Source organism: Phymastichus coffea, unplaced genomic scaffold (genome assembly GCF_024137745.1).
Source record: "Phymastichus coffea isolate CEN01 unplaced genomic scaffold, Cenicafe_Pcof_1.1 PCOF00157, whole genome shotgun sequence".
In the NCBI taxonomy this organism is placed as follows: domain Eukaryota; kingdom Metazoa; phylum Arthropoda; class Insecta; order Hymenoptera; family Eulophidae; genus Phymastichus; species Phymastichus coffea.
In genome coordinates, this window is record NW_026706968.1 from 48,686 (window position 1) to 192,864 (window position 144,179).

The 144,179-nt window shown below is 41.2% G+C and overlaps 4 protein-coding genes across 4 annotated transcripts; 1 reads left to right on the forward strand and 3 right to left on the reverse strand.

Annotated features, from left to right (window-relative positions):
• Positions 1-39,126: 39,126 nt before the first annotated feature.
• LOC131672714 (homeobox protein SIX3) lies at positions 39,127-77,684 on the reverse strand. Its single transcript, XM_058950121.1, has 3 exons — positions 76,460-77,684; positions 41,395-41,796; positions 39,127-41,197 (listed from the first exon to the last, which is right to left on the reverse strand). The coding sequence occupies exons 1-3, from the start codon at positions 77,113-77,115 to the stop codon at positions 40,801-40,803; spliced, it is 1,455 nt and encodes a 484-aa protein (XP_058806104.1). The 5' UTR covers positions 77,116-77,684; the 3' UTR covers positions 39,127-40,800.
• A 12,209-nt stretch (positions 77,685-89,893) lies between these two features.
• Positions 89,894-92,721, reverse strand: LOC131672730 (toll-like receptor 13). The gene is made up of 4 exons (XM_058950145.1): positions 92,638-92,721; positions 92,071-92,427; positions 90,584-91,197; positions 89,894-90,230 (listed from the first exon to the last, which is right to left on the reverse strand). The coding sequence occupies exons 1-4, from the start codon at positions 92,719-92,721 to the stop codon at positions 89,894-89,896; spliced, it is 1,392 nt and encodes a 463-aa protein (XP_058806128.1).
• Positions 92,722-93,984: 1,263 nt separating this feature from the next.
• LOC131672722 (protein C12orf4) lies at positions 93,985-97,005 on the reverse strand. The gene is made up of 9 exons (XM_058950137.1): positions 96,005-97,005; positions 95,719-95,940; positions 95,431-95,634; positions 95,235-95,353; positions 95,028-95,164; positions 94,847-94,970; positions 94,651-94,769; positions 94,440-94,565; positions 93,985-94,352 (listed from the first exon to the last, which is right to left on the reverse strand). Exons 1-9 carry the CDS (start codon positions 96,499-96,501, stop codon positions 94,239-94,241), a joined length of 1,662 nt encoding a protein of 553 aa, XP_058806120.1. The 5' UTR covers positions 96,502-97,005; the 3' UTR covers positions 93,985-94,238.
• Positions 97,006-97,310: 305 nt separating this feature from the next.
• LOC131672723 (SUMO-activating enzyme subunit 1) lies at positions 97,311-99,645 on the forward strand. Its single transcript, XM_058950138.1, has 6 exons — positions 97,311-97,506; positions 97,809-97,980; positions 98,278-98,534; positions 98,633-98,808; positions 98,891-99,023; positions 99,110-99,645. The coding sequence occupies exons 1-6, from the start codon at positions 97,412-97,414 to the stop codon at positions 99,270-99,272; spliced, it is 996 nt and encodes a 331-aa protein (XP_058806121.1). The 5' UTR covers positions 97,311-97,411; the 3' UTR covers positions 99,273-99,645.
• The last annotated feature ends 44,534 nt before the right edge of the window (positions 99,646-144,179 follow it).

The following is a 144,179-nucleotide window of genomic DNA, read 5'->3' on the forward strand; positions in this document are numbered from 1 at the left end:
TGTCTTGCAGGCCAGAGGCGCTCGTATACGATTACATAAACGCACGCGCGTATTCGTAGTGCGAGGGTTGCTGCCGCCCAATAACTCCCCCCTTCCATGAATGCACGCTCGCAGAAGAGGGGGAGAACGCCATTTTGTTTCGATAGGGGGCTTCTACAAGGGTGTGTTGGCAGTTTCGTGTGCTTTCCTCTTTAAGGATCAGAACGGACATGGCGCGACCCGACATTGTTTACCGACGCGCCATTTTTGCCTACAACTATTTGTTTCTTCCAACTCTCTTGCGCTCAATTTTCCAAATATTCACTCTTTGCATACGACAGTTAGTATTGTTGTACGATCGATATTCGAATGAATAAAGTGCATTCTGCTAAAAACTTCGATCGAACGCGACTGAAAGGACATGGCAAATATCTGAAATCGTGAAGTAGTATCGCGCTAATAGTATCCATTTAAAATTTGTGCAATATGAAAAGTCCGTTCTAAATTCCAGAAAAATTCGACATTCGAAACCCAATTTTGAAATCCTTTGCCACGCTCGGCTCTTTCTTTGTTTCGTATTCTCGCTGTTGAAGACGATCGATTTCTAGGCGTTCATTCTACATCTTGACTGCCTGCCCAAAAGAGTAACGAAAAAAACTCGTGTCACCTCTATAATTCGGCTGAGTCCATAAGGCCATCGGACGTCGAGGCTACATTATACCCGTATATTCTAACCGGCCGGCAAAATATAAGTATCCGATTCTGCTCTCCACCGAAGACTTTGGCCACAAGACGACTGGCTGCAGTCCTTTGTTTTGTATGATGCATCAATCTAAACGCGCAGGTAACTCGATCGACACAGCAGCACCTGTTGGCATTAGAGCGTTTTGCCGCGCGGCATTAGCTACGCCCGCGAGTGAATTTCCGTGTCGAATAATTTGACGTTCGCGCGCCGGCTATAAAGAATTTCGATGTAATCCGCGCGAGCGAGCGCACGTGTCGCGCGGGATTTGCGTCGCTGCGCGAGGATTAGGCTGGACCTTGTTACGCTAGGGATTATATCGAGCAAAAGATTAATGGTGTGCCCACGCGCGACAACTTTTAATGAAGTCGCCCTCGGCCGGCTCTCCGACTCGCGCAGCGTTTGTTAAAATGGCCAGCATGTCGCGGGGAGAAACCGGCTGCACGCAACGAATATATCGCACCTTCAATCAAATCTACGTCTATAGCGAGAATCAAATTCAAAGGCAACGCTATTTCTTTTTTCAGACATTTTTACAGAGGAATTTTATACAAAATTTATTATTCGAGTTTTTCTATTTTTTGTCAAATTGCTTTTTTCGTCTGCGACGCTGAACCTCATACATGGTGTCTTTCATCTTCATCAACAGAGTGAACTTGTCGAGAGGCCGGGAAATCCATCAAATGCCTTGCTCCTCGATAAAAGTAGAAAAGGCAAGCCCGGGACATAGAAGCATCGCGTAAGTAAACGTGGTCGCTCTAGCGTGGAGCAACCAACTGCAGCAATGTGCAGCAGCCCTCTCGTCGAGTTTAATTGCGACGAATAGCCTCTTCGAATTGTTCGGTGGGCGATCGGTACGTGCACAGGTTCGCAACGATACACGTACGGGGATAATGCTGCTTTCGCGCTCCATTTTGCGCAACGATTCGACGAGAGGGAGGACATGGGTGTGCAAGTGGGACGGCATTCGGCGTTAATAATGGGAAAATGGCGAAACAGCCGGACGTCACGTAGAGGTAATTCGGCACGCGTTCTATCAAATTGATTTCCACACCCCCGTTCTCTCTCTCTCTCTCTCTCTCTCTCTCTCTCTCTCTCCCTCTCTCGTGCACACCCCGCATGCAGCACTACTGCCACTGCAGTCGACTCTAACGAGCGATTTCAATTCTTTCGTCCGCTCTCTCGCTCGTGTAGTAGAGAAAAAAAGAGACAAGGCCAAAGTGGATGGCTTCGAGAATTGCTGCTCGCACACTCAATTTTTGCGCGCAGAGTGCGAGATTCGTTTTATTTTTTTTGGCGTCTCTACGTGTTCCTTTCGCCACGAATGTGCGAGCGAAATTTAAAACAGTCTTTATCTAAGTAATTTTTTGCCGTCGGCGCTACTCGCGTGCACGAACGTTTTAAAGCGCGCGCTTTGAAATTCTTTAGGCGCGTTACTGCTGGACGTTAACGCTTAATGACTCCATTGCGCTCCGCGCGAAAGACATTCGCAGCTCATTTCTCTTTTCTAAGTAATTACTAGACAAATCAAGGAATGGCTTTTAGCACGTAAAATTTCAAAATCCAAATTTACTTTTGTGCCAACAGACGTCATAGGATTTTAATTAGGAGAGTATATTTCAACGTGTCGACGATTTCGACACAACGATCCAAGCACGTAAGAATCAGAAGACTTACCGAAGCGCATTTAGATTGTTCTACATTAGCGTTTCGTAATCGTTATATTTTGACACGCGTTTCTTCGCGTCTCGTATTACTCGGCTGGCAAAAAGAAGTCATCGAGCAACGTGTAAATGTGCGTCAATAAAAGACTGGAAAAAAGCCATCGGTTGTGTAGCGATGGAAGTGGAGGCCGATTAAGGTCGAATTAATTCACCGTCACTTTGCCTCGCGCGCGCTTCGAGTAGAGCGTAATCTCGCTCGCCGAGCGTGCACACTGCAAATGAGTATACATACACGGGCGCGAACTGCGCTAATTATGCTGGTTGTGTCCCATTTCCAACAACCCAATACAGCATCACCAATCATTATCGCGATCGACCCCACAACTCGCTATTTACGTCAGCTTTCCATACCGTTTTTTTTTACGCGTCGATGCCATTTCTTTCTTTTTCTCTTTGTCTATTACAGTATCGATTCATCCTATTCGTAGAATTTCGTATCAAGCAACGAATTTGACGAAGCTCATTTGTCTCTTAATGATATTCAAAATTTAATCTCGGCCGGGGATTATCGTTCAATTTGGACAAAACTCCATAGAAAAGGATTTATAAAATATAAACGGCTGATCCGACGAGTTTATATCGATCGACAGCGTTGACTCTGATTCGACGGCTTATAGTTATTGCGAAAATTTAATCGGATTAAATGCATTCGTCGAAAAAGATCGAAATGGTCAATATTACTTCTTTTTATTCGTCTAGTAAAAATACGAACTATATTTGGTTTGAGCGGCGTTCGCGTACAAGAAATGAACGTTTGTAAAATCTAAAGCAAGCATTTCGATGGCTATCATATTAATATTTGTATCGATTATAGTAATTCGCGAATGAAATGCGCTGCACGACGAACCCGGTACTCGTACAGGTGCATCGGTACACACAGACATAGGTAGAATATCGACTTGAGCGAATGAAACAAGCCCGCGCGGACGTATATACATAATCCATAGCCGAAAATGAGACACTCGAGGCGGCGCGCCAAGTACGTTGGCGACGATGATGCAGCGTGTCGCAGGACGTGACGGGACACTTTTCTCTTTGTTTTTTCTCGGGTCGAGAAGTATGCCGCGCTGACTACTGCTACTTCACCGTGCCGCACACAGGTCTCTTTGTCGATAATTGAGCAACGTCGCGCAGCCCATTGACTTTTCGAAATTACAGGACCGCGCCGACAGACCAAACAAACACGTATTTTTCGAGGAGCAGATCTCGACTTCATGGCAATTTAACGGCCATTTCACAAGAATATTTTCCCCCCTTAGAATTAGAAAGAACTAGAGAAAGAAAAGAGATTTTGATGCGATAGTACATGTTTCTCTACTCCTATGTACATATTTTACAACTGCTCCAAGGCTTACCGGATATACACGATCGCCAGATGAATTTGCTACTTTTTCGATATTCCAGAACGATAGCTCCAAGGACGAGAGGATTATTTGTATTAGCAGCAATGTAATAATCAGCAACTCTTATAGAATACTTTTGTCGGCGTGCCATTGTGAAACTTTGATAAATGTAAGCAGACAGCGGAATGAAGAAGGGCGTAGCTTGTGAAAGATTGACGTCAACAACAAAAGTATCAAGAGAAGACGACATCGTTGCGGCGCTGCGATTGAGCACGTTGTACGAATCACTCGACACGTGTAATTCTCGTGATCTCCATCCTCATCAAGAAACATGGCACATCGGCGTAGTCGCAACAGGACGCACGCGATGAGAGACTGGCAGAGGCAGAGCTGTTTCAACGCAACGCCTCGGCACGCTTACGGACCATTATACGAGAGAGCGAACGTTATCAGGGCCGTCCATCGGGGCGGCGCATCACGTACGCGACGTCGCGCGATTATAATACGAGCGCTCATTCAACCGATAATGGTCGGCCTTTGTCGAGCTGCAGAGAGACCCTACGCCAACCCTGCCTCCTCGCCTTGCCTCGCGCGCGGAGTGCGGAGTTGCGTTACAGACGCGATGCTCTCAATGCGATATATACTGCATATATTTGATGCTGGATCGCTGCAGCAGCTGCTACTGCTCTTGCTGTTCCGTCGGTATTTTTCTTCCTGGCCTTTTCCTGTGAACGAAGATATATGGCTATACTACAGGTATATAAATATATTATGCTATATAAGCATTTGGCGTCAAGATGCAAACATCTAGCGACCCTTTTTTTTTTTCCCCCGATAAAAAAAGGTTCGCCATTCCCGTCTCGTCGGATGATGTCTATTAGAAAATTTGGCGTTGATCGGCAGATAGATTATTATCGTCAACTCATTGTCCGCCTTGAAAATCAGAATGGAAAGTTTAACATTGATATTCCACCAGGAAAAACTTTTAAATGACAGTGAATATCAGCTTGAAGATATATCAAGATATTCCGTATATATTATAGAAATCGTAGTTGGGTGTGGAATCGAGCGAACCTTCTGTATACATATCCTATCTCCATGATCAATTTCTTTTCTACAAGAGCGGCAAATCAACCCTACAGCTCGCTCGGATGCCCTCGACTGCTACTCTATACATGTACGTACAAATGTGCGAAGCTTTTAGCCCGTCTACTTGGTATTCAGTGTCACGTAGCCCTTACACTTTAATCCATCAAAAATTCTGCGATATCTCGCGCTCTCCATAACTTTCCAACGTCGCACGCTGCCGCTCTCATCCTTCGCCTCTTCACGCGAGGAAGGCGTCTCTCTTTTGCGAACTCCAATTTTCTCTCGCGTATATTTCCTATCTTGAAAATTGTTCAGCCTGCGCTATCTTGTTCGCAGAATATCTTCAAAAAATAGTTCTTGTTTTAGTTTGTTATATACCGATATTTTTTTTCAATTAGTCTGTCACCACGAAAGGTTCGACAGATTTTCGCAAAATTTTACAAAAACATTCACGAAGATGTCGACAAAATAACTAATTACTTTTGATTTCTTCAACTGCAGAGGAATATAGGATAAAGAAAAAAATGAAAAAGATTGTGCCGTGCAAGTAATGTGATTCGGGCAGCCATAAAATGTCCCCCGTCATCTTCAAAAACTCTTTGACTCGAAAGTCAGGTTCATTGGTACCTAAAAATAACCGCGTCATAATTTAATATTTTACGATTTGTCGTTTGCTTGGACTCGCTAGGGCTGGGCATAATAACCCATCTAAATAAACAAAAAGTCTCACTTTCAAAGCGACAAAAGTCACCTCCCACCGTGCAGCCTTACGGTTTTTTTGTTGCCCCCTGGGGATTGTTCAGAGCTGCTCCGCTGCTCTGTCACGCGCGCCTGCTGCTGGAGGCTCTTTAATGCCTTTGTTTCGCGTGGCGCAACGAGCAGCGAGGAAACTGCAGCTGGATTGGCGCATCCGCCGCCATGACGACGGCTTGGCTATCCGGCCAATAGCCTCCAGTCGAGGGCGTGTGCAATAGGCTGCGGTGGGCGTGTACGTACACTCCAAATGCGTCCTGTTGCGACGGCACACACTCATTCGCTCTCTGTTACTCGGCTCGATTACTCATCGAATTCTCGGAACTTTCGCGCGTACTTTATTTTTGTGCAATGTTTTTATGTTTTCTAATTATCGTAGAACTTTTTCATAAAACAAGATTAAATGTTACCCAAGTATAGATGAAAAACGGTGAGCGAGCTAGGATAAGCCTGTTCGGTCGGTTGCACGTGGGGGTACGTGACGGAGAGTAGGGGAGTTGCCCTCGGCAGGCACGGCAGGTGCAGACCTTTTCTACTCCCTTGGCCGGCAAGTCATGAGGTTTCTGGGGTCGAATCAAGGTGGCGCCAGTAGTTACAATTTCCCGAACACCTCAAGTTTGCCGCGGTCCTCGTACAATCGTACATGGATTACGATTCTCATTTAATATATTTGCATCTTTATCGGAATCGATGTAGCATTTAATGTCTCTGTCGTATGCTGATCGATACTTTTTTCGAATGATGTGAATAAAGTTCAAAACTAATTTAGTTACAGTTATAATCTCGAAAAAAACTATTGACCTTTGGGAACAATTTTTAATTTTATAAAATAACTTACAAAGTTTTTTAGAAAAGTATAGCATGCGCCAGCATCAATTTGGCATTGTAATTATGTGAATTAAATATTTCGATAACTTTGAATGTTTCAGAAGTTTCAATATATATTCCAAACGAGCATTGACATCGGCCGACTTAATAAACACAAATTAAGCAGCAGAAGCAGAGCGGCACTTCCAGGGAGATGCGATTGATTCCCAAAGTCAATTCGTCGTTACTCGGAGAACGAGCCTAATTCGATTGAACCCATTCATATTTTCGACGAGAGTACACCAATGCCGATGATGTCACAAAGCTGCGGCTGTTTGCTGAATTCGATAAATTGATAAGTGTCAGCTCTCGCTAATGTAATCAAATGAGTTAGAAGAAACATATTGGCAATTATATTCGTAAACAATGTACGAGAGGCGAATTTCGAAGAACGGTGCTTCCGTTTAGAAATGACGTTGCGATGATCTATTGGTCAATTAAAAAGTATCAGCCTATTTTCGGCATTGAAAGTTCAAATTGACTTTGGAGAGATTGTTAGGCGAGTATCTGCGAATGATGAACAAAATTTAACAAAATCGAAGATCCACATACAAAATAATGTTTTTTGAGTTGCTGTAAAGTTATTATCATAATGAGAGAATGAAAACTGGGAAGAAACTGAATTTAACGCGATGTAAAGTTTGTATAACATTTAGACGTTGAGTCTTGCACATTCGAAGTGAGCTGAACTATGAAAAAGATGTGAAATGATCTGGCGAGTTTTATATAAATTGAAAATTCATAGGTTAAATTGAGTAGGCACGATGATGTTTAGAGTATTTTGTGCGAAGTTTGCCATTTTAAAGATGTTATGTGTCTTCCTCAGTAACACTCAAGCCCTGTTCTTTGTAAAATAGTTGTGAGAAGAACGAGCATCGGGTAGAGAGATTAGATGCAAAGTAATTATCGAAAGGAAATAGAAAAAAGCGTGAGTTTTGAAATATGTCGCATTATTCTGGTAGCTCGCAATGGCATGCCGACACCCATCACCAAGAGAAAAGTCTTACGGCAGAAAAATTGCGCGTGCCGTGCTCATGCACACATACACTTTGCACGCGAGTCGTGCTAATCCCCCAAAGCGACAGTGGCGCGTCGGCAAATGACATTCATTTGTATGCAGATAGCGATCGGCGAAGTATAGTGGTCATCCGGCAAAAAGCAAGCCGCGCGCGCGCGCGCGCGTGCGAGCCCTTAATGACCGAGATGCGCTTAAACGATATACATATACCTATAGGAGAGAGAAAGTCCGCGCGGCATTAAGGCCACCGCGAATTAAAAACGTATTATGGCACAGAGGAGGTGTCGCGCGAGAAATGCAGCCGCGCCATTAATCACTCGTGGATCATCCTCTCGTAGGCGGGCAACTTGTGTTTAACTTAATCGCTGCCCTTGCGCATCCTCTGCTCTTTCGGGAGTATCTTGCGAAAGGACATCGACGCTTGGTGCGTTTAGCGCAAATAGCCAAACAGCCATCGAAATACACATGGTCAGTATCCTTATATTGAATGCGAGGACGAACGAGCCAAACTCATTATAATCAACGCCAAATGTGTAGAGCTCGTTGCACTTTGCTAAATTGCACTTGATGAAACGGACATGCTGCCGTCGGCAGCGACTCGTCGCGGGTATCAATGAACGGAGACAATTAAGCGACAGGGTTTTATTGCAGACTAGATTCCAGCTGCATTACTCGCCGCGTGCTTTTTGCAGTCGTCCGCCCGCGTTAGTTAGATGATGCGAAAATCATGCCGCCGTGCGCTACTAGCTGCCGGCCGACAATGGGCCGTGATGTGTTTTTGCCTCTCCGCTCAATGGAATTTAACGCAATGATTGCATTTATTGTTGAACGCAGCCACGAGCAGCAGGGACTGCTTGGAATTCAAATATTCATAATTTCGTTTTAAGTGGCGAATTGCGTGCGTCTGGTTGCGACAGATTCTAAACAATTAGTCGTGGTTTATGAAATGTTCGCGAGCGCCGCTATAGCTACAGTCCCTTGCCGCAGGAAATTCGAGATAAGCTCTCCGGCCAATCGCAGATTTGGTTATTCAAAATATCATTCGAAAAAGGCTCCCTTTTGTAGCGTCACCGGATCAAGTTAGCTTCCTAATTGGTCCAGTGCATTGTCGGCATTCTCTTACTTATTTTCGTTCTGCAAAGCGAACCTGCCAAATGCGAAACCGTAAGCTGTATCCACGCAAAAATAAGGAAACAACGCGCAGCAGGTCTCCGAGCCAGTCAATATCCTGCCAAACGTTCTCAAAGTCGCAACAATAACAATCGGCGGACGTGTCGGATGCTTGAATAATCATAGCCATCACTCGAGTTTTGCGAGTTTTGCGAGTTTTGCGAGTTTTGCGGTTGGCACCATCTCTCCTCCTCGTCTCTCCTCCGCGCGCACACGCGATGCGAACGCGCAATTGCGCGCATTGCTCGCTGCATCTTTTTATTTCAAAGAGCCGCGCTCGCTGCGGTTGAACGTCATCACCGTAGCTCATGCAAGTATGACAGCAGCGTAAGCGGCTCATCCTAATATTCCTAAATTGCTCGTCCTGGCATGTTTATTTGACATCGGCGGGGCTGCCGCGCCGGCTCGTCGCCAATTTGCCGACTGATATTTTTTTTTCTCTCACTCGACCCTCGCGACCTCGAACTTTTAAGCATGCCGCGCCTGCAATCTCATTTGCATATTTTAAAAAGCCGCGACCATTGTTTCCTATAAAGGTGCCTTACATGAACGGTCGCTTATCGGCTAATTACAACTTTTTTTTGATTTATACGCTGTTGTCGGCGGTCGCTTGGATCATTTTTTCTTCATTGCGCCTCATCAGGATTTCATCAGAATAACAAAGTTCTTCCAAGCAAGCATTGTCGATTCCCTCTGTGCAACCGTTCACGCAGCTTCTCAAGCAATCATTTCTACACGCTGTTTAGCCACTAGCGATTGCGAAGAGAACGAGTAAGCACGAATAAAATTCATGCCGATCTACGCCGAAACGGGCACACATCGAAAATCGTGAAAATCATGAAAATCATGAAAATCATGAAAATCATGAAAATCATGAAAATCTTGAAAGCGGCAGTAGCGGCCCAAAATTCAAATAAGCTTTCGGACTTGAAAATAAGGGCGAAATGCCGCCTATAGCCTGTAATCTCGAGCACGTGCTCGTCAAAGATGTAAGGGGGAAAGGGCATTCGTTGTTCCCTTACTCTCACCGTGGCGGCAGCGGCGGCGGGCACACACACGCGCGCGCACAGCCCATCCGAACGAGGTAATAAGTGTCTAATAAGAATGTCGTTTGGCCAAGGGACGAGGCTCTTTCTCTTTCTTCGCTAGAAACGACTCGTAAAGTTCGCCAACAGTACCTTCGACACCTTCGTGAATTGCCGACGTTTTTTCGCCGAGGACTTACAACGCATACAACAGTTGACTTGGCTATATACGCATGTTTGGCGGCATATCCCATTCGTGGAAATTTTATATCTTTTAAAGTACTTACAAGTGATGGCTTGTTATATGTATATTCCTTGCCATAGGCATATTTAAATACAATGACAAGGATGCTTAATTTATCGCCTTCTAAATTTTTATCGTTATTTTGTTTGACATTTTCTTTTTAGTGCATATTACATAAAAATAAACTGCGCGCATGAGTAGTGTGAGTGGTTGATGTTGTTCGGTTGTTCGATTTCTTAATTGAGTTCGAGGCAAGCATTGCTTCGACTAGTTCATTGTAAAGTGACTCTTGATTGTTGAGAATGAAATGCTACGTTGGCAAGCAAACCTTGCAAGAAAATCAAGTAATCAAACAATCTGTCCAAACGACGTCGAACAATGAATCGTTGGAAAGCCATAGAGCACCTGCGCGCGCATTATGAAGCGGCAAATGAAGTGCAATCAGGCAAGCAAACAAATGCGCTCGTCGAGTTTTTCCTCGAAAACGATCCTTGGCGAATGCGCGTTCGTCATCGCGAGAGGCTTAAGGCTGCCAACAACGAGAGAGAACAGGGGAGCGAGAACTCTGCCTTCCTTTTTCCCTCGCGTATACGTCTCAATCTGCGCTCGCGCGACGGCCAGACATATCGCGCGCTGCCGTGCGTGTCATATCGATCATGCACACGAAGGAGAGAGCCGCCGCCTGCTGCGATACAAACTTTTTCCCCCTCCCCTGCACACTTCCCTTTTTTCTCCTTTTTTCTCCTTTTTTCTCCTTTTTTCTCCTTTTTTCGTCTGTCTCCTCCGATTTTCCATCTCGCGGCTTTGTCATTTGCATTGTTTTTCCGCGCACTTTGAACACGCGCCATATGCTTCTGCTGCAATGTTTGCTTACCGGTTCACTTTGATTTTTTGCTTCTTCGCGTTCTCTCACGTGGCCGGTCTACTTTTCCAACTTCTTTGTTGTTCGTTCTCTTTCCACGGGCTGATTCAGTTATTTCGACTTGATGAAGCCGCATTTTATGCCAATTTTCTAAGCGAACATCGTTGCCCCCCTCGAACTTATCCCGAGCAGATACATTCCGCAAAAGATTATTACATCGCCGTGATTAACAAACAAGAGACTTTTATAACGCTGTAAGACACAGTGCTTGCTCATCTATTGCGTGGTAATCGTTGTCCCGGATATGAACAAGTCATTCATCGTTCTCCCCTTTGTATACCGCACCGCCACGGGTACAACGTCGAATTTCACTCGATCGCGATGAACGCAAACAATCTTCACGCGCGAGAGTTAATATTCGTAGCGGAGTGTTTTGGCGCTCTAATTCTCCACTTGAACTCACATGTCTTATAGACATATGTATCATAAGCACTGTTATAATAACAGGAATTTTTAGGAAGATTACACCTATGAAGATGAATACATCAATAATTTACATCGGTATTCGATTAATGCAACCAATGTCAGGGGTGTTGTGTTACACCACAATCTTACTATTCCCGCGGTCGTCAATTTTTTTTGAGCAGTATGAGGAAAGAAAAGGAAAACTCGGCAGTTACGGAATGTATTTTAAAATTTTGCTACATTAATGTCGTAAAATGAAACATTCAACGTTGACGCCGTCGAAGGCAGTATAACAGAAAATGCAATTTGATGATTGGTGACTTGAAGAAAACTTGAGCATTACACGTAGATATTGGCCAAGACAAGTCATGTGGCCCGCGGAGTTACTGGAGCGATAGAGAACGACAGAGAGAGAATCAGAGCCGAGGCAGTACTTGCAGCAGAGTTGTCTGGCGCGCAATTTCCGCAATGCTCGAGGGACCTTGATAATCGTAAGTACGATATCGCGTGTTTCAATTATGGTACGGTCACATCTCTCGAAAGAGAGAGAGGACGCGATAGTTTTTGAGGTGCATACACACACACATACGTACGCACGAATAAGTCGCTCCATCATAATCGGTCAATCGTGCGCTTGGACGCCCCGTCGTGTGCGCCGACAGCCTGAAGAATTTGATATCATGATTAGGCTGAGAGAGCACGTACAGCGTGTACAGGACATTCATTGTTTCACGCGTTCGCTAAGGGAGCGCGAGTATGAGAGAGATCGAGAGATCGAGATCGATACGAACGAAAGCTTTCTTATGGGATGAAGACACGCCGATATTGTATTTTTACGAGCAGTCATGTATACCTAACAGTCATCGAGCGCAAGGTTAATTACTGATGGGCTGATTCAGAGGAAGGAACTTGTTCGATGCTTTTTCTTTTGTTTTTTTTTTCTGCTTGCTCTTTCTCTTCTTGTGGCTTGTTGAGATCGCCCGACACGAGTGTGAGAGGCCACGTTACAGGTTGTGATATTGCAAGGATCGATCATGGTCTTGTTGTGAGAAAGTGATTATTACCTCTTCCTAACGGAAAAGTTCTTTGCCTCGTTTTTAGGGGACAAATATACGTGATATCTCGAGAGTGAGAGAGAAACTTATATCGAAAACAACAAACTTGAGCATTTGAGCATTGACCAATCAATATTTACTTACTGATGGGAATTTCGTTTGTGAATAAATGATTTATATATATTTAAGTTTAATTTTGTGGATGAGACGCAGTAACTTTTCTCTAAGAAATGCAACGAAAAAGTATTATTATTCAGTGGCAGATATCAATTAAAGTCTTAACCGACGCACATTCCATGACATCTGACATACGAATATAACGTAGACTCAAACTCTTGGCGGCTTGTATGTACAGTAGCACCAAAGTCGAGTCTTGCTCCCACGACGTTTTTTCTCTCTTATCTGACGCGCGAGCGAGAGAGAGAGAGGGAGAGAAAGAGAGAGAGAGAGAGAGAAGTGGGGGGAGAGGTGTTACGATAATTCGCGCTCGCCCTCCTTTGCAGTTTCCTTCCTTATTTGCACATCGAATCCTTCGGGCCGCGGCCTCATTACCAAAGCAAATATTTTATAGTCAACTGCGGAACTGGCGCTCCGTGAGCTGAAGAGAAGAGAGCAATGGTAAAAAGCCTCCCATCTCCCTCCTCCTAGTCCTCGACTCTTCAATCTGTCTCTCTTTCTCCCTTGCTCTTTTTCGCGCTGACGACAGGGACGCTGGGAAATAAAAGGAATATGCCCCTTTTTCGCCCGCCTCCGCGATTTACCTTTCAACTCGCGCGCTTGTCCGCCCTGTTCCTTGTTTTTTTCTCTTTTTTTCTCTTATCCTTTTGTTTCGGACATCGTTGTCCGACGTACTTATTTCAGCTCGCTATGTATACTCACGTTTCAATTTTTAATTTTGCAACTATCAGTTTTATTCTACAATTCTACTCCCATACTATTCGCTTAGATTAGAAATAGGATCATATAATTTTCCTACTGTCTATTCAATAATTTCTCTCGTTATTGCCTCGACGGAATTAGTGAACCTAAATACCGATTTTTTATAAGATCTTTCCAAAAAGCTTATTTTAAAATGATGTATAAATATTTGAAGATTGACATAGTTTTAAATTTGTATTATTACAACTACTTTCATACATAAATTGCACATAATTTGTATAAAGACGTAAACATTGTTCCACTAGAATTATTTACAAACAGTTTTACATTATATCAGTGTCGTAGTTACGGCCTCAATCTTGAATTAATAATTAAGTTACACATTTACGTCATTGGAATATTAAGTCTGCGTAATTACTATTTATAATAGATTCCAGATAAAACATACAAAATGTATAAAAGAATATTAATAAATTTACAATATATTGTACGGTTGTTAAGTCATGAATAAAGATAAGAATACAAAAAAAGTGCGACCTTCTTTCAAATTAGTAGCTACTCTAATTTAAAGTGAAATTGGTCGGTAAAATTTACCTTATTCACGAATATTAGAACAAATTAATAATTATTTTAAGTCATATCAGCGAAATTATTGAAAGGCTTTAGTGCGGTAGACAGCTGTTGCAATCTCAGACATATGCAAATCTGAATGTTAATTTACTACATGCAGATATAACTGATACATTCAAGAGTAAATGTGACTTTAATCTAAAAATTATTATTACGCCGTCCAAAATAATTTTGTTGATGAAATGACAAAGCGTCATAATTATTTTGCTTTCACACATTAAAAATAAATGTGTACGGTATTTTGGTAAAAGTAAATATGGCAAAGGAACTATTTGATGATCTAGGTAAGCTCAAAATCACACGAGCGGATGAAGTTAAATTGAGCTTGAAGCATATTCTATTAGCTGTGAATACTTCAATATCCACCAAAATGCTATGACTTTCACGAAGCGGAAAGGCAAAACTTGGCGAGTAGATGTCTAGTACGTATATATAGGTCTGGCTCAAAGGCTCTACAGCATGTTCCATACACTATGGCATATCCTTTGGTATTCGATTGAATCGTCAATTTGTCTAGCATTATCCCGAACAGACTTTGGTGAGGGGTGCTGCCCAAGGAAAGGGGAGTACGCTCCGTACTCCATCCATCTGAAGGATTTTCGTGTATTTAGGATAACAAGCCGCTACGCTCCTTTGCAATTGCTATGCAGAGCCTCTCCCCCCTCTACCGAGGTCTTTATATTGACATATCGCGGTACGTGATCCAAATACATGCACCATTATATTACCTCGCGAACCCGAGAACCGAACAAAGATTATTTCTGCATGCCATGGTCTTTTGCTTCACTGCAATTTGCCCCGCTTCGAAGAATCGACCATAGTTGAAAAAAATCAAATGTCTAATCGTTCGGAAGGCAAATGTGCGGTAGACGAGCAGGACAAGTCGCGTGGACAGTTTATCTTGAAAGTCTTTTGCTTCAAAGACTGGAAATTTATGTTAGGGGTAGCTTGCGGTCGAGGGTCGATGATGGAGGACCCGACTTATCGGGTTAATCTTTCATGAAATGGACCAGTTAGAATTGTAGAGTAGAGGAATGAAAATTCCGTTACGAATGTCATAACAATGTGTATTTTCGTTGTGTATCAGGTAAGAAAGAGTACAGTTGGTTGCGGAAATGCACCTATTAAGAAATTACAAATTTTCAATCTAGTAATTTGATAAGAATTTACGAAGCGTAATAACGTTCATTTAGTAGCAACTTAATATATTCGAATCGAAGCCGAAAAAACAGTGATTCATTGAGCTCAAGTAATTAGTGTCATACATGGAATTTTTCTCGAAGAAATATAAGCTGAAACGATATTAAAGGCGATAAGGGTGCTTTGGACTGCAGCAGTCGCAATAATAATAAAAAAAGAAAAAGAAAAAGATGGTATCTGCGGAAACGTTGGTGCGCGCGCGGTACGTACAGACAAATAACAGTGAGGAGAAGATAGATATCCGTTTCAAATATTCACGCCCTTATTCGCGGCAGCGCGCGTTAAATTGATGCGTTTAGGAGGCCCCTTTTTCGCCCGGGAGGCGGACAGTTACAGATCATAAATATCGTCGTGAGAGAAAATCTGCCGCCGCCGCCGCCGCCGCCGCCGCCGCCGCCGCTGCCGCCGCCACTGCTGCTGCTGCTGCTGCTGCTGCTGCTGCTGCTGCTGCTGCTGACCACATGGCATAGACACCTTCGTTCATAAGTATATGCGCGCATCCAATTTACCGAACGATTACGCGTTATTAAAACTGTAGTGTTAATAAAAATGTGCACTTGACGTCAAGCTTATCGTACCTTGCCTTGCCTTTGACTATTGGCTATTTTATAGTATGTCGATATAGCTTTAGTAGATCGACTTCGTATAACGCGTATGGCAATTACAAAATTATTTTCAACTATAATTCTCGTTTATTTTGACAATAACTATATAACAGCTGCGTCGAATCCGAATTATAACGTCAATTATTTTACAATGCCCAGTGGTTTGTTGCCCGTTTATAAATAACGCTAATGGCGCTCAATACTAATTTAGTTCATTACTCTTGCATCGGTGCTTTCAGCTTAATGTACTTATTTTATACATTTATTAAAATGTCATCTTCCGAATGTCCAATCATTTGGCGGCATATTAAACAGTCATTACACGGGTAAGTGTATATTCGGGTAAGCGTAAATTTTTAACTAATCCATTACTATATTAGCCGCGCAATTTATACAAATACATAATAATAGCAACGAACATATTTAATATTTGTAAATTCAGTATGATTTTGAACAGAAAGAAAATTGAGGTAACAGTGGAAATTCTCATGTTGCATTTTCCATAATAGACCGCACGGCTAATGAAATTAAACGAGCGCCCATTTTTTCAGAAATTCAGGGAAAAGCTGGAAAATTAAGTAACACGTTGCTCAGTAGAGCACACCTACCGAAGGTAATTATGTCCTCCCTCACCCCACCTGATAGAACACCTTAAGCCAACGCGACACTTTGTCTAACGCGTTGCACGTTCTCTCTGCCGCTCGCGCGTTCAGTGTATATATGCGTGTGTATCTTAATGGCGATACTAGCACAGGCTGTTAATGCGCCGCGCGAGGATTATTAAGTACGTCCGCTGCCTTGAATACGTAATAACCGTATATATACAAGTGTGTGCATATGTACGTACGTGTTTGTGTATCCAGTTATGACAGCCGCTTCCGTTTCCGTCGAGCTGCTCACTTGACGAGAATATGCCTCTCTTATTCGCAGCTCACCTATATGCCAAATGACATGTTTATACCAACATTGTTTGCCGCGCGCTATTTGCTCTTTTTCCATTTTATCTTTTATCTCTCGTACATGGATTATGCTATGTAATTTATTTTTACTTCCGCAAGCACCAAGGTTTATAAAATATCGTTTCATGGAAAATAATTTTCGCAAAATTACACCGTTTACCGCATGCGTAAATTAAATTTTATGTTACATTTTGTTCCATGCGACGTTGCCTTTGTAGCTGCTGATAAGAACCGTTTAAATCAAGTTTATGCGATTGCGATCACAGTGTTCGCAAAAGCAAGTGCGTCGATTGCGGCATTCGAGCCAAGCAAACGGAAGCAAAAAATGAAGCCTTGGCTCGTGCGCCAACAAAAGTGAGAGCGGTAATCGATACGATAAATGTAAATCGCAATCGCATTGGCACATTCGTATATATAATGGCTCGCAGTTCTTGCGATATACTGGCAGGGTACAAATGGTAGGACGGTATAGTGGTAGGCGGAGATATATATATATATATATATATATATATAGATATATATACGCGCGAACTTGGCGCCGGCAGCGATAGATACCGCTAATTATTGACCGTAAATAACGTCGGCGCGCACGAGCGGCAGCGTGATCCTATCTCTCTCTCTTATGGTGATACAAAAGTGTGAGCGAGAGAAAGAGAGAGAAATCACTGGTTTCTCTATACCATCCCTTTTTGCTGCATAAATCTAGGCAGGCGAGCATAATGTGTGGTTTGATAACGATTTTTTTTAGGTACTTTCGACGCCGTAAACTTCTCATCGTGCATAAAAATTAACGGCTGGCCAAGGTAGAGCTGTAAATTCAACAAGCTGGGTGTTGGGTTACGGACTGCGGACTGCTACCATTTATGTCGTTGATAAAGTGGGATAAAAACAAATGGCTTCAATTTATTCTTTATAAATAGACTCATAGAACACACCTGAAATAGGATCATTAGCGCAACATGCCGTTGCTCGCCAAAATCTTATGAAATTCTAAGCTGTCTGCAAATTTATGATAAGAATGCACGAAAAACACTCGCATCGCACTTCCATCGTGCAATCCTCGGAACAAGTAGCATCCGTCAGGTGAACCGTACCAAAGGAGAAAAAGACAAAAAATTTATTCGAAGCACATACGGCAAAAGAATATTTCGGTGAGAAGGGCTTGCAACGTGCGGGCTGTTTAACCGTTGTTGGCCGTTGCTCGTGGTAGCTTCTATCGCGGCACACAATGCTGGTCGCTGCGCATGTCTGATTTGTGTGTATGCCTCGAGGCGCATATTCGCAAGATTCGATTCTCCTTTTGATAGGCGCGACTCGCTAAACTGGACTTTCTGCCCCTCTCACTTGCGTATACGATCATACGCAAGAGAGGAAGTGGGATACATAGAGGTTGGTTCGTGTACTCTCACGATGCTCACGCGAAGTGCGAATATTATTGATATTTTGCGTGGGCGGCGGGGGTGACAACGTATTCGATTTATAGATCGTTGCAGTAAGACTATGAATGAGAACGCAAAGCGTTGCTATTCTGATCAACATGTTTAGGTTGCACAGCCTACATCTTAATAGCCCAGTAGAGCTGTTGTTGAGCCCGTGGTATCGTCTGCTTTTGACGTGAAATTCCATCAAAGATCGCCAGATGCAAGCGTGCAGCGCGCGCAACTTTGCTTGGCACTCCCTTTCTCGTGAGAAATCGGATTCGTGAGAGAGAAGGGAGCTTTTAGCTACTGCGCGTCACCTCCGTTATCCGCCGCCACTGCCGTGGCACGCGATATCGCGTTACCGAGGCTGGGCTTTGATCTTGCGACACTTACAATTTTGTCGGCCGACGATACACCCTTATTTTGCGCCACGCGAGTCTGCGTAATGAGAGGCCGCCTTCTCACCCGCGCGCGCGAGCGAGAGAGACCGAGCTAATCACAAGGCATGATGACGTACACATGCTGCTCATGCTGCTCGTACCAGCACGACTGTGCAGTGCGTTCCCTTCGTATATATGGCGGATAAGAATTGCGTTGCAGATGCAGGAAAATTGGCGTTGGAGTCTCGAAGTTGTATGCTGTTCGTTGGTCAACGCACGAGATTCAGCTGGCATTCTGAAAATAGAAAATGCTGGTTGCACAGTTTTCTAGAAAAAAAAGATATACACGCACAATTTGTTCATCTATTGCCAGTGGGAGTGCGAAGGAGCGAGTTGACCTTGAGCGAGGTGAGCTGCTGCGCACGCCCTGTCCACGGAGCGAAAGCCAACGTCGGACGAAGCTACAATATAGGTAGAGCTGGTATCGAGCTTGAGCTGCAGCGGCGGCAGCCCACCGATACTATTTCCTGGCTCAAAGGACTCCTAACTACAAAGACGCGCAGCGAATCGAGCGTCGACGCGCTATCGACACGCTCATTATTAGTCCGTATCTGGCTCACCGTTTCAGGTGGCCGGCGCTGATTAAAAAGCCGCACGAGCGAGCCAACGAGAGAGCCGATAATAGCACTTTGATAGCTAGCTGCCGCTCAACCCCCGTCGCTCCCTTCTTTTTGCTCGGGAGCTCTCGCTGTGTATGCATGCCTTGCACCGCTATTCATTACACATTGCTCTGTCGGCCGATCTATCCTTTCAAATACCACAACTAGACGATAGTTCGATTATTTACAACAATGTCATTTGGACTGTTCTGACGATAGGAAAATTGAAAAAAAGGCTTATCGATTGACGTGGAGGGTAAGGACGGGTGCGCAGCTGAAATCCCCTTCGAAAGACCGAGAGCAGCGTCAGAAAAACGACGACGAGGATCCTCAGATTTCCACATAATAGAAAAGAATCGCGCGAGCGCGTGCCCTCGGGGAATTATCCGGGGCTCGCTCGATTGACAAGATCACGCGGCACACGTGCGCGCCGCCTCGTACAGTCCTTATCCCGGAAAGATGAGAAAAGCCTCGGCGCAAATACAATAACCCTTTATTTGTTTCCTCTCTCTTCTCTTTTCTCTTTCTCGCGCAGAGCAGACCAAAGCTCTTACTTCTCATCCCTCTGCAGCACACCGCCGTCTGGCCGTGATTCAACAATGCTCTCAAGCTGCTGGCAAACATACTTTATAGCCTCTGGCCGATTTTTACGCGAATATGTGTGCGCGCTATCCGGAAATTTATCATCCGCTGAAGTAGATGTGCCGTCGAGGGAAATATTTCGAGTAACAGTGCGTACGCGAAGAGGCATTGCTTTGCAAAATTATCCGATATTAAACGAGCTGAAACGAGTCAAGGTATCAGCTGGTAAAATTCTGTTGCATGCAAGTAACTTGAATCAGCCATTGTTGCAGGCAAAACTCTCATTGACAAATTGGCGCGTGGTCCAGGACGAGTGATCGAGAAGTCGATGTTAGAGCCTTCGTCGAGATTACATTTTTCCGAGGGAGGAAAACCCATGCCCTGAAAGGAGCCGCGCACACTTACACACATCTATCTCGCCGCTTGCAATGAAGACTCGGCAATCTGTTGAAGTGTTTGCCCTCTATGTCGACCAACGTCTTCTATATAGCGGGCATCAACTTTTCTGTTGCTCGCGCGGGGATGAAGGCTCTTCCGTTCTTCTGTTCTGATGCAGTGGATGCATTGGCGATTGAAAGACACACTGCCCCTGGCAAACATTCCGAATGCAGCATTGCTGTTGCACGCCTTGTACTCATCACCGCGGAGACCAATACGTGATTCCGCGACGTAACCTCTTTCGGAGTGGACATAAAAAGGCTGCGCGCGTAAATAAAGTATGAATTTTACGAGACACTAAGCACGGCGTCCCCGTCCAGATGGGCGAGCCATCGGGAGAATCAAATTTAATAAGCCTCGCTGGCGCGGCAAGAGAGCGCATCAATCGCGCCACGGAGTCTCCAATTCAGGCGCGCCGAAGGCACTAAACGTCCTTAACCCTCGCCAGCTGATTGTGCTTTGCGAGCGAGCGAGCGAAAGAGAGAAAGAGAGAAAGAGAGAAAGAGAGAAAGAGAGAAAGAGAGAAAGAGAGCGCAGGGCGGCGAAGCAATTAAGGCTCTCGAGTGTTTCCTGCCAAGGTGTGACTGGTAAAGGAGCGCGGCGGCAGCCACCTGACTCGCGAGCGAGCGCGTCAAACGGTAGTAACTCAAGGTTTTATTTGAGAAGGACGTATTCATTGGGCTGGCCACTTAAGCGGCTACTGCAACGCGCCGCGCTTGTACGCGCATATTGTATATGCAAGTAAGCTAACTGTTAATCTGCGCACACCACCGGACAGCGAGAGGCTTTTGATTACGCGCGCTTTCTCTTTGACAGAACTGACGCGCTGCATTTTTTCGACTGCGCTTTTTTCTTCTCCCCTGCCTCTCGATTGAGCCATTAAGTGCTCAATCTTATTTGCCGGCACGCTGCTGGGAAAGTTGCCCGATGAATTAATTCTTCTTTTACTCCTTCTTCCTTCGCGCTCTTCATTAAAAAGTATTGCAGCAAGATGATGATTATTATTACAGTTCGTTACGCTCAATGTTTTAATCATGCACCGGCAAATAAAGGCCTGAAGTGAAAGCACGCCATGCCACGCTGTACGTTTTTCTATTTTTGTGCACGCACGCACGTGAGATTCCAAAATGGAAATTTAAATTAACATATAAAGAAAACCCGTTACTTTCATGCTGCCAATCAATAATTATCAATTAAATAGAATTCTGTGCCGTGATCGCAGCTTCGATTCAATTATCACGCTCGTTTCAAACATCCAAACTGGAAATTCTGCAAGTCAATGGCCATTTCTCAAAGGCAAAGAAAACAGTTCGCACGCGACAATTAGATATCTTAGCTCATCATCTTTTCATTCGGAAAAACTCGACAGAATCTTCCTAACGGTCGCGCGTTCAACAATACTTTGCAAAAATCGTCGAATCCCGTATTCGCAGTAAAAGCCAAATTAAAGCGGACTCGTCATCGCCTCAGCCATTAACGGCCATCGCGTGATACTTCTTCTTAATTGACATCCGCGGCAAAGATCGTTAGACCGCGAGAGCCTACTCACGTGCGCGCGCGCGCGCGCACAATGGACGCGGTGAACAATTCAATTGAATCGTTCTGGTGCGCGAGATAAATCCAAATTAATTGAGCATTCACGGGCTGTTTTCTCCAGGCGTGACGCGACCCTGCGGTAGCTGACGAGCTAATTGAGAAGAAGCCTGTCTTTATATTTTGGAAGGCTCTAAGGGGGGAAATAGGTGCGCAACATACCAAAGTAGTCGTTCCGGCACGCCTACGTGGCACACTGTATTGGTCGAGGAGAATAGAGGAGAGAGGAACGATGACGCGAGTGGAACGAGAATTCGATCTTTTTAGTTATAAGTTTTTGAGACGCGATTAATCGAATAGAGTAGCTTTTAGCCAAGAACGAAGCCTATTTGCAGGCTTCAAGACATTTTTCTTGCTGCGAAGTAATTTCAACCCTTTGCTTTACGTGAGTGAAAAGCTGTGCCAACATCATGAATATTTCATCCGAATTCTCAAGTGGTTCGCTCGCTTTTTCTTTCTCTGTTCTCGCGCGAAAATTAGTGAGCAACTTTGCTCTTCGTTTCTTTTGTCGAATTCCTCTCTCACCCCTTCATCGGTCGTTGTCGTTGTCATTCTTCTCTTATTTTTTTTCATAGCTCTCTCTCTCTCTCTCTCTCTCTCTCTCTCAATCGATACTTACATTTCCACAGCTTGCCAGCGTGCGAGCATTACCGGTTAGTACTCGCTTTTTGCTTATCTTCGTGCAGAAATAAAAAAATAATGGCAAGTACTGGTCAGCAGAAATGAGGGTTGAACGTGGTAGCTAAGTAACTGGTTCGTTATAGAACGTTTATTTGCCTTGAGTTCTTTTGTGATCGTAAGTGTTATGACAACCTGTTAGCGCAGATGCCTTGATGATATATATGTTGTCTTTTAGTTGTCGAAAATGAAAAAAGCAGTTTTGGATGAAAGCGGATTGCCCGAATATATAGTCACTGGACATTATGTGTTTCATAAAATTTAGAGGTGAGATCCAGTGGTTTTTCCCCAAATACATTATTCAACTAAATTGACGAGTTTAAAATAAAATACAATTTGATGCAGCCCTGACCATACATCGTCCCTTCTACTTAAAATAACAAATTCGTTGCAGAACAACAATTTAAAACTTTTCGTGCCGCGTTTTTTTTATGATTTGCTGTGCAAAGTAAGACTGGAAAATAAATAACTTACACATCGATAATACACCTCTCGTATATACCACGTTGCAAAAATATTTTCAGTATCAATACGATATAGATCAAGTAAGTTCTTTAAAACGTCATCAATCGATAAGGGCAGTTTGAGTTCCTTCATTCCGGTTTGAATTTCATATTATCATTAAAAACACACGAAACGGTAGCTTCATAAACATCTTATTTCTTCACAGGTAGAGCTGAAAAGCAATAAAAGAAAATGAATTTTTTTGGTATAGAAAAAAGACGGAAAGTCCAGTGAGTAAGTAATAAACATTGTAATATTGTTCGAGCCGTATTCATATAGAAAACCTACCCTGATCTCGTGAAAACAGAGAAAAGAAGCGGTGACAGCCGCAAGGAGTGAAAAAAATTCTGATAAAAGACGAGATTCGCCATTATTAGGAACGTCCTTGCGGAATATCCTTCGCGGTTGCATACCATCGAGCAGAAAGGCGCTGATATATTATATCTCATGGAATCTTTGGCTTTTGCAAGCAGCAGCGGCGGCGAGGTAAGGTCGCGACACACGCACAATACGAAGTGCTTGGTCATCAGATTCCACGTAACGAAGCCCGATGCTCTCTCACTCACGGTAGTCAGGTATCGCTCGAATCTCTTATTTATAGAAATGACCAGCGAATATATATACATATATATATATATATATATATATATATATATATATATAACTCATTGTACGCGTGAGTTAAAGCAGCAGTAACGTCGCAAACGTCAATTATAGATCCCCGTAAGCCTATGTTCATGTAACGAAATTCAAGTGCGTTGTGTTGACTCGATTATAGTGAGTGCCTTTGTTGCTGTAAATACAGATGGAAGCTCTTTTTCATGCGCGTTACGTAATTGTGGGATTGTAAGCTAATTAGCGATGGATTCAAAAGACATTACTTTAAGTTGTCAATGATTATTTACTCGATACATATCGACGCGAAAGTAACGTTTCAAAACATTATGAATTGAAAATAAAGCGTGATCGATGCTTAAACTCACACAAGAGGATACATAGATTTGTTCAATCAACTTGCGATCATCGCGTTTCGTCATACCAATATTACGCGAAGCTGTACATTCGATAAATCGAATAATTTATACCCGCAATTGTAAAATTGTAAAAAAAAAGCAACACGTTTGCCTTGGCAATAAAAAACAACCTCATCAATGACAAACGACTATGTGATTTTCCTCAAACCAAAGCACATTATCATCATCATAGATTAGAATGGAACAATAAAAAAGTGGTGCTTCATTTGAATTGTCGTGTCCCGAGAGAACATTTATCAAAACGTGGAGGAATCCCAAATAGCCATTGCTGCGGTGCAGATATAACGGAAGGGGAGATAATCGAGCGTATAAGCAGTCGTCGCCAGGAGTCGAAAATCATCCTCGTGAATCGCGCGCGCATATGTACATATACACGCGTCTACGAGTCCCCAGCGCGCGAAACCAATGAATATTAACGAGCAAACAGCCGGTTCACATCGCCAATGATTATGTTGTCGAACTTGCTTTTCAAGCGCAAAGCGAACGTATAGATTCTAGCTGCGATAATTTTTGAAAAATGACGTCAATTATTTCCGGTAAGTATTTTATATATTTCCAAGCGCGAAAATTCTTCTGGCGATTAATCAATTAGTCAAATGTAAATTGACCGTGCGAGCAGCAACGGCAAAAGAATCAACAAAGCACCAAACAGCAATCCTGACAAAAGAAAGAAACAGTTTATCGTAAAAAATGTCCTTCAAAGCGTTGCTTGCTTTTTGCAGATTTCACGTGCAGCAGTGTCTGCTGTGCAGCGAGAGGCAAGTTCCCAATGGGTTCAGGGTTTATGCGCCGGAGGAGAAGAGGGTGCGGGGGCGTATATGGGCTGTGTCGAGGGGTACATATTCATGACGTTAACGAGTCGCCCGCCGAACGTTTAATTCCGCCAAGCGGCCGAGGGTAACTCGCTCGGCAAACACGAGCCCTAACTAACCGCACATCCCTGCTACTGCACAACCTCCTCTGTACATATATATGTATCTGTGTGTGTGTGTGTGTGTGTGTGCGCGCGCGCGCGTGTATACACTGCAGTGGAGAGAGACAGACAGAGAGAACCTTGTTTGTCTTTCCAGGGCTGCTACTGCTGCTACTGCTTTGGCTTGGTCCAAAGAAGAATAACTCATGTAACGATCGTCCTCCGCGGACATGACTGGATGTGGTCCTCTAGAAAAAACGCATGCTTCACTTGCGGTCACGGTAGTTTCCTCCAAAGCTTAGTCTATCTTTTAACGGCAATATTTTCCAAATAGGATGAACCTTTTGATTGTTTCTACCAAAATATTACAATGAGTAAGCTCGAAGTTGAATGCTTCTTAATCTTGGCGTCAAACATTGTGGAATATTAAAGAGGGAGAGAGTTGGTTAGCCGCATATGTGTACACGCACATCCCTCATCGACTCCCCCTGCACTCGTTCGGCAAATACAAGCCTCATATGCATGCGCACCACACAGCAACGTCGGAAGCTCTCTGATGAGTGCAATTAAAAAAAGAGAGAACCTGACGCTGACCACCTCGTCTGCCCTTTGTTTGCTCGCGCTCGGTCGCGAGGATACATACAGCTTTTTACGATGCAACCCGTTGTGCGAGAAAAATATTCCTGATGCAGAGGCGATTTTCCCTGTATTTTATTAATACAGGGAACTTTGAGCTTCCACAAATTTTATAGATCTTCGATTTCGATGGTCAGTAATGACCTCGCTCTTCCACTCTCTCGACGACGAAAATAAAATCTCATCCAATAAAAATATCCGCATCCTCGCGAATAAAAAACGGAAAGATCGTGTCCATAACCGGAAACTGTGAGATGCTGCATCTAATATCGTGGCGTTACTGAAAGCTCAGCTTTCACGTTGTTTCACGCAGCGACAGCAGGAACATCAGCAGCAGCATTGGCAGCAGCGCAAGCCTTAATCCGGATATATCTATCGGGCGAGAGATCCGCATTAGCCGATCGGCTCTTTTGCTTACATACAAGACGACGAAAGAGAGAAGGAGCTCGCCTTCCGGATGAAGGACGAAGGTTAACGATCTCCGACATTCGATCTTATACCCTCAAGCTCCATGATCGTCAAGCATCGCACACGGGATACCGTCTCAACGAGATATACTTGGAGTATACGCATGTAATGTGAAGTCAATCGTTGCTGATGTAAGTGTTTATTTTTGAGTTTTCGTGCTGGTGTTAACGTTGGATTGAATAAAATTAGTGAGGCATTTTATATCTCACGCGTTGGAACATTTTTCACGCTCAACTCTCGCATACAAAAGCTAATAACGAAGACATCAAAATCCAAGAAAAATGAGAGTCCAACGTCATATGTATTTGATATATACACGGCGGAGCCAAGTTTAATTCCATTTTAATTACGATGGAACTCAAAACTCAAAGAGTTCACGCACAAGACATACATCCTCGACGTTATGCACGCTCAATCAGTCTGAACGTAGGAATCCATATTTATCACGAGGCAAGAAAAGGGCCCAAGGAACATATGTACTGACAAGGAAAAGAACGCATGGTCGAAGGTACGATATCAATTTAGTGCGAGCCGCATATGAAACTAGAATGCTGCACCGTTACCAATTTACCTGCTGCGCTGACTTGCGCATTTCGACTACAGACACGAAGCCGAGAGAAGAAAAGAAATTCATCGTCGTTAGAGTTGTTAAGTAGACTTGCGACATCGCTTTACACGTTTGTCTGTACAAATAATAGTGACGAACGATATTTTTTTCCAAGGCCATAAGAATTATCCGGTGGTGTACCATTTTCCAGGATCGAACTCGAGTTATCAGAACGAGTTGATATGGCCATGTTTGTCACCGAAGGTGTAAGCTTTCAGAAATCAAAAAATCATCCCACATTACAGTCGATCACCAGTGACAAACATGATAAGATTTGACGAAAAAATGCAAGACGACAAATCGCCTAATCCTTCGAAAATACCAGGCGATCCTTTCGATATCGGCTATATCATCTGTGTGTATGTAACCTTCGAAGCCCTTCGTATAAAAAAGAGCAGCAGCAGCAGCATCAGCAGCAGAGATGATCGCACTTAACGACTCGAAGTGAGAGAGAACCAAATGTTTTTTTTCGACGGGCGCCTTTTGTTTTTACACTTGTGTAGCGTGAACGATGACTATGGGGATATACGTGTGTGTCAGCGTGTTGGTGTGGCGCCAAAGATAATTCCCGTGATAGTTTCCCCTCTTTTATCCGCCACGTCAATCAGGATTGGATTCGGTTTTGGAAGCTCTCTATAGTCAGACCCATCGGATCAGAGGTGCTCGAACCGGAGATGCTCTCGCGCATCCACACACACACACACACACACACACACACACACACACACACACACACACACACACACACACACACACACACACACACACACACACACACACACACACACACATATATACACACTCGTTTTATCTTTCTCGCTCTCTGCAAGCCCTCACTGCCTATCTATCTGCGTGTTATTTTTCGAAAGGTATTTTCAATATCCCGAAAAAAATTTCAACACGAATATAGCTTGCGTGAACGTACCTTTACGGAGATCGATAGGCGTTCTCTTTTTTATTAAAATTTTCTGTTGCCAAAATAAAATAAGTGCTTGTTACTCTGGAATTGTTGAAAACATGCCGATTAGAAAATTTGAGTCTCGTTATTACTTTCGAATGTAGAGTTGAGGGTAATTATAAAAGCTTGGAACATAATCCGTAGTTTTACGCAAAAACAAAGTCAGCAGCTTCAAATTAAAAAATTATCATCATCGCATATGTACACGAAGGAGCTTGCCGAATTAAGCTCTCGCAACTTTTAAGTTTTAACGATGGCAAAGTTAAGTAGCAGTGGTGCGTGCGACAGACAGGTTATTTTCGCGCGCGCGAGATAATCTGTGCGAAGTGCGCGGACGTTTTCTCGAAAAACAGCGTGAAACACCGTAGTACTCTAATCCTGGTGCTACTGCTGGCGCATCTGGGATTCATGAATACGTCTTTCGTAACTCTCAAGCAAACTCTCTATCTCTTTGCGCGAGTGAAGTCAAGCCCTTCCACCGCTCGTGTGTTTCTCTCTCCGACGCTCCATACACCACTCGCTCGTGCGTATACGCTGCACACTCGCTTTTGTTTCACTTTGCTGTCTCTCACGCAACTTTATTTTCCTTGCTTTTTATTATACATTTTATTTTACATTTCGTGCATCTTCCTTCATTGTTTTATTTCCACTCCCATCCAAGATTTTCGCTACTTTGCTTTTGCAGCAATTTTTGTTCTTTATACGTACAAACTTCTCTGCACACTTTGAAAAATTATTTTAAACGAGTGTGACGTAGGATTTTGATAAAATTAGAAATTCGAGGGAAAATAGCATCCGTGTTAAATCGAAAGTTTGAAGAAGCTACGGTAGTGCTATATGGACAAGTTTAAGCGCAACGCATATATATATATATATATATATATATCGCGCAGTCCTTTTCGTATGTCATATATCCACCTGCCCACAAAGCTCTGACTTTCTCTCTCTTGACTGCACGGCACGTCTGCCAGTAGCAAAAGGCTCAAGGGAGAGAAAGCTCTCTCTCTCTCTCTCCTGTTCTCGTGAGCGTCAGCCACTTCCATATTTACACGGCGTAGTCACAAAAGCAAAGTTGGCAAGCGCGCGCAGAGCTAAGCTGATTTAAGCATTCGTTATTATAATTCTTGGGGAAAAGCGTTCTCGCGCGTGTGTATGCGTTATGTATGTATATCTCTCACTCTCCGCAACTTTCCTGAGTTTTGCAACGCGCATGAGAAAATACTACCTATATAGTTTGTGAAAATACTTAATCTTCCTAATGCTCAATCTTTGGAGCTAAGGATTTAATAAATAGTTGGCATTATTGTCGGTTCAACTACGTGTTGATCTTTTTTCCATATGTGTGATTATACATGATAGTAAAACAAGCGCGAGTATGAATCTCAGCTTTTCAAGGTAGCCGCGTTAGCCATTAGGAATAATTTAAAACTCTCGGCGCTTTTTCGTGCTTACTACGCGTTATACAGGATTCGCACAGCTTGAGGTTAGACACAAGAAATCGCAATCATACTTAACCGCAAAGGAGCTTATCACGTTGGAGCATAAAGTCTACCTCGTTTAAAAATAAAGAAATAGGCAAGCGAGGTGGGTACGATAATTTTTTAAAACATGCTTGTTACGTAACGAAAAGAATATTTCGAACGAAAGCAATTTGGAAAATACAAGGAGAATAAAAAAGTATTGCAAACTCGTAGCTTACTAGGCCTGCGTGCACTATCAAGTTCGCAGCTGCTATTATAGATTTGCAGCCAGAGATTTTTTATCCGTAGACGCAGCCACAATAAGAACAGAGCTCAGCCGCGCCTGCGACTCCCAATTAATAACCACAGCGGCCCACGAGTCATTATGGGCCTTCTTGCGTTTCTCCTCTCTTTCTGCTGGTCAGGGGCGAGCGTGAAATATCGCATGGTATGCATCTCTTTCTCGCGTAGCGCCACCAGCGGCGCGAAACGCTCCCTTAATAAAGCTGTTCGGGACACGTACGCGCATTTTGAAAAATTATGAGAGAAGCATCTGCCCTGTGAGAGGATGTTTGTGTAGATTTTCGACTTTCGTTAATGACACTTGGTCTGTTTGCAAAGTCGCATCGTGGAAACCACCTTGACAGCGACAAAAAACGTTGCTCTCTTATTTTCCTAATTTTTTCTGTACGCGCGGGAGCAGGCGAGCACGAATGAAGCGTGCAGTGATGATTCCATTATATACACAGCTTCGGCAAAAAGCAAATTCGTCAGCTCTCGGGCACAAAGGGGAAATAAAGATATCCTGCGGGAGAGCTGATGTTGACGACGCTACGGACGATAATAATATCATTATATCGTCCGAGTGAGACATTCGACCATAACGACCATATACGAAGTTTTCTCTGTCTTTTATCCAATGCCCAAGTCCCATCAGCACCTGCGTGTAAGCGCACGTACCCGGAGAGAATGGTGATTGATTCGGGGTCGGAGGCTTATGAGTGGTCAATTTTTCTTCGATGCTCCCGGGGATCATGGATACAACACTGATGTTTCTTCGTCTTTTTGTGGCTGATTTATTTATCTTTTTTTGAAAGACGATTGTCGGTATCATTAGCTACAGGTGCTAAATAAGTCTTTCTCTTGGAAGCTGTGGAAGAGAACGAAAAAAGAAATACATCAACGTATACAAAATATTCCTTATAATTGCGCTACACAATTGTTCGCATACAGTTCGTTAACCTTTTCAAAAGAAAAGCAATGTAGTAGTTTGCAGTTCTTCCACGAATCCATCCGAGAGATATCAAAGAGACATCCAGGCGTACATCGAGCTCATTATCTGTCTGAACGGCGAAAAGACAAAGCGACGGCTGCCAAATTAACGAGCTTGATCGCTCTCGAGTCGAATGGCCTGACCCGGGCGAATATCATGGGATAGGGTGAGAGAGAGAGAGAGAGGACCCGAGGCGAACGTATATATACATTCTCCGAGGACGGAGATCGGGTTACTCGGCTTCCTCATCTCGCTCGATGAATTGTAGCGTCAGTGGTTCTCTCCGCTCGTCAATTGAGACGTTATGGGTACGTGTGTATTTGACGGTTCTTTTGTTAATTATCTGCGGTGGAAATATTTTTTCTTCTGTTTCGTTTTTATTCGGTTCGCGGTAATTTGAGATAAAGAGATGCGCGTACGAAATTATTGTCTGCCATAGTTGAGTAGTACAAAACGGTTGAGTCAGACCTAATACACTTTCTGTAATCTTTATCTCAAACAATTTTTAGACGACCAGGCGTAAGTCAAAGAGTACATATTAGTTACGAACCTTTGCGAACAGGCGATCGTAGCCATCTCACCATCTGAGCGGAGAGACGTCAGTCGCAGAGTGCTTTTGTTCTCGCTCACGGGCGTCCTCTCTTTGCAACTGCAGACTTGGTGTACACGGTCATCCTCTGACGTGTATTATATATATTTGTCCCTCGCGCACGTGCATATTACAACAATGCATGCAGTTTAGCACAGAGAGAAAGAGAGAGAGAGAGAGAGAGAGAGAGCCCGGGTCCCAAGTTTATCATCGTTGAAAGGAACTTGCCGATTAACTCATCTGCCGCTCGGCGGCCCATTGTTATTGTTCGCCTCAATCGACGTAATGCGCAGCATGGGAGCAGCAACATCTCTTTCGTGCAGCCCTTGCTTATTGTGGGTATCGCGTCAAAGTATGTGACCCGACCATGCAGTACCAGCCGCCAGATATACGAGATGCTCTATACCGATAATGCGATGATGATGATGATGATGATGATGATGATGATGATGATGATGATGATGATGATCGTCGCCGTCGTCACTCAGGGAGGAGGATATCAACTATATACGCGCAGTATTATACGAGAGAGATTGACTGGAGCTATGAAAAATAATGTGATCAGACGTATATCTCATCGAGGCTATTTCTCTGACTAAACTCTTGGAAAAAGATAAAGGTTTTTTCTTCAGGAATTTGGCAACGTTTCCAAAATCATGGAGTCACATCGACTAATAAAATCCCTTTCTTAAGAAAGCAACAAAATAAAGTCCAGCCGCAAGTGAGAGAGCGAACGCAGAACGAGAACGCGGAACGCAGGGCTCTCGCAAAGCCGCAAAAAGGTAAAGTCAGATCTCGTGGCCTATAGCTGGATCTCCCTTATGCTTGGGGTGCGCTGATCTCGCAACGCGCATCTTCCAGCAGAAGCAACGTCAGGGGAGCAAAGGAGGGAGAGAGTCGCGGGGGATAAGTATCAAGTGTACTACTCTCTCTCACTCGGGGCTGTGCGCGGTGGCGGTGGCGCGTATAGGTAGCCGGCTGTATATCGACCGGCGGGCTGGCTTGGCAGCCAATCCTCTCGGCGCTCTCAGCGCCAACGCCACGCCCTTTATTCTCGCGAGCGACGCCGCACACCGTTATAAAAGTGTGGAATTTCGCGCGCCGCGCCAGATATACGCTCCACTTGCTCTCTTTTTCTTCTTTTCTTGCTGCCCGCAGCAGAGTGTACGTGGCTAGAATATCCTTGCTCGTCTAATGTAAAAATTTGAATTTGGGTCGAGAGTGTCTCCGCGCACGTTATCATTGCGTTCTCTCTTCTATCTCTTGCTCAACTTTTATTATGAGGTTTTTCTTTCTTATTTTCTTTTTTTTTTGTCCTCATCGACTTTGGGAAGATTGCACTTTGCAATTGAAGTTGGAACTTGCTGTGACTTTGTTAGAATGACAATGAGGATTTTTTATGAAAACCTAGTTGCTAGTGGATTTATGCGAAGAAGTTTCTTACAAAAATTACATATTCTTTAGCATTGTCAGCACGTACATAATTGACGCCCTCATTCTCGAGTTTCATCGTGGTACATCTGTACCGGCACGATAGGCTGAATGAATTACAGAACAATAACATTACTTGCAATGAGTCTATACCCTTAGAAAATTGATCGTTAAATGGCCGGGTTTTTGTTTCATTCCACGTAAGAATAAGTAGGTGGTTTGCTCATATTTCCAATGGATTTACCTCGGACACTTTACATTTGAAAATTAAACTTTGTGTAAAGTTGAATGTTTAACGTTAAAAATTCAACGGAAAGTCATATAGGCAGCCGCTTAATAAATGGCCTCGACAATGGCGAACGCCAACGACAGGTTCTCGTTCGAGGAATGAGAACAGGTCGTCGCGAAGTAAAATAAGAGAAATAAAAGAGAGGCACGGGAGAGAAGCGGGCCGATGGAAAAGCAGGTAGACTGGCGGCGCGGCGCCGAGCATGAGACGGAGAGAAATAGAAAACTGCCGTTAATGAGCTTCCTCACCCTCGAAAGTTTGAAAGCCGGTTATACACTCTGCGTCTCTCTCTCTTCAAAGTCGTCGTTCCATTCAAAGCTCCCAGGAAATTATACGTCTGTTAGCGCGCCCGTGAGTAAGATTCTAATAGCGTCGCTGCTGCTACTCGCGAGACGACGGTGTATTTTAATCCCGGCGAGTCCATTTCCTCGACCACTCTTCTTCCTCCCTCGCGATCGCAAGCTTCCGAGAGAGAGAGAGAGAGAGAGAGTGGAGAGCTTCGCTGCGCGCGCGCGCGAACCATCATTAAGACGTGACGACTGACCTTCGTTCTTTCTTTTGTATCAAGTTATATAGCATTAATTTCACCAGCCCGTCAATGCACGCGCTAACGAGACAGTCTTTTGCCATATTCTGACGATCTTGCCAATCAACGTAACAAAAGACGGTTGAAAGCGCAACGTTCGATCGACGTTTACTTAACCGTGTAACCTGTCGCAGTAACCATTAACGTGGAAAAGAAAACACGCCGAACTATAACCACCCCAAAATACAGACGGAAGAAGAAGAAAGAGAAGAAGAAATGACCATCTGGCAAATATATTTCGCGGTCTTCGATGCGCGCGTTGTTGGCTCAGACAACATACTTAACCGAGCTACTTAGCAAGCCCGAGAGGACGTACCCCTTGCAACAATAACATTTCACCCCTTAATCCGTTGGCGACGGAGGTAGTGGCGCTTCGTCGCCTGTTAGCGTTAAGTATCCTGTGCTCAGAATCAAAACACCGCCAGGTTTTGCGTAACTTTGGCGCGCTTGTCGTACTCGAGAGCTAAGTCTCTTACGAGGGAGTGTGGGCAAAGTGAGTTTGTAACCAGGTTGCGGAAGTATTGTGATTGGCGACTTCATTACATAACGCTGCCGCCAGTTTGGACTGTTTAACAATTGCTATCTCACCGATTATTAATGAGAACAAATTTCATGTCCATGAGTTGTAAATCTGGCCTTCGATAAAGTTTGCTTGAAACTGCCACTTTACATAAAGCTGCCGTCCTAAACTTCAAACTTGCCACGCACGCGCAACAGTCTTTCCACGATATAATGTATTTGCCCGACAAATCCATCCAAGCTATTTGGTTCATCGTTCCACAGCGATATTTTGACAGTGAGAATGTACACGCATAACACACAAGCAACGTGGGAGGGGAATAAGATAATGCGCGTGGGCGGGCAGCCAAGTTTCCACGGAGTTAGAAGATATCCCTTCCATACGTATATAAACTCGTGGGCGCTAAGCGGCTTTGCGAGTACTAGTATCTACAGATACTGTGTGCGTTGTTAGTATATAAAGAGCGCACTGCCAACGCTCAACTTCTTTTACTATATATGTATGTATATAGCAATGCACATTGTCCGTAAAGACCGATGCGACGGATTGGTAGATTTAGCTGTATAATTAGTTTTTCCTACCAGATGATCTTGAAAGTAATTAATAATCGCTCCTTACACTATAATAACTATATTTACAGCCGACAAATCATTATCAGAATGGTAGCGATAGATTAAAGCACTCGATACCTGATCCACTTACGCGCGACATAATAAGTATTTACAGAGAATATAGTCCCCGCACGCTTAGAGCGTTTTTCCCATACGCGAAAGAGGAAGCGTACGTGTGTACGTGTGCGAGTGTACGTACGTTTTCACTCTGTTTCATTCGTATGTGTGCCACGCCTTGCATTGAAAAGTTGGAACGATGCATGAGCTCAAATTAAACGGGCGCATGACAAGTTATATCTAACCTCTAATTAGCCGTACGAGTGAGCGAGAGGTAGCCCTGTGTGAACCCTATGAAAGACGAGACTTTGATTTCTAAATTCGAAATTATATATACACGATCTTTATGATTATACATTCGCAGATCCACACAGGCGTGCTCACCCCTCGTGTAGCGTAGGTCGGCTGCGAGGGATACGCGAGGTAGATTTGATTCGAAATCAGTCGATATGCGAGTACTTTGAGTACAGCACGGTCTATTGGATCCGTAGTATGGCATTCGTTTGTTAAAAGTGCCTGCGAGAAAAATGATAATGTGAAAATAAAAAGGCGGTTGAACATTAAAAGCATTGATAATGCGAACGCTCAAAATGAAATTTAACCAAGCGCTTCGTACATTCGTAACGAACAAAGAATAATTCCGAATAATCCCCATTAACGAATAATATTTTAATTCCATTTTAATCAAATATTTAAAGCGTCCAGGTACAAAATAACTTTACAAAATATCGCCGCAACAATTTACAATTAAATTATATATATACATACAGCGTGCATATGCCGTTTCTTTTTATACTTCGTGCGTAGTGTATCGCAGTCGTGGACAGAATTGAAAGCATTGTGCGCAGCCAGTTGTAAATAATCGCGGAAAATTGCAGCGAGCGTTGTACAGCAGCTTGCCGAGTCTGTGTTTTTTTCACGTACGTATAGATTGTTAATCGGCTTAGTTCTGTACCGTGAGCGAGGTTATTAAATTCATTTGTTGCGCGTCGGATCACGTTCACTTTTGCCGAGCCTTCAAAACGTTTCATATATCCGCGATTTTTAACGAACAATATGGCAGTCAGCAGGTGAAAATAACGACGATACTTTTAATTTACCTTTGTTCGGTGTACGTGGCCAATTTGTCCTTTTAATTATAGGGCAACGAGACGCAAAGTGACGCGCGCACGGAATATGGAAACTTTTAGCGAGATACTTTGTTGAAAAAGCTAAAAGAGAAATGATACCCGCGCAGAAAAAACAGCGATATATTTATTCAATACTCCCCAATTACTTGATGAAAAAAAAATAAATAAATAAACTGGAAATTAATAACGTCACTAATAGCGACGAAGTAGAGTAATCCATGAAAACATTTACGAGCTCGAGCGATCGCGTTGGTCGTCAATCCTGACTCCGTAACAATAGAAATTAGCACGGACAACGAATTCGAATGCAGATCTGCCGGGTAATTCGTGGCACAAATCTCTCTCCCCATATAATGTATTTTCGTGTGGCATTGGCATTGTCGGCTGTATGGGGATTGCTGGTATAAGCGGAATATCGGATCTTTCCTCTTTCATCCTCTCGTTCTCTCTCTCTCTCTCTCTCTCTCTCTCTCTCTCTCTCTCTCTCTCTCTCCTCTCTCTCTCTCTCTCTCTCTCGAGCAAAAGTCCGTGAAGGAAACAAGAAGTAGAAGAAGAAGAGAAAAAAAAATGGTCGTGAGAAGGAGGGCGAAAATCTTCCTTGTAGACCGCAACAATGGCGCTTTTCCCGCGGCCAGTTCACACCTCAACGAGAAGCGCGCGTGCACTATTACAATGATCCGTTTGTATGCGCATACCTGCGCCCCCTTATAGCTTGTGTCTCCATTGTCGGGGTGTCCACAAATAAGCAAGAGGCCGAACACAGAAAGAGAGAGAGAGAGAGAGAGAGAGAGAGAGAGAGAGAGAGAGAGAGAGGAGAGAGAGAGAGAGAGAGAGAGAGAGGAGAGAGAGAGAGAGAGAGAGAGAGAGAGAGAGAGAGAGAACGAAAGAGCATTATCCTAAACATCTTAATCCGAACAGCTGGCGTGCGCCACAGACACGCACGCACGTAGCTGCTCAAATCGACCTATGCGGATCAGATGATGTGTATATATACGCGTTTGATGGGTTTGATGGGCTATCGCCTCTATATACTCTTCGCTTCGCTCCTTTCAGTGTCTGAGCTCTCAGTCGCTTTATACACTGCTGCGCTCCTCTCGAATATTATATGCATCGGATCGATTCGGAGAATATATTTGTTGGGGGATTAGGCAAATGTCTCGTCTGGCGATCGCATAGACGCGATGTGGACATGCAGACGTGTGGTTTGTATTCTTAGCCATTAGACAAAATACATGGATGTATTTCATGAAGGGAACTGCTTGTTGGTGAAACAAGTGATTAATCAACGACTTTGCGAAAAAATCTTGATTTTCAGAATGTTTACCTTGATAGTCTGTTCTAGTTATTAATTTATACTGTTCGTCAGCAAAGTCAAAACTGATTGTCAGATGAACATGAAGTTAGATTTTAAATATAGAAAAATAAGTGCACTTTATGTGGGTAGCGCTGAAAAAAGATAACTGAATGTTAGGAGTAGAGACACTCACGAAACGACAAAAAAGCACAGTGACGTAGAAAAAAGGGAGAGAAGAAAAGACAAGTATGCGACAAAACAAAGTGATATTACAGTTTTGTAGTTGAGAACCTCTTCCTAATGAATGTGCCAGAGGTGTCAGAGCAGCAACTGTCAAAACACGACAAGCCCCCGAAGAGAGTAGATAGCTCACGGGACAGACGGTCGGCGCAGGCTCGGCTTTTCGGAGAGAATGAAGCAAAGGGACACGGCAGATAAAAAGGAAGGAAAAGGAAGCGTTGGAACGCGCGCGACGGCGCTGATGTTTATCGACGTTATAATCGCGATCGGTTGCGATCGCGAGTGTGAGCTTCAACTCACGTCGCTTGACGAATGCGAACAATAAAAGAGAGATGCCTCCGGGACTATTATATATCTCCCTCGCTTTTAGCGGCGCATCTGCGGATATGGATATACGCATGCCTTTTGTGTGCTTCGAAGTCCATATATACGTTCTTTTTTATCGCGATTCATATTTGCGAGGTTTCGTTTGATGTTAATGGATTTTTAAAAAGCCTTTGCCGCGCACAAATTATTTTTAGGAGGCAGAGGATATTTTTTTGAAAAGAGATTCCATTGGAAAAATAAATGAGGTGGAAGGTATTATACAGAGACAGACAGTCGAACAAAAGAAAGTCATGACAATTCGGAGCAAAAACCGGATGCTCGTCAGCGAGAACGAGATAAAGAGAGAGAAAGAGAGAGAGAACACCTCCGTCTCACTTTGCAAAGCTGCACACGAGCGCACGCCCTTTCTACACATAATAACGGTTCGTTTTGTATACGCTTATACATACACATTCCCTTCTCTTGCGATGGTGCCGCAGAGAGTGTAATCGATTTTCATCGCGATCGTAGCTGCCCGATAGCTTTCTCGCTTTCTCGCTGGCGACTAGCCGATCGCAGAATGATCAACAAAAACTGAAGCGCTCAAATACTTTTATAATGCGCTTAGCACTCCATTAAGTGAATGCAGTTTCGCCGACTGCTCGCCTGCGTGCCAGTCGTTTACATTTTAAACAATTCCAAAAATCATATCGATTGTCTAACCGCGAACAATCTTTCGGAAATATACAGACGTCGTAGATTCGGTGAGACTATCTCCGCAAACGGCTGCGTAGTTGGTAAGTTCGTAGCAAAAACATCGTGTGTACATCGAGTTTGGCCGATGAACGGCGCGGCACACCTATAATTGCCATCTCACCCACATATTCACGTCGATGTGGCATCGACGTCTAGCCGTCGTTGAACGAAAGCGCACTCGCGTGCGCTTGGTTTGCTTTGACCTATGAGATCGTTTACGGCCGGAGCACCACGGCGATTGGTGGATTTTGTCAGCGACACCCGCCCACGCACAGACACAGCAGAGTGTGAGAGAGAAAGCACAAACTTCGTCGCGTCCTTTTCTCCCTTCCCCCGTTGGCTTCGACACCGCGTTAACGTCTCTCCTCCTCTCACTACGATGTATATAGAGTTCTCAACACTCCCACTACTATCTATCCAACACCGACCCATGCAGGCACCAACTTTATACACTGTGTGCCGTTGTGTTGCTCGGGCACACACCGACAATATGCTACTTCCGCCTCGACAACGACGAGTCTACCTCTCTCCCTTCGCTTACACGCCTGGCCTAATCGTCCGCCGGCTACGATGACGACATCGGAGATAATATTATTTTTTATCCTGATACACAGTGTGCATTTGTATTTTCTTCTTTTACGCTTCGCTTGCGAACATTTTGAGACTTTTGGTGGGCTTTTTAGGGAACGGAGAATTTCCAAATTCCGTATGCGAGATACTCTGCGGACGTTTACATAGGCGGATTTACCTTTTTACGATACAAGTTGAGAAAATGTAAATTTACAAAAGTCCTGCTTTTTATGTAATTTACGGAAAGACATAGAGTTAATAATATCGTTGTTGGCTTCCAACATAAATAGCTCGTTGTTATCTGCCTCGCAAGAAAGACGGGCAGCAGTTCATTAGAAGCGACCTTCAAATTTAAAAATACACGCGCTTTTTAAGAGAATTATAAGACTTTCAAAACCAAAAAATAAAGATAGGATACGAGTAGTTGATTGTTTTTCCTTTTATTTGTTATTGGTAAAGGATGTGTGGGTTTAAACGTGATCAAATGAAAGCATAGTTGTTTTCATAGTAATCTGTTATATTTTCGCGTGGATGTATGTACAGGCGCACATAATAATATTGTAATAATATTATGCATAATAATGCTCATTCTTTCACGTATTTATATATGTATAACTCTTGCATTATTCATTCCGCGCATACGCATACAAGTTAGCTATTTATAATATTTATATTCAATTTATATTTATATATGTTCATATTTATAGGAGCGATTAAACAAGAAAGAAAATTTATTTTTTCTTTAGTGCGACTCTATCTACAAAAGAGAAAGGGAGGAAGAGAGATTGGAGTGCGCGATCCACATTTTTCAAATCTTTAAATATCATTATTTATTTGCTTATAATCATCTTGCCACTCGTCACTCGGTCCCTTCGTATATAATATTTCATCAACGAATCCGACACTCCCAGAGTGACGGCTTCTCGTGCTTTTTATCTCTCGCATACTGAATACTGGCTCGATAACTCGAATTAGCGAGTACTAAGTCTACGAAGCTTACGGATAATTGTGCACGCTTTTAATATGCACACAAATTATTGTGAACAGAAACATAGCGTAAGGACTGATACACGCCAATTTACGCCATGTTACTGTGCATAACAGTGTATGTGTATAATAAAGCCATGCGCAATCGTCCGCAAGCCGTCTACGATTAGTCTAAGAAAATGGACTTCAGGACGTAAGAAGGATTTATTTGTTTACTTCTCGTGAAATATTTTCTGTTTTTAAATCTGCTCAACGCGCATTTACTATATTTACCTTCACTTCCGTCAATATATTATATAATATATACTTGACAAATTGGCGTTTTTTCTCGGTGACTTGTATATATAGAACCATTCGTGTGCGTCTAACAGCCAATGTTTATTCGGTTTCGCTTTTGCGTTATTCGTGAAATCCTATTATGTGTCGTTAATCTTTCATCGACACGATTTTTTTCTAGGATTTCTAGGATTCATATCACTTCTACAAAAAATTTTGCAGTTCAATTGCATAATGTCATTTGAAGAATTACATTAACGATTTTCAATAATATTTGCGTTGCTCTTGGTAATTCAGAAGAAATTTAGTTCAACAAGAATAAGATAAGTTTCTTTACAGTATAATATTTAATTAACCGAAAAAAAAAGAAAATAATTAGAAACAAAATAACTAATGATAAAAGTTTGGAAGAAAAAACAAAAAAATTATATGTTCATTATTACTGTCGTTTCGACTGTACCACTTCAAACCATAATATAGATGATCATAGAGCGCAACGTCGGTTTATTATTTTCCAAGCACAGAAACACTTAAAAATACGTGGATTCGCGTATAAATTACGACTATTGTTTTCACTTTAACGTGCTTGAAAAGTTTAACGACAGAGATATATGTATAGTCACCTCCAGAAGCGATATTTTCCGCAAGATTTCGTTAACTTTTATAAAACAACATTCAATAGTCATTGCATTTCAACATTTGAAAAAATTGATTCATTTACTATGCGGATAATAGTAACATTCAGTCTCTCGAAACTCGTCGTTAAAAATACACACGTTAGAAAACGAAAAGAAAAAATAGCGTAGACACGGAAAGAAAACGAGGAAGGAAAAAAAGAAAGAAAGGAAAATCTTTGCCTACGTCCTAGGGACGTACACGCATACACGCAGAAACACACTCATACCCATATAATTACACCATGACCCCGACCTAAGCATCGTCGTATCACGCAGGTGAGAATGGTCGATGGATCTGCGGTGGCTTTGGATTGTGTGGTGACGACGAGGCAACCCTGACGATTCCTTGACTCGACAGCGGTGCTGGTGCTGATGGTGGTGGTTGTGATACTGGTGGACTACCATGTGACGAGGGTGTTTGCGGCGATGGTACGGTTACGGACAGTGGACCCGTTACCGAAAGATTTGTCGCGACTAATGGCGGCGAATGCGCTGCTTCCGACAGACTGTCTGACAACCGTGAGATGCCACCATCGGATAGACGCGATGTGTCCGATATCCGTGATATTCCCTCGGGCAGCTGGTGTGGCGGGTGCGGATGTGGATGTAGTAGCGTTTCGTGCGGGTACAACCGGGGTGGCGGCAGTCCTATTGGATCCGGCAATCTGGAGCGAATCAAACGATATTGTTTGATGATACTTGTAATACACGCAGGAGACATGTAGAGGATAGACTAATGCCTTTGAGTAACTTGATATCATTTAAGAACAAAATGTTTCTCGAGTAAATTAATTAAGAATTTAGAATCTAAGAGAACAAACCAATAGCATCGAAATAACATTTGAATGCGGCTAGTACGAACCTTGATCCCAGATCACCGCGTGGTCCGACAGCCTGGAAGGGGCTAGTTTCGGTGAGCCTGAAAATGCTGCCACCGGGTATTCCATGATGATTGTGCTGTGGACTGTGAGGCCCAAAGCGAAATCCAGCCGAAGGGAATTTAAAGCTTGGCGCTGGGGCAAATCGAAACGACGATTGCGTTGGATCGAAACGAAAATTTAACGATGGCGTATGAATAGGGCCAATGGAGCTGGCCATTGGTACTGGTGAAGGTTGATGGTGATGCGAAGGGGGTGGTGAAGAACTTGGCGATGGTGGTGATGTCCTGCCTAACGAGATATCCGAGTCATCGCTGTCGGTACCGGGTCCTGGACTGAGCGCTCGACGTACACGGTCATTGCCATTGCTTGATTGCTGTTGCTGCCTGTTGACATGAAAACAAAAGGATTCTGGTGAGTTAAAGTTCGCTCATTGTTTTTTTTTTCATTTTAGGTTATATGTGGCCAAATTTGGAATAACATTAATTGTAATGTAGTTGAAAGAAAGAGATTCAGCAGCCTCATAGGATTTCTCGTTTCTCCATTGAAAAACTCTATACAAGTTGCACATTGAAAATGCCCGTAATTTTATCCTCTTCCTCTAGTTCGTTTAGCGATGTTATTTATCGAGTGACCGAGAATTTTTTCTTATCGAATCGCAAAGTCTGTCTATATTAAAATGAGGTGTACGTACATATATGTACATGTAAGAGGAAAATTGATCATAGCAATCCAATTGTCTCTCTCCCCCTCGTTTCAAAGTAAAATGTCATCGCGATAAAAAGACAGGCTGTGAAATGCTGCGTGATAATCGCAATCAGTATAATAGGCCATCAAATAAAATGCCCGCGTCATAATACATAAAATCTCGGCAGCGTAAATCAGCTCGCGTCACATACATATAGTCCACCCAAAAAATTACGCACTAGGTAGAGAACAAAGATGAATTACGACAGAGAATAGTGGTCTCCCAAGCACACATACATACGTACATTCCTATAAATGAGAATCCTACTTTAATCGAATGACTAGGTGCTTCTCGATTGTCACACTTGCGCGGCTTTCAAGTGTGACCATTTCGAAAAAAAATGAGAAGTCTAAGTTGGAATGATTGATGCGAGCGCGTATATAACGCATGCGCTGCCGCCATTACTCGAGCGAGAGGGGATCCCCCCTTTTTTGCCGCGCGAGGCGGATCTATTCTTATGTGGAAATTAAGGGATTTGAATGGCGGTTGAATTACGGTGTCAGCACAGCCGACGCCGCTGGCTATGCCTTGAAAATATTCTTCGCGCCCGCACACGTGGGCTGATGTCGTTTGGTGACTCCCGTGCTCACCTACGCCCAAACGAGGCAGAGTACGGTCATTTTAGTTTACCTTCTTTCAGTAGACGTATTTTCTCTCGTTCTTTCTTGCCGGCGATACAGTCATGTGGTCTCTCGTCATAAAACTCTTATGCATACGTTACATTTCGCTTGTCAGATAGAGTCCACGAATTATAATTCGGCTTTGGGTTTACGAAATAATTGCTTGTGAAAATTATTTGGCTAGCGAGAGTGCCTTTCACCAACAACTTGCTCCAGAAAAACAAACTTGTCATATCAAACGAGCTAAAGGAAAGCTCGACTTGTTTTTTTCGCGATATAACACAAGCTTTGCGTACATTTGCCGGATCGTTTCGCGCGCTCGGATTCTGCGGTCCTCGCTTAAAAGCTCTCCCGCTTGCCACGATCGATCCGTCGTCGCCGACGTTGGAGCTTTCGTAGCCGCGCCTCAATATGGCTGCTTGCACTGTGCATATAGGTATATGTACGTCGCTCGCGATCCGTCATCTCTTGCGAACCGTATTTTCCTTACTAATTGGATCTCGTGAGCTCTCTACTCTCGCACGTTGTTACCACGGTAACACATTTCGCGCTCTTTAGATTTTATGCGTGTGGTGAGCTATATGTGGCGATGCTAAAGTCAAAGCAATACATTTTTTCATGCAGGTCAATTCCTTAGCATGTGCAAGTTTTATTAATTGTAGCGTACATTTGTCTAAATTTCTAAAATTTTTTTCATGCTAGCCAACAACAAAAAACCAAATAAAGACCTTTTCAAAGCAATTTTATTCAATTACTGATTGTACGCGTGCGCTGCTTCCCGGCTATAATATCAAGCAGAGATCAGGAAGAAACAAAACCAACATTTTTTTTTAGATAATACGATTTCTCGTAAGTGCGAAAACTGAAAAATGCCGAGATTAACAGATGATTTCAATCGTAGTCCTAGAGCGGAAATAAAGTAATTGGATTTAGTTTTCCAAGATGTTTATTTAATTTTCATAACTTTTTGCCACAGTCAACGAAATTATCTAACTTTTTCATGACCTCCCTTTTCCTAGTGTTTTAGCAACCCTGCAAATACATAAGTTATTTGATTGTTATTGTTCTGACAATTGCGATCTCTAAGTACAGTTTATTATCAGGAAGCTAAAGTAAGTTTTACAGCTTTAGAGCCTACAAGCGATCACAGCGCTTGTACATCAAATACCTGGGGCAGGCAGTCTCTTACTTCTTAGCGCGGCTTGTGTATGAAAAATCGCACAAGAGAGTTGAGAGCGCCAAAGAGAGACATGAAAGGAGAGACAGAGAGAGAGAGAGAGAGAGAGAGAGAGGAGGGGGTAGCGTTGGAGGCTTGGCAGCTGTCAATCTGCTTTCGCGCCAAAAAGGGCCTGCGTGCGCACGAGAAAGAGAGAGAGAGAGAGAGAGAGAGAGAGAGAGAGAGAGAGAGAGAGAGAGAGAGAGCGCGCGATGAAAGGCGGTGCGACGGTAATTTGAGAGAACGCCGCCGTAGCAGCTCCTGTACACACAGTACAGAAGCGTAATAAGTATAGCAGGGTAATCGAAGCCGCGTCGCGCATGCGAAAATATCCAACGCGTTTTAATTATGCGAGCCTTTGTCTACGCGCACGGAATGTTCATTGTGACGTCGCGCCTTTGGTCAAGCGGCGCGGGAGGACCTTTTCATACGCTATTAACACCTAATTAGGACGGCTTTTGAGAGTCCTATACAATAAGTTGCTGCCGCGCTGCGCTTATAATCCGATATTCTTCTTTTCCTTCTCTGGTGGGTTTTAGAATTGACGTGGCTCGTGCTTTTGAACAAATATATTTGGTTTTGCGGGAACGAGAGAGTCCAGGTGTACGCCACTATTGTCGGTGTAATCAAAAAGAAATTTGCTCAGGTGCGTGTACCAAGCACGATCTTACTTGTCGAATGACGAGTCAGTTTTTGAAAAAACCTGTTAACAGCCTCGCCTCTTGCTTCTTTTTACCTTCGGTTACTACTCGCAAAAACAACTGCCCCTTAATGACGAGCCTGCGCGTTCTTGCATAAACAAACGCATCAACAAGAGATCATCTGTGCTTGCGTAAAAGCACATACGCCCTTACAAGTCATTTCAATTTTTCTCTACTCAACGTCCAACCCTTTCCGCAACTGTCGTTGATCACAAGCTACGCATATAGTGCACTTTTACAACGCACTATATATTTGCAGACATACGTCCTAATATATATGATTGAGAGTAGCGATAGCAATCGTATTTTCTGATTCAGCAGTGAGCATCGAGCCAGCAACCCCTCTCTTCAAGACAAAAAGCGTATCAAACAGCCTATACCTATATCACTTTAACCGAATCTCATCTCGTGTGTCACGCGCGAACGCATATATTTTTCGTCGCTTCGCCTATATATATGCATGTGGCGTATACTACTGCATGATAGGTATGTGGTGCCAAATGTGCGCGCACAATGAGCCTAAATATCGTCCCGAGAATCTGGGCCTTGACAAAAGGTAACCGGACACCCGAGACCCAGTCTAACAGCAGCAGCAGCAGCAGCAGCATGTGAACGTAGTTCTCCCTCTCGCCCTTCTTACAAAGAATAAAAAAATGTTGAGAGGTGAGCAGAAAAAAGGCTCGCTCGCTTTTAATAGCTGCTAATAGAGACGTTAAAACGATACCAAGTCGGGCTGCTGCTGCTCAGTTTCTTCGCGATTCGATGGATCTCTTGCTCACTTTTGACCTATGTACTTCTCAATGGAAAGGAGAGATAAATTGAATGTATCGAACGGTTGAAAAATATTGCAGAATCTATCACGAGGAGGAGAATTGACGAGGGTGCATTAGCACGTAAGACAAAGAGGAAAAGGTGTTTACGTGTGCGCAGCTTATGCTAGCAGGTAGCCGATGATTTTGCAGTATTTCATCGTCCCTTCTTCTTCCTTCTCTTCTTCTTCTTCTTCTTCTTTTCTTTTATCGTTTCTCATTCTCGCGCTTAATGTACGCACGTGCGGGTTGACAGCTGACCTCTCTCTTTTTCTCTGTTCCGCGCATGAATCAAGCTTATTTTTATATGTTAGTATCACGCATGAAGGTGCCGTTTGCAGTAGTTGAAGAAGTTTCTTGGTGCGCGTGGTCGTCTAAAGTGTCCCTTACATATAGACTGGAAGGCAAGACGGGAGAGAGAGAGAGAGAGAGAGAAAGAGAGAGAGAGAGAGAGAGAAAGAGAGGCGGTCCTGTGGGAAGAAAGCGGGCCAAATGTTTGCCCAAGAACAAAAGCCGAGTGTCGGCTGACGTTGCTTGCTCTCGTTCCTTATTTTTCGGATCTCTGAATTTTGATACGTTCCGACGCAGAGAGCAAGGGATTTTCGAGTGAAGAGGAGATAGCGGAAAAGTGACCTCCGGCTAAGCCGGAAAGAGTGCTGGTATAGTATTAGGTATACCCCCTTATATACTGCATGTGCCGGAGAGGAAATGTACGGATTTTTTAAGACACGCGCACACAAGATGATGTTCGGATTTCCAATCAGGCTTGACGGATGTTTTTGAATGAATTATCCAGCTGATTTGATCAAGATTTTCACAAATCTCACGCTTTTGAAAGGCGGACAAATTTAGCACGTTGAGAAACAAAGAAAGGATGATCGGTCGAGTGTTTTCGAAAATTATACCGTTGATGATGTTTCGATTAATGTTGAATACGTTCTCGAGTGTTCGGACAATACTTTAAGCAACTCGTCGACGAAAGGGCAAACATTTTCCTACAAGCGCATAGAAGTCTTCTGCCGCTGTTCGAGTGTTTGTATACTCCAGAACAGACGGCAGACACAGAGTTTCGGTGGCCAGCTCCGTGGGAAGGAGCCCGGAGCCCGAACAATTAAATCCTTTTCCTCTCTCCCTCTCTCTCTCTCTCTCTCTCTCTCTCTCTGTGTACGGCACTCTATGCGGATTTTCGACACACGAGAAAAATTAATACAACGCGTAACGGTGTATTGGTTTCTCTGTCCTTGCCTCGGTTCGAGTGTGTAGCAGCTGGAAAATTAATTTTGGGATATGTCCTTATTAGCAGTCAAGCGAGATGAACGCGCGCTCGCTGTCTGCTGAAATTGTCGGGACTTTGAAGACTAATGATACGAAAACTCGATGAGCTTGCTGAGCATGTTGCGGTCGATCATTCATGGAAAGAAATGGTAGGACAAACGTGAGCGCGACACAGTCAGTTAGAACACTTCTCCCAATGTCGTCGTTATCGAATCGAATTATAAATTCAATTTAGCCGTGAGATACTTGAAACTTTGAAACTCGTCTCTTTAGGCACACAGCAAGGAGGATTGAAGAATAGGCGTCTCTATAACAGTATTGGACGCGCCGGAGGAGGAGCCTGGCTGGCGGGCGCAGCAAGTGGAAATCGCTCGGTAAATAATTAATATGTAATCAGACTCCGATTGTGCGCGTACGTACATAGGTGCACAGAAGGAGGCAAAAGGGCGCCTCGAGAACGAGGGGGCCCGAGAGTATATAGGGTGTTTGCCGGCAAACAAGCAAGCAGTTCGCGTCGAGTGCCTCTTAACTTGCGCGTGGGACTCGGACCTGATATACAGGAGGCGGATCAGACGCGCATTTACACGTATCGGAGAGAGAGAGAGACGAGGATATTATTGGCGATGCCTGACGACGGTGCGCTCTAATTTCGTAGCTGTCGCATCTCTTGGACTGGACTGGCTCTGATGGTTTTACTTTCGAGGACCATTCGAGTTGTATTTATTATTCGGCAGTAAATTTAAACTGCCGTGAGTCATCGGCCACCTATATATAGCTACGGAGCACCATTGGTTGGAGTACGGTGAAAAGCGATAAAAGCGTTTACAAATGAAACTCTCCGCAAAGCAATTACCCCCGAAAAGATGAAGGAGAATGTCAATGGCATCGCGAGCCGAGCCGTCGCTCGCTTGCTCGCGCGCACGGTCTTCGAGGACCCTTGAATCGATCCTCCGTATATAACTATAGCGGAGCTCGCGCACTTTGGCTCAAATTAAGTTTCGGTCTTCAAGTACTGCCTCTTCCCCGTCTCGCTTGCAATCTTCGATACTTGAAATGGTTGCAGCCTGGCTTTTCGCGCAGGATGCGTGTCCGTGCCCATAAGCTGTGCCGCGCAAGTACGAGTAAGACACACCAAGAAGATGGTCGCAGGGGGCTTTCTCGCGGTTTACACCTTCTTTCGATCAATTGAGCGTAGCCGAAGCTGAAGAGAGTAAAAGGAGAAGAAAGGAAAGGAAAGAAGAAGGAGCGCGTACGGCAAGCAGATGCAAAGCGACGGTCTGTAAAAGTCCGCGTGCGCGTGTGTATAGCTATACCTAGGAGTTCTCGTGTTCGCTCGAATAATATATCTGGAGCAAAAGGAAAAAAGACCAAGTGAAAGAGGCACGGGCTATCGGGGTCTTCTGCGCTTGTATCGGTTTTCAAAAAGGGAACCGTTTTTGGCCCTCTTTCTCTCTTATTTTTATATTATTATTCCTTCATTCACGTTTGCCTAAATTTCGCGTATATATAAAATCAAATTTCCGATTTCTTTTTTCGCGTGTGGTCGCGTCGCGTATCGATATTTCTTCACTCGAAAGATATCATGTTCGGTCGAAAGAGGAAGATCGGCCGCGCTAATGAAGTGTAAAAAGCTACTCAGTTGACTGGAATCTAACATATATTTTTTTTACTTAATTATCTACTTGTTACTCCGCCAAACTAAGTTCACGATCGACTAGCGAGATTCAAGGCTGATACATTTTTCCGCGATCAAAAGGAAGAATAAAAGAGAATGGGGTATAAGATTTCACAAAAGTACTGCACACGTGTAACTATACCGAAAGAGAGATCAGATTGGTCGGCTGCTATAAGCCGTTGCAAATTACCTCGTAAGCCTTTTAGCTCTTCGCATTTTGCAGTCGCTCTCTAAACTGGAATACGTTATTATTTTGGTGCGCCCCTCTTGCATGGCAGCAGCCCCCACGGGGAGCTTTACAAGGATTCTAAAGAGACTTTCCTTCATCACCACCTACTCTAGTCCATAGTCTTCTCTTTCGCTACTTTGCGTCGACGCACGCCTGCCAAGTTTTCGCCTCATTCTTGATGCAATTTGTCGACGTACTCTAACTCGACGGAATTTCGCGAGAGCCTTGTAATTATTAATTTCGGCGCGAGTTACACGTTCCTTTTTTCTTATGTAGGCTAATTCGATTTTTAGCAAAAGTACATCCGGTGAATACAATCCGGTTTTTTCAACAAGCTGTTAAAGTAGATTTTTAATACGAAAAGGATAAGGGCTATTTGCACTTGGGCAAAGCTCACGCACACATGACCAGATGTAAAGAAGAAGAGGAAGTAGAGGAAGAGGAAGAGGAAGAGGAAGAGGAAGAGGAAGAAGAAGAAGAAAAAGAAGAAGAAGAAGAAGAAGAAGAAGAAAAAGAAAAGCATGTAATTCCAAGCGATTAGCTTGCTGATTACAGCCGCGCGCACTTTTGGTTATATATTCTCTCGCCCGAGGCTCCCTTTGTATGCGCATGTACGCGAGAATTCGGTGTTCTCTGTATCTCACCCCCAAGAGTTGATTGGCTCACATTGTCGATGCTTAAATGCGTCATGCACCAGTGACCGAGACCCCCATCGTCGATATGTATATCATTACTCCTAGAGAGTATTCTCGCCTGATAGGGCTAAGCTTTCCTACATACAGCCTGAGGGCGCCCATGCATGTATAGTTTTGACATCATGTGTGCGTGTAACTTTGATTTTGCGAAGGATCTATAACATTTGCATTCATTGACAAGAACGCGTCATTTGACGGTTCACTGAAATGTTACATTTTAATGGCAGATAGGGTACGTATTTCATGTGATACGTGCGTGCTTTCTGTCGGCGCAATTGACTTTTTTCCATTCTTCTATTGTTAGGTCACACGTGCAACAATCGTTAACTATCCGAAAAAGTAATGACACAGCGACTGTCAGTGAAGAAGAAAACACGATCACATCGACGTAAAAGTACAAACCTGCACGGCATTTGTGCATCGAATGTGCTCGTCGGTATCGCGTAGCAGCAGCTCAGTACGGGACACGCCGGCTTAGCGTAGCTTTACGCATATAATATGTAGCTGAAGCTGAACGCGTGTGCGAGATCATCGCTCGCGCGTAGATAGTATCTTGGTCGATCTTCGCAGTGTTAGCTTACATATGCGTTTATCATTGGATACACTGGGCGAGAGCGGGCGTGTCGCTAATGAGGTTTGCGTTGCGTTATAAAAGACGCGCGCTGCCGGTTTTCTCTTTCCTCTTTTCCTTCGATGTACATAAAGAAAGAGAGAAAAAATTGCAGCTTGGAATTCGCGTTTGCTCACTCGCGGACAGGCTTTAGTATCTCGCCTTCGAGCGAGTAATTAGGATGAAGTTGTTGTGTCGTCAATGACCTGTGCAGTTTGTCTTTTAACCAGAAAAACCAATTGCGACAGTGCGTGTGTTGATGTCTTGTTAGCCGAGTGCGCGCGGACGAGCGTGCCCGAGCTCACCTGCCTTTCGTGATGAACGATCGACTATTAGCACTGCTCGCGCAAGTAAAAATCCTGTTTGTTTTCTGCCCATCCTCGAGCTTTTTTCCTAGTTCAGATTGAAAGTACCTCGTCAATTGAGTCATTGTCTGTGGCTGTAGATTTGCCTGAAACAACGCTGTGCAGGGAAAGCCTAAATCCAATCGCACACATTTCAATATTACCTAACTCGGTTACGTGTGTACAGCGAGCGAGCGAGAGAGAGAGAGAGAGGCCGATAGATTCGAGGTATCATCAAATGAGAACGCAGAACGATTCCCAAGCGACAGATCAAAGCACGTACCAAAGCCGCGAGGCAAATGAGAAATAAAATCATTGTCGTGTATACGAATGTCGCTGCGCACAGAGTCATACGCGCTATTAAACCGTATCGACTTGCAAATGCAGTTCGTGTGCATAATTACACGATCACGATAAATCATAATAAAAGGCAGTACTCGTGAGCAGATCTATCCGACGACGATGAGTGGGTAGCTGTCTTTATTTACGATGATGACAGAAAAATATCAATTTTTTGGCGGCGGTACACACTCGCGTATATGAGCCCCCATAGAGTGAACGGGACGATAACTCACGATAATCACGCGCTACCGCGTGTAAATGCCTCGCTGTCGCAAGATTTACTACGTCTGATTAAGCAATTAAGCCGAGCGCCTTCTTGGCTTCTGTCTTTTTTTTGCCTTATTCTCTTCTTCTTTTTGTCTCTTTCGCAGCAGCAGCAGCAGCAGCATCGTTATAGACTTCGCCGCTGCGATATGGAGGCTACCGCATCGCAACTCCTCTCTTTTTGCACATCCACCAGGCAGTTTAATATCCAAGAGAGGGAGAGCCGTGTCATCTCTTTCGCGGGATGCTTTTTCGGCGCGGCCTTTTATCTTATCGAGACACGCTTGCAATACTTCGCGCTGTACTGCTTTGGTTGCTGCTATACTTTTTATTCCAAGGGCTTGTCGATTTGTTTGTGGATGCTATTACTTTACGACGTTCATTCTTCATCATTCCTCATCCTTCGGTTGTGCAACATTGCATTTCTTTGCGTTACGTGCGTTGCGAGCTCTATTGGCTGTTTGAAATAGCTTGAGAATTGATGTAACAAGCGGTCCCAGCATCACTTTTGACATTTGAATAATATCTGATACTATTTTCCGAAAGGCAAATGTCATCGTCTCACATTTTGTTAAAATGTCCAAGGCAGTAAATCGAGCCAACGTATAATTTAGATTGTCGATTAAACACAGCTGCGTTTCATTTCGAAATTGTATGTTGAGATAAATGAGAAAAAGAGACTGATAGAAAAGAGTGAAATACCATAAATCCCTTATCAGCGTGTAACTGCACGGCGGTCGCGTAGCGAAATATCTCATAGTAGTAGGAGCAGCCGTACGCTGTCCCCGACGTTAATTGCAAGTCGCGCGCGTACAGAGAGAGAGAGAGAGAGAGAGAAGCGGGTCGTCGTCGTTGTCGTCGTCGCGGAAGGCCGAAATTCCAGGTTGTTAGGCTAACGATTGCGCCTTGAGCGAGAGAAGAACGTTAATTATCGAGGCTAACAACGAGACGAAGCGAGCGTGCAGTGCCGCCCGCCTTCTTTCCTTTCTCTTTGTTACGGTTATGATCCACACGTATAGGTGTATGAGCTTTCTCGATGTATATATATATATATATATATATATATATATATATATATATATATATTGTTTGCGCGGAAAAAGAGAGAATTAATTTTTATGATTACGCCTTCGATTTTCATTCGTAATGAGGGCCTTTTGTTTTCGTTCCCCTTCCTTTCGAGGGAATACAAAAGTACGGGGGAGTATTGCGGAGGGCGTTCTTAATTTTCTCGAGTTGTTAAAGATTTTTCTCGTTTCCCCGTCTCTCGTAGCTATCGAGTTATCGCGCGGAATAAGAAAAATTAATAAAATAAATAAATAAGCGGCGCCGGAGGGGCTGCGCATCCGCAGAGAAGACGGATGCAAATTAGCTAAACGAATTCTTTATCTCTAATTTTTCTCGGTGACTTCTTCACTTTTCGCTGTCCGGCTATCACCCCGCTATTCGGTTTTTATAGCGTTGAAATTCTTAACTAGCGAAATAATAAAAATCGAAGAGATAGTATTTAATCTGACAATCGAGCAAATTTCTGAATGAAGATAAAAAAGAAAGCGATAAAAGCCATATCAAGGCTCAAATGGAATGGAGCTTTCGAGTGTTATTTCTCAACAATTCACGGGCGGACAATGCGAGATGTGAGCCGACCGGGGATCGCTACGGAAAAATTAAACGAATCTCAGAGGGTGCTGGCGCTGGGCACCGCCGTGGCGAGTATATAAAAAAACGACTCAATCACCACCAACCTCTGCTGTGCAGGCGGCGTCTTGGCGCGTGTAAACCAATTTCAGGCAATTTCGCGCCAAGAATAGCCTCTTCAGCGGCAAGCGAATGGACCTCGGACTTTTCCAATTTCAAAAGCTCTCTTGGCGGAAAATAGCGTCCCTCCTCACGCTGCCGCTACCCGAAGAAACGTCATGGGAAATTAGATTGGCTCAGATTTCCTTGTTCGATGACACTTTTGTGCAGCTAATGCTTTATCCGCGTACTTGTTGATTTGCAGCTTCCTGCCTGGCGTTTCACGGGTGGGCTTTCTCTCGTACGCGCGCGTTACCTGTTCGAAGCGAATAGAATGCATTCATTGAAAGTTGCTCGCTTCGAAATGAGCGTTGGATAACGCAATGCTTCCGCAGCGAGCTTCCATTTCAACTGTATGTATGTAAGCTACAGATGTATAAATTAGGCACGGAATGTGCGGCCGAGGCAGCAGCAGTAGGGCTCTTAAATTATTCTTCAATTTGAAACTAATACCTGCTCGTAAACGCGTGAAAAGCAAATCATAAGCTCGTGGTGTGGAGCGGCGGCGACACCGACATAGAGCGGCGCATACATGCGCGAGCGGAAAAAAGAAGTACGACGAATAGCGTGAGCAGGGCTAAAATTAACAAATCCCCAATCCCCCGAGGGCCGAGGCACGACTACGGAGATGACGATGATCAGGGCAAAAGGGCGAGGAGCATCGTTGCGTGATGCGATGTTAGCCTCCCTTTTCAATGTTCCGAGTTCTTGAAGTGTCAAATTCAATAATGTGCCCACGTCGTCGAGTCGAGTCGAGCTTTTTGACAATAAGTGCGCAATCTTCGATCGCCTGTAGTCTGCATACGCAGTCTACTCTTTTCCAATGCGCATCGAGTCGCGTTCCGCACGCGCCACAGAAAGCAATAATTATTCATTGGCTGTGGATGCAGTCGATTTGTTCCCACGTTTTGTGCGCCGAGACGCCATGATTCGATCAATTGGCGCTTCTAAAAATAAATCAGATCGAATGTACGGCGTATGTAAAAGATGTTTGTTTTAACGCTTGGCTAATACTCGCGACGGGCTCTTATATATCTTTAGTTAAAGGCAGGCACGGTGAGAGCAGTTACTGATTTCTTTGCGTGCGAGATTTGATTCGCTTTGCCTTTTTGAGAGGACGACTGACTGTGCAAACTCCACTTTCGCTCATTTTTTTTTTCTTCTCAAGCGCCTGCGCACATTATACATGTATTGGCATGATCAATCACAGCCACGTTTTGCAAGCACAAAAGATATTTTCAACGTTCATTTCAAGGACAAAGTGCCGCGATTTAGATATCGCTGCGCGAGACGCACCTGCGCCGCCTCTTGCTTGCAGTATCGATTCGCGTGCAGGTGAGTGCAACAGAGAGAAAGAGAGAGACAGACAGCCAGTAGCAGCAAGAGTCGCTGCCGTTGGTCGGCTTTCGCTGTGTAACGTTATATCGCGCGTATGGCATAATTAGCCTTGCTAGCGTGCGAAAATTCGTTAGCTTGCCGCGCATGCAAAGCAGCCCACTGTGTGCGTATATAATGACTGCACACTGCGCGTCTCTGCTTTTTCTTTGTCGCTATGGTGATTAACGCATTTTTTCTGAGCTTTCCTACTCGTTTTTCTTTTGTAATATGACCTAAGGTTTCATTTGTAAAGCTTTTTCATTTCCAGTGAAATGAGGGAAATGCATTATTTTTCTTGTTAATAGTTGCGTGTACGCAATATCGCGTGCAGTTTGGTAATACAGGAGCTTACTTTATTCAAAGCGTCAAAAAAAGAGGAAATAAATGACGTGTCAGATCGAAAAACGGCTTTGATAAAAATGAATCTTTTGACTGAGAAAAAGTAAAATACAGTGTACTCGATTTCAACGTGAACGGCAGCCGATAGTGTGACAAACAATGAAAAGAGTTTCGGGCAAGCGGATCGCAAAAGCGTAAAAAAATTCGACACCGTCCAATAACAATCTGACTGATCGTAGCGAAGTGCCTATTTGAGATTTAAATTTTAATTGAAAGCTGGGGATGCATAAGCTACGTGCTTTGTTACTCTTCTGCTGTTCGCGCGTACGGCACGGTACGGCACGGTACGGCACGGTGGCGTTCTCAATTCCGAACAATAAATTCCGCGGTGTTGCGCGGAGAAAGATGCTATCTGCGTTATTATACTCACGAAAAAAAGCTCGGACTTGCTCTACTGTAGGATAATTACGTGTGTGTGCGGGGGCTTCGGATATTAATTTCGCGTTGCTGCGAGCGATAAATTATTACGCTTTGTTGTGTGTGACGCAGCAGCAGCGGCAGCAGCGGCAGCAGCGACGATGGGAAAATGATTCAGAGACGCGAAAGATTATAACTGTATTTGCATGGCTCATTTAAGGTTCGGAAGTGTTTGGAAATTGACGAAAAACTGGTCGAGTCAAACGTGAAAGTACATTCGCGATGTGAAATTATCGATGATAATTTGCTTTTCCGCTTGTTTGCAACAGACTCAACGTCAATCAAAGCCGAAAATGAGTTTTTTGATATTGTGCTGATGGGTTCGTACCTAAAATTGGAATATTGTTAATGACGTCAGTCAATGTCCAAATCAATAACAGCCAGGCAATCGGCAAAAATAAATGACCGCATGAAAGTTAAGCCAAGTGTAGAAAGTTATAATAATGACAGGGGCGCGCGAGGCCATATTGCAATATAGAGTGCATAGGCATAATATGACGATATACCTAGCAGTCGCTGCCTGCCGCGAGGATTAGTGTTCGCGTCAAGAACTCTATTAGTTGGAGAGACTTATATGAAACGCGGCTGACGTCCGAATGCGTCGGAGGTATTCGAAAGTACACTGTACGCGACTGTGCATAATCGATGCATAACTCTCAAATCCTTTTGACGGTAAAGTCTTCACCGTGCTGCAAGTATACCTGGGTATTAACGCAAAGATGTTTTCTCACGTCTAGCGTACGACGACAAAGATATGTCGTAACTGATATGCTGCCGAGCGACGACATTCCGTGTGTCTCCGACAAAAAAAAGAAAGATACTTTGTCGCTGCAGCGATTGAGTAATGTCGTCTGTGTGTGCTTGCGAACAATGTGAGACGCGCAATTACACAAGTCGTGTACGCGTCCTGCAAATAATACTTCAACTTGGACCGTAATAATCGAATAATCGATGTACATGTGTGTCGAGGAGCTTATCAAGAAATGTATAGGAAATGATTCCGAGACAATGGAAAACAGCACCCTAAAATGTGAACCAACTCTGTACGTGCAAGACAAAAAAAACAAAATAAAACAGTCGAGTCATGTCCGCCAGACAGGCAGATCTCAAGTTGCTGATATACATTTCGCGATTATAACTGATATTCTCTAAGTGTATTATAATACACGTGTATGTGATGGATATAGTGCTTCAACGGGGTATATATGTGGGAACGCCTGCCTTGATGCCACTTTGCGGTAGTTTGAGAATCATCGTGACATTGTATGGGAAAAATGGAGAAACTTGTGAAGCGATGAGCTCGCTCAGGGCTTTTCGTGATTGTCAACAAAAAAGAGCTTTTGAAATAGATATCGAAATTATACAAGATCTTCAGCTTTCTCCTGTTGAATTCATCATTTTAATTACGGTGAATAGTTTGTTAACATTGCAGTTGAAAAATTAGCCCATAAAAATTTGATACGCGACTGCGATGTTACGTAAGTGATTTAGTGCAATGATATGATACATTCAATTAGCTTATGTGAGCTTGCATTTGATGAAAAAATGCCGAAGAAGAAAAAAAGCTAAGCACAATTGTTGCACTATCAATAAGGTACATAAGTATCGATGCGCTGATTAATGCCTCCATTGTATCGTCAGCACTACACGATCTCGATCAGATTGAGTGTCGCGGTCTGTTTGTTTTCAATTAGGACTAGAAGAACGCACGAGCCCAAAGAAGAGATTATACCAGCGCAAAGAGTTTGCGAGAGAGAGAACCGGAGTTTGATGGATCGCAAAGAAAGAGCGAGAGAATGATGATGATTCGCGGCAATGAGACGGCACTTTTTTGGGCACTACCTTTTTTTAATAAGCTCGAACGCGCACAATGCATTCTCGTTAGGTGCATGGCTCCGTGACTTTTCGATTATGAGTATACAATTATTTTTTTCGTTGTCAGTTGATTACGAAAAAAATAAAAAAAAAAAAACAATAATAATTCAATTTCACCGAAAGTTTGGAGTTAACGTTTACTCCCATACCACTGTGCGGTGAAATATCCATGTCAGCGTTTGCGTCACTCGCGTTCTTGGTGTTTTTGTTCTTTTCGTGAATTTATAGAAAATCCGTGTACTCTTGGCGGCGCTCGTTAGTTAGCCGGTAATCGAGCGTGTCAGCAGCGACAAAAAAGACTATATGTACGAAAGGCTCTCTGAACTAAGTTGAAAGGGGAGTGGAATTGAAACGTCTCGGGTTTTTCGTACATAGGAAGCAAGAGAAACGGTAAAGAGCCGTAAATCGCGCTCTTACCCGAGAAAGAGAGACGGAATGCCAATCCGTGAAATTCCCGAGTGCGAGCTGATTTTACTCTCGAAACGAGAACTTTATCTCGTGCCGCATGTTCAAAGCTTCATTGAATCTTGATGCTTTGTATCTTTCTCTTGCAATTAATATTGTCGAATTGAACATTGATCAGCCGAGAAAAAAGTCCAGGTGCATGTGTAAAATCAATGTGCACTTGTTTCGAAGATGTGACCAAGTCTTGTGTAATTTCATAAATCCATCCACATAACGGAACGTTACATAAAATCTTGAGTTGCGATTAAAACTCGTGCAGCGTCAAGTTAATTTTCATCAGTCTCGCGCGACTTTTGCAATAACCGCCGAGGACAGCAAAGGAGAGCGAATGACGACGACGACGATAATCGCAAATTGGATTATAATTCGCCAGCAGATAAGTCACGCTTGTCGGCGAGTACGAAAATGACTCTCGTGAAAGATTACTGCCGCCCGCGCAACGTACCTACGTAAATAGACACATCTTTTTTCGCAAGTGTGAGATTCTTCCCGCGATGAAAACAACTTGTAAGGAAAAAAGGTGACGAATAGGTTCCTTCATCCCGTGAATTTCTTCGATGATCAATGAGTCTGCAATAAGCTATGAAACCAACATTTCAAACAAATATCAAAGAATAATTGGAAAAAGAAAGAGACGATGGACGCACTTGTTCACACGCGAAAGTACAAGAAAGCGAGTGGCTCGCTCACCTTTCGCTCCAAGGGCTAATTGAACCTTTAACTCGTGCGCGGTGTCGCGCGCAATCACCTTCATCTCATTCTTACCCCGGCGATCTTCCTCCCGCCTCATTATTACAACAAGTGACATTCGCTCGTTTGTCAAGTGTCGCCTGGATGACGCGGTTCAATTGTTTTTGTTCCCCTTTTGTCGAAGGATTATATGGGCCTCAGGGTTCTTCCTCTTTTTATATACTTTGCACACAGTCAGGTGTGTTATTTCTTGCGGCTGCTATGGGCCTCTCGCTCTCTCGTACGAAGAATGCGGTGGCATAGACATTCCTTCAACCTCCATTTGCTCTCTCTCTCTCTCTCTTGCCTCGGCGCGATATAAAGCCGCGCTTGAAAATGCGGCGAAAAATCGCCTCGCACGCGAGGGCGCGCTATGGCAGTTCGTTAGGCGGGGAATTCGTCACCGTTTTACGGTACTCCTCGTAAATTGCTCGGCTAAATTTCATCGTGCGCGGTTGTAAACGACGATTCGTCAATCTGTAGTTTTGCAAGGTTTTACTTGTGACCAATATAGGTATATATCGATCTTATTCATATTTAGCTAAACACTATCTCGCGCTAAGCTATTCTCTTGATTTGTAAAATGTTTTCGTGGAGTAACAACTGGTTTTTTTCGTGTTTCATGACTCGGCTGTATATATTTGTAAGAACATCGGATGAGTACTCAAAGCACCTCAAGATGAATCAATTGGCCTTTATTAATCTTCAATAGTGACAGGAGTGTGCAGGTAATATTGTAATGTTTTCAAAACCGGTTCTCCGCGAAACATTCTTGTCCACCCCTCACTTTCAATCGTAATTTACGTTATTTGGGTTGAAAAATCTCTGTTTAACTTCTTACTAATGCCCTGCCAATACATTGTAGTATATTGCCACCTCCCCAAACTTTCGACTGATACAAAATATACTGAAAAGCAAACGCATCCCTACATATATATGTGTATATATATATAACAGTGAGCGTGCAACCGATCGAGCGGCGTCATATGAGCTGCATTAATTTCAACCAAACATAGAGAAACTCTCGTGTGTGCGTGTGTTTTAGTTTGTTTTTTCGAAAGCTCCAAAACGCACAGCAGCAGCAGCAGCACTTAATGTCTTTAAAGCGATCCTTTTACTCCCTCATGACAGATTTTTAGGTAATGTTTGTATTCGCGTGTAGAGGAAGGGGGATTGGCTGTGACGTTTAATCCCATAGGCAAAGTAACGAGACGACGGCTGTTTTTACAGTAGGGCGACAAATGACTTGTTCACTTGCCTCACGACACGCACGCACGCAAGCACGCACGATTCGATGTTTGCCCCGCACGTTTGATCTTCCAACGGACGCGATTCGATTCTCTCTTTCTCTCTCTTTGGGCGTGTATGCATATTTGCACTTTGCTAGCGTTGCGCGCAGCAGCAGCTCAACAAATGGATCTTACACTAGCAGTAGTAATGCATCGAGAGATTGCAATGTGTGCTACGTTTCTTCGAAATAAATTGAACGCGAATGAATTGAACGCTATTTACAGTATCTAGATTGCCGATAAGCTTTCTTTTAACTTTTGTCGCTGGCGCGTCAAGTTGCGAGGTAGCCATCTGGCGGCAACATATTACCGGCCAAGTTGACTTTTATATAGAGCAGTGTAGCCCTTAAAGTACGAGTAGATTGATAATGAAACCGTCAAGTTATTTGTCGTAAGGTACGGCGTGGATAATTTATCCGGCTCGGAAAAGCAATTTAATCGACTCGCGTTTCATTGATACAACTTGCTCGATGAACGCATTGGAAGAATTATTAGCTCAAAAAAAAAGAAAGAAATGATCTTTGGAGACACTAAACTTTGCAAGGTATGTAATAGTTTGAGCCGGCATATACATATAGAGTCTCTTAAAAGGCGGTAAATCATGGCTTTGGTTTTGTTGCTTTATCTTTCGCGGTATCGCGCACGACGGAAGGCTGCTGCCCGTATTCCTTTCGCTGATTGTGCCATACATAAAATTACGATAAATAATATCGCCGCTTGCGCCTCGGGCATACTCGATTGTCTTTCTTTCTCACTCTTTCGCTTCGAGAGAGATCATCCACTAATGATTTCGCGAGCGAGGAGAACTTTGTGGGTGGCGCTTCCACGCATGCTATTCTGTCTCGCGGAACAAACGTGAGCGAGAACACCTCGGCACTGTGATTTATCTTCGACTTGCGATATTCTGTCGGAACTGCTTGGGGTTAATCCAACAGACTCTCGGCAGCTATACAAAATATTGTATTTCTTATCGGGTCTGTATGGCCATTGATACTGATTACAGATCGGACTTACGCGTCGTGTAAACCATTCCTGCTAAACCATTGTTGGGACTCACCTGAAACCAAAAGAAAAGATAATCGTCATTAGCATATTATGACAGTTAACCAACGCTCTAATATTATGTCTGCGAAGTATGCTATGTTAGCGTCTAACTATTTATTTTCGCGATCAACAAAGTTTTTTCGCCTATTGTGCCAACAAAAGTACTTTGCCGTCAGTGCGCGGTGTTATCATCTGTCGCCGTCAGTAGCATTCAGCAAGTCAATTATTCGAGCAAAGTAAATTCCTTTTCATAGTACGGCGTAAGAAAAGGATCTGGAAGATCAAGCACATTTGTATCGGTCACCATCGCGTATAGTAGCAGTCCATTCAGTGCCGCAAAATGCTCGATCAATTTTCCAGACTCTCTTACACACACATACACAGGTGAAAAATTTCGTGGGCAGCGTCTAATGAGGATGATGCCTTCTCTCACAAAAGCTCGCCGCGTAGCCACTGACATCATTTGTTCTCAGCTGTCTCCTCGCGCCGGTCAATTTGTCGACGGCTTTTGATGCCAGCGGAGCCGTTTAATTATCGATGCGTCATTAATTTTCAGCGAAATGATAGGTTTCGCTGATCACACCGCGCGCTGTCAAATTGCTATCCGCGTAATAGTTTCCTCAGTCTAGCAGATTAATTTTGACTTCGGCCTGTCAATACAGCATATAGAATATGGAACGTCAATTGGAACGTAGGGTGTTTTGATTGATCGATGTGGAAAACAGAAGGAAGTACAAGTTTTCATGTATTTGCATTGTGATTCGAATTGCATAATTTTGAATTGAAAGGACAAATTAACGATAAAAGTAAAAAGGCTAGGACCTCACGCGAGGACGTATGACGTAATTTGTGCACACGACCCGAAAACCTCAGCTGTGGAATTATTCGTATTATAGCTACATCAGTACGAGGACGGTGGCTCCCGTGAGCGAGTGCGAAAAGATAAACGAGCGACGGTAGTGCGAAACTGCCGTGCGGTTAATTTATATATATATGCGGCCAGTCATACAATCATACGTAAGAAAGACGCGCGACTGAAGGAAGATTTACGATCGAAACACCCCGCAATCGACGGAGCGTTTTTGGCACTCGAATTTACAACCTTTTAATGGCACGCATCCTATAGATGTCAGATATTTGATAGGCCCTGTGTAGGTAATTAAATGTACATGATTATACACACAATGTAGAAAATAGTGGAGCTAATTGACACACGCGAACTGTTATTTTTATTGTACAAGACCACTACCTGTTAGACGCATTATACTTTGTAATGCTATTGAGTGCTGCGTGAAGGGTAGGCGTGCCTGGAAAATCGAGGAAAACGCCTAGCGTGTTAATAAAGTTTTACGAAACTCTCAGCAGGAACATATTCTCCAAAGCGTTCTCGAAGTGTTATAGTCATGACTTGTATAGAACGATTAATTTCTCGGCGCGTCGGCGTGAAGTCAGCAAGAAACCGTTGTATATATCAAAGAAGAGGTGTCTATGTCCACTTAAAAAGCCCATCGAAATCGACTTGTCGATCGATGAACCGATCTCCCTCTCCCTCCAACAACAGATAAAAACTCTAAACGACCTCTTTCTCTCGCTGCTTGGCAGCAGCAGCGAAAAATAAAAGAAAAACGCGCGCGAGTTACAAGGCGCCGCTCAGGAATTCGCTTTTTCGTGTCCACGCTCGCTGCAGTGCTTGTAAACCGTCGTCACGCAAGCGTACAATGTTTAATCGGCCCAAGAGATGACTCTATCGCGCGCCGATGATTGATCGAAAGCTCAGTGTAATTAATTGACTTTCTGGCTCGGCTTTTTATGATTATCTAATGATGGAAAACAATTTTTCGACGAGCTGCGCGCGCCAAGTTTATTAACGATCCTGCTTTCTTGAAAAATCGCTGCGTATTTGAATTTCAAATGCCGGTCTAGTTGCGCGAGACTTGGGCTCAAGAGGTTTTTTTCAATTTCATTAATCGACTCTGAAGGCGAGTTCGTCGCGGTCGATAACGCGACAATAGGTGTTATTACTCGCGTAAGCTTTTCAAATCGATATCCATGTGTCTGTTGGTTTGACGATAATGCCTTTATACTTGGCAGAGTCGAGGGTGGCTGACGTTTTTCCTCCGTGGCAAGAAAAACAAGCGTATACGAGCGCTCACGCGCGTGCACTCTGCCGAGTGACACTTGTCCGACTCCCCGTTGGGGAATATACGGGAATGGAGTGCAAAGTTGCGTTGTCGTATATATCGATACGAAACTGCCTTTTGTTTCTTTGGACAATAGCCGATGGCGCTGTAAGATTACAACAACTTTCTCGCGGCGCTACATTATGCTTTTGCCGATAGATCTTGAAAGACATCGGATGGTTTCTTTTTCGACTGTTGCTAAAAGCCGCAGTCAACTTGATACAGCAACGCAGCAACGAAAACGAAAACAACGAAAAAGATACGCACGTAAATGCGAATGAAAAGAATCTGTTGTTTTGACGAAGCACGCTCCAAGAGTCTGGAAATCTATTTTGATCTTTAGCGTCGTAGGGGACAGATGCTGCATCTCTTTCGTTCTCTTTTTCTGTCCCCCGCTTCTTTTTTCTCCCTCCAATCTGCAGTCAATTGTTTCCAGCTAAACTGTTTGCCTTTCAGTCGCGCGCGGCACCCTTTTGCGTCGGTGTTTGCTCTCTCTCTCTCCCTCTCGCAGTGCCACTGCAACTTCTTTTTTCTCTCCGAGACTTTTGAGCTCTTTGATTTTTTTCCCAAAAACTTGCAGGAGAGGAGGGCAAAAAGCTCTTTGTGTATACGTATGTACGTGATAAAGTCGCTGCGAGACTGGGCAAACGTTATAATCGCATTGCAACCGCGCTTGAGATTAAAATTAGTTTTCTTTTTTCTTTTCTCGAGGCATGACTGGGAGAATGGATTCATTTCAGAGAGCAGCAGCAGCGTAAAACAAACTTGTGTTCTTGTGTACAAGAAAGAGAGTATCCCGCGGAGAGTGAGTGGATCGATCGAAGGCGTTTTTCGAAGCCAAGAAAAAAAATCAAGAGTGAACAGTAAAGTCGATCGGCCCACTGACGTCTCCATCCGCGTGCGATACTGCTGAAATAAAGACGCTGATACGGGGCTTTTCAATTTGAAAACAATTAATCATCGCACGCTGGCTGGCACACACAGAGCAGGTAACGGCTTAATTATAAAACAATCACACGCCAAGGCAGAAAGAGTGGCCCAGCGTGTATAGAAAACAACTATGTGCTAAATCATCCTTGGCTCGTTTGTTATGCCACGCGAAGAAAAGCCCTTGGCAAGTGCGACTGAGCGCAGCTGAATATATACAGGCACCATGCCGCTTTTTCTCTAACAAGCCATTTTTACTGCCGTTTATGATTTTCGAACATCATTTCATATCATACCGTAACGAGCGATATTCATATTTTGAATATACACCCGCTCGATCGATATTTCATGCCGATAATGATCCGATGCTAGTCATGCGAGTAGCGACTCTTGCGCCAAGTTCGACGTTGCGCTAAACTCTCGCTTTTCCTCGACACCCGCAACTACTGGGCACCCATTAAGCAGAGACTGACAAATACAACGACTCAACTACAACTACCAATCACCAACAAAAATTACCGTTGCAAGTCTTCAATAATGACGAAACTGACTTATAATTTATGGGCATTCAATTTATGTCAAATGTCACGATTTTTAACATAGTCTAACCGCATATATTGCCGCATTTATCATTCATTCCGTATAACATTTTTTTTTAATCACCTTTTTTTTCTACCTTCAACATTTGTTATTCTCTTAAATTTATTCTTATTATTATTATAATAGGTCAGTTGCATTAACAAAAATCTACTGAAAAAGAGGTGTCTATATATTCTCAGCGTTATGTTGGCTCAAAAATGGGATAAGTCAAGTTGAAAAAGATATCGCTATCAAAGCGATTGTCCGATTTGCGATCAATCAAGCAATTTCTGAAAAAAGAAGGCTCTAAGAGAGACGATTCTGTTGATCATCCTATATATCCTCAAAAAACCCTATAACGTTTCTTCTTTTTTTTTAATCTAAACCGTGCGCGAGGTATAAGTATATCCTTAAAGGACCGAATTCTTACGACTAACTTCGCGTGAGGGACTCCATGTTTATCACGACTTGTGATCCCTTTTACATGTCATGCGCAAAATTTCCAAGTTTTTTTTGTTTCATTGGAAGGATTGAATTTTATAATTTTTTGGAGCTGCAGACTTTTGTCATAATCAATAGTAAAATCTTTATGCTCAAAAAAATTAATAGTTATATTTCAAATTAGCTAAACAAACATAGTAAAAACTTTCTATAATTGGTAGTTCCTATAATTAGTAATCGTCTAAGAAAATTACTGATGTAACACCACGCTTTCTCAAAGACCAGCATTATTTAAATCAAATGGTAAGTAAGTAATTTCGTAAATTTTTCCCATCAAAATGAATCTTGTAAATTTTTTGAATTTTTTCTCTATTAAGATCAAATAGTATACATATTTCATAGCCAAGAGACTCAAGAAATATCTTTGACAAATCAAATTTTTAGCTATTCTAATAATCTCCAGTTTAAAATATACGGTTTTAATAAACTCATTCAAATTTTTAAGATTTAAAATTGAACGACAAGAATCGCTTGGTTTTAACCGAAAAAAATTATTAATAATAAAAACAATAATAATAACTTTTTATTGGCCATATAAATAAATATACATTGTACAGTACATTGCATTTTTTTAAATCTATTTACAATAATTATTCACAGCTTATGAACTAGTGTATCCTAGTTGTAATATTGTAATATACATATATATGTAAGGCCAATTTTTTCATTATTTACATTCTACGAGATTTTCAAATTTCAAAATACAAAAAATAATATTGATTATACATTATGTTAAAATCTTTCATCAATTTAGTGTTCTTATGTATCCATTTTCTTAGTTTTTTCTTGAGTATATATGTTTTTGTATTCAGTATTTTCATATTATAATCTAATTTATTGAAAACCTTTAATATTATGGTTTACTGGTTTTTTAGTTTAATTTCTAAATTACTTTGGTAATATTTGGCAAAGTAATGAGACAAATTTGTTCTTTGTCGGTTTTATTGATTGCTTGTAGTCAGATGAAATTAGATCATAATTTGTCATCACAGCTTCAAGTAGGTAGTATTGTTCAATGGTTAAAAGTTACTTGATATCTTGCTTGCTACGTAAGATTTTTAAACATTTTTTTTGTACTTTTTTTGGTGTGATAATGCATTTCCATGTGCACTTCTCCATATAATAATTCTGACTTTATTATATACTGATGCATTTGAATAATGCGTAGTACATTGTTTATAATGCTTGTAACGAACTGAATGTCGAGGTGTGCGATGTGTCCGGAAGATGACGCTTTCGCCTGTGCTAGATCCTCTATATTTGAATAATAGCGGATTCGTGGAAAAGTAGGAAAATGATTCAGCTGATCGTCGCGGGAGAAGGCGGTTTAGCGCTGGTGAGCTAGAGAGTAGCTCTCTCGCCTGGGGTCCGCCGAGGCATCAACATCGTGGTTGGACACGCTCAACCCATCCTTGTTATATTTGAATTGTTGCTTTGGACCGATAAGCTATAAGTCTATCATCACTCAAATTATACTTCGGCCTTGTGATTCGCCAACCAAGAACGCGTGGACCGATTCATGAAGATCCTTGAGTCCAAGGGGAGCAACAAGCAACAAGACTCCAGGCGCCGAACCATCGATTGTCATCGCATCACCGATAATCAGCTAAGTTTTTCGCGTTGTCTTGTATCGACTCGTATTTTTCTGTGTCTGTTGTTGCGCGTATTGAATATAACGCGCGAATGAATATTAGAGAGATTAGGATAGCTATGCGCGCCGGACTCCCTCACTCAATCAGTGAAATAGACTCTGTGCCGAACACAATAAAATCATTACAATACCCACAGTTTCCTGTAAAGAATACATTATTGTTACATGCTTTAGTATTTAAAACTATTTAGAATCGTCTGAATACAAATGTAAGGTATTTTGTGGTTTACTTTTTGGCTACGTTCTTAATATGATTTTCCTATTTTAATTTTCTATCAAAAAGTATTCCTACATATTTATGTAATTATACTCACTCAATCTATGTTTTCTATTTTTCTATTAAAATTTTCTGGTACCCTATTAATATATGCTTCAAACACTATATAACTGTTTTGATTGTGTTTAGGGATAATTTATTCAAAGATAGTTAATATTAATATTTTTTAATAGTTTAATCATTGCTTCTTCTGCTTTCAGTGCAGCGTGGTGGTTCACACTTTTATTTTGCACAATGAAAGTGTGAACCATAAGACTCAGATGCATCTTCGAATTTATAGTGAGGTTAAGTACTTCACTTATAATTTGATCTGTGTAAAAAATGTCAGTCAAAAAAACACTGTTTCGATAAAGTACGATGTTGCGTGGAAGGTTGTCTTAGTCAGAAGACAGGCAAAGTACACAGAAATAATGCTATAGCTTTTCATCCATTACCCCAACTTAATGAAAATAAAATTCTGAGAACCAATCATTTTAATCAAACAGAAAAAATTAATAGGCATAACTGTCCACTCACTCCTATTTTACATGAACATTTAAAGTCTCTAATAACATCTTTATCGGATATCGTCTCATTCATTTCATGTGGCTTATCACGTATGTGGGACATTTGTAAATAGACTGACAGAATCGTAACCTCACCATTTTTGTTGGAATCAATTTCTCCGCAAACTATAATATGACCTGCTTTAAAAACTCAAACGCCTTCGATACAATTTTTGCGCTTTGTTCTGTTCAGCCAAATCATAAATATTTTGCATTGTTATATAGATTTTTATCTAAAAGTTCAGCCTCTCCTTAAGATCACATGTGAATACTTCTACCAATGTCAGCCATCTTGGCTACATATGTATATAGTATTTTATTATCCAATGTATATGAGGGTATTGTTTTTTAAGAGAGTAAGTATAATAGATCAGTAATGTAACAAATAAATAATAATGGCTCTAAAATAATATTTTCCAGTACTTCACAGGTCATATGTTATTTATTACTGAAATGTGTATTAATTTTTACCATCTCTATTTATTTAAGAATATATTTTAATTTTGTAAGGATTTATACAATCTGCAATGAATGATTTTTTTCGATAATTTGTGCAATTTTTAATACTAATGATATAGATCTATAATTAGTTGGTAATGTTCTATCTTCGGCTGTATTTATTGCTATTATTTCTATCATTTTTTAAACTAAAGGTCATATTGCTATATAAATGTATAAACTAAAAGTACATTCAAGTATACATATTATATTTGAAGCAATAAGTTTTAATATTTTCATATTTATACCATCCATATCTTTCGCTTGATAATTTTTAATATTTTATCACTGTCTGTATAAATAGAATAGAACATTTTTTGCAATCTATTAGCTCAACTTATTCTGTGGTTCTTCTGTTTTATAAAAAATTTTATTAGCGATTTGACCATTAGATTTTCGCAATTTCGTTCTTATTTGTAATTATTTTATCGTCAAGTTTGACTGATTCCATATCAATTACTTGTTCTTTAGATAGGTTTACTTTATTATTTATATACTTTCAAAGAGTTTTACTATCGCTTCCTGTCTTATCAGAGATTCTTTGTTTTTCGTTAAATTTTGCTTGTTTGAATAATATTTTTTTTCATATCTTTTATGTTTTTGTTTATAAATCAGATTATGCGGTTTATTTTTCCAGATTTTGCATAGTATTTGTTGCTGTTACAAGATGTCAGCATTTTTAGTGTTATCCATTTTTTCCACAAGTTACTGTTATTTACATGCTTTAATCACGCCTATTTTTCAATAATTCTATAATTTGATCAATAATTTGAATCCTGTCTTTTGCAGACCAATCAGATTCTGAAGTAGCAGCTCGTTGAAAAACTTTATTCCATTAAAACTTTAGTTTTTAATGAAATTGAATACTCTTAATTCAGCCTAAAACAATACAATTGTTGTAAAAATATTTCCAAACATAATAAAATAAAACTTACTTATTTACGATTGTCTTTCTCGTGAAGGATGATGGTGGCTGTCTGACCGTTGAAGACATTGATCGTTCCGTTTGTTGTGGTGCGATTACTGATAATGAGGATGTTGCTGGGATGTCTTCAAATGGTATAATGGATTTGTTGTTGATGATTTCGGGTATTACCCATTCTGTGACTTTGGTAGATAATTGTTTAGCTTGTTAGATTGTTGACAAAATGAGCCTTGGATTTTTTTGAATTGGAATTAGAATGTTTATTCTTTATCAAAAGCTTTTTACTACAATTTTCTAATAACAGAGCAGCTTTGATTTCCTCTTCTAAACTTTTACTAAACAATAACTGGTTGAATGTCGTTGCAGTAAGGATTTCTTTTGAAAATTCTTTGAGATTCATTAAAATTAAAACTCTCCTTGATAATGATTCATTTCTTTGTAAATTAAGGAAAATTGACAAGCATTACTAATAATATTGAATAATTGTACATCATCAATAACCTTTTAACGCTGTACTGTTTTGATAGAATTTAACGCAAAAATATACAAAGAAATTTGTACTCGTTTTATATCAAGCTGATCATCACGTTCAATAATTGGAGCTTGCAACGAGCTTTTGATCATATCATTGATTAATGGATTCTTGATGAAAGTACAATTTTCGGGACAGAAATATTATTTAACGAGATTATCCTTCTCTTCCATAGGTAGTCCATTATTATAAATAACACATTCTTCCAACGAATGACTATAGCCTCTTTCATGGATGGTGAGAACACTTTTTAAAAAATAATACGCTTACCCAGAGCTTGTAAAAAACGTTCATCCAGTTCTGATTCTTTTGAGATAGAATCAATAACCTGCGATGCTTCAGCTAAAGTAGCATCCACAAATAAATTTGATAGTAAAACCTGTGGTGAATCAGCAGGTAACGCCGTAATTTCTGCACCTATCTGCATTGTAGCAAGAGACTAGATGAACAGTTTAGAATAAGAAATATTCTAGCTAGAGTAGCGGCGGTATGGCGAGCGATGAGGCGAACGAGATGCGAAGCTGATCCAAGACCAAATCAACATATCACTCCGAATCGGAAGAACTGGATGAGTAGTCGTCTGCAAATGCAGACTGAGTGAATGCGTACATAAACGAGTCCTAGGCTATCATTTTACTGAACTTAACACAGGCATAGAACACAATTACAGAAAATTTTTATGCGTGCATAGATGCTGCTTGAAAACTATCAAAAAATTCTGAACTCGACTCAGATTCGAATGGTGACTGTTTTCCTGGTGATCAGTTTTGCGCCTTATCCTTTCCAATCGCCATTCAAAACGTCTATTCTCTTCTCCAAGGACGGCATGACGTTTCCGTCTCCCCACAGTTTTTTAAGTGAACGGAAAAAACACGTCGTCACTCAAAGGCACAAAAATAAAGAATGACGGTTGCAACATACATGAAGGAAATGATGTTGTTTTCTCTTTTGCTTAAGTTTGAAAACTGCGGTATAAATTCAATAAAGTAGAACACTACATTGTGATTTCGAGGATTAAAAGGTTTGAAATATAATCTATATTTCGAGCGTGACAGATAGGTGACAACGAGAACCGGTCACGATCCATCGCGATTTTAATAAAGAACAATGATGTACATAGGCGCAAATAGTTTGGATCGAACAAGTAAAAAATAATATAGGTAGAGAAATAAAAAAAGATTTTTCGACGATCGCACGCGTTTACGGAGAATCGCGCGACTCATTGGTTAACGGCGGTCAGGCAGTTAATTAAGCGTGAAACGAGGGGTCTATTCACGGGAGAAGGACATTCGATATACCCTTGCGCACACAGAACGAGCAGCTCCTTCGGAAAACACCTTGCGATGTTGTAACCGAATATCGGCTCGCGATATATCTGGACCACGTGCAACTCTATATTGCACAGGTGCCAGTGGCGAACGTTGATCCACTGCAGTCCACCGAGATGATGCACCTTCGAGACGGATAATTGAGATGGTCGAGCACCGTTTTTCAGATTGGATGACCAATCTTTTTATTTTTTCTTTTAAAAAGCTTCAATTGGGCATGAACGAATGTTGTCGTGGGCATTCTACACGAATAGTCAAAAAATAGATTTAAGCTATCAGACAAAAACTACCTCAAATTTATTTTCGAAACATTACTCATCTGCCTCGAGTCGTAAGGCGAGCCTGCAATCTCTGCCAAAAAGGAGCCGCGCGCGATGAAAATAAATCACGAATCCCGATGAGATTGTCGACAGAGCAGCAGCCATAATTCATTTTCATCGCGTGGCTCCGCACGAACAAAAGCCTTAACCTATGGGTATCGTTTACCACAGCAGCCCTTTCGGTTTCAAGCACCACTATACACTTTGCTCTTTTCAGCGCCTTTATTTTTTTCATTCGTGTCATCCACAAAAGAATGGAGTGCACTGTTAGCCTTTTATACTCTCGTCGGCTCTTCAACCTCGGTTTATAAGTAGTTAGATAACTTGTAGGGGCATTCATACGAGAGAGAGAGAGAGAGAGAGAGAGAGAGAGAGAGAGAGAGAGAGAGAGAGAGAGAGAGAGAGAGAGAGAGAGATGCTACGTAGTGATTGAGATGTAAAAAGGCAGTTGCGCTATAGCGTTAATGATTGTGCTTTCGTTTCATCCCATTGATACATATCGGAATGTGTTGGGTTCGATGTCAGTTCCAACGATTGTTTTTTTTCTAGTCCCACACGAACGTCTAGACAATATTTGCAAAAATGCATCATCGAATGCTTTAAGTGCACTGCGTTATAGTGACTTGAAAATGTATTAATTGATACTCGAGCCGCGAGCACGTACACGTGTTATAGCGCGGGAGTCTGCTCTCTCGTCGACACGTACACAACATTGGCAGAGAGCTCTTTCAGCATAAATGGCGTGGCCTAATGAGTGGCCATTACCGGCAGGCCACTAACGATCGCGTCTCAGTCTCTCTCTCACTCTCTCGTTGTCTCGGATCATCTCTTCATCTCCTTTCCATCTGTACTGCTGCCCATATATACTCCGACCGAGAGACAGTCTCGTTTGTTTCGGAGCGTTCGCAACAAAAGGACAACCGCATGCATCGCAACCGAACGGTTTTTCTCCTGAAATCGATGTGCGGCATTCGACGGACTGATGCCGCGCGCTTGGCTCGTTTAGTTTTATTGCTAAGCTTCATTATCTCCAGTGCGGTGATTGACTTTTCAATTATTAAGTTTCTGGAAGTGTGATGTGTTCGTCTTGCGAGGTGCTTATCGATGAATTTAGTTTATCGTAGGTGTATGACAATGACCGAGAAGATTTCCGGGACATGACAGCTGAATTAGTGGTCGCGGTCCAATATTTCGTCCTTAATGCTCGTGATGGCTTGTTGCAGCCCCCTGTGGCGGAGCGAAAATAACCCCCCACGCATCCAAGAAGGGAGAGAGTCTATACATATACGGAAACAAAAAGCACCCGATCGCAACCCGTCGCGGAAACGAGCGATGACAGCTGTAACGCCAACACATACACAGGCACACCGATCGAATATTTGTAACGTGTCGATGTTTTCCATGGCCTACGGGGGTGCGCGCGACTCTCTACGTGTCCGTTATGGAACTAATTATCGAAAAATTGAGGAGATTGCTGCGATCATATTTTCAATTCTCTTTCGTCTGATAGATTGTTTTACAAAGAAATAACGCGCTGATTTTTTCAGTCATAGTTTCTTATCCAAAGTAGTAATTTTACAAAAAAAGCGCGCAAACTTATTTCAACATCGAATTCTAGAAATAACATTGGTTCAACTGTTGATAGACGGATAACTAATGAGCAATGCAACATTAGCACAACTCTCACTGGCGAAACCTCATCATGCGCGCGAATAGCTTTATAATTAATCGCACATTCGCAATCACCCTGCAGGCAAGAGAGGAGAGGTAGGGAGGGAGAGAGAGAGAGAGAGAGAGAGAGAGAGAAGAGAAAAAAGAAATCGAAAATTCACGCGCGTGTCAAGTCATTCATCATATAGGCTGCGCCGTCGAGTGACTCTCATCCTGACAAATTCGTACAAAAAACTCGTCGGCGGGCTAGCACGTTAACACCCGCCTATAATATGTTCGCTCGTGAACGTCGAAATTTGGAATCATTAGAAGACGCAATCTATCACTGCGAGCGCAGGTGTCATGAACTGAATAAATCATCTCACCTTTGTATATATCTATTCCATTTCTGAATGATCATCGCGGGCAATTTATTTCGCCAGTTAGAAAAGAACGAAAGTGGTAATTAGCCAATTTATTTGTCGCGAAAGTTTCTCGCGCAGAGAGCTGTATCGATCGCATGCTCGCCGGGAAAGCCACCCTCCAAGTTGAGAGAGAGAGAGCTCATACATATATCCACGTCGCTGCTGCTGCCATCGTCGTGAGTTCCTTGGGCGTGTTTTCCTTTCCTCTCGAGGTTATCAGATTTTCATAAAGTCGCTCTCGAGTTTTTTTTCTTCTTCTTCATTCTTCACTTTCTTGCGAGCGAGGCTTTCGTCAAGAAAAATACCTGCCACGTATATAACCGTAATTCCCTTTTGTCCCATGGAAAAACTTTGTGTGCGTGAGAAGAAAAAAAGCACGACCGGTATATGCTCGCATATAGGAAAGTAAACCACTAATTTATCGGAAAGGGAGAGAGCCTTTTTGAGCTCGCGGTCATGAATTCGATCTCTATTGATGAGTATCGAAAAGAATAGGGAGATACCATTCATCGCATTCTACGAATGCATGCGCGTCCGAAGAGAGAGAGAGAGAGAGAGAGAGAGAAAACGAAATTCGTATACTCGCGTGACATTGCTGAGGATAACGATACTCTAATTCCTGTATATATAGGCTTGTGTCACACACAAAGGCGAAACGAGAAGAGAGATACAGTCGGAATTAAAAGTTTTGCGATTAGGAAGCGGCAAAGAGCTGCTATATACACGTCGTCGGCGGTGAGATTGCCTCCGGGCTATATGTACGAGAGAGAGAGAGAGAGAGAGAGCATATTGAATAACTCGCTCGCTGGACCGCGAAAATATAGTGGCGCGGCAACGCCAGCACAGCACGGAGATCGACCAAAAGGGACCTGCGCTGCTCTATCCTCCGGGCAAATCTCTATCTCGCATATCTTTCGCGTGCACAACGCTTCAACCCTCGCCTTTCTGTCTTTTGTCTTTTTCGCTTGTGTTCCTTCAATTTGATTTTCGTCGTTGTGCATCTCCACGCGTGTGTGTATTTGTATTTTTTTACCGCCGTTTGCCAGCTTTACACAGCAGGTAGCTTTTGTGAAAAAATTTACGAGTTAGTTGCTCGTGAGCAAAATTTACTAAATGAACTGCCTTTCCGTTTTGCGAGAGAGGGTCTATTGCGCAAATTCATAAAAATTAATAAAAATAAAAATATTAATTACTACGCGTGTGAACTTACAATAGAAAAGTATTGAAAAAATACTTGCATTGATGTGTACATGATAGCCACTGGCAGAAGTTGTATAATTACAGCTGAAGCGCTCATTGCGATGCATGCTTATCCATGCAAATGCGAGAGAAAGAGAGAGAGAGAGAGACGGTGCTCCACGCTCGATAAAAGGACACGTATCAATTACTCCGTGTCTCGCGGCAGCGACTAAGTTGCGCTATATTAATCGGCGAATAGGGTAATAGTATGGTGTAACGCACCAACTACATGCCGCGTTAATCATCCTCTACATACATACATACATTCAGACATATGCCGAGATCGCTAAGATCTAGGACGGTGATTCTTAATTGCACCGAGCGCTTTCTACTCGGCAACGATGATATTGCATGCAAGTACGGAATATACAATATGTTTGTAGCTAATTGTTAATTCATGGCCTAATTAAAAATTGCGTATTTACGATTATCCATTAAAAAACCCATACTAAGCAGGTATTAGCTGCCACATGTGTTTGAGTGCCAAGCAAACACAAAGTAAGGTGCTACAGATGTTCACCGCGGAGATATTTCCAATCAAATGAAGGCATTTCTAGAAGAAAGCAAGATAGGAAGGGAGAGATAGAGGAAAAGAGGGATCTGAAACAAATCTTGTACCTGTGCAGGCCCCTCTTTCTCCACGTAATTTGCATTATCCCTAGTAAAGACTGAGAGAGAGAGAGAGAGAGAGAGAGAGAGAGAGAGCAGCAACGATAATAATAGTTCCCGGTGTTTGAGACGTAATTTATCGCTTATATACAGCATCTGTATAAACAGCACCATGCAAGGCGGAGCTTAGGGGCGCGTCTGAATTTTTGGGTTTTCTTCGGGTTCGTCAATTTCTAATGGCACGAGAGTTATTGTTGCGATGTGGGACGACACAATATCGTAAGAAAAAGGGAGGGAGAGAGGACTCCCAAGTATGTACCGAGTTACCAGTCGTTTACCTAGGACGCGTACAAGTCGAAGGGAATGCAAGTGGGCGTATACGCACGCGGTTGCTGTTATTGCTGGCACTTAACCACCGTGACCGACTGAAGGAACCGAGGATTAGTGATATCTGCTGGCGCTCGCTGTAGTGCAGACACTCGGTTTGTGAGAAGTCTGCATTTCTGCATAAAAGTACGCAGACGTTACTAAGCTGCCATATTGCTTTCAGCGATTAGCCAAAAGTTAAGTTGCACCGGATCAAGTGGCAATGCCTAATACTGCGGCGAATTCATCGATTGTTTTTGCATTTCAGCCAAATCATTAGGTCTTTTGTTTCTCTATTATGTACGTCTTCACTTGTATTTCTAAGAGATTCCAAGAGACTTTTGTACGTTTTTCAACAGTTGTTGCTTTATTATTTCACACGCGCCTGATTTTTTTTTCCAACTAATTAAAAAGAATTATTCGATGAAAAGGCTAATAAGCATGCGAATCGAATTTTAAAAAGATATTCCAACGAATGTAACATGGCAATAATCCGCCCTCGAAAGCCATCAGAAAATTAATGCGCCTGCATTCTCATTCTGTCGGCCACAAGAGAAAAGGAGAACACACGGCGCGTAATCTGAATAGAGTCGAGAGATGGGAATGCAGGGCGCACGACATTTACTAAAATGCGATTGAAAGTCGTAATTTGAAAATCGGCCATAGTCTGGCTGCCGCTGCTGCGTCGACCCTCCGTCGGACGTCGAAATGAAATTACGCGACCCTCTTGCGTCGTCGTGTACATGCGGCAGGGGAACGCGCATCACGCGGCGAGTCTCTGTCGGCGAGAAAAGGACACAAAGGATGCTCGTTTGTCGAGGACAATTTTCGGAGGGATCTAAACCGCTAATCGTTTCGCGATTATGTTTCATTAAACGCCACTTAATGAATGAGGACGCTGGCACGTAGCAGCATCGACCGCAACGCGTGTGCCTTTTTCAGAGAGGAAAAAACCGTGCCACGCGTGTTTTTGATGATGCTTATGTAAACACGCGTCGAAAGAGGAAGCCCCGAGTGAATTCGCGGATAATTGCTCCTTTTCGAAGCAGAAATCCATTTCGCGCACATGTCGGTGAGTCAATACGCAGTTTTGCCAAACAAATTGTTTGAAGTGTTGCTATTTTATTTGTGATTAAATGCATGTACGCCGACACCGAGTATATTATAAACATTTGCTTTGTGTCACGTTTCAACTGCAGTTACATGACTGACTCGGATGGGAGACGATAAAGCCACGCACAATTGATTCGTCTGGGTTGCACGGGTAGGCGAACGAACGAAGTTAAATTCCGCGAAGAAGGTTGCAAGAATTTCATTGTCGACGGCCGGAATGACACTTGTTTACATGTCGCTCAATGAAATTCCGTAGCCGGCAATCGCGTCGTACGTACACATACACGCAGTTTGTGTATCGTAAGAAGCGATATTTACAAAACAGGTCGCAAAACCGACCGGTAAACGATATCCGAAAGCACTGCCGGCGCGACGCTCGCTGAAAAATCGCGGAGCACTTGAGGGTGCTGCTGATAATATTTGGTTTTGCGAAAAGCAACAGAGCAAAGGGCAAAGCAATTTACCTGTTTTTTGCGGCTGCCGCACGGTCTCGTTGTCTGCGATTCTTGAACCAGTTGCCGACTTGCGTGGGCGTGAGACCCGTGGCTGCGGCGAGCTCCCTCTTCTTGCCTGGATTGGGATAAGGATCCTGCAGATACCATTCTCTCAGTAGCGATCTGGTTCTCTCCTTGAAACAGTGTGTCTTCTGCTCGCCATCCCATATGGTCCGCGGCAGCGGATATTTCTTTCTGACGCGATACTTATCCACAGGACCCAGAGGCCTGCCTCTCAATTTTTCCGCCTCGTGGTAGTGCGCCTCCAGCCACATGGCCTGCAGCTTGCCGTGCGAGTCCTTGGTGAATTTGTGCCTCTCCAGAATGGCGTACAACTCGCGATACTGGCCCGAATGGAAAGCGACGATCGCTCGTGCGCGCAACACCGCTTCGCTCTGATTCAGCTCCTGAATGTTGGGATGCGCGACGGGCAAGCTCCACAAGAAGCGCGCCAGACGCTCGATGTCGCCCGACTCCTCGAGCGTCTCGCACACCGTCGACACTTGGCCGACGGTGAACGAGAGCGTCGGTAGCGCGAACACCGGCGACGGATGCACGATCGGCCCAGCGGGGCCACCGCCGCCGACCAACGGCGCCGCGGTTGGCGCCGGAGCCACCGCCGACATCTCCTCCGCGAGTCGACCCGTCGCCGCTGGTGGCAGCTGCACTTGCGGCTGCCTGCTACTCTCGAGGGCTAAGGCTACGTTATTGTTGCTGTTGCCGTGTTGATGGCCGTGATGCTGAGGCTGGTGCAACCGCGAGCTCGCATGCTCCAGCTCGAGCCGCGGAGCTTTTGCTGGGCGGCTGCTCTCCTCCGGGATCACGGGAATTTTGTCGGATGATTATCAACAACGACAACCACTATTACTTGCGTACCCGCGACAAAATCACCACCGCGATAGTCACTTGTCGTGCACACACTGTCTCCTTCTCGCGAGCATCGTCTTGTGCGGAAAAAGCGTTGTTCGTCAACACACGCTAGATCGAGAACAGGTGTATGCTTCAACGGTTGAGTGTACACCAGCGGCGGCGGCGGCGGCGGCGGCGGCAGCAGCAGCAGCAGCAGCGGCAGCGGCAGCAGCAGCAGCAGCAGCAGCAGCAACAGCGGCAGGCGAAAGGCTCCTGCCTCGATCGTATCGGATGGCAAACTGGTTTCGCTTACAAGCAGCCGGCATCTCTCGGTGGCCGCATGATACGTTTGCGAGAGCGAGAGAGAAAGAGAGAGAGCGCGCGCACTGATGTTGGTTGGTAGTGTTAGTAGTGGTGGTGGTGGTAATGCCGTGCGAGCAGCCTATCGAGTGAGCGTTGCTCGCTCCGCCCATCGCGATCCCAAGGATTGGCCGGATCTAGTGGCTGTTGCCCGTGGCAACCCGCATTGCTCCCTGCTTAATTATCCCCACGCTCGCGTTCTCTCGCGTTCTCTGCCACACACGCACGCGTATATATCTATATACGAGAAATGCTATAAGGATACTAAAGTGGGGGATACATCACTCTCTTGCTCTGTGTGCGTATTACTCCTCTCTCTCTCTCTCTCTCTCTCTCTCTCTCTCTCTCTCTCTCTCGAAAGATGGAGAGTAACGTGATCCCTCGATGCTCCAAGATTGACGTTGCTGCTGCTTTTTTTCTTCGCTAGCTGCTGGGATGGGGGTGGAAAAAGGCTCGCTTTCGCGGATCTTTGACGTTTAGTCGATATCTCGCCATGCGCTACGATCTTAGAGGGGAGGGACGACAATCTTCTCTGTCTCGCGCTCTTTTTTGCGTGCTACGCTACGACCTTTCAACAATGACACGTGCAATGCGATGCAAAATTTTATTACGTTGTAATATCTATTAGTATTTTTAACGAAATGGTTCTTGCTACAGTTGAACTTTGCTCAAATATTTAAAGATATTTATTTGTTTTTTTAGAACAAATGAGAATAATGGTGAGAGCGAGTAGTACATAGCAAGGTTGAGAGAGGTGATTCGCGCGCGACTCGAGTCTGAACGATGTGGCGAACTCCGTTTTATCGAGCGCTGCACCAACCCCTACCATCATCTCCCGCAGCTCTTCTCATTCTATCTTCCGCACGATAACGTATTTGCTCACAAGAATAATGCGCATGCGCCAGATGAAATCCCGTCGATGTCAATCCACATCATACATGTAAATTTCTTGATAATTTGACGAAAATACCATAGTTGAGTAATGAAGTAGGCTCGAGTGGTAAAAATAAGAAAAGAAACTATTTACAAAATGCTTTAGTGGAACACGAAGCAGTTTCTGAATCGTCAAGCTCAATCGAGCTTGTGCAATAGTAAAACGTGGAGCTGATTTGATTGAGTCGGTGAGAAGAGATGATAGTAGTAGATAAAGGACTGGTAGTGTGTGTCTTGATCCATCGGTGAATTGAGCAGAGCGAGGGAGTTATGTATATCCAAAGGAGAACCTTAAGTCTTCGATGACAGTCGGTGCGCGGTAATGCGCTTTACACTCTTCGCTCCCGAGTGTTATTACAAGATATAAGAGCCGATACGCAAGGGTGAAATACAGCACGAGTATTAGTATCGATCGGCCTTCGCGCTGCAATCGATGCTCGACCAGCGGCGTATTATTAATGCCGTGTGAGCGCAATCGACCAATTGCGACAACTTGTTGTAGAGCTTTGTCATTGCTACGGTGACAATTGTTATAGCAATCAACACATTTTGCTACACGTCCAATTAAGCGTTTCGGCTTTTTTTATCGCCACTAAATTACTTGCAAAGCGCTGAAAATGAAGGAGACCGTAGCTTTCAACGCTTCAACGCTGTGCCCTCTTCGCGCATAATCCTCCGCGGTGCAAAAAATACCGTAGCGATATATACAATATGACGGCACGATTTTATTATCAGTGACGCTCGGACTTCTAATGGACTCGCAGCCCCTCTTACACTCGATGGCGCGAACAAATCTAGCGTCCGCATTTGATTATTCATACCACTGCTCCCCTACCACTACTGTTTTATCCTTTTTATTTGCCAATGCCCACGATAATGCTCCCGCGTTGAAATATTCAACTTGCGCTGAAAATATCCTTTAGCTCCATTGACACGTTTTTTTTTATGGAAGTGCAGCTGATTATTTTTTCCTTGCATGCCGATATAAATGTTTCGTTCGAGCAATTTTTGAACGGCAAAACGAATGCTTGATTTCTTTCTCGAATCTCATGGATGTACAAATCTTTTCGTATTACGCCGGACATATACGGAGCCTGTGAAATTTGGTCGGTTTTCTTTATAAAATAAAATAACAATTGCGAATATTGTTCTTCTCGCTGGGTTGTGCCAACCTCGGATAGCCGAGGATATATTAGAAAAGTAGGGGAGACCAATCCTACCCTTCTTAGCTGTTCAGGCAAATCAGACGTATGTATATAGAAGCGAAGAAGGGAGTGCCAATGGTCAATCCGAAACACACGGGTGTCTTTGCAAAAATCCTTGCTCTCTCTCTCTCTCTCTCTCTCTCTCTCTCTCTCTCTCTCTCTTCTCTCTCTCTCTGTCGTTCGGTCTCGTCCTGTCCGTGTATACAATCGGGTACCAGCAAACCCCCTGTCGCGCACGGACTAAGCGCGCTCCAATCGGAAGGTGCCAAAGCCAAACACTCATTGGGCCCAATTAGCCGTGCAGCTAACTGCTGGTTTCGCTCGCTTGCTCTCCAATAGACTGCCTCGTGGATTTTTGCATTCTTTACTGTGTTGTATACCTCCACTTTTTTCCCTCAACTCGTTCTGTTTTCTTTTTGGATTTTTAATGGACTTTTAGTCGAGCCGCTATTGTCTCGATACCCTAAATTCTTGTTATTTTTCGATTTACATATTAACGGTTATTCCAGCGGACAAATCGATGGGGAACTGAAAGTTGACTGCAGCCACGAGCCTGTTCGAAAAAGAAGTACAATCGATATTGCATCGATCGATGCATTAGCGCGCGCATAATCGTCGTGTTTGCATCCAATCGAATACGATGGAGCACACGCGCTACGTGCTATACATAACACGTGCGTTTCCATATCATTTGATCCTGTGATTAAACGCGGGGATCGCTCTATCGCGTGAGAGAGCCCATTGTTTACGCGCGCGCATCGGCAAATTGCCTGTCACTTTGTTTCGAGCTTTTAGTCATTCCCACGCGACACTTCCACGTATGCATTTGTTTCTCGTGAGTGAAAATTAGTGGATTTGCTGCTGCTCGAAGTGTGTAAGTGTGTACACATTCGAGGACATAAAAGACCGTTATGTAGATGAGTCGAACGCAATTTCCGCGTTTACACGACAGTATAAAAACCATTACCGCAATATTATTCGTTTTATCAGTCACCTACGTAACACTAGTCTATTATTTAGCGTCGTTGTGATGGATTTATCACGTATTTGTCTGGATAATTCAATGCGCAATGCATTATTCGGAGGTAAGTACGTTGATTCCATTTGGTGCGCATTAATAAATCACGAGAAAGAACCCTTTAGTTATCATAATGTCCATTTGTGTGCATTACTGCTATCGATCCCCGAAATCGAATGCATCACGTAACAACAATCAATTGTCCATTAGTCGGAACTGATTTCCCAACCGTACAACGTCAATAAGGGAAAAAGGTGTTCCAACGACGTGTCGATAGGTACAAACACATAGCCTTCCACTCGAATACATTTCTACAAAGACAAACGTCGCCAAAAAAACAAGTTAGACACCGGTGAAGAAACCGAGAAAGCGAGAGAGCGAGAGAGAATTACGGGCAAACAAGGCTATAATAATTATTAGCGGTTTTAGCGGTTTTTATCCAAGTGAGTCTACCTATATAGTGTATACCAAGAGCGAGAAATAAGGGCGAGACTGCGATCTATTGTGGGGTTTGCTAAGGGCCCCACAGCCCTGTGCTCATTGGCGAGAGCGACGTATCGCTCGTGCGCACGGATAATCCTCTTTGGCCTGTATACGTGGCATCATGAGAGAGAGAGAGAGAGAGAGAGAACGAAGGGGAGAGTCAGCGAGACCGTATAGCTCTTTCAATATGGCGCGTTTTGCTCTCGCGCGCGCCTCATGCCTTTATTATTTAACGGCTGTTTAATGGACGAGAGAAAAAGGAAGGTTGCTTGGTGTGAGTTGCTGCTTGATTGATGCAGTGTCGATCGGTGCAAGTTTTAGCGAATTACCTATGCGCTCTACAAACTTGTCGTTAATCGTCAACTTTGGCTTTCAAGGATAGATTAATATTATTCAGTGCCATTAAATCATTGCTTCGTACAGCTTCTACGACGTGTCCTAAATTTCTTCACTTTCTTAACTCGACTTATTTTTATTCCTAAATTTCTGTCTTTTTCCCGTCAAAATATCTCGCATCAATCTTGGAATATTGAAAGATTTCCGGAAGCCGAGCAGGACAAAACAAGAAATAAATACAAAAGTTTTATTTGGCTGATCGAACATCGAAAATAACTGTCGTGTGCGGTATCGTCTGTCAATTTCACATCCCGTGCGCACGTACGTTCGTTCACCCCAATAATAGCCGCAGAAGAAACAAACGCGCGTACGGGATATAGACAGGGCGAACGAAAGATTTTCATAAAAATAAACTCTAGCAACCGCAGTAATGTACATGCGAAGGGAAGACGAAGAGAGTTCTAAGTTACAAGTGGCGCCGAGGAAGTCGTCGCGAGGATGGTAGTCGAGCGCAGATCGCGTGTATGTTTACACAGGAGTTCCTTCGGCTACGTGAAACTCGAGGTGATATTGCCTTGCGCTAGATCACGAGACACATCTGCGATGGCGCCAGCTACCGTACGCTTTTGTTTGTCTTTATTATACGTACGAGGACGGTACCGGCCGTTTAAAAAAAGATTTAAGCTTGCTTGTGTCCGTTGTTGAATAATCGGTCAATGACATTTTTCAGTTCAGAACAAATATTCAAGCCAACTACAGCTCATTTTATTTTTTACAATAGGCTCCACGGTACATTGCACGTCGACAAATAATTTCAGTGCTGCCGAGTCCATGCGCGCATATACACTGGTCTTCGTCACTTGACTGGGAATTTCGCTCAGCGAAAAATTTGCGGCTACATCCAGAATCTGTTATATGTATGCATGGAGTGCGCAAAGTAGCGGCCAAATTTAGCAGGTATTTTATAGGCGAGTGCACTGCGATGAGAAAAAAATGCATGAACAGCTCTCGCCAAATGTATTCATTGGATTGTAAGCGATTTTCTGCTCTTGACAACACACTCGCGAGCGCAATTGAACAACGCTGAGTTGTTGGATTTCAAAATTCAAAATAAATTGTCGGCTCATTTCTCAAGCGCTCGGTCGATTCTTCAATCTTTCAAAGTAACACGTGAACTCGATTCTTTTTATTCGGCGTATCGTGCAACTCTTTCAGGCCTACGCGTTCGTTACCCCAAATTTAAAAATAATAAGTTATCCAAACAAAAGGCACTTCCACGTGGCAGAGTGACATTCATCCTTTAGCCGCGATCTTTTCCCTCGTGTTATCGTTGAAACGCTGACTGTCTCGAAAAAGACGGGAAAGAGGAAGGAAAAAGCCGAGCTGTGGGAAAAAAAGGAAAGAAAGATCGTATAATGAAACGGCCCGAAGTGACAAGCGAGCCATTTGGAGCGCTGTATATACGTCGCGCATAAGAAGTAACAACAAACTTCGGCTAAACGTACCGAGGCTATTATTTGCTCTCGCGACTCTATATCGGATTCCCGCGTCGCGGCCACTTCCTGCAGTAAACCTACGGTGTAGCGCACTTTTTCTCCAGTGGCGCCAAAGCGTCGCTTTTCCCCGTCACGGCGAAGACGTTTGACGAGCACCACGCCTAACGAGAATAGACTTCGCGCACGTGAGGTGCGGTGCACTTTCGTCGGCGCCTACAACACAAGTGGCCGAGTCAATTTTCGTACTTTCCGCTCCATATTTCGCGATACTTTACTCGTATTTGGCCCGAAAGTTTTCCCTCCGAAAGATTTACCAAGGGGATAATTATAATTTAATACCAAAACTATTAAAACTTTTTGTTCTGTTTCTGTTTTTTCTGTTTTTTTTTTTTAAATTGTTCTATATATGTGATGAGGACTATATTTTTCAGATCGAGAACATTATTCCGAAATAGATCCCTCATTATTTTTAGCGAATAACAAAATTGACCAAGTGCCAGCACTGTTGTGCCAAAAGTGTACAGGTATAACTTGCTGGACAGATTTCAAGTTTACGACATGGTCGGTCCACCCTCTTGTCCTTCTCTTTTTCTCAGCAGTTGAATGACCAACAGAACGTCGGGGAAGCTGCTCGCGCGGGAGCAGCAGTAACGACGTTGTCGTTTCGATAGCTAAGCAAACTTTCTCGCGCTGTGAAGTCTCAGCACCAGATCGGTCAATAGTACGTGACGAAGACAATAGCTCGATGCGCGGCATCGGCAGTGGACGATGCCGTTGCTTGGACGAGGTCATTTTTAGATCCACGGTGAGAAGGTATCGATATTTTAGTCTCACAGCTTCGTCGACCTAATAAAGAGAGAGGGAGAGAGAGTGATGATTGAAATATTACTTCTAGCGTTTGTGCATCGATGATACTGTAAACAAATCAGCAAATCGTTTGTCGAGTTCTACGTCTATACTATTCGATTGCTTTTTATTGAGACATAATTCAACACTTTCTGAAGCCCTGTAATTAACTTTTTATGATAAATCACCTATTCGCATCATTAGGACGCATCCCAAAATAACAAACATGAGTAGAACAAAAGATAAAGTAGAGAAGTATACGCTATGCTTTTAAGATAAGCTTTGAAGATAGTGGATAGCTAAAATGTTTTGAAAACTGAAAAACATGAGAATCTGAACGTTGAACAGCTCGCAGAGCCTCGCATGCTGCTTCGTGGTCGACAAGTTCTCTCTCGCTCTCTCGCTCTCTCTCTCTCTCTCGCTCTCTCTCTCTCTCTCGCTCTCTCTCTCTCTCTCTCTCTCTCTCTGAATGCCTCTGCCGAGTCATTTCCCGACACTAGAAAGGTATGACAAGCTGGCGCAAAATATACGCGCCTACCCCTCACAGGCGAAACGCATACAATAAAAGAAGCGACTCGCGAAAGGTGGCGCACATCTGGAAGTAATTACACCGGTCGCTGAAAAACCGATGGACAATGACCACTGCATTCTAAGCGACCTTCTCTTCATTGGCAGCAGGTAGGATTTTACGCCAGAGAGCGACTGATGCGCGTTTCAAACGTGACGATTCCGCAGTAACCGGGATTAACGGTGTATGCTTCGCGTTAGTTCTAGTAGGATTCCATCCACCATCATCACCGTTGCAAAAAAGAAGCTGCTTTCCTCCCTGAAGGACTTTGAGGCGTTTTCTCTTTCGCTCACGCGTCTCTGCGGAAAACGCAGAGTAGTTAGTGGTGCTTAAAAAAATGCTAAGTTTATGGATAATTGTCGCGAGCTTATTTGTCGACCAAAAAATGAAAGGGTCAATTTGTTGAAAAGATTCGTTGCCAGATTCGTCTTGGATTTGGATTTGGCTTTGGATGCTTTTTTCGTGATTGAAAATAGCTGGAAACGATCGCCAGTGTAAAAATCATTCAAAAACCCGTGGGAGGGTCGACTTGAAAAGCAACAACTAAGGCGCGCGGCCACAAAAACAGACGCAAAAGCGACAATCTTTTGGAACCGAACCTACTTAAATCGTCATTCCAGTCCCTCTAGTCTCGCACGAAATGGCCTCTTTTCCAGGGGGTGTTTAGTTTCTTCTAGCGACTAAAACGCCGCCAAGCCGCTCGGAAAAACGTGGCTCGTTCTTTTTGGACTGCGTGCGCGTGCGAAAAAGTAGAACACCAGCCCTAATCAAGATCCGAGCGACTTACCGTCGAAAGCTTCTAAGTAGGATCCGTAACGTAAGCAACTGTCAAACAACGGAGAGGCACGAAGCGAAACTTATGCTACTTTTTGCCCCTTTTGCGTCTTCCGCTCGCTCAAGAGAGAAAAGAAGATTCGCCTTGACGATAAAGCGTAGAGAGAAGTATAGCGGCAGCCGCAAAGGTATATATGTATAAGAGAACGGAGCGCGAAAAACGCTGCAGGCTAGGAACGTGCCTGCCTTCAAATTGCGAGGATGCCGCTCGTGGTTTGGCACCAGACTCACCGAATCGACGCGAATTTTCTCTCTCGCACGTGACATCGTGACATTGAAAATTAGCTCTCGAGTGCGCTGAAATTTCCGAAGATAGCTAGTGTACCTCTGCAACATATTATACGCACTTGTCGATGGAATTGAGCACACTCAATGCGGAGGATAAAGCAAAGAAGAAAACATTGAAATGCTTTTGAACAATCTCGGAATCATTCGTTGAGTGCGCGTCAGTTGTGTATGCGAAGCTTTGTGCAAGCTCTGTAGCAAGATCCAAAGTACCAATGAACCAGCAAAGACCGGGCAACGTTCGAAAATCTAGGGCAAAGGAGGAAAAAAGAGAGAGAAAAGAGAAAAAAAGAGGAAAAAAAAGAGTCAAAATCCAAAGAGCAGCCTGGAAATTCAGAGCGCTAGGCAGCCTTAAAAGTAAACAAGCCATTATATTGGTCGCAGCGGTCTGCGGGAAGGCGATTTTCGTGCGGCTCGTATTGTCCAGAGGCTGCACTTTTGTAAAACCATTGTGGATACGTATTGATTGTAAGCGGCTTGCTACGCGATCACCACACCCCGCTGATATACAATGCCCTAGAGCGCGCGCGTGCACGGAACGAGAAAGAAGTGCACTTTTCTTCTTTCCGTCGCTCGCCAAGCGAGAACGCGTCGACGTTTTCAATGGCCTCTGCGGCAAGAGCCGCAGCTTACGTATCGTATAGACCTGCCTTTGTCCAAGGTGCGAACAAGTTCGAATAAGCGACCTTCTTAGCTGCTTTCTTCTTTATGGGTAAACACCATTTTTTTCTCATTTTCGAAACTACTTTATTGGATGGATTTTATATGCGCGCCTGCTGCATTTCAAAATGTAATTCAAATAAGCTCGATCAACTTTTCTTCCTTTCCGACATGTATATTTTTACATTCCTTTTTATGTTTTCAAGTCTTATGCCAACGATATTTACATCGATTCTCAAATCACACGAAACTTTTTTACTATTCCAGGGGGGATTAGTGATCTTAACCATTCGAGAGTTTTTTTTCTTCTCTTGTAAATGCCCTTCTAATCAATATATCTTCATCAAACTTTTTCCTCAAAGCACTCGGACGAACCTTACATTTTCATGTTTGCAATTTTACAAATCTCAAATATGCGCCCAACAAACTCATTATTCGCATACAACACTTTTTAGCCAACAATCATTTAGCCCCATGCACGATCCTGAATCTTATAGCGAACAAATACCACTTTTTGCCAGCTCATTTTATTCGTTAGAATCCTTACTTTTAGATGAATGGTTAACTTTTTAATAAAATTATTTTTCTACGTCTAAAAAGTAGCTCCTCAAATTTTATTGAAAATATGTATAATTTATCTAAAATTACCTTGTAAGTGTTAAAAAATGATACTTGTCTCAAGGTCTAGATCCTAACGAACAAAATAATCCCTAAGAATAATTTTCGGTTATTCTGATAATCAGGAAGGCGTCAAATTTTTGTCACGAATAAATTGTTACATTAACAGTAACTGATTTGAAACCGTTACTTTTGCTTATTCCAAGTACTTTACGAAAAGATTATGCAAGGGAGGAAACGCTGTAAGCTCCAATTGAAATATAAGTACTCATATTATTGTTTTTGGAGCATCAAACCAAATAGAACATATAAAAGAAAACGAGAGAAACATAAAAAAACTCACTGCAGTGTCAAAGCTATACTACACAGTAAAAGAAAAAACATTTGTGTACATCAACGCCGCATATTGCGCACTCGATGCGTACATACCGTAAGCAAAAGATAAAACGCATGTCGATTTTAGGTCTCGGATTTATCTGATTAAACTGACATGGAAACACGGGGCTTAAGCGAGTAAGCTACAAGCGCGCGCGCCTGTGTGTGTGTGTGTGTGTGTGTGCGTGCGTGCGCGCGCGCGTCCATGGGGAACATCAGCAACAAATGAATAATGAAAATAAAACCTCGGGGCGGCGAGTGAAAGAGAGAGAAAGACAGAGATGATGATGCTATCGCGGGATTACTCGCCTCACGCATCAGCGCGCCTGCGATCGACTTATTGCACAGACTCCCTATCCGGATATACACTTTTGCCGCTAGCTCCGCGCTCGTTCCTAATGGCCGAGGGTTGGTATTCAACGGGTGCTGGTTCGATGGGTATAACCACGAATATTTGTGATTTTAAGGGTTGAGTCGTTGCTTTCTTTTGTTTTTTCGTCTATCTATACGTTAATAGAATAGTTGGAACGAATTTATTAAATAGCAAAGAAACAACCACTTGATAGTGATGATTAGTTTTGAAAAGTCAATTGAGCGCGTCATAAATTATTAACGAAACATCCTCATCTGGCACCAAAGAAAAAGAGGCTATGACGAGAAAACGAAATCCGACGCCGAACCTCGGCCAAAGAATCTGAACTGTTTTTTTTGTAAGTGTAATAGGCGTGCATAATGATCGACAAAAGCTCTCTGCGGCTATATACCTAGAAGAAATCGCAGCGCACGCGTGCGTGTATTATTTTTCTCCCCGCATATTACGGCTGCTGCTGTCCTTCAATATACTTACATGCTGGTGCCAATTGGCTCCGAAGCTCTCGGGTTACCACCAATGTGGCAAGGAGACGACACTCGATACACACCGCCGACAAAGCTGCTCATCTTTTGGAACAGTCGATTACTGTGGATGTGGGCTGTCCAAATTTGCTAGTTCTTGTCTTGGCTCAGTTTCGATAGAAAACTCCGTTTCGAATACCCGAATTTGCGTAATCCTATTTTCGAGCAGTCAAGTACGACAAAAAATTTCTCTTGTACTCGAATAGTAAATGAAAGTTGAACATAGTTCCGAATTAATTGTTGCATTGAAAGAATCGTCAATCTCTGCGGTATTGTAAGCATGCGGCTGCGGAGTTGGGTTTTCACCGGCGGGGCTCGCACTCGTAGCTACGGAGGCAGAACAGAGTGTGTAACCTAATATATATAGGCTTCTATATGCGTATAGGAAGATCATCATCGGTAAACTTTAGCGCGATACAAAGGCTGATCGCCACATCGCACGCGATCGAGAAGCACGTCAGACAAAATGACGATCCACAGCTACACCAGTTGGCTGTGTGCCTTAATGCACATGTGCGCCAGCTATACCGCGTGTAATACGCATATAATCGTTTACAAAATCAGTCAGTAGTTCGCTGAGTGTGTGTCTATAATCTTGGCTCGTGAATGCGCGCTATCCTTAGAACATAATGTCTTATTCGAAAATCGACGCGTTAATGTATATAATTTGCTCTGCAAAAATGATTATTTTGAGAAAACAATCGTGTATTTAGGCATATGACTGGTCATTTTGAAATAAACCACGGTCAAGTCTTTGTGCGCGTACAAAGGCCCTTTTGATCTGTCAAGTTTCGTCTTGTATATGTAGACTTTCGGCTTTATTGTTCGTCAGTCCTTTACTATGGCATCACGAGAACACTGCTTTGAGCCCTAAAGTGCTAAAGCTTCTATCATCATTGCACCATGAGCGTTGAGAGCCTACCCGAACCATACCGTCGCTTAGTATGTGGTCGCGAATAAAAGGGTTTACGTGTTAATGATGCACTTATGGAGTACAAGTTGGCAAGCAATATTTTTGTGTGTGCGTGCTGTTGAAGGGCCGGGACTATAAGCTGTAAAGTAGCTGATTCATAAAACTACGTGAACTGAAGTGGGTAGTTGGTTGCCATATATAGGTTTATTTTTCTTTATCAATATAAACTTATCCTTATTATTGTTAAGAAAGTATTCCATCAGTCAATTTTGCGTAATACTTGATTTTATAGAACATTTCTAATGTGAGTATATAACGACAATATGAGCAATGAAACAATATATATAAGTTAAAGAACTACTTTTCATTAGGAATATCATTTGTAAAGTAAACTGCTGAGACACGGTACACTTTATCTACGCACATTATACACAGCGATAATGTGAATAATGGAAGAATATATATAAGTTGAAGAACTACTTGGATTTAGAGTGTCATCTGAAAAGAGAACTGGTGAGATACAGTACATTTTCAACTTCGGACGTTTCTCTTTTTATCACATCACTTTCAGTGCAATATATCTTAATTTCTAACATTTTCTTTAATCTCATACATACATTCATGCACAATTGTTAACAAGAAACCTACATAAAAATCTCTTTTTTTAACAAAAATGTGCCAATCGAAAGCTGAGCTCTCTCATATTTTCAAACAATCCATAAAATCACGTATCAAGCCTCGTAAGCTTCGCGATTGTCGCCATTAGGTAGAATCTGCACCATATCGTTATGCGACTCGACAAAATTGGAGTAGCTGACAGTGTCAGTACGCTGATGTCGCATCTTCGAAATCCATTGGCCAAGGCAACCACGCGAATAGTAAACAATGGCGACCGCTGACAGACCAAAAGCCACCAGAGCGAGACAAGTTAACAGGGTTGAGTAGAGGATCCGACCTGTGTTACCAGAAATGTAACTAGCACTGTTCTCGAATGGATCTTTGCACACAAGCTCGGCATCTGTAATATTGTTGAGCAATCGGTTGTAATGGTTCGGTGGTGACGTACATCTGAAAAATAAGCAAAGAAATTTCAATTTGAAAAGCATTTATTTAATAATGAAAAAAATGTTTGAACAATTGCATAAAAACGTAAGTCACATAAGGGCGCTTCCGAACATCCCTTAGAATGGCAGTAAGTACAGGAGCTGCCATCTACGAGAGGTCGACTCAAACTAATGATACATATTCTTTACGTTGAACATTGAAGTTTCGCAATAGGGCTTATTAGTAATTTAATTTCTATACATTATTATGTTTCAATTTCGAAATATATTCGTACACATTACAATATAATTTTGTCCATAAAGATTTTTGTCAAAATTCTTTGAATCTACAATTTATTAAAAACTAATAGTAATTACCTAAAACTGTTTATTAGATCAGTGGTCAACTTGAAGGTGTTGATCCATTTCATATTGCAATCACATCTCCATGGATTATTTTGCAGATCAACGGCAGCAGTTTTCTGTACTATCGGCAGTAGATTCTCTTCCAGTGTTTCTAGCGCACAGTTCTGCAAGGACAGTGTTTTCAAATTAGGTAGCAGCTTCGCACTCAACATCCCTGTAGGATCGGATCTGAGGTACACTCGCGAAAGCCTCTCAGAGTCCCGGAACGATAGATGCTCTAAGCTTGTTAGATTTTCAAAATCATTGAGTAGTACAGAGGTCAGATTTGGAGAATGATCTGCGTAAAAAACGCGCAAATTTGGCATTACAAAACTACTAAGGTGAGCGATGTTTGTGCCGCAGATGTATAGAACTCGAATATTGAACGGTAAATATGGGATCTCTTCTATTGGATTCCAAGACAGATCTAGATACTCAAGATTAATAAGTGGTTCAAACATTGATGACGAGAAATATAAAGAGGATGTATTTCTAAGATTCAGATGTGTCAGTTTCGTCAAGTTCTGAAAGACATACTGATCCATTTCTTGTATGGGATTGCTTGCCAATGAAAGAAATTCCAAATTCTGAAAATAAGTAAAACAATATAATTAAAAAAACTTTTTAGAAGAATAAGCCAAAAGTATGTGCATTGATATTTAAAAATTTATTCTTCATTTCTTTGACAATCTGTCGCGAAATTGATATATTTCGATGCTAATGTTAGAAAGTGATTTGAGCCTCCAGTGGACGTTTTGTCCAAGCGAAGTAAAGCTGAAGAGGCCACACGAGGATTATATCACTTTCTCGCACTAGCGTCATTATATACTATGAAATTATAATTAAAATAAGTATGATTCTTACAGCTTCATGAATGTTCCAGTCCATATCAAGATAAAAGCAATAATTATGTACAAGTTATTTTAAATTTCTAAAATTATTACGACACGAAAACAAAGTTTTTGAACTTAATGAATAATAAGTTTAACAAATGATTTTAATTTTTATTTGAGCTAAAGAGGCAAAATTATGAACAGATAATACAAAATCAGTTTAATAGCCTGATATTACTGCTGTTAAAAGCTGCTCTTTTATTTATCAGGTGTTTTTTTCCATTAATATCTTATTTTCAATACTCGAGCACATTTTTGCGAAACGTGTCTTAAAAATTGTTGTCGTTTATATGAATATTATGTTGAATATTTAAATATTTAAACATGTCGTACCCGCGCTCTTATTAACAATTATAGTAATATTGTACTACTTTATTCAATTGGAAATTAAAACCCTTGTAATTTCAAGAATTGCAACTAATATCGTTGTGAAAACATTCGTTAGAATTAACGAGATTATTCACTACTACAGTATCAAATAGATACAAAAATACAATTTCAAATCTACTTCTGTCTCAGTAATATAATAACTATTCTCATACACGCTAAACAGTAATATAATCATACCTTCATATGTTGTAGCATCGTATCGTTCACGACGTAGATATCATTGAAGGAAACATCCAAAGTCTTCAATTGAATAATTTTATAACTCAAGGCTTTGTCATCGATGTAATAAATGTTGTTATGACTAACGTTTAGCGACAATAATGTCTCTTCCTCTGAACATAGAAAGAAAAACGTTTCCAATTTATTGTATGATAGGTCCAACGTTTCCAAACTTTTGAGTGATGTAGAGCAATCAATAAAACGGTCAAGTTCATTCCCTCGAAGAATAAGTTCTGTTACTTCTCTCATATCATTAGAAAACTGTATTTTGGTGAAAAAATCTTCTCTCGTGATTCCACGATTTGACAAATCAAGCTGTTAATATATTTTATAACTATTACGTTATCAATTAGCATACAAAATACAATAAAATTATGGTGAATAGAAAAATCATTGTAAAAAATATTTAAACCAAGTTTATTGATATAACAGATTTAAAAAAAAAAAAAAAGGATTAACAAATAACGGTCAACGTGATCATAATTTATAATAAAATATTTGTAAAAGCCAAAATTATTTTCATACCGTTTTCGGAGTGGAAATAAATCCTCCAAAGCAATATTCCCACTGGAATAACATAAATGCACTAAAAATTAACTTGAACATCATTATTCTATTGTTATTAAACTTTGTTTCACTTGAAATGTAAAAGAGCTAAATATATAGTATAAATAGATAGAATTTTGTAATGGATCGAGATGCTTCGATTTAATCCAAGTGCACCGATCGACGGTCCAAATGAACGGCAAAGAGAATTCGTCGGCGGCAGACAGGTCAGGAGTTCAGTACCATGACCGCTATTGCTGCTGAGGAGATAATTTCAGATTAATTCATTCGCCAAGTCTCTGGGATACAAGCAATCGATCGCGATATTGACGTCGATTGGAAGGGGCGGATTAAATTGTTCACGCTTTTGCAATTTGAAACTTCCCGCGTTGAAATTTATGCGTTACTGACAATGATAAATCGTTTTAATTGAATTTCTGGCTTATCGTTAGTAAACTTGTTGTTTAAATAAATCAATGAAAGTTACATTTTAAAGAAAAATTTTAAATTGTTAAGCCTGCAAACATTTTTAGCTATAGTGATAACTATTTCTCTTATCTCTATAGTAAACCTATAAAGATTATTTCTTTTAATCATGATTACGACGAAATAGTTGCGCTTACCACGAGCGATTTATATACGAACTTATTTCTTCTAGATATATACCAACAATTAGTTTAATAAATATATCAACTAATGTTGTGCATTGTGCTAAATTCAACTTTCGACACGATAGATTGTTTTCTCTGCAACTAATCGCATTCTAGATTGCGCGTGTTTTTCAATTAACTTATACTCATACAATGATATCATTTATTGCGAAACGGTTACTATAATTAGAGTAAAAATTGAGTCAAAGTTTCACGTATCTTCTTTTAATGATTATTCACGTAGAATATTCATCCTTGAATTTTCCATTATCCACTAGTAAATTGTAGAAAATGATAATTACTTTGTGTTTATCGAAATTATAATTATTGCTTAAAAATTACTTAAAAACCAGAAATTTAAACAGACTAAACAAAAAAAATGTTAGGATCTTGTAATCGTGATATAACATAAATATTGAAATAATGATATGATTTATACAACTTCGATTTTTTGTAGGAACTTTATTATTACAATTATCCAAAATAAATCTATTTGAATGAAATTGTTTTTATTTAGAAAGATTAATTTTCGAATGTAACGAAGAGACTCGAATAGATAAGTAGGATGCATAAACGTTAAAATAATGTAGAAGCGTTTACATATTGTTATTATATATAATAAAAGCGACACGTGATAGTCGTAATTTTATAGTAAAAACGTGATATAATAGTTGTGAGTTTGTAAAAATTCCTGTAAATTCAATCAATCATGATAAAACAACATTATTACAAAAATAAGTATTATTTATTTGCCACCGATTACTGACACTTATTTCTATTATGAAGCGTTGATGAAAAATTCAATAATGTCTTTTTCAAAATAAATAATTCAAATTTATTTTGTCTGTATAATTTAAACATATAAATTGTATATAATAGATATATTTTGTCTATTGCAATCTTCATCTTACATTAACTAATCATTTAGTATCACTTTTTAGGTGTTTGCGGTGTACTGGTAGCTTTAAAAACCAGAGGATTTGATACCCGGAATATACTAGGTAGCATCGTTGCTAATGTTCCAAAAACTTCTTCAGACATTCCCTGGAAACAATATGAAAGAATATATAAACTCCATGATATACGTTTAAATTGAGTATATTATATAAAATATGAATATTTTGATAATACTTTTGGAACTAAAAACTGTAGATTTTTTAATTCTGCACCTCCCCAAGAAGCCATTTCAATCATAAATCCTTTTACACACTTGAATACAAGTTCAGCTCTCTTAGTACACCATGCTACTGTCATGTCCTAAAAATAAAAAATTCAATAATAATACTTTTCTGAATATGTAACTATGTGCGTATAATAAAAATAAATGAAACCATAATCTCACCTCTGTCATTTCATGGACTAAGAGGACGGGTATTGTCAAAGTAGTCACATCATTGCAACAAGCAGTTTTTAGAATGTTTCTCAAGCCTAATATAGCTGGATGTCTTGAATTAATATCACCTAAAAATTAATGATAAGAAAATCAGTACTATTCTACACATTTATTTTATCACATTTAATAACCAATTGAAGTATACCTGATCTTAATTTATCATTAACTACCATGTGAAAAACTGCGTGAACTTGAGCCAAATTGGAATGCCTCGTGATAAATACATCTCCCATTTGTAATGTTTTACTCGATGTAGATTTTTTTGTTTGCTAAGTATAAAAAATACATTTTAATATTGCATTAAATAAAGTATAGTATTTATTTACTTGTAAATCACTGTCTTCTTTATGATGCACTTGTCTCCAAGCAACTGCATCTTTCACGTCTTCCCGTATTTTTTCTAATTGTTCATCAATTGGTGGAAAATGGAATTCAGTTGTTAATTGTGATATGGAAATCAATTCTATAAACATTATATAGCAAGATATTATTTATTCTTTCTAAATTTCAAACATTTGATATAATATAAAGACCTTTAGTGACTCCTGTGTAACTTCCTAAATGGTTATCACTTAATAGTACCAAGCCACATAAATCATTTGAATATAATCCTAATGCAGTCTGTAATCTCTGTGGAGTAGGGTCTGCACTTCTAAAATTATTTACATCACAATTATTAGTATAATTTACATTTGTCTTCCTTAAAATGAAAATGAAAAATGTATATACTCAGAATCACAGTTTTTTGTTCTACAAAAGTCAAGAACATCACCAGTTAATATTCTAATATTATGCATTTGTTTCATTTGAGAACCTAAATGAATAGTAAAACTTTCTTCAAGTTGCTGGTAATCAGATGTACTTTTTTCATCACTTTGAAGTGTATCATTGAAGTTGGGATAAAGTGGTGGTAAAGGAACCAATGGTGATTCTCTAAAATAATTTTTCATTGTTATATTATACTTTTATATTATTTTAAATGATAATGTCTAAATTATAAAGCTTTTTATGCCTTACACAGGAGTTGGAACCATATTTGTTTGCTGCTCCTCTAACATTCTCATTATCCAATTACGATACTGTCTCCTCTGCTCAAGTTTCAATGCATCTACTTTAGATCCCCAGTGACCTTGCAATAAACTTTGTTCTTCAAAATGTCTTCCAGCCATATCATTAATAGATTTCTCAGTTGATCCAGTTTCTAATTTTTCCACAGCTGAGCGCATTTCCTCAGTTTGTCTATAACATAACAGTCTTAAAAATTTGTACAAGGCTAGTTTTGAAAGTAAAATTTTATACTTACTTTTCAGTAAGATGCTCATAGTCTTTGTCTCTCATTGTAATAACTTCAGTAACATCTTTACCAAACTTATGTTCAGCTTGCAAAATTGGTTCTAAAGATGGTGAATGTACTAATCGATGATAAGCTGCTGCAAAGAGTTCTTCATCTGTAGTCCCAATTGGTTCAGCATACTCTGATGTTGTTTCTTTGTAAAGTTTCTCCCACTTTTTAATAATTTCTTCAACATAAAGGTCTCCATTTTTAACAGCACTTATAAGTTTTTCTGCTTTATCATCATGAAACTGTAAAGTCCATTCTTTAATACCAGATTCCAATGAGTTCAATAGATCAATTTCAACATAACATGGCAGCTTGAAAGATTGCATGATTCTATGAACAAGCTCTTTTATTGATCCTTGATAAGGAATTTTTATTGGTATTTCCAATGAGTATTCTTGGTCTGTTGTACATGTTGGAAATTTAAATATAAATACTTTTTCTATGCACTCTTCATCCATTTTATACTTGTTTTTTGACTTATTAAATATGAAAACAAGTTTCTTAAAAAATTAAGGTCTATTCGAGTCAATCCATTTTTGTTATAAATTTAATTAATGGTTCAGTTAAACAGAACTATCTTGTTTCTTGTAAATAACTTGTGAACTAGCATCATAGATATCAAATGTAAAAATAAAACTTTTATAAATAAAACTCACTAATTTCTATACTTGCATAAAATATAAATAATTATGTAAATTGATGGAAAACAGTAATAAGAGAGATTCTAAAATTAACAAACAAAACAAAACAATCGACAATGTCTCTTTTGAAAGTGTAGATAATTTAATGTCAAAGCATTGTTGGATAATTGATGGTATTTTACTTGAATCGATGAATATATAGTCACTAATTCACTAGCAGATATCTACCTTACTTTTACATTTAATTTATTATTTTGAATTCCATTTTATAATAATTATTAATAGAAATAAGTGATTTAGAGTAGACCTTTTTTAAAAGCCTATTTGTTTTGGTTAGACGCCCCCAATTCCGCGAACTTTGTCAAGTATCAACATAGCTGCAATATAAAAACGCCAAAACTCAGTACTACCACTACAGGGTTGGGCGATTCTGTCGAAAAGCTTCCAGCAGTTGACTTCAGACCTCGCAATTTTTACTCCCGCCTTACGAAAATTGTGAGGTCTGAAGTCAACTTCTGGAAGCTTTTTGACAGAATCGCCCAACCCTGTATTACTAGAAAGTTCATAGTGACAAGGTTGGTAATTAGTTTAATTTAATAGAAATCAACACTGTTCACAGCGGTACCTAAACGGAACTACGCTTCCTTCCTTTTATATGTAAATAAAATAAGTAAATATAAATATAATATAAAATATAACATAAACAGTAAATAAAAAGTATTGCAAAATGGTTGATCAAAAGAATAATTCTGAATTAACTGACGCTGAAGCTGAATTGTACGATCGGCAAATTCGCTTGTGGGGTCTGGAATCTCAGAAAAGGTAAATCTTGTTAAGACCTAACCTATAGCTTTGCCGGCTTTTTATTACATTTTCAAGTAACACAAAAAAAATTTAATTACAATTTATAACTTATATAGTGATTACAAAAAGACACTACTTCTATTTACATGCAACATCAATCTTAATTACATTTGTTTGATACGTTTTTACTTTTCTATTGTATTTTATGTAAATACCCAAAATGTAGTACAAGTACTCAAAAGAGTATTGTATTCTTAGTTAAATAATGAATTCCCATCTACTTATAAATGTAGATTATTAATTAAAATATTATTTTATAGGCTTCGAGCTGCGAGTGTTCTATTAGTAGGTTTGAATGGCTATGGAGCAGAAGTAGCAAAAAATATCATACTTGCTGGAGTAAAATCTGTGACATTCCTTGATCATCGTCAAGCTACAACACTGGATATATGCTCTCAATTTTTAATTCCACAAGACCAAAAAGGTCAAAATGTAAGTGGACTCATAGTTTGGCATAAGTGCACAATTTTACTAGATGTTTAAATGGGGTTCAGTTTTTATACTCTTTAAGCATAGCTGACAAAATTTTCAGAGATGAAAAAAGATATCTCTCCAGGATACAGAAAGATTAAAAATTGATGTAAACACTTTTTTAAATAATATGATTAAGTGACCATATTGTACTCAATTTAAGTTAGGTTATAGAATTTTGCATTTTGCCTTATAATTTAAAAAAAATTTTTAAATTCAAAGAAATAACTAAACTATATTTTCAACACTCGAATTTAGAGAGCCCAAGCATCATTGCAACGAGCAAAAAATCTGAATCCTATGGTGGAAGTTATTGCTGATCCTACTAATATAGATGAAAAATCAGAAGAATATTTCAAAAACTTCGATGTAATTTCTGTTACTCAATGTACTATTGAACAAATGAAAAAGATCAACACTATTTGTCGCAAATATAATAAAAAATTTTTTGCTGGAGATGTCTGGGGGACATTTGGATTTACTTTTGCTGATTTAATAACACATGAATTTGCAGAGTATGTTACTCACTGTGTATATGATTATATAATATTCACTATTTACAATTTCTTATAATGTTATGATAATTTATGTATTTTAATATTAATAATTTTAGAGATGTCGTTCAAACTAAGAAAGTTAGAGAACTAGAAGATGGAGAACCTACTGGAAAGGAAAAGTTTGAAAAGATCAGTGTTACTGTTAAAAGTTTTGAGAAGTTTGTTCCTATTGAAAAAGTTTTAGATGCCGAGAATTTGCCAAAAGACTCTGAAGCTTACTACCTGTTGCTTAGTAAGTAGTCTCTATATTTTTAAAGTCAGTCAGAATTTTAGTTGAAATATATTTATTCATAAACTTTTCTCTAAAACTACAGCTCTGTTGAATTTTCGAGAAAAGCACAAAAGAGATCCATTGCCAAATGAAAGAAACGCAAGTATTTTGAAGGATGAAGCAGAAGCAGTCATAAAAAAGTATAAACTTGGTGAGACAATAAACCGTTTGCTTAAGTAAGTATCATACTTTTGAAGTGACGTGAATTTCGGTATTAAGTAATAAACCTTTAACACTTTCTAAAAACAAATAATATTTACAGAAGCGATCTGTATGGTCAGATTAGTCCAGTTTGTGCTATAGTAGGCGGTGTTATGGGACAAGAAATAATCAAAACAGTTTCTCAAAAAGAGCGTCCTCATAATAACTTGTTTGTATTAAATCCACACACATTATGTGGTCAAGTTCTTCGACTATCGTCATAATTAAAAAAGCTAATTTAAGTATGCGTATGTTGGCATACTAAAGGTAAAGCGGGATAAGAAGACATTTAGCCTATACATATAAAAATTCTAAATAATAATTTCATTAATTTTAAAATTCAGATAAACCGTATTAAAATATTTTTTTATTTGTAAAATACGCCTAAGTTTTAGCACAATAGTATTGTGCATTTATATTATTACCGGAATCAATTTTGTCTAACATTTGTATCATTGTTGACCTTACATAAGCATACCTGTAACTATTAGTTTAAATAATATGTACATTTCGGAAACACTGAAGAAATAATAAGTGAAACTATCTATATTTAGACATTATCTAGAATACATTCTGAGTAAAATAAAGTTTTTCATTAAAAATAATAGATCTAAAAATTCCAGTAATTTTAACATAAATATTTTGCCACGCATTCTTCAGAGCAAATTTTACTTATTTTTCGTAACAATCTGATTTTAATATATAAGTATAAAAACAAATTTTTATACAATGATCTAAGAATATAAAAATCTCATGTTATTCTGTCCGAAAGTATGGAGGTCATCATCCTCTCCGATTTCCAGAACGTAGCAGAGAGAGAGAGAGAGAGAGAGAGAGAGAGAGAGAGAGAGAGAGAGAGAGAGAGAGAGAGAGAGAGAGAGAGAGAGAGAGAGAGTGAGAGAGAGAGGCACCCCTAAATGAAGATTAATACAGTTCCATAATTGAAAGCAACATTAACAAATGGACTCTAGTTGGGTCTCGACGCAGCCTAAACATGCCTAATGCTTGCGCCTCGGTTCTCGGGAACAATGGGATGCAGGTACGAGTACACGACGGTTCGACGTAACGATATTGGCACGTGGCCTCTTCGCGCCCATCGAATTATCCGTTTGACGTCTCTCTGACGTTCCATTATTAATTCGCGCCAGTCCTGCCACGTGACCGATGCGACGCCAAGATAAACGATGGGCTTTTTTTCTCTCTTCAACAGTATCCACTGTATTTATACGAGTCCTACGTGGGACTGAGATAATTGAGTGTCCGATCGGATCTCGTAACTTAATCTCACGAGTTGTCACGGCGAGATTTTCCATTTGTAACTTCTGCTCGTCTGACCTTTCACGCTTTGATTTTTGCGAGATCATTTGCTTCGTGGGAGGACAATGTCATTAAGCACAGCTTGCGTGGAAAATTGCTTTCCCAGGCTTCATTCTTTCTTAATGATCTAAAGATAAAACTTTCATATCTCATGACAAATTACTACGTTCAATTTTATTCATCATCGTTTCTTGATGCTTCATTTACGACTTATAATTTCCTTTTTTACAGAATAGAAAGATTACCGTTTGCTGTCAATCTACAAGCATCGCTCAGCAAAGTAAACTTTGTCTTTAATGTAAATTCAATCGGTCGATTCTAAGAACCAACAGCCAACTTGCCTGATTCGTAATAAGCATCGTTCATTAGAAAAAAGCCTTACACGCGAGAACAAAAAAAAACTGGAAGAATCGATTGTATATTCGCAGCTGTCGGCATTCACGCAATTTAACATTTGCCCAGAGACGTAGTTATATACAGGTGAGTCAGTTTACCGACAACGAAGGGTCTTTTTTGTTCGTCTCACCTGTTTGCCAAATCAATAATACTAGAAAGCTTAGCAAATACGTGAGAGGGCTCCGACAGTTTGATAACTTCTACTATTTTCTGGTTTTTTTGTTATTTCGGTGGCGGCCAGTTGGCGAAATTTAGATCTGCTGAATAATTGAGCAGACAGACATTATTACGAGTACTAGCTTGCACGCGATCTATTTGGATAATATAGAAGGCTGGATTAACACTAAATTTATCTTGTCTCGTATATGACGCGCACTCAAATGTTTTTTTTAATGTGATTACTTGATACGTGTCTTCAAAAGAAAGAACATTTGAAAACTTTTGAAACGAAATGTAGACAAGCACACGTTCACAGTTATTTACATTAGTAATTAATTTGTTCACTGAAGTAAATTGTACCAAAAAAGCAAAGTAAAACGAATTTGTTTGCTCCTATACAGTTCTATAATTAATAAAGAGAAGTGTAATCCCATTAAATTTCCTGCAACATTTGAATATTTAAAATTAGGCTTTTTGAAAAGCTAGCCTGCAGTTTTCAATAAACCCGTCTGAGCAACAATAAAACTGACAAAAAGAAATTAACGTTTCGACAATCGAAACCACTCCATGGCCATTCGTATCCGTTAAAGAACCGGCAATCAATCCTCTTGGTGGTGTGCATTTCTCTCGTATAGAACTTGATCAATCCCCCACTAGCGAGATGTAAAAATTGGTTACACACGTCACTCAAATATGCATTCCGCGCACGAATTTTGATTTACGCGGTGCGCTGGAAAATTATTGGCAGCTCGGAGTGGTCGTCAACAATACCAGAGAATAAAAATGGCGCGGATAGCAGTTACTGAGAGGAATAAGTATTCTTGAAGAAATGGTCCCGCACTAATATGTGTTTTTTGAAATGCATTATGTTTGTTTTTTCACCCTGTGGAGTTCTTCAATGACTTAACAGCTTTGTTTGTTAACACATAATCAACGTCACACCTACAAACAACATTGATTGTCCATCGGTAATATATTGTTTCATGAGCAGACATTTTCCATACTTTAATCTCGTACGTAAGCACGTCTCGCGTACCACATTTACACTGATTACTTGTTGAAGGGGCAGAGGAGAACGGCAAAAATAGCCGAAACGTGAGCAAACTGTCTTAAAGTCTTAGGCGCAAATAAGCAATTTTCAGCGTGAACAACGCGCTTCCTTATCAGTATTTTATTGTCCGCGTATAATACACACGGCCTTTTCTTGGCTTTATTAACTTTTTTGTTCTTGCTAGCGAAAAATTGCTGTTGCGAGGGGCCTATAAGCCGCATCGGAGGGCTAGGGAAGCTGCGCGCCGCAAACGCACAAACGCTTGGAATTCTATAAAGGAGGGAAAAAGGAGGGGAACGTATGCCGGTTTAGCGCTTAACGAATCCTTTTTTTTCCTCTCTTCCTTAATTTCTTTGCCAGGCCGCGCACTTTTGTTCGGAGCGATCGACAATGCCGGGTGAGCGCCGCTTAATTACCGATAATGAAAAAGAATCCGCTAAGCCGCGCGCATAGTCTGCGCGCATCATTGTGCGAATACGCGGGTATTACCGCGAGTGTATGCGAAGAGAGATTATTATTTGCTCGCAAGGATAAATGCACGTTTAATGCTTTTCTATCTGTGCGTGCATGAGTGCGTGCGTGCGTGCGTGCGTGTGTACGGTCCGACGGGACTTTTTTTTAATTAACTTTGATTAAAGTACGCGCATGAGTTATCCCACTTTATGTTATTATGCTTTGTGTGCCTTTTTTAAGAAAAGTGCGCGCTCACACGCGCATCCACGGATCTTCTATTTAATATTCTGGTTTTTATGTAGAAGCTGTTTTTTTCGCCTGTGCCACCAGAAAATAATAATTCTGTACGTCAGAATGATTTGTAACGATGCGTTGTTTTACATTTTTTCAGTGACTTTGTATAACTACGACAAATGTATTCACGTTGTACGTCTTTAATATTTCTTGGAAAAAAAAATTTGGAGGTCATGAATCGATCGAATTTGACTGAGAAAAATCACTTTACAATTACGTCATTGAATTTTTCGACATAAGTCGAGTCACACTCAATTTTTGCTTCAAACTTTTGATTAAAAAAGAAAAGAAAAGTAACGAGGGATTCATGTTCATACGCCTACATTAAAAAAACATAAACTGTTTTACGAGGACAACCAAAAAAAAGAATTCTAGCAGACATCTCCGATACGGCGGAAAGCACATTTCCCGCCGAGACTCGCGCGATACTTCATCAACGTACAAGGTATAGCAGTAGCCAAGATTGGCTGTCGAGAGAGGAATAGAGCCGTTGTGTGTTTGGGCAAAAGAATGTTGAAAGCGCCGTACGCAGAGTTCCATAACCTCGTAAAAAATCTTTTGACGACTGAAGCTCGATCGGGGTAGACAAGTGCATTAAAGTACGAGCATAAGTTGGCTTGCGCGCGGACAAAGGAGTTTCCGAATGATAATGAGAGGTGCAAGGCGATAGGCTCGCTCGTGCGCACGCGACGGATTGCGGCGAATGCCTTATCTTTTGTGGCATCACTGGCGAGAGAAAAAAGGCAGCAGCAACAACAGGGACGTCCGCAGCCGAGGCAGTTTTATTGGTGCGCAAGCTTTTTATCGTCTTCCGTGATCCGGAGATGGGAAACAAAGTTTATGCTCGGTCGGAGCTATTAGGCGCCCGCTGCTAAGCTAATGCGTGTCTACTTGGCTACACTTAAGTTTATGTTTGCTACTCTATTTTTTTTCTTCTGTTCTTGCTTCCTTCTCTCTCTCTCTCTCTCTCTCTCTCTCTCTCTCTCTCTCTCTCTCTCTCTCTCTCTCAGTTTGCTGAGGCTTTTCTGATGAATATTACCCGAGTGATTTTTCGCTAACGTAATAAAAGTACAGTCATAAAAATATACTTTGAATATGAGTAAAAGCATGTAAGGTCGACAGGAAACCGAATGGTAATATACTTTCTGAGCGTTGTTTATTTAAATATAGGCTTCTCCAAGATAAAGGGAGTAATGAGGCTGAGCTTCCTATGAAAAAATCGCAAATTGCATAATGGACAAGAGAATAATTGCTTGAAATAATATTTCATATAATAATTGACGTGTCAATACGACCGGCGCATAGTCCGTAAGCTGATGTAATCCTTAAAGTTTCTTACAAACCATTCGGAATGTTAGTCTACACGCTTATTCGACTCGCTCTGTCCTTCCTTATCTCGAGCAGCAAACAATACGCGTTAAATATCATTACACCCTCTATATAAATTTGAACGCAGAGACGGCGACTTGATCACGCGCCATTAAGTAATGCCCGGTTGGCGCGCGCGCGCTTTCTTCCTGAAAAGGAGCAACAATACATAGGTACGCGTAGCAAAACTTGGCGTGCGCGCGTCGGTTTATCAGGCGATTCGGTCGCGGATAACAATTAATTCGTCGCGCCGGGAAACGGAAACGGAGCAATAAGCTCGCTACGAAAAGCCAGCGTGCGTATGGGGTCAACGTCTCGCTTAACAAATCGATGCGAGAACGCCAAGCTGCTTTGTGGTTATCTCGCCCGCGCGATGAATATGCAAATGCTGTACGGCAGAGGTGTATGACTGTTTCTTAAATCTTTCATGTTTTTCGCCGAGGGTCGTGCATTTTGTTTTTGCGCGGTTTGTTAACGAGTGGCGGAAGGCGTAGGTCCTCTCGCTCGCGCTAATGGACTTTAATGAGCGCGAGCGCCGGAATGGAGATTGCAACATGAGAATTTAATTATGCGTACGCCCAAGCAGCTGAAAACAAAGACATGTGGAAACGTGTGTCGGGTAATATTTTCATTAGTCTTTTCAGCCTGGCGCGCCACTGCCTTATGACTGCGCGTCGAGCGCGCAAAGAACAAAACGAGAAAAAATAAACAGCTGAGCGGCTTTTATCAAGGCTCTTGTTTTGCTTGTCATGGTATTTTTTTCTGCGACAAAGCCTGCTTCTGCTGCGTATTTCGGGCCACGCGGTTTATTCGAACTTGCGCAAATTCGAATGAAGATACCTGACAATTAATGAGAAAAACGACATTTCTTATCAGTTTTCATAGTCAACTCATCCCCGGGTTGACGAATTAGGTCGCTTTATGCAACGTCAAATCACTCGCTGAACGATAGTCTGTTTCTTAATATAAGCGGTCCGCTCGTTTGTTATTCTTCCTCCTCGATACCCCTGCTGCGTGTCCTTGCCAGAAGAGGCTCTCGTCAGGCATAACGACGAAAAAATGAATAAAAAGAAAGAATGAGCCAGATAATGATAGATTCGAGTATACGCGGAAGAATGACGCACTTTTTGCCGTCGATTCCGCTGAAACTGTAATGGAGTGCGCTCGTCGCCGTAGTCGTCGTCACAAATGTAACGTTCTTCTTTCTTTTATCATCTTCCGCGACCGAGGGAATCGGAAGTGTATCATAAGTTAGCCTAGGACACGCCGTGCTGCTAGTCCATATTTCACGCTTTTGTTCGATTCTGTCGAGCATTATTTTAGTTTACGTCGAGAAATGCTTTTCGGCGTCGCTGTCGCGGTTTCGCCCACGATCGCTTTCCTCTTCGTTTTTTCCGCGAGACTCGCGGAGAATTATGTCTCACTTCCTGACGTCTATACGTGCGCTCGCTCTCTTTCGTTCTTTGTGCTTTACTAATATTTCTGTTATTAATGGTGTTGATGATATTGCCTACGTTTTTTTTTCCGTGATGCGATTGCGCGCGAGACATGCAGCTTTGGCCCTTTCGTTTTTGCCGTCGCTCGAAGGCTTCGAGATAAAATAATGCGCAACACGAGTCTCGCTATTCATTCCCAATGATAAGTAAATTTTCTAGTAGTTAAAATCAGAAATCGATCAGATACCGACTTTTGCACCGACTACCATGTTGTTTTCAGAAATAGTTCGACGTTTTTCACAATATCGCATACGTCAACGTTCATTTCAATAAAAAAGTATTCCTTTGCAATATCGTCGTAAAAGCCGGGCGTAGCAGCGCCGTTATTGAGCGAAAGGCGCTATAAAAGAAACGTCTGATTTCAATGCATCGCATCCATCTGCATCTTCCTGCCGCTTTTCTCGAGCAACAAAGTGCAGGAAAGCGCAGGGTCCCCTCAAACAATTCCGCTTGCAAGCTCAGACAATGCGCTTCGGCTAAAAAGAGGCAGAGTATAGAAGGAGAAAGCCATTGTCGCCCATGCAGCGCTGCAACTGGCATGGGACATGGTACATAAAGCATTGCAGAACCAGAAGGTCTAATTGGCTGCCTCGTGACGAATCTTGCAATTAAACTCCCTAAAAGATGCGCCATGTACCGAATTAGCTCGTTTCCTTGTACGGAAACTGGAAATCCGAAGGGACTTTGCGTTTGCCTTGCTTGCCTCGGTTCTGTACGCGTATGCGTTTGCTCTTTATCGTCGTTTCTTGTTTTAATTTTTCATTTGGCTCTGGGGCTACGCCTCTGTTGCTTCTGCACTTTTGTGAACTGCTCTTTTGTCTTTCGTTCAATTAGCTGCTTGCGAGCGCACCTTGTCAAGTTATTTTCCACGTATGGATTTTTCGTTACCTTGGAGAACTATTTGGTAAGTATCTGGTACGGCCTAATGAATCGTATCGTCTAGCACGATTTATTCGACATATCTCTTAGTTCCCGCCAAAAGACAATATGAGAAAATTCATTTTCCAGCTAGTCGAGCATGCAGCGCTAAAGCTCAACCTCCTCGGCAATGCAGCAGCTCCCAAATCAGGAGCACATATTTTCCCGTCCGCGTATATAACTCGCAAGCTCATACATCCGAGAGAGCGAGCTTCGGCTTATAAGCGTGCGTGCACACGTGGCGGACGCGCAGCAGCGGCGCTGAGTGGCACTTTAAAGTATTTTCCGTAATATAAAGTTGACTTATGACGATATATTCCCCGGGGTGGCTTTGGAACGCTATATATGTACGTACGCAAAGCTCGCGCGCGCGAGTATTGTGTTTTTTTCAGGACAAATGATTTACAGCGCCATTCCCCCGCGAAGAAAGGAGAAGAAAAAAGAATCGTGCACGTAAGGGGTTGCGTAGTTGCGGCAGGAGAGAAATAGATGTTTAGTCAGACGTGAAAGGGAAAACGTCGCGAGCGCGAGCGTCACTGCGGGGACCTCGATAGGCCTTGACTATTACATATTTATGGGCTTCTCTGTGCCTGTGAGCGACGAATTTCAACCAAACCTCAGAACTTGCGTGTGTGTCGTGCATAAAGTGCATACTTCCATTGTGACTTTTCACCACGCAGAATATTTTGTTTTTACTTCGTCTTGTCCCTTGGGCGCCTCGTATAAGCGCGCCTGATGCCTCTTTTTCTATGCTCAAAATTGCTTTTTTTATTCGGCTTTGGCCGAGGGAGACTGGTGCGCAGCTTGCGGAGCTACGTTCAAAATATTTGATTAGCATACTGTTTTATATTCGATTAGATTGCGTAATAAGGTAAAACAGATATTTCAATTTATTCGGATATATATGTGTTCAAGAAATAGAATAGTGAAATAAATAATAAAATAATACAAGGTACGCCAAGGCGGTAGATCTCAGGTCAAAAGATTGGCTTCGATTGGTGCTGCCACCAGACGCATTGTAGGACAACTAAAATGCATGAAAGAGCTGAAAAGACGCAGAATCAGTATGATTTAACATCATTTCATACGGTATTCCTATAGATTATTTGTGGTCTTGGATATACAACTCTTTACATCGCATTATTAATAAACGAAAAAAGACTTCTCAATGAATGTACAAGTCTACAAAATTGATATGCAAATATCAAGGGAGATAGACGCTTATAGACGTAGATGAGCGTCTATCTTTGTTGCAAATATGAATTCAAAATTTAACGTTATTTTATTTGAAAAATCATTACTGAAGCACCAAAGAAGAAATTGTTATTTTATTGTACCATCGAATAAAACAGTTTTTTCATCAGTCTGCTCATAATGCATTAGAAACTCTGGATTCTGTCATGCTTATTCCCCGTTTTTTATTTATTTTTTTTTTTTTGAGCTCGCGTAACCACTTAGTTGAGATAACAAAACGAGAGCTTGTCTATGTGTGCGTGTGCAGGAAGAAAGAGGGAAAGACTAGCTAAGCCTTTGGAAGCTTGGTGTAGTAGCAAAAGAGTAGTAAACCAAGCGAATCGCAGCTTCGCTCTTATCGTCGCAATTGAGTGCATCGCTGCCAGATATAAATATAACTACTTTATACAAATACGATTGCGTGTGCGCGGGGCGCCACTACTATCGCTACAGAGATGCTCATAAACTTCCACCCGAATCCTAAATTTTTCTCTCCGAAAGCAAAAGCTTGCGCTACGGCCTTATCTCTCAGCGCCGATTGTATAAACGAAAAAACTGCTCTCTCTCTCTCTCTCTCTCTCTCTCTCTCTCTCTCTCTCTCTCTCTCTCTCTCTCTCTCGTACCACAACTTTCTTATTCGCTTGATTTATCGCGTGATGAAGAAGTCAACGCAAAGCTCGACAAAATATTTTCCTCTCGCGAGATTTTTGATTGAGATTAGAGAGTTATTAGTTATCACATTATTGATATTTACAAAGTTTTTCAATAAATTTTTTCATTATTTATTTTTATAATTGATTCGAAAATATATAATTATGGAGACAACAATATCGATCAACTAAAAATCTTGGATTCATTAGAGCTAATATTTCATAGCCTGAAAAGAAACTTTTACAAAGTGGGCAATAAATAATATGTAATTAAATTAGTGTCAATGAAACGTAATAATCAGTGATCATTGAAATGGTAATTTATAGCGGAACACGTGGACAAATTTTCAATGGGACATTATAAAATTCGTTGCGCTTGGCCAACGAATAAAATGGCATCGAACGAAAAATCCTCATTCGAACGAAGAAACAGCCTTTCAGCCTTTATCGACATTTTTCACGGGGCTTTTAACGCGATTAGCCGCACTGAGGAGTGGAGCTTTGATCCTATGATTTTTGACACTTTTGCCTTTGCACGTAGAAACAGTCCGCAGTGAAAATTGCCGGATCGCGGAATTGACGAGGTCATTATAAGCAAGCGAGGGGAGGTCGGAAGTGCTTAGCCCCCGATTTCTCTTCGTGGTTTTCCGATTCGCTTCGGACAGTTTATGCTCGACCCTCGAGCGCGAGCCGCGGGGGTCAGCACGCATTATATACGCGGGGTGGACGACGTGCCATATTACATTGAATATCGAATGCTCAACCTTTCTTTCCATGTATGGTGAGCGCACGAAAACAATGAGCCCGCTTCTTCTTTTTCGTCCCCCGCATCGTGCATGCGCGCATATATACTCGTGCGTTCGGCGACTCGCAGAAGATTAATTAGCTGGCTTAGTTGAGCGCGATTTACACTCTTTTGAGGGTGAATCGTGTATTTATTAGGCTTGGACGGGTTTAATGGCTGAGCTGTCGCCATATATTACCTTTTGATTCTTCTTCTAAATGATGATCAATGCTATATATCTGCGGTCTGTAACGAGACTAAACGTATGCGTGATTTCAAGGCATTGCACATTGTTACTAGTTCACTGCGACTGCGGACAGTTAAAAGTCTTTTAAAAACCACATTGGCGATAATATACTTACCCTAGTGTTTCTTGTCGTGTCTAAAACATCACTTTACTGTCGAATTCTTTCTCTAAATATATGTCGAATACAAAATCAAATAAAAATTTTTTTATGTCATTCATATTTTTGCAAAACTGGCAAAAGTTTAGATGCATGTAACATCTGCGTAAAAATAATAATTCATCTCTTCGCGGCTCATTACAAGTATCATACCAAGCGACTGGATCAGTCAGACGAGTGGTCGTGGTACGGGCACAAAAAGATACATAAACTATCTCGGTGGACACACTTACGCGAATTAACGTGTCGAGCTCTGACAATGATGAAACATATATCGCGTAGCACGCGCGTTTCCCAAAATCTACATGCGGCGGCGTGTAAATTTATAGGCGGCCAATATCTAGCGGGTGACAGTGGTGGTGGGCGAATACACACAGACGTGAAAAAGCGCGACGAATCCTGTGTATGTGCGTGGACTAGGGCCCCTTGGTGCGCTATTAGCACGCCGCTCGAGTGGCGTTGAATGGGATATCGAGTGGCTCGAATATCAGGTTAGTCGGGGTTTTTATTGCTGCCGGCTGCCGCGGGACGACACACGCGCGCGCATTTGCCGATCGAGCAGAAAGAAAATTGACTATTGTACTCGCACGCGAGTCGATGAATTATATAGATCTCTCGCTGGACTATTCGAGGGTGCGAGATAATATTCGACAGGCAGCCGAATGATGACAGTACTAAACGTAAATTATTTTTTTCCATCGTCTTTTCTCTGGGCTGTTTCGCGGCTTGGTACGCGTGGGCGACCCGTTATACCAGAGCATTCTCGTTACATGTGAAAGAAATTCGCTCTGCAGTCATTCCTTCGCGCACTCACCATTAATTTTTTTTCACGCGATTGTACTTGCAAGCAAATTCATTGAAGGTAGCTTGAATTCGGAATATATGGAATCTATCAAGCCAAAAATTTGGCTTGAAAATTAGAAAATCCGTGCCCAGCACTTGCGTGCCTACTCAAAGCTCGCGCGAGAGCTATGATAAATAATTCCGGTGGCACGGCGCGAAAAGGGGTATACGTACGCGCGGAGAACGTGGCGACGTGGAAAATTCAATTCACGCTTCTAAAAGCTTCTGCTCTTGGCTGGCAAAGTGAAAATCCTTAGCTAGACGCTTAATCTTCGAGCAGCCTCGCACAAGTGCGATGCCTTGTGCGAGTCGAAAGCCGGGGATGAATTAGTGAAGAAGATATCGAGCCTCGAGGCATCTTCCTCCCCAGCGAGAAATACGTAATGCATGCGCGCGCCTTGCAACCCATAAGTTTTGGCCTTTGTGCTCTCGTGCGTATATTACAAGGTGAGCGTTAGTCTGCCTCCTATAGTTGAGCAGTATAGTAGTATAGTATGCACGCTAGCCCGTAGTGTATCTTTGATGACGAGAGAATTGATCGGCGCGAGCTCTGGCAATTAAGCTAAGTAGCGTAGCTGCTGTTGCTGCTGCTGTTGCTGGATCTATTGTTCTGATGAATACTTGATTAGTTTAATTATTTTCTTATGGCTGGCTACATGTATTGTTGATGTGTATTAATGTGCAAATAATTTTTTCGACTTATTCATTCAACGATTGGTTCTGTCGTTGGAAAAATTTTGTACAATTCACGAATATTGTACGCGTAAAAAGAACAAAGAAATGAAATGACTGAGAGAAACAGCGATAACGTACGTGTGTGCTGAGCACAGCACTCTCGGGCTGTCGTTTTTATCTAAAGAAGTTGACGAATCTGTTAAGAAAACGTCAAAAGTGGTTTTTTTTTCCGTATTGCCTCGACCGACTGAGCGCAGCTTCAATTAAGAAAGAAACAGCGGCAATCGTCATCCGTTACACGTGCTCTGCGGGATTAGCTGTTTACCGAGCGACGATAGCAAGCTAATACCTAGCTACACAGTCTACAGGGCTAAGAGACACATATATACACAAGCAGCATCGGCTTTTCCGCCAGCGCCTACAATTACGTGATTAAGGCGCCTCGGGCGGACTGCGAAGGGCTCAACTAAGCACGTACTTACGACTGATCTCTTCCACGGCCTACGCTGTACTCGTATATAGTATATAGTATGTAGTATATAGAATTTACCTCGCGTCCAATTGCCAAAATGTCAGTTTAGCACAAATTAGCAGAATAATTCACGCGCAAGTGTGTATGCCGGGATACAGCGCAAGGCTGCCTACAGATTCGGCTTGGAATTATTTTAATTTTTTTAATTAAGCATGTCTAATCAAAACTTTACGATGTGATTTTTATAGGGAATTTCAGTGTTCGCCGCTGCGTTAAGGTTTCCTTCAGATTGATTTAATCTTGTCATCAATTAGTTTATTGAGCCGTTGGACTTCCTTTTCTCGGACTAAAACTAATTGTAAAATTTGTTCACTCAAATTGAACTTCGTTCAGAAAAAAAGTTTTTACTCTTCCTTTCGCAACAACCGTATCTTTTCTCATCTCGACTAAAAGCAATTCTAATCCAATTCTTGCCAATCGTCGAATCATCCCCGAAAATAAAGTATCAGCATCCAGCAAAATAGAATTGGAAATTGAATCTCCGTGCGTCTCGATTCATTCCTCATGGACTCGCACTCGCATCTCACGCTATACACACAATGCGCGAGAAAATCCACTTTTGCACGCGACGAGACAGCTGCCACGCACACATAGGAGGCGTACACTAGTTCAATGCGTATATATCTCGAATTGAAAAGAGATAGAGAAGATGACGCGCAAGTGGAAACTCGCGAGTCGCCTTCTAGTCGATAGCACGTGTATACATATCCGCCTCTGACATATTGCACCCGAAAAGTCAAACGTACATATATTTCCATTCGAATTCAAATGAGGCAGCATACGATCATGCCGCCACGCGCCTCTCGTTTTTCGGCGAGTGTGAAAAAATGTATGCTCACGTGTCGACGAGAGAGCGAGAGAGAGAGAGAGAAGAACGATTGCGAGAAAAAAACGTCTAGGAGTGATTGAGCGAGCGAGATTGCTGAGGTATTGAATGAGGAGAGGAAATAGAGATGGAGGCAAAGAGAAAAAAGTTTAGTTTGCTCTAGAAATTTTCAGTGGGAACTCGATCGTTTTCTCTTTGTTATCCGAATGAGTGAGACTGCTTCGAGCTTGCTTTAATTGAAATGGAGTTTTTATGCGACGAGCAGGTCGATTGATCGACAGTAATAGAGTAAAGCGAGTTGCGTTGTACGGCCTTTCTTTTTTTACAATTCAATCAATCGCTTTGTTCCTTTCGATGCATGATTATCTGTACTTAATAAGTCGGTTGACATTTACTAATCTTTCTGAAATGAAATTGAGATCCTTTCGCAGATCATTTCAAAGCCCTTCCCGATTGTCGCATGCAGAGTAATATCAAAATGACACTTCAAACCGTTGCGAAACGACGCATTGTGCAAGTCACACAAGGCCATAGGCAACAATTCTACATTGCCAGTAGATGAAAATCCATGTCCAAAATCTGCCAAAGGCTCAAAGGAGAAAGCAGCACCTCGAGCCCAAGCGAATCCTTTATAAAATTCGGGTATGCGCGCGCGATGAGCTCTTCGAAGCAGCGTCGCGTAAAAGGCAGCACTTCACTTTGTCGCCGTCGTCGCCTCCCCCTTTTTTGGCGTGGAATTCCGCTTATAAAACACAAAGGCTTGCTGGAACGATTTCGTGAAATCCCTCAAAAACGATATACTTTTAGCTGCGCTCGCCTCCATTACGTTAATGAAGAAAGTCGATGACGACGCCGCCGCCCCGTTCCTGAGGAATTTATTGCGCGCGAGCTCGACGGAATCTCAAGGATCAGCTTTTCCGCAATTGTTTAGAGTGAGTCCGTCGGGTGCTTACTCGTTTTGAATTTCTTTTTATTTACTTGAAAGAATGGAAAAATGTAAAGATTAAAGTATTCGTTAAAGATATCGAAGATACTTGAGAAAGAATCAGCGTTGAAATTATTTTTGAATCATTAAAAATATTTGGTGAAATGGTAAACGGTAAAGTTTGGAGGGTTTCGCGAAAGCAAACTAAATATACCTCGATTAATTGTTCTCCTGGAATTGAAACGATCGCGTTTCATCGCATTCAGTATCAGCAGTTCTATACGACTGCAAGCTTTTATCCTCTGGCAGCAGCTCTTTGGGCCTCAACTTTATATTAACTCGATCCGGTAAAAGGATCTATCTTGCGTTTTTGCCATAAGTCGCTTAAATCTTGACGAAAACGACTGTACACATACATACGATCTTCAATTCCTTCGAGAGGGTGCAGCTTTGGCTCGCGCTGCTCCGAAAAGAAACTTATTATACTCATTGGTGTGTGACCGTTTCTCTCGAAGAAGAAGACTGCCATCAAACGGACAGACGAGACACTTTTCATTTGCGCGCCAAGAATAGGCGAAACTTTAGCTACGCCAGTAGGGGATTGAATTTTAGCCGAGTGAACGAGTTTTGCCTTCGAGTCAAGTTTACGTTCTTCGACGTCTATACAATTTTCCAGGTTAATCAAGACTCGTTGTTGCACTTTTTTTGTTACATTGCACTTCGTTATTATTAATTTTTTTTCATTTCTCTGTCGTTCATTTGACAAATATGAAAAATATATGTACTAGTTTGTAGTAGTTTAATTATAATGCTCAGATTATGATTTAATAATAATTTTTATAAAAGTAATTGGTAGTTATTTAAACGCTATTTAAAAAAGAAACAAAAGCAACCCTTTGGAGAAACGTCGAGCTGAGACGAAAGCACAAGCTGTAATCTCGTGAGAGCCGTGTGTGCTATGTACGTATATATGGTAAAAATCGTCTCCTTGTTGGCGATGAGCGAAGAGGGTTCTAATTAATGGCGCAGGCCACTGCCACTGACACGTTTGCATTGCAACCCCTTGAATTGTCGCCACCCCCTCTTTCGCTCTTTTCTTTTAATTTTTCTTTCTTCGGTAGGTAGTCCACTCCGCAAATATACGGCCAATTATACCTCTAACGAGCCGCGCAACTTTTGGAGTTCCGATTAAACAGAGAGCTCCCTCGCTAATGGATGATCCTCGGTGTGTAATACAGTTCTATGTACACATAAGCAGCATCCTTGTTCTCTTTTTCAATTGTCTTTCTCTTTTTCTGTTTTCATCTTCGCCAAAGAGACACCGCCTGATGTAGGTACAATTCGCCAACAGAACGAATGTATAAGGATGAATCGCTCAAGACAATAAAATTCTCGAATGGAAAAACAAATAGAGTTTACACGCAGTTTTACGAATGGATAAAAGGCACGACGAGATAACTTAATTAAATTCTAGGTACATTTGGACATTGAAATTCTTTTCTTTGATTTTAATGTAAGTACAGCTAATGACAGACGTAGGAAGTGAAAATTTCCACTGTAGCCTGTTGATTGATCGCCACGATGCAAATCACACTCTCGTTGCTACTATATGTACGTATGCGAGGTCGCCTTCTTGTATGCGCAATTTATTCGTGGTATACTCATGCATACGTATAGGAATATGTAAGATTAATGGAGAGGATTTACCGGGCAATTTGACGCCGTTAATCATAGAGTATGAGCTGGTGTGTGTCCATCTTTAGGCTTTCCCACGCGTCACCTGTCATGCACCCGCCTTCCCAATACCTCAAAGCTTCAAACCACACTGTACACACAATCCTGCATATGTATATACAATAGTGATCGAATACTCGAACACTCTATACATATGTATATAGCCGTCTACAATCACGCGAATCAATGTACACATACACATAGCGCGGCTATTCATGTACGCGTCCCGTGAATGCAAACATCGTGAGTGGCTACTCGCGAAATTGTTGTCAGCGACTACTACTGAACAGACGTCATTGTTTTTTTCGCATGTGCACTTGAAATTAAAAAAGGATGCAATGCCTACCCGTGAGCAAATGAGAAGTCAATAAGTCCGCGCGTGTAATTCCGAGAGCTACCTACTCGTCCACATACATGGCCACGCGACTCGAGAATCGACATATGGCCAAGTTGCCAGTTATTCGCCGACCGCGACGTTATTATGCCGACGTTCGCAAAGGATTGACGCTCATTAACTATTGTCATACACGTCATGAAGATGTTTTCTTTTCTTTTCATTCCAGAGTGTTTTCGAGTGTTCACCCCCGCAAACGCTCGTGTGTCGCTCGAATTTGTGCGTGGAGGAGGTTGTGCGTGGGAATGAAAAATTCGTTCTTTCTCGTAGGCCACGAGAACCCTTTTGATTAGTTGCTGATTGAGATGCCAAGCTTAGATTAGGCTTTCGTTGTCGTCAATCAGATATCATTAAATGGTCATTGCAAAAACAAATATTCAAATTATTACAATATACATTAATATATACAATAATTACAACGTTTTAAGTAGATCGCAAAAAATAGCCCAACAATAGCGAAACAATAGTGAACAATAGCGAAAAATCATATTGATAAGTGCGACAAAAAATTTTTTCACTTTCCACAAGTATATTTTCTCTGTAGTTCGAGGTGCCTCTTAAAAATTTGAAGTGAATTCAGCTCTGTCATCCATAGTATTACTGAAAATTGCGAAAAATAGTTGCAAAAGGTAATGAAATGGTTAAAATCACGACAAATCGCGTTGATAAGTATAAAGCAATTCTGGAAAATATTTTCTGACCTTAATAAGGATATTATGTATTTTGATGCCTTGAACCCAGGTTTCATCATTGTTGAACTCCGTTATCCACAGGTTTTAGCGAAAATCGCAAAAAAACCGCGTTAACAAGCGTAAAAATCGTTGTTTTCTTAAATTTTTTTTCTCTTGTAACAAACTCTTTTATCTTCGAAGGATCTATGTATTGGATTTCTTTTCTTCTGTACTCCGATTTAAATCGTTTTTTATTTTTAACGTCCATCAGAAATCTGCCGTCATATTAATATCCCACCATCCTTGGTACCGCTGCACCGTTTCTTTATGTCTTAATGGAATCGTTCTCCTTGTTTTTCGCTGTAGTCTCCGAGATTTTGAGGCAGATGCGAGTGTAGGAAGTATACTTTCAGACCCATCAAGCAACCTAATTTTTTGAAATTCTTCAACAAATCTTCAACGAAATTTCGGTAATCGGCACTTTTTTGATTTCCTAAAAAATTCTGAGAGATACTTTTAAAACTTAAGCATTTTACTTTCTTCTTACAATTCATTTACTCAATAAAGTTTTCATCTTGAAAAAGTATGAATTTCAGGATCATCGGAAATACTTTCTTTCAATTTCTTTTCACTTTAGCAGGAAACTTCAGTCCTAGATATCTAGAACAGTTAAATTTTTATTTAGAGCTTTAGTATATTCTTTGGTCAGTCCGAGTCTAATATGAAGAAGCTGTAGCATTTTGGGGGGATCAATCAATGTTCGCGTACAATATGTTCTTTGATCCTGGATAAAACTTGGTTCTTTATGGCCAATCTTTCTTAACATTGTGATTTATCATATCTGTACTATCCCACAAACACAAAAAACAGAGGTTATCGTGAAATCTGATTATTAACCTACAATCAGGGTTACAATTTTTAGACCACCGCAAATTTTCCATCAATGTTTCGAGTATTTTATTTTCTCCAGTACTATTTTTAAATTCTCGTACTTCTCTTTGAGTTCTGTTGAATGTGTTATTAGAATAGGTATTTCCGATATGGAACAAAACAGTATAGATACTTCGTGTTAATGAATCTATAAAAAGCCTCTACTCTTCATCCTTATAAATATTAGGTTTTAATTCATCAACGATTTCACGAAAACCGCTGCTTTTTATGTCGGTCGGATAGTAAAGATATGATAAATCACTATGTTAAGAAAGATTGGTCAAACAAAAATCGAGTTTCATCTAGGATCAAAGAACATTGTACGCGAATCATTGATTGATCCCTCCAAAATGCTACAGCCTCTTCGTATTATAATCTTACTGATCAAACAATATACCAAAGTTCTAGATAAAAATGTAATTGTTTTAGGTATTTAGAACTGAAGTTTCCCGCTATAAGTGATGAAAAATTAAAAGAAGGTATTTCCGATGGTCCCTAAATTCGTACGCTTTTTCAAGATTAAATTTTTATGGAGCAAATGAATGACAAAGAGAAAGTAGAATAACTAGGTTTCAAAAGTATCTCTCAGAATTATTTGAAAAATCAAAAAACTGCCGATTACCGAAATTTGGTTGAAGATTTGTTAAAGAATTTCAAAAAGTTAGGTTGCTTGATGGGTCGAAAAGTATACTTCCTACACTCACATCTTCGTCAAAATCTCGGAGACTGCAGCAAAAAATAAGAAAAACGATTCCATCTCTTGATGTCTTCATAAGTGAAATGGTGTAGTGATACCAAGAAAGATGGGATATTAATATGACGGCAGATTTCTGTTGGACGTTAAAAGGAGAAAACGATTCAAATAATAAAAAGAGTTGGAACACTAGAAAAAAAGCTTACGAAATTAACGATTTTTACGCTTGTTAACGCGATTTTTTGCAATTTTCATTAAAATCTGTGGGTAACAAAGCTCAACAAAAATGAAAACCGGGTTCAAGGTATCAAAATACATAATAAATATGCTTCATTAAGGTCAGAAAATTTTTTCCAAGATTATTTTAACGTTCATTAATGCGATTTGTTGCGATTTTAACAGTTTCTTTGACTTATGAACTATTTTTCGGGGTTTTCGGTAATACTATGAATGACAAAGTTCAATAAATTTCAACTTTGGATAAAACACATCAAACTACATAAGAAATATATTTGTTGAAAGTGCAAAAAATCTTATACTAATATTGTCACGTTTACTAATTCAAAACCAAGAGGTAGACGGGCTAAAATACATATAAACAGGAGGATTTGGTAAAAAGTAGAGATGACTTTTTTTGTGTGCCCGTGTTATTCTGTTGAGAAGTATCCGTTGTTGTTGTTGTTATTTACAGCCGCTTGAATGATACAATCGAAAAAATATTCTGCGCGTTTGCCTTGTTAGTTCTATTATGAGCAGTGACAGTTGAAGAAAATCGAGTGAAAAGTTGTTGAGATTGGTAAAGAGTAAACAGGATGAAAGATACCGCAGAGAATATTTGTCTCCTTTTCAAAAACGATTAAGATATCACGAAAATAGACAAGTAATTTGTAAAGATAACTAGGCACGATAGTCATATCAAACATAACCCAGAAGTACCTTTTCCAAGACCGATATTGTATACAAATCAAATTTACTATAATACGAAACTAAACACGTGAAGGGTATAATTGCGCCCGACACAGCGCGGTGCTCGACGCAACAACAGCACGAGAACCCTTATCAAAGGTAATGGTCAGTCTCAATTAATCAACAAGTTTGAATAGTAAAACACTACCCTTGCTGGAAGATAGTTTTCCTCCCACATGTGTGCACTCCAACTTTTATCCAAGCCACCACCCTTCGTGAGCGCGTGTGTGCACTCAACCGTCCACGAAAATCTAGCACCGTCGACATTCAAGATATTAGACGCGAGTAGTCAGTCGGGTCAAAAGCAAATAGCTCGGAGGCTTTAGGAAGCTAACGTATAATTGATCGCCATACGCTCACTCGTGTAGTTACGGATCCCTAATGCGACGCGCGTTCAACGTACGGATATTGATTACATGGCATTTTGCTCGAGAGAGTCAGTGTTACTGTCTGGCGCCCTGCAAGATGACGCGACATTATTTGTCCCGTACGTCGGGTGCAAGCTTGGTTTCTCACTCGCTTTTCTAAAGTAAAATACGCGAGGGCTCTTTTGTATCATCGTCTACCTGAGTGTCAGACAAAAATAATTTACACAAGTGCATCATTTATTGTACTTTCGGATGACTGTTTCATTATTTGTAAACAACGGAAAATATGTCGATCGATTATTCCAGAAGCTAAAATACTTGGACAATGTATACAGAACCGCCATTGCGTTGAGACGATAAATAAATTCACCGCGCGATACCACGATTCTTCTTGTTTAGCAGTAGGCAGTCGAGCGGTTAATATATACGCTGCAGAGAGCTTGCAGGCGTCACGCGCACACACCACCCTACCACCGATTTCGAGCCACTTTCTTTTTCTCTTCTCGCATTGTTGTCTTTTTCTATCGCGTTTCGTCCAAGTGCTGTATACATTCACGCTGAAATCCTTCCCGATTTTCTCCCTCCTTTCTGTGATCTCATATGAAGTTTTTTAACTAGAATGTAAATACAAAATGTTATAAGTCAAGTTTGGAGGGTATCCTTTGATTGTATCTTATTACTTTCAATAACGCTGCGTTCATAACGAGCTATTTAATAAAAGAGGAATGAATTTGCAAAAATCTTGGAAACATTTGCCGACTAGGTCCATGTGAGAGAAGCCAAGGCAGCTAAAAGGACCATTCGTGTACGATCACATGGCGTTAAAACGGCTGGACTGTAAATCAGTTCGGCGCATCGGAGGTATTTCGGTTAAATGACACATGAGTGTAAGCGAGTGCGCAAGTTCTATCTTTCTCTCTCTTCGGCCAGCTGCCACTATACAGATAGTACGTGCATACGTATGTGTGTGAATGTGTGTGCGAGCAGAGAATTGAATACGGCGCATTGTCCGGCTTAGCCTGACCGTAGGATATTGCCGTGGCTGGCCGAGGGGTGAGAGAGTGGAGAATTGCTCGGAGGGAGAACGATAAAAAAGACGCTTTATTTAGTTGTGCAAGTTAATAATGTTTTATAATCGAATAAAAGGAGTCTGGCTTGGTGACGTTTAACGGAATAACTCAGGCGAATTGCGAGCACTCTTTTATTCTTTTTTGATCGAAACTTATTGGATAGACTGCGGATGGGATTTCGTTTATCAATTGCTATTAAAAGCTTTCTGTCCCTCGAAAATCTCGATAGCTACGCACTGAAGCACGAATTGTTTCTTTAGTTTATATCAATAAAAAGTAGTTTTATCAATTAAACCATAAGAAAAGTCTACTCATGTAGTGGTCATGTAAATGTAAGCAACTACTTACCTCAATTTCTATTCTAACAGCTTAAACGCGTGAATAACAGTCAAAGAAACGTCAAACATCTTAATATAACCCATAATTCATAATTGTAATAGCACTTACATACCACTAAAAAATCAATCGTGCTCTATTTAAATGTATTCTATCGGAAGTGCATTGAATAAAGTCACAGAATGAAATCGTTCATTGCTAATAATATTCGTCACAGCTTCTTCCTTTTATGTGTTTACCAAATATATAGGACAAAGCGTGAATAGACGATCGTTATTCACTTCTTGGTTCCTGAGATATTATACCGTAACACGATCGGAACACACAATCGTTGGCTGTTTTGGCGCGCGAATAATAAAAAGAGAAAAAAATACGTATGCAAGGGCAAAATAAAAAGGACAGTGGCGGATTGAAAGAGAAAGATTCCTTGTGCATTCACGTTCATTTGCCGTATCGTCACGCGTCTTATTGAGATTTATCGTACGCGTGTCATCTCAGCCCATAATTCAACGTGGGCCCTTATTTTTTTTTTCTATCCAAGTTCGCGTGGCTACTATTTCGCAAAACACGAGTCCTTTCTTTCTTCGCGCATGAACAAAAGCAAAAGGAAGACAAGAAAAGAGAGAAAGGAGTGCCTCCAAAAGTGAAGAAGGGAGTTCAGAGCTCGATGTGACTGGTGAATGCTCGCGCCCAAAACGCCGCTCCATGTAATTTTACGGCAGTCGTTTTACAACTCGCGACATCTCGTAATTTGAGACTTGCGCGCGATGGACTTCTTAGCATTTGAGTTATGCCTCTTTCTTGTTTAGTAGTGTGTGCTAAAGGTTAAAGATGATTAATGACTTTTCTTACTCTGGCACGATCGACAACAAATCGTCTTTGTAAATTGAATTGTATATAGAAATGTAAATTAAACTTTTAAATGGTATGAAATAAAGAAAAAAATATTATTCAAAAATTTGCATGACAGAATGTATTACTCGGATAACTTTTTGGAAGTCTGTCAGAAATTCGATCTGTTAGCTTCAGCTTCATCTTTGCATTCTTTACACACACACACACACACACACACACACACACACACACACACACACACACACCCACACCCACACACACACACACACACACACACCCACACACACACACACACACACACACACACACCCACACACCCACACACACACCCACACACCCACACACACACACGCGCGCACACGCACACACACGCACACACACGCACGCACGCACGCACACACACACACACACACACACACACACACACACACACACACACACACATTCGTGTATTTTAAATACGAAAAGGATTTTAATTTTTCGCATAAAAAAGGAAAGTAACTCGTCCATTCGAACGATTCAGCGCGATGTTACCACTGTAGCAATTAATCCTGAATCCTCATTAATCCTTTCCATTCGAGTCTCCTTGCCGTCAATTGTCTTCCCTATTATACGTCTGTTCATGTTGAATTTCCACATACTGTCTATTCTCCCCAGCTTAAGCTCTTTTTTGCCACTGCGATTTTTGGTCATCCGATACATCTTCCGTGCGTAGAAAAAAGAGAAAATATAGCATAGCGGCCGCTCTGATACGTTATTGCTTTTCTTGTCTCGAAGCTCATAACGAAGGGCCAGGCGAGTTTTATGGGCTGAATGCACGTGGGGATTGTCCCGCGCACGGGAGGGACTTCTTCCCCGCGCGATGAATGAGGGAAAGAGTCGAAAGTTGGAGTGAGAGAAGGAAACGCGTGTAAGGGAATCGCGTAATGAGTCTCGCAAAATTTAGTTGCTGTCGATTGTCCACGCTTACTCTAGCGTTATGCTTTAACGGTGTCGAGTGTCCAGCTTCTCTTTTTTTTTTCGTTATTTTCGCTTTATGCTTTTCCACGGACGATCCTTTTGTCTGACTAACCCCGACCTGATGCGGTGTATTAGTTATTTTTAATATTCTTTTCACCTTTGTTAACGTCTCTTTTTAAATTACGTTCTTACTTAACTTTTCATTATTTCTAGTTCTTCAATTTTATTTTTGCGTTATTTATTTCACTGAAACATCGAGGAACAAAAAACTTCTCCGTACTAGGCTATTTTGTAGAAAATTTTTTCTTGAAAAGTACGAACGTGTAGACTACGTAAAAATTCTTCAATATATCCTGAAGAAAAGAAAAGTATCGATCCTTAGTGTTATGCGAAAGAACGTAAAAATTGAAAGCCAGTAGTGCTTTCAAGCTATGATCGTGCGCATCTCGCACCTCTTGACGCGCGTTGGCATTTTTCGACTGGTAAAACTACTCCTTTTTTACACCCTCCATTCATTGATGCATGATTGCGTCACCCTTTTTCTTGCGCCTCTCTCTCTCTCTCTCTCTCTCTCTCTCTCTCTTACCCTCTTCATCCGTCGAATAGCCGGCGATAAATTTGCGACGGTTACTGCCTCTCGATGGTTTAATGCAGGGGAACGGAATTGAGTAGCTGCCGCGACTACGACACGGATCTTACTCAGATAGATACACATACTGAGAGAAAAAAATAACGACCTCGTTGTAGTGGAAAAAAATAAAGGCGATTTTCGAGAAGTTCGCAAAGAAGAATTGCTAGGCAGTATATACACGATCGTTAAGATTGCTCTACCGACTTCAGAACACCGAAGAAAGCAGTTTCAGATAGCGTGCGAGGCAACTATTTACTTGAGGAAGTACACGTCTGCGAGTCTTCATTTGTCGTGTAATAGGTGCGTATATTGGCGTACGTACATATACGCCGAGAAAAAATCGCTGATAGAAATTTTCTTTACGTGAGTGTCCTTCTTTTTTTATCTTAACCTTATTTGATATACTTAGTAGACCAATCTAAAGCAATTTTTTTTATGATCATCATTGCTTACATCTTATAGCCTTCCTTCATTTGTTTCTAAAAAAAATTGTATTCACGAAGATCATGTTCTAACTGTATATATTATTATTGACTATTCGTATTGATACAGCTTACGCGTGTAGATCAGAAAGCACTTTAGAGCCTTTTGTTAGTCGCAAATGAGTTTTCATCATTGCGAAATGACCGCGCCTTCGACATTGGCAGCAAAAGGGAAGATTTTATTACTTGCCATTACGACCGTTACTTCATACATGCCCTGCAGGCAAAAGATGCGCGCGCGCGAAATTGACTTGCTCGCGCTAAAGCTGATTATAGATAATTGTCTTGTGCGCATTTATATATGTACGAGTTGCTTTTTGGCTGAAAAAGCCACGAAGATCTGACAAACAGCACTTATAATACCGCTATTTCCTTAATTGTACATCAATGAAAATCTAACTCGCCAAATTTGAATCTAGAAGCAACCTCAAACTTTTTAGCGGAATCAGTTAAACAACCTTAATACCGTTGAGAGATGGTTAAACGCTGTTCTTTGTAGTTTTCAATCTCATCTTACAGTAAAAGATGGACATTGAGCAACCGTACATCGGAAGGGACATCCTCGAAGCTATTACATGCTATTTTTTTCCAAGAAATCACGTCCGATAAGAGCAGGTAGCCCCACCTCGAGACGGTGGTGTCCATCGAGGCGAACTCGATCGCGTCGCCGTGGCGATCGGATAAACGAGTGCAATGGTTTTGATGTGGAGTGGACTTGGTTCGTAATCCATTGTACTTTGGTGCCAATTAAACGATGCTACCATGCGTGCAGAGAGTCAGAGAGAGAGGAGCTCGCACAGGAAACGCGAGGATAACCGCTGATTGGGGAGCATCTGGACCTCGGACGTCGCGGTAATTATCGTACGGGCTTATACTGTTCTGCACCCGTGTGTCCATGTGTAGGTATACACGCATGCGCGGAGAGACTAATACAAACGTAGAGATAGCTATATATTCACACATAGACACACACGCGTGCACACGCGTGCACACGCGTGCGCGGTATTGTTGAGCATGCTTATGCGCACGCGAACAAAGTCACATAATTATCGGCTCGGCCTCGGTAGAAGCATAATGCACTGTAGATAATCATTTCGACCAATGTATATAGCTTGCCAGTTTTATCAGTTCGGTTTCATGTGAACCGAATATAGAGAGCAGGTAGGTGCTAATACTAGTTAAAAGTGCGATGAATCCGAATATCAAAATCTTCATAATGTGGTCATAATAATAACCATGAATCTTCGACCAGTTTTCAAAAACCAGTTTTCAATTAATGTCAATTTTTGCAAGAGAAACTTTTTTCTATCTTTTTGCTTTCTATTTGGAATGGATCTACTTCATATAATTCAGTTTATTCTTTCAATTTCTCCTTTCATTTATTTTTCTTGTATGTTTTAATAAACTTTATGTAACAATCCAATCAATTTTAACATAGCAATGTTCTTAATTAAAAAGAAAAACGTGTACTTAATGGATAGTTCAGTTGCATAGAGTCCGATAAGAGAAGGTGATAGGTCAGCATATCGGAAGCCTGCACTTGGCATCGGCAGCCAGTTGAGCGTTAAACGCGACGAGATGTCATCGCGTCAGTACGTTATAATCGTAGGATTACCGGACGAATGAACAGATCAGTATAAGTCGCTTGATTGGTTTCTGCCACTTAATCCTGGATCTCGGTTGCACGGAAATGCGGTTAGTGCATCGTCGTATATAGACCCTCGGAGCTGCTACTGCCGCCCATCTCGACGTCGAACTATGCACACTAAGATCCAGAATAATCACATATCCATTATCGTCCAGATAAGAGCATTCGATCTCTTGATGGATCAAGTACATTCTATCTCTCTCGAATACGCTAACGCCAACAGTTTTTCTACTAATAGAAATGCTATACATTTTTCAATCAATTTGTTTACGCAAAATAGAATGCTTAATGCATATTCAGATGTAATATTCCAGATGAGTCTCCGAAGCTTCAAGTTTTAGATTCTAGATAGTTTTAACGATAGCAGTTATCATATTTTAATAGAACTTATTTAATATATTCAAGAACTAAATTAGTTAAAAATCATATTTGGGAAAATATAGCTCATTAGTAATGGTCAGCTGAACCTTTATTCGTTTCCGTTGTATAGTTACTATTATATTCCACACCGTAAGGAAATTTAATCGACTATCAACCGTATAATATGTTTATAACAGAGAATCAAGTCCAAAGTCCTTCATCAACGACACGTGTTTGGTCAGGCTTGCGCCTTTATAATGAACGTTTCTTTCTTTTTCGCTTTTTTTTTTTTTTTTTTTTTTTATTTATTTAAGCAAGTTGAACCCATTCAGGGTTATTTTGCTGAGAAAAGAAAAGCATATACAGAAAAGTTTTACAACGTCGATTAGGTCCTGATCGTGAGTACTTAGATTACTAGATTACAGTTTGTAAGGAACTTATGTATATCGACTGCGATGTTAGCATTTACATTGGATAATAGTACAGTACTAGAAGAAGGAAGATACATTTTAGAGCGCTTTAAACTTTGGATGAGGCCAAGTCTCTGTTTATCAAACAGAGGACACTGCCACAGAATGTGATCAAGATCTTGGTAGTCTGAACTGCATTCGCAGAGGGTATCGTAGCACAGTTTGATCTTATAGAGAGAAGCTTTGAGATTATAATGGCCAGATCTGCATCGGTTAATTGTAGTTATAATTTTGCGGGAGAGGTTAAGCTTAGAGAACCAAGGCTTAGCTTTGTTATTGTGAAAGTATGTGAAGTAATTTATGCCCTTAAATGTACCTTCCTCGCATAACAGGTCTCGAGTGTTATTAAGCGCCAAACTTTTAAAATGTCCTTTGAGGTCAGTGAAAGGAATTTTGAGACTACAATCGTGGGGGATTGTGGCTGCTTGCTTAGCCAATGCATCGACAGCTTCATTTCCAGGGATTCCTGAGTGTGCTGGAATCCAAATAAGCTGAATTATGCTTTTGCCGTATCTTTGATTGAATTCACTTATATTTTTTCTAATTTCAAAAATATAAGGATTGATTTTGATGCTGGGATTAGAGTTTTTCAGAGAGAGTAGCGCACTCAAAGAATCTGTGAAAATGTTAACATTTTGGTCGGGGTGATTGAGAGCAATTTTGACTGCTTCATTGATAGCGATACATTCCGCAGTAAGGATAGACGCCTGAAAATCTATACTTTTAGTCAGTTGAGTGTTGAAGCGTTCACAAATAATAGCCGCGCCCACTGATATTGCACTATTTGATTTACTGCCATCAGTATATATAGAGTAAGCGTTGTCGTCGTTTAGGCGTTGATTAATGAGGGAAGAGGCATTAACATTTTGACTGAAAAGTTGGCCAAATTGAGTATCTATTGAAATATTGCTGAACAGAGTTTCATAGTTGTAATAATAAATATTGTATTGGCTATTGCTGTAAATAATATTGTTGTAGAAATTGTAGCTATTGATACATCTGATGAGTAAACGTCGGCTATTATTTAATTTGCTATGTTTGTGTTGGGATTTATTAACAATTCGACGAATATTTTTGTAAGCTATCAAGTTGCTGTTGGACAGTACTTTGTTTATGTAGTTGTTGCACAAAAAAATAGCTCGTTCTTCGATGAAAGTTAACTTAGATTCAGAAAGTAAAATATTAGTAGGCGTGCTGTTTCGGTAGCCTAATGCTAGTCTAATTGAAGCATACTGAGTCTTTTCGAGTGCGTAAGAGCCGGCTAAGGTACAGGGAAAATAAACAAAGCATCCGTAATCTATAATCGATCTAACATAACTTATGTACAAAATTAATAGAGTATTTGGACACGAGCCCCATGTAACGCCTCGCAAGAATTTAATGATGTTATTGGCCCTTTGCGTTTTCTTTAGGACAGAGCTGACTTGCGGTTTGAACGTGAGTCGATAATCAAATAGTATTCCAAGGAAGCGCGCTGTTTCACTTGAATATATAGTGTTGTTTTTTATTTTTATGCAAGATTCACCGGGTAAAATTCCAGACTGGTTGAAATGAATAAGGACTGTTTTGAGAGGGGCCAGATCCAAACCAATTGCTTGAAGGTTGTCGTATACAATATCGATAGATTTTTCGAGGAGTCTTTTGCAAGAAGAGATTGGAAGTCTTTTGCAGTATAATGCTATGTCATCAGCGAATTTAGATATTTTTACCGACTTAGGCAATAAGTTGCAGACATTGGCTATGTAAATGCAGAACAGGAGGGGGCTGAGAACCCCTCCTTGCGGAACACCCTTGCTGACAATTCGCGTATAGTTCCCTAAAGCTTCAGTATGTATGATTCTTTTTCGCTTATTTCTATCCTTGTACTTTAGATTTTCTTCGTCACCTACTATTTTTTTTCAAGCAGAGGCGGGGTTCGACTCTTTCGCTTGTCTAAATTATAGCTGGTTTTAGCTACTCACTTACACTGGAGGAAGGGAAGAAGCGGACGTTTTTATTATTTTATTACAAGACGAGTTTGCTGCTGGCTTGCTCGCTCTTGCGTTAAAAGAAGATAGATAGAGAGAGAGAGAGTGAGAGAGAGTGAGAGAGAGAGAGAGAGAGGGAGAGTGGGAGAGAGAAACAGAGATAACGGCCCTGCAATAAGAAGACTTTAAGTAAAAAAATGCTGTGGCTGAGAGTAATCTTGGCTTCTCTACGTTGCCACCGTTTCTTCTTCTTTGCTGTTCGTAATCGCGATACAAAGTTTTATTGCAGCTCAGTGCTCTGTTATTATTACAAAATTTATACGAAGCAATTTTTTTATATATTATTCAATTTATCTGCATCCTGCCAAGATAATAATATAGATATAAAATTTATTTATGCGTTTTGTTATTGTATCCCTTTTTATTACAAATTATTATGTTCCGTTTGCAGTAATTATACATTGCTGAATGGATGTTTTTAAAAATAATTGTGCTAAAATTGAAAAATAGTTGAATCCGATAATAAAACAATTTTGCCTTACTATATTTTTTATAGAAGTTTCTTCAGATACTCTTACAGTAGTATTGTATGTTATTTCAAAATAAGGCTTTCAAAAAAAAGTTAATTTCATTTTAGCTTTTGAATAGTTCTTTAAAAGTTATTATTACAACTCTGGAATTGAAGCAACTTTGTGATCTATAATATTTATTCATATGATATGGTTTACTTGCATTCTGGTTATACCATCTATATATTTTCTCTATCAAATAAGAAAACCAATATCAAGCAGACCAGTCGCGCAAGTTCAACCATGAATATTCCGGTAGATCTTGAATGCGGCTACTGGTTTGCGCGCCGATAGGCCACGCGATGGCAATCGTCTCTCGCTCCATCCGCAATTTACGACTGGCAACGCAGTAGTCGAAGCCCATAAAGTCAAGATGCTCTCGCTCACGGCAATCCCAATTCTTCTTCTTTCCTTCTATTATTTATCTCTTCGATCGTTATATTACTTATCCCGTCTCTTATGTGTTGAATATCCACGCCTACACGAAGAAATTCATTGCGATCAGATGATTTAGTTATTGCGTGATAAAATGCGCTGCTTTGCTGCTTATGAGATTTATAATATTTAATTTTTTTATGTTGACATTTACAACAGTTAAAATTATAATTGCACCAAAAGCTATCTTCAATCGATGCGAATTTCAAAAAAAAAAATTAATATTAAAAATTAAAACAATTCTGTTAGGATATTTCTTAATGATATTTAAATATATACATACATATCTGATATATTACAAAATACAGTCAAAATGAAACCAAACTTTTTTATTCCAAGACAAATTTATTATTTTCATATTATTTTTTAATTTCTTGGAAACATTTTATTGAAACTATTAAATTCCTTAATATAATATTTTATTAAATTTAATCAGCAATAGATAATATGTAATATAACAAATTATTTTTAAGTGCTCTATGAAAAACGTCTCATTTTTTTTTATTAAGAAAAGAATTTTCAATAGAGACGAAACATTAAACAAATGTGTACTTAGCAAATTAATAGATACATGAAATATTTACTTTATGTTAAAATAACAATTAAACCTAAATTAAATAATAATAAATTATAAATGAATACATAAAATCATAAAAAACAAAAGGAATTGAATAAAAGTATATATAAATCTGAATGACATCCGAAAATTACAAGATTTTTTTCTATATGTTATTGATAAAAATTAATTTTCAATTTTATCGTGAAGTTCAACACAGAAATCCATAGAATTGATAATTTACTTTTACTTATCTATAACAGATAAAAATTTTATCGAGGTTTTTCTTTTAAGTTCAGTCATTCATTCATGGACCTTAATTCTCTTCAAGTAACTTTACACTAAAAAACTAAAAAATCTATAATAAGCGTGGTCAGTTTAAATATCTTGCAAGAAGAAAGATACACAGGTAATTATAAATATACTTTTTTCATACGACCCTACGTTTAAATACAAGGTGAAAAAATTATTTTTTGTTATGCTATACCTATATTAGAATGGATGACAACAACAATAATACCGAAGACGAGACCATATACGTGATTCCAATGCCATGTTTTTCGATTTACGATTAAAATTCTTTGCTTCATAATAGGTTTAATAATTTACTTCTTTTTCCAATGAGCTACTTACACCAACATACATTCGACCTATCATCCTAATATTTCAACATTAGATTCTTCAGCCGATTTCCTTGGACTGGGAATTGATGTATAGGCAAATCAGTGTAATAAGTTATATAATATATTTTTCAGAAATAAATTGTAATTCTATATTGGCATTAAAACATTGTTTAACTAATAAAATATCTAGAATAAACAGAGTAAAATGAAAGTAATGTTGAAAATAACAAAACAGCATTTTTCTATAGTGAATTATAATCGAATTTATAATTTATCATAAAAATGAAAAGTATACTCTAATAAAGATGCTATTCTGTGGTAACCTATTATTATTATTAACCTATTATTTCTATTATTTATATATTATACTATTTTTAATAATATCGTACTAACATAAAAAAAAAATAAAAGCCGAGAAATTGGTGAAAGACCAGTACCATTGAAGTTTAGTGAGCGCACGGTTTCAATCCAGGCACAGCGACTGGTAGTTTAAATATAAGCGTTGTAACTCGAGTTGCGCCCGGCAGTCGTTGCTCTTTGTTCCGATGAGTATATGTATATGTATCTGCCTCGATGAGAGAATAGAAGGGGAACATGGAGGGAAGCTAGTAGTACTACGGCGTGTACTACGACTTGCACGTGTGTATATAGAGGTGCGAGAGAGCATGTGCATCACCGCTTGAGAGAGAGAGAGAGAGAGAGAGAGAGAGAGAGAGAGAGAGAGAGAGAGAGAGAGAGAGAAAGATTCAACGAGATAATTTATACGAGTTGCTGCTTGCGCGCGCAATGTTTCTTACTTATGTGAGATTTCTAAGAGTTATTGCTACTAATCGTACTGTTTACTTATTAATTTATACGAGCTATGCGAACCTTTTCAGTGATCTATAGAGCAATCTTCGTAAATGCAATCTTTTCATTTCAACAATTTTGGAAACAAATGTATATACACTTTTGATATCTTACACGACAATACTCCTGCAATATGCACTGAGAATTTTCAGTTTCTGAAAACAAGATGTCTCTAACTGCTTGAGCCCAACTCTCAATGTCTAACAAGTGGTTAGAGTACAATTTTGGCTTTGCGACTTGACATTTCCTTTTATTATTCAATCCCGGACATACCGAGTTTAGTTTTTGCATAAACAAACTGACGTAAATTTTAAGGTTTATCTCGCGATAGCTCTTAAATTACAAGGTGATATACATTTATATAGTGGCTATCCATGTGAAAAAGATGATAAAGCTTACGATGAGCAGTAACTTTTTCTATTACGCCTCACCACACTAAGTCATTTTTATTTTAAATCGTAAGACTATTTACTCTCGTAGACGCATAAATCGTCGCGAAATGCAGGCTGCTCCTTTTGTAATGGCATATAGAGTTATAAAAACAAACCGCGTACTGAATTTTTTTACGTTCACGAGCGGCATGATCAAGTGCTCGACGCTGTTAAAATAGATGTCCCTTTTTATTCGATCATGTTTGAAGAAAAAGCATTTCTCTTGCTCCTTCAGTTTACCGCTATTATCGCGATAAGAATATTTAGAGGCGCATGCGTTTATCCGGCGTCGAGTGCAGCAACGAGACACAGTAATAGCTATATCTGCGCGTAATATGTAATATAAAGAATAGAGGAAAGAGAGGAGCGCGTGTCGGCGTGATAACAGCACGCACTTTGCGCGGCTGCACGCGAAACGGAGGATGACTGATAAGTCGACTATCGAGAGAGGAAGCGATGCGACGATACACGCGCGCACACGCGTGCATTTCATGGATAAATGCAACCAAGCGCCGCTGGATATATTGTTTTTCGCTTTTATTTTTATTCTTTCGTGAAGTCTCACACTCTAGCGCCTCGCAATCTCCGAATATTTTTCCTTCTGTCACTGTTTTCTTTAATTTTACGCCCTATCATTGTAAACACGAATGCTGTATTGACGTGACGATGCAAATTTGTTGTGTGACGCGGCATGAAATTCGATCATTACATTTCCCTCTAGAAAATAGCAGAATCGATGCGTCTTTTTAAATTTTTTCAAGTTTTGAATTGAATTTGCGCGCGTTATGCAAATGAGCACATTAAATTCACTTGTATCTGCGCGTCAAACAATGAATTTCCATAACTCGTTATACGACGCAGCTAATTAAATATCGGTGAATTCCACGAAACATAAAAAATAAATAAAAAATGAAAAAGGTAGCCGTTGACTCTGAATCATCTGCAGGCATCAGGCGCGCAACTCTTTAATCATGTTTAACGCGCGAGCATTGCACTCGCAACATATGCTGTATACAAAGTGAATAAAAGGAAAGAAAAAAATTAGCAAGTTAAAAGCGAGCCGAAACGAAAATTAATCTCCTTTTTCGAGCATTATACGAGAGAGGGGGAAGGCGAGGGTGGTTGAATAATGAAAACGTCAAAGCGCAGCATGCAATAGTAGAGAGCTGCTGCTACTGCAAGACACGCCGCCGTCGCCGCACAGTGCTCGCGCTTGTTCAGTAATAATGCTGGTATTGTTGAGCTTATCAAGCGAGGCTAAGTGGACGCGAGCAGCTGGGCCAGTATATACATATAGTCACCCGCGCTGTACTACTTCTCCTCCTCCTTGCACTCTGCGTTGATAATGTAATAGGCCTATCTGGGCATACAAAAGCCTTAATGGATTAATGGATTTGTCTTGAATTGATCCGAGCGTCAAAACAGAGATCGTTGAAGGAATTTAAAGAAAATAACACTGACTACACTGCTTTAGCTTGAGTGGTCGGACTGAAAAGCCATCTGATGTCATTGCAAACATAACGAAATAGATAAACCGTAAACGTTTTCAGAGACACGATAAAATGAAACGAAAGAAAAATGATAGTCTGGTCTGGTGGTATCGAAGCTTGCGCACAACAAGTTCCTTCCTTACTCCAAACTGACTGTACAATTTTACGTATACGCAATCGACGAGCGAACGTAGTTTTATTGCAGCGTGGGCCTCGGAGAAAAAAATCGCTCATGACCTACTCAGTCTCCGTGCAGCGCAATCTAAACGCTAAACGTCGATAGAGCTTGCCTCGACAATAATGACGACAATAATGACAACAATCGGTAGTTGTGTTTGTCAAGAGTAATCGTACTCTGCTGGGCTGTGCGACGTTTTATTATAGCAAGCCATTCGACAGACACGACGCTGTGCGACGACTATGCGAGAGCGCACTTGTTGAAGCCTGCTGCGAAAAAATCAACTTTTTCATTGCCGCTCACGCCTCGCGACGTTGCGCAAAGGCACGAGTCTCTTGTGCGTTAACGAGCTTGCAGATTTATTGATTCTCAAATTAACTGAGATGAGCGCGAATGCTGCATCGATCTTTCTTAGATGCCAATCAGACACTTCACTTTATTTTCAGTTCAGATCTCTTTTGTACGTATTATTATTTATAGCGCGATTCGTTTCGTAAACACGCGCGAGCAATTGATGCGGTTATTGAAAAATCGAAATATAATTACGCTTTAAGTACCCGACCTGACTTGTTTATAACCTCGTCTTCTACTGCGCCGAATAAAGCCATTTCTTAATTCCCAGCATAAAACTAAATCGTTTACTTTTGCGAACTAGAGTAGAACAGGCGCATTCTTCCAAACTTTTCTCATTTTCCTCGTATTAAAGAATCAAATAAAATACTCTATCGAAATGAGTATTAAATTTGACTGTTCTTAACCGAAGCGATTGTCTCTCTCATCTACGCGAGTTTATCGGGGTAGTTACTTTTGAACTCGAGTGATGCTCCTATCAAACTAGAAGAAACAGACCAAAGAGCGAGCGAGCATTCACCGTAAAAATCCCCTAAGAAGAAAGAGAAACTGCGTGTACGAGCAAAGAATCTTCTGAATCGGCGATTCGATGATCGGAAGACGTAAAACGTTGATGGAAAAAGCTCTGCCATACATATACTTAACCAAAGAATAAAAGCACTCTGTTGTCTCGGGTAAAGGCAACTTCATTTTTGGATAATGCATCGTGAAGATATGAAAACGACTCATGCTACATAGCAGTATAGTGCGATTTATATTACTTTTGTACAATTTTTTAACGTCAATCATTCTTTGTCTTACTTTGAAAATTATCCTCTTTTAAGAAAGATAAATATTTGCTGCAACCATTGATTCACACCACTATTCCGCAAAAGCAACTTTGTCAAACATCAAAAAAACATGATCGCATAAACTACGAATAGCTTTTGAGATTCGTTCGGCTTCATTCTCCTCTCGTGTAGCATTTCCATTGCGATAGTAATGTTTGAATTTCTGATCTCCACGGGGGAAAAGGCCAAGCAACCCGTGGGACAAAAGCCGCGGGAGCTTGAAACGCGTAAAATCGCCCCGGCGAGATTTGCGGACGGTGCTTTAAAGCTCTCCAGTGTCTGCGGCATTTCCCGACTAACTTTGACGACTCGAAAGAGGAGAAATTGCGATGTTCGAGTTTGACTTTCTTTCCGGCGCTGCTTCCACGACGCCCAATAACCAAGTCACTTTTCTTTAAGGAACCACTGTGAAGAAAAGACGCTGAGAATTTATTTAATAGAGGCGTAAAATAAATTCTATTGCTCGCGGCTCTCTGTTGAGGCGAGCTTCCGTTTCAAATGAAAATAGTTTGTGTTGGAAAGCAAGGGCTATTTAAAACTTGGATGACTAGTTTTTCCTTTGATTTATACACGCCATATACAATACCTAGACTGTTGCATGGCTCATTGCGTTTTAAGAACTTTATGGCATCCTTTTAATATGCTTAGCTCGACCCTCGTAAAAAGATTCATCAGGCTTTAATCAAAGTTGGCAGCACTTCTTGTGCGGAGAATAATAATTATAATTGCAGCTCAATCGTGAATACTCAATTTTCGGTGGAAAATTATAACCTTTTGCTTTCTGTCGAACAATGAGCGATACAACACATCTAATTGTAGATGTAAAAGTCTCTGCATTATTATAATATCGTATCATGCACCTCTTGGAAATCGAAATCATTCTAATCGATCTAAGTTATAATATCGAACATCATGTTTCTCAGCCACACCTGTGTACAGATGACAGCTGATTGTCCGAGATGAATCGGTTCTACAATATACCTCCAACTAAAAAGTAGGTTGATGCCACGATGTGCAAGCCGTATCAATGATCTCATCCCTTGAGCCATGACAAATGACTTTTCCATCGACTGCACGTAAGCTTGGTTTTTCTTTAAAGCATCCAAGTGAGATAAAATTTCGTGTGCAATATAGCGAAAAAATGTCGTAATGCGAAAATAAATGGAGCACTCACTGTCTCTCGGCGACGGAACTCAGAGAGTCAGTAAGATGAGAAATTAGGAAGCGTACAAAAATATTGTGTGATTATCTGCAGCCTTTTTTCTCCACGTATAAATTGCTGCAAGATGTGCTCTTCTACAAAGCTTGCGTTCCTGGTGCTGACAACTACTCATTTAGCAAATACATTTGCTTCTGTTCAGCAGACTCAATCATTAAGCATAGAGCTCAAAAATTACGTGCAAACAAGATAAATTAAATAAAGAGTACCGCTGCTTTTTAAAAAATATTTTCAATCATTAAAAAATGCACACTTTCAATGAGAAAATAACGATTTTGTATGTAAGTGATTCGATGTGCCGCGCAACACACGTGTATGTGTGCGCACATGTAACTTCTTCTCCTGTAGATATAATATAAAGTCCCGCAATCGTTAATGACTCGTGAATGTATCTATGAAGCAATGCTACTTCTCATCGATATTGGAGACCGTAACTCGATTGCAGACGAGTTATCGCTACGTCGTGAGAATATAATGTCTGAGAGATATGCCGGGTGCGCCACTGCGGCGTCGCGCTATTATTAATTTTAATTACGCATCGAGCGACGATACGACCTATCGCGTTGCTGCGTCGCGATGTCAGCATATAAAAATCGCGTGATTAACGTTCTGACAAAGTTTGCGTTATCAATCATTTACCGTGTTTTCAAAAGAGTATCCTTCGTACTTTTGTTAATTTCAATTTTTCACATTTTATTTATTGCAAAATGTTTAATATATTTCTATATTTGTGTCTATTGTAGTATTAATAAATTCCTGCTTCTTCTAAGAATCAAGGTCGTGATGGTCTTTGGCTAGAATTGTTCAACTCGGAGTAAATGACCTGGTAAAGAAGAAAAAATGCAAGCATTATCAAGAGTAGTGAAAAATCGGATAATCTCAGAGTGTCTGCAAGTGGATTGTGCCATAAGACGATGATCGGATCCTCGTCTACTTACGTAGCGTTGGCGCAATGATGATCGATAAACCGGAAGTGGGCAGTTCTTATGGATTTATACGCTCACGAAGTCGTGCCTGATCCATTGGTCTCGTTAACGTACACGCACAAGCTTGGGCCGCGCGTCAACGTGTCATTAAGTACATCCATCTATCAAGAGAGAGACTCATAATACGAGCTTGTTTGCTGCAGGGATCGTAGAAAAATGGCTACAGACGCTTTATCGCGGGTAATTGGCTCAATGAGCATTTAGCGAGCGATGAAGGGCAAGCAAAGAGACAGTGCAAGAGAGAGAGAGAGAGAGAGAGAAGAACAAGAGCAAGCGTCAGATTCTGACTAGTACGACTGTCGAGAATTTATTATCCGGCTGACCCACTCAGATTGACGAGTCGAGCGCGGGCTGAAAAAGAACAGGCGGCCTCAAGTGGCAAGCGTCTTTTTCTATCTTTCTCCGCGTGATTAGAAGCAGTTAGACAGTGTCATAATGGGACTCGTTGCAGATGCGCAGCCAACGTTAATCGTACCCGTTTGCTTTATCAATTAAGGGGAGAGAAAAAAAATAGTTCGTGACATCATTGCATGCGGTTTAGTCGCGCGCGAGGCGCGGAATTAATTCATATGAACGTGCGCTACATGTACTGACTAATGTTTGCAATTCAAGTATTTCGAAGCCGAACGTTGATTTTCACAGTGTCCTACTTTCCGTTGTAATTCAGACGTATCCAAGATGCAGTTGGATATTTTTTCATTTGCTACTTTTGGCTATGTTTAAATTACTCGCAATTATTCTCCGTTGAGAATTATCTCCCAAAGCAAGCAAGTAGCAATAATTCATCAAGTTTGAGCAGTGATTCAACTCCAACTGAAAAATAAAGTAAAGCAATCAAGGCAGCAGTTCACGTTTAGCGATCGACGATCCTTATACCAAGAGGGAGTATGTGCAACCAAAGCAGCCCCCCGCAACCGCACGTGAAATCAGCGGTGGCGAGCCGCGCGATCGGGTATATAGTCCCACAACGCCCACCGCGAGTTCTCCCTCTCTCTCTCATTCGGCTAATAGTTGTCCCGGGACGACGATGCGAAACTCCATGTATACACATACATTCGGCGAAACATAAAAGTATAAATTACACTGCACACGCTTACGTGTAGGCAGTAATCACTAGGTTAACGTTGTACTCTCTGCACGTGACCGGATACAGAAAAGTTAACGATCGGTTTTCGAACACTTTGTCTCGCTCTTAGCCCCTTCTTTTCAGCTTTTTTGTGATTGCTGATTTCGTACCTATTTTTTCACTTTACTTTACCCAGACGATGAGAAATTCAGCGTTGATGGGGTGCGAGCGTTTACTTGTAATGCGAATAAAATGGATGACATAATGGTTTTATGCGCTTGCTTATTTTCGTCTTGTTTTCCTTTCAGTGAAAACTAAGAGAGGGTGCTGTTGTTGACTCGACGGCTGATTTTTATGAGCTGTTTTATGCATCGTAAACGGAATAACCAACGAGGATGTAGTACTTACTAATTTATCTTTCGTTTGAAATCGACGTCTATTTTTTATTTTGCGAATTTTTCTGAAATAGGATTGATAAATTATAATATTACTCAAGGAACGTTAATTATAGAAGATCTCAATAAATGGCTATTCTGAAAAATAACTTGATCTGTGTGACGAATGGACGAAAAAAAAGTTCAAGGGCCAATAAAACGATAAATTAACTCCCAGTCAAACGAGGGCGAGTAAAAAAACGAGAGGGAGAGATGTGCCAGCATTGCGACAAACAATACTCACGCACGGTATAGCGATTGCTCATACCCATCGGGACTCTTTTCACGTCGGGTGGCGCATGCATAATAGTCGATGCGAAAGTGAATCCGACGCTTATTTCCCTTTCATCGGAGAGAGAAAGGGGAGAGGGCGAAAAAACAAATCGTGCATTCCCGATGCACTTAGCTGATGAGCTGCGTGTGCTGCACTCTTTTTCACACGTCATACGCAATGCTAGAGATTCGAATCGAATTTCAATGCTTCTCTCTTTCTCTCTCTCTCTCTCTCTCTCTCTCTCTCTCTCTCTCTCTCTCTCTCTCTCTCTCTCTCTCTCTCTCTCTCCTCTGTACGCACGCACCCTCGTAAATTTTCACGAAGGAGTGAGCGTCTCCGATTTGCATACTCTGCCAAAGGCTAAGTGGCCCTACGCTTCGCCCATTGATTTATTGGACCACGCGTAGCCAAGTGTGCGTACGTACTGGCCGATCGATTTGATGCTAATACTATATATACAGCCGATGTTCACAAGTTTTATGTGAGTGTGTGTGTTGATAATATTTAATCAATACGACTGTTTCCATAAATAAATAAAATTTCCAACCATGTAGGTTAGACTATGTATTTACACGTACTACTAGTATTTTTTATTTTTAAATAAAACCTTGCATTTTAATCATCATCAAATGTAAAAGCATTCTCGCATATTCTAGACTACAGCAGAATAATTCAGCAAGCCAAATATTCTAATTAACCGTAACCCGATAAGACACAGACGCATGGAGAGAGGTCCCAAAGTCATAAAGTTGGTGCTCTGCGTGATGAATCTACTAAATGAAATCCAGGAAACCTTCGCACGAGATCAGCGAAATACGAACCTTACATGATAAAACTTTTGTTTCCCGTGGGCGCGCGGCTGAAACTCGAAAAGTCGCAGCGACGATGCAGGGTGCGAAAGGCGCGCGCACGTGTCCCTTCAAGGGGGTTAATTTAATAGACGCAGATATGCCTACCACACATATCCTCTTCGCTTATGTCCACCCTTGATTTTTTTTGCTTTTTGTACAATTTTTGCAATTGCTCTTTTTTAATGTCTTTATTAAAATTCCTTTTGTAATTGATTATGCGAAAGATATTATAAATCCTACTGATATTCTTATCGAAGTAGACGAACATTATAAGATGGAAATCTTATAACGCTAATCTCGTTTACTTGGTTTTCAATGGAAAAACTGATTAATTCATTAACTCTGCGAACTGTTAACTGGCTAAAATGACAATCATTGATATGTACGTACGACGACATTATCAGATCCTACTGGATATATAAGGTTTGAAGTCCGCCGCCCATGCGACGAGTTGCGTTGTTAGCCGCTGCAAATAATGCGAGTACATAGTGGCATTGAAATACAGAAAGTGAGTGCATCGCGTGACCTCCCTTATTGAGCCCCCGAGTTCGCCTTCAATTATCATCAGCATAAACTTTAATTAATGCCAGGCAGCCTTTAATGGAATCGATGATTTCCGTGCAACATACCCTTATACTAAGAACAAACTTATTGTTACAAGTAGACAAGAGCGTTCAGAGAAAGTTTCATTGCAGGACACTTGCCGATGTAAGCTTCTTTTAAAAAAGATCTTTGTGTGCGAAGTTTGAAGATGAACGTCATATAGTCAAAGTTTTTTAATAAGATCTAATGGTCAAAGAAATGTAGAATAGATCAGTAAGTCGATCAAACGGGACTTGCAGGTGTTAAGTAAATTCTGCGGTATTGAGCCAGTTGCTTGCATCAGTTATGCATCCGTCATTCGAACATGTCGAGGGACGATGAATCCAACGCGAACGAATAGTATCTATTAATTATGTTTCGGGATCTCCCGACAGTCGCGTACGCACGCACAAAGGTGGAAACTCCATATAGCTGCTCGCGAACCGGAGGGCAATAAACGATAGGACACGGTTTATCACAAAACGGAATTAAACGGTTTACGACTGGACCGCAGATTAGTGCCTATACGAGGATTTGTCCTCTTTCCCTCTTTCCTCATCCCCCGCACGCGCTCACGACAACGGCCTGGAGTCATTCGCAAAATCGGGCTTTTGTAAAAGCACACAGCTTGTATCCGTGTGCCCTCAAGGTCCAATCGATGTAACACGCAAATTCAATCGCGCTCGATTTTATTCGTGTTGCTGATTGGTCCGCTGTTTTTGGTTTATCTGCGTTTGAAGCTGACGCTGTTTTGGCTTAATTGCAAGGGCGCCGACACGGGTTGCGCGAGCGAAAAACCGGCCTCGATCATTATTTGTTAATCAGAAAAAGAGCGACAATATCGGGAAAGCAGTTATCGTCCGCAAGTTTTCTTTCAATCAAGTAGCGAAATCAACGAAATTCCTTTTGTTCGCTCGGCTAAAATACTACGAGTACGCGCGTTTATTCGGTTAAAAGCGATCGAAATGTAATTAACGTCGAAACAGGTGAAAATTTCACGAGGTAATTTTATGCAGGCGCGCGGCCACCTTCATCGGCTCGTTATTACATCGCCAAAATGATTATGCGTGCAGAGCGCGCGTGGATTGATTTCACGCGCCATCGGTTTCAAAAGTACAACGGGAACTGACAAATTAGCCGGACGCTTTGCTGATTATTAATTATCGGCAGCCGCGCGCGCTCGCTGCGACTGACGGAGTTTACGATGCATGAGTCGATCCATACTGCAGCTATTTAATTCGCATATTTGAGCGGCCTTCCGAAGCTTGTCGACGTATGCGAGAAAAATCCTGATCGAGATAATTAGCTTCGACATTCGAACCTGCGGCCGATCGTTTGAGAGCCACACGCGACCCAAGCTTGCATCACTGTTCTAAGAAACGGAAGCTCGGTGAGCAGTTGCTCGGTTGCTCGAGCAAATTGACTGGCACTCGTCCTTCGAGCGAACCTCATCAAGGCGTCATCCACTTCTGGCGAGCGAGCACGAGACGCGCGCCGACTAGACAGCGCAGACGCTTCTCGACAAAGCAAAGCACTTGCAGACTCGCAGACTTATTGTGTGCATCGTCGAGCGCATTCGCCGTGCAGAAGAACAGACAAAGTCGCAAAAGTCGCAAAAGTCACAAACGAAGCTTCTTTTTGACTTGTCGACGACGGCTCTCATTAACAACACGCGCGTGCAAAGCTAGATTATGCGCGGCTTTTATGACGGGCAAGGACATAAACTCTAAACTGATTAACAATGGCCGGTGCACTTGCGTATGTGTATATATAGATGTGTCGACTCGTTAGCAATACCCTCTAGGCTTTATAGGCCATCGTCGTCGGAATTAACATTGCTCAATTTAATTGATAGATGTCTGGACGCTCGTTAAATTCGGCGACCCTGCGATTGCGCGCGTAAATCACTATAAACTTTCCTAATTTCGCCACGACAAAGCTACGTTCTTGCCGGCAATATCAACTTTGATTTTCTGCAAATAATGCAAACTTGTCAAAGGCAAATCCTTCGAATTCGGACAAAAGCCATTTTTAGCATCGAGATAATGGCCACGATTTTTTTGCATACATTTTTTGCGCGCCGAACAAAAGCCATAAAATTTTGATAGCAACATTTGGTGCGCTTTTATTTTGCCCGTTGCGGCCAAAGCTAAGCGTAAAACATCGCGAGATCCAATCCTCTCCTCCCCCCGAAAAAATGCACGTTAGCTAGCATACACGTGCATTACTTTTAAAAACTGCGGCCAGCTTGGCGTGCATATTCATTATTATTGTATTTTATCATGGCCGTATCATTAAATTCGCTGATTTTTATGTAACTCGCCGTGCATGAAAAAAAAAGCACGCACAAAAGGACGTTCCGCCGAAAAAACAATGTAATGTTATCGCGCATGTGTGCAGCAAAGAGGTATCCTTTTTCGTTCCGCGTTCGAAAAAGGCAATTTGGCATTGTTTTCGGGACGATAGGTGTTAACAAGCCGTCGATCTACTCAGTCATATATATTATGTACGTCAGCTCGTCATGCAGTTTTTCAGAAATGTTTGTCATGCGTATAAATTCACTTTGCTTGGCATGAAAAAAAAAGCAATATTGAGAATTTTTTATCTCGCAGTGTCCAGCTATGCGAGTTTTGAAATGAGCCTAATAACCTTTTATACTGCCTTAATAGTCCGCTTTTCATTTTAAACGTCGCCTCTCGTACATGAAAATCGCGACTTTTAAATTGGATTTTCATTTGCCGAGGTCCGAATGAGTTTTACTGATATAAACGAAAGCCACTCGACTTGCAGTTGGCGTTATAATTTTTTGTTTGCATTCAGAAAGGAGAAGGGTCATTGGTATGCATATGTAGTGCGCGCGACTGTCCGTGACTGATAGATCTGCAGACTTTGAACGATGATCCGAGGCAATAACTTCGAACTTAACCTCGTTTCGTGGTGAATTGTAGATCGCGCGGGCGCGAACCCACCAATCATTGGCTATACACGTGCCTATGCTGCAATCAACTAATGTTCTTTCGTATGTAAATTAGCGTCTCCTCTCCGCTATTAGCCCGGACGCAAGCATCCTACCCACAGTGTAATTGAGCGTAGGATCCGATTTCAACTCTCGCTAGCTTTATTTCCTACTTTTTCAAGCTCATAATCATATGCGAATTCGTATAAGCTGATTAACTGGCAAAATCAAAGCGAGTGCTAATGGATGCAGAGTGATATTTACATTTGGCGTATTAATACCGTAGCTTGTGATTTAGTTTCGTAATACTGGTTATCTGGAATATGATTGGTGTAAATCAATAATTTATTAAATCGATGCGTCTATGTTATTGCTACCCCGCTTATTAAAATCCGACCAATTTATTCTGTAAGCAGTAATGCTATGCAGCGTCAATTCTAAATATCATTAATTATGATAAACGCAAACTAGGAACAAGCTAAATATTTGAAATTCAATCAAACTATATATTATGATAAGCAGAGCATGGTGTTGAAGTGAATTAGCACGTAAAAAAATTCAAGTGAAAGAGCAGATGTCCCATTGTTATCGCGTATGCGTAATTGCATTTGCAATGAGTGTTCGTAGCACGCATAGTAGGTGCGGGAGGTGAAAAAGGAAATGTATTCGCCGTGAAGCTACAATTGGCCTTGCGGCATCTAATAAATTTACTTGTAATTAGTCAACGCATCTGGAAATCGTATGGTAACACCAAAAAGCTTAAATTAAAAAAAAATAAAATGTATACAAAAACAGTAGATCGTGGTTCGTGTGCCAATCGCTGAAATAATGAGTCAGTGGTGCGTCTATAATAAATGAAATAATGAGCTGACCGAGTGATTTTACATTGTTTATATTAGATAATGAGTGCGATAAAGATATTGTCAGTAGCGCACGTAATAAGCGCGATAAAAATTAGCGGCGTATTTTGACACCACAGAGCTCGTTGCACGGCAAGTCAAGTCCAATTAAGGCAAAGAGCCACACGGCGATAACAGGAAAAAAGGAAAGGAGGGGGGTAGCCAGCACCGTGGCGGTAAAAAAGGGGTGAAGATAAGCGCGATTCGGATAAGCATCAGCCCCTTTTGCTCGCCACATCGTCACGCATACGCAATGACGCTTGATGACGACGCGAATGACTCTTCTTTAATCATCGCACTCGTGTATTTCGGAAAATTGCAATGCTGCGCCTCCGAATGTGGGTGTGATGATCCTAAAAAAAGTCATCAGTTGGCTGGGTCTATTTTAATTATGCAGAGCGCACCCTCACGCCTGGTTATAACGAATGATTCGCGGAATGATTGTCATTTGCTTTAATGGCGTTTGCGGTTGCTCCGAGTTCTATTCACTGCAGCGACGTGTTAAAGCTATGAAAGCCCGCTCTCCCTGAATAAATAAAAAAACGAATAAATAAATAAATAAATAAAGGATAAAATCGATCTATCTGGAATCCGTGGTCTCTAACTCGCGGCGCAAAATGTCGAATTTGCCAACAAGCTGCCCAATCACGCGGCAATAACGTCTAATAGCAGCGAGCTAATCGGCGCGAGCG

What these genes read in the sequence shown, in the direction of transcription:
- LOC131672714 (XM_058950121.1), bottom strand. Translation starts at nt 77,115, where the DNA reads ATGTCGGCGGTGGCTCCGGCGCCAACCGCGGCGCCGTTGGTCGGCGGC. An exon ending in GCGGCAGCCGCAAAAAACAG is followed by an intron (nt 41,797 to 76,459) that starts GTAAATTGCTTT and finishes TCATGTCAACAG; the next exon opens with GCAGCAACAGCAATCAAGCA. An exon ending in CGCGGTGATCTGGGATCAAG is followed by an intron (nt 41,198 to 41,394) that starts GTTCGTACTAGC and finishes GATTCGCTCCAG; the next exon opens with ATTGCCGGATCCAATAGGAC.
- LOC131672730 (XM_058950145.1), bottom strand. Translation starts at nt 92,721, where the DNA reads ATGATGTTCAAGTTAATTTTTAGTGCATTTATGTTATTCCAGTGGGAA. An exon ending in TTATTTCCACTCCGAAAACG is followed by an intron (nt 92,428 to 92,637) that starts GTATGAAAATAA and finishes ATATATTAACAG; the next exon opens with CTTGATTTGTCAAATCGTGG. An exon ending in GATCTAATAAACAGTTTTAG is followed by an intron (nt 90,231 to 90,583) that starts GTAATTACTATT and finishes CTTATTTTTCAG; the next exon opens with ATGTACGTCACCACCGAACC.
- LOC131672722 (XM_058950137.1), bottom strand. Translation starts at nt 96,501, where the DNA reads ATGGATGAAGAGTGCATAGAAAAAGTATTTATATTTAAATTTCCAACA. An exon ending in ACAAAAAACTGTGATTCTGA is followed by an intron (nt 95,354 to 95,430) that starts GTATATACATTT and finishes AAATAATTTTAG; the next exon opens with AAGTGCAGACCCTACTCCAC. An exon ending in TACAGTTTTTAGTTCCAAAA is followed by an intron (nt 94,353 to 94,439) that starts GTATTATCAAAA and finishes TATTGTTTCCAG; the next exon opens with GGAATGTCTGAAGAAGTTTT.
- LOC131672723 (XM_058950138.1), top strand. Translation starts at nt 97,412, where the DNA reads ATGGTTGATCAAAAGAATAATTCTGAATTAACTGACGCTGAAGCTGAA. An exon ending in GGTCTGGAATCTCAGAAAAG is followed by an intron (nt 97,507 to 97,808) that starts GTAAATCTTGTT and finishes ATTATTTTATAG; the next exon opens with GCTTCGAGCTGCGAGTGTTC. An exon ending in AAGACCAAAAAGGTCAAAAT is followed by an intron (nt 97,981 to 98,277) that starts GTAAGTGGACTC and finishes ACTCGAATTTAG; the next exon opens with AGAGCCCAAGCATCATTGCA.